At 33.3% G+C, this 144,179-nt stretch overlaps 3 long non-coding RNA genes across 3 annotated transcripts; all 3 read left to right on the plus strand.

The window, feature by feature from the left end:
* The first annotated feature begins 38,651 nt into the window (after window positions 1-38,651).
* LOC148760936 (uncharacterized) lies at window positions 38,652-40,503 on the plus strand. The gene is made up of 3 exons (XR_016028249.1): window positions 38,652-38,756; window positions 39,413-39,492; window positions 40,363-40,503. It is a non-coding gene; the product is annotated as an uncharacterized LOC148760936 (long non-coding RNA).
* Window positions 40,504-72,167: 31,664 nt separating this feature from the next.
* Window positions 72,168-74,059, plus strand: LOC148760937 (uncharacterized). Its single transcript, XR_016028152.1, has 3 exons — window positions 72,168-72,270; window positions 72,920-73,003; window positions 73,860-74,059. It is a non-coding gene; the product is annotated as an uncharacterized LOC148760937 (long non-coding RNA).
* Window positions 74,060-79,236: 5,177 nt separating this feature from the next.
* LOC148760938 (uncharacterized) lies at window positions 79,237-81,128 on the plus strand. The gene is made up of 3 exons (XR_016028151.1): window positions 79,237-79,339; window positions 79,989-80,072; window positions 80,929-81,128. It is a non-coding gene; the product is annotated as an uncharacterized LOC148760938 (long non-coding RNA).
* Window positions 81,129-144,179: the final 63,051 nt, after the last annotated feature.

Consider the following 144,179-nt stretch of genomic DNA (forward strand, 5'->3'; position numbering starts at 1 on the left):
GTGCTGTAGAAAAGGTTAAGAGGAAAAGAAAAGGGCTCCCGGATAGATGATGATTGTCTTGAGGAAGGTTCTGGGGTGGACTTGTTTGAGATAAGGATTGGAGAAGAGGCTGAAACTGGTATGGATTTCTCTTCCAACCTGGAAGACTTTCTTCTTTCGAGAAAAGCTGTCTTGGTGGTCATAGTCTTCCTACCTTTGGTTGGTAGTTTTGCCTCAGTTGGTGGTGCTGCAGTGGCTTTGGCTTTCCTTGCTTTTGTTTTTACTCTGGCAGCTGATGTAGATTGCTTTCCTTTTCCTACACCTTCACTAGCCTTTTGAGTTTCTGTCTTGGCAGTGCCCTTTTCAACTTCCCCCTCCTTAACCATTTGGTGGAAGATATCCTTGATGGAGACTTCCTCTAAGTTTGGAAGAGAGGCCTGGTGTTTCTCTGTCTTTGAATCATTTTTGCTTTGAGGTTCAGGTGAGGTTGTCTTAGTTGGTTTATCAACCTTTTAAGGAGAGTATTCAGTCTACAGAGCAGGATTGGCAGATTTATAGGTGAAACCTTCAGCCTGAATGCTAGAACTTTCAACATGAGGAGCTGATTTTTTTGCTAACTTAGCTAAACTTTCAGCACCTTGTTGTACAGGTGTAGTGCTGGATGTGGCAAAACTATTTGTAGCCACAGGTTCAGATGGCATGTTTTCCTTTTCTTTCAGCTTGTTTTCCAATTCAGTGATTTTATCTTCCATTTTCTGTAGCTTTATTCTTTGGTCAGTCAGCTTACCATCAATCCTCATGAGCAAATTAAAAATCACTTCATTTGAAAATCTGGAGGGAGCTTCTTTAGGTTGAGCAGGTAAGTTGTGTTCTTTTCTTGGAATAGTCTTGGAGGTTTTAATGAACCTTTCTCCATCAAGTACATAACCCCATTTTAACCAAGTTGCCATACTGAATAGCTTGATCTCTGGTTTTTGCCAGGTCCATATCATACTTCTTTGCCCATATTTACTTCTTCTGCACAAGGGATGTAATCACATTCCCACATGATAGATTTACCTTATCAAGTCTGCAAGCACTTTTTATTTTCTCAATCATAAATTTTTTCAAATTCAGAGACACTCCATTAAAAGCATGCTCCATCAGCCAAAGGTCCTAGAGGCTAATGTAGATAAGGTTTCCACTTCTGCCTTGTATATTTGCTGCTATGAAATAGTGTAGAATTCTGATATGAGGGCTGGTTATCAAACCAAAATTACTTTTCAAAGAATATTTTTCTTTCTTTTCAGTGATGATCTCCCACAATGAGGACGAATCATATTTTTCAAGCAGTTCAAATTCACCTTATTCATACTCTATTTTCAGCAGGTTCCCTAAATCCTCAGCAGTCATAACAAACTCTTTTCCATTTAGATAAATATTCAAACCATCTTCTACATAATCATCAGAATCTATTAATTTCTTTTCTTTCAAAGCAATTCCAGAATAAAACTCTTTGACCAGACTTGGACTGTAAGATATATTCTTAAAAGTGTTGTGGCCTTTTAGTTTTAGTTCATCAAAGTACTCAGATAGATTGGTCTGAATTTCTACATTTTCGTTAAAACTCTTCCAGTCAATGAATTTTTCACAAGAGATTGGTGCATTCTCGATATTTTTGAATCTATACTCATGCAACTCATTCTTAAATTTTGAAGAAGAAGAATTGGTACCTTTGTGAAGTGAGGGCTCTATTTCTTTCTTCTTGCTAGTTTTTTGCTTCTTTTCTCTAAGTTTCTCGGATATATCTTTCACTTTGATGGGTCCTTGAGTGTTAGTTGCAACAAAGGATCCCTTAGGAACCCAGATTTTCTTAAGTTTCTGCACTTTTCTTTTCTTAAAACACTCATATGATAAATGACCATGTTTACCACAATTATAACATCTAGGTAATGCTTTAGCTGAATTTTTATTGTGGTATACATATCTTTTTAAGGATTCATTTTTCAAACATTTAAGAGCTGTATTTTCATCAAGAGTTATTTGCAAAGCTTCAGATTTGTTTTCCAACTCTTGTTTTAAAACCTCAAAATTTGTTTTTGAGCGTTCTAACTCAATTTGCAAAATATTTCTTTGCTCAAAAACAGAAGTAAACTTTTGTTTGATTTGTTGCAAATCATTTTCAAGAAATGCAGCCTTTTTCTTTAATAATTTGTATTTTGAAAAAAGTTTTTCAAATTTATCATAAAGGCACTCATACTCATCTTGTAAATCATCATAAGAATTAATGCAGGGGGATAAGGGTACCTCTGTTTCATTTTCTTTTGCCATTAAACAGATGTTTGCTCTTTCCTCAGATTTTTCATCATCGATTTCAAAGCTTGATGTCTCACTGTGCGACCATGCAACAACCACCATTGCTTTCTTGGATTTATTATTTTTCTTGGGGGTTTCATCTTTCAACAATGGACATTCGGACTTGAAGTGACCAGGTTTCTTGCATTCGTAACAGATCATCTCTTCCTTTTTGTTGGAGTCATTTTTGTTCCTTATTTTTCATGAAGCACCTTGGTCTTTCCTAAAACCTCTTTTAGTTAGCCTTCGATTTTTTCTGCTCATTAGCTTTATGAATTTTCTTGCAACTAGAGCTAATTCTTCATCATCATCACAGGAAATCTCTTCTAGCTCTTCTTCAAGGATGATGGCCTTAAGTGCAATGCTCTTTTTCTTTTCCTTTTCCTTTACTTCCCTTCGGTTTTCTTCTTCTTCTTCTTTAAGCTCGAGCTCATGAATGAGAAGAGAACCACAAATCTCATCGAGAGTGATGATGTTCAGATCTTTAGCCTCTCAAATGGCAGTCACTTTTGGTTTTCAGGATTTTGGTATGCATCTAAGCAGTCTCTTAACTAATTCATGTTCAGGGATAGGTTTGCCTGGCTGACTTAATTTATTTGTGATGTTTGTAAACCTATCAAACATGCTGGTGATGTCTTCACCAAGCTCCATTTTGAACATTTCATAACTATGTGTTAAGAGAGCAATTTTGGACTCTTTTACTTGATAAGTCCCTTCATGGATTATTTTAAGTTTTTTCCACACTTGTTTACCTGTTGTACAGCTTGAGACTTTATTAAATTCAGTGGGGGTCAAGGCACAATGTAATGTGTTGATGACCTTAAAGTTTATTTGAACTTTCTTCATTTCAGTCTTAGTCCATCCAGACCTTGGCTTAGGCATTAACTCATTTGTCACTACATTCACGGTTGAGGGCATAAAGGATCCATCAGTTATGACGTCCCACATTTCATAATCTATAGCCCTAATATAAATTGACATTTTAGTGCTCCAATAAGGGTAATTAGAGCCATCAAACAGAGGTGATCTGTTTGTTGATTGTCCCTCAACCACTATTAATTTTTGTTGAGCCATTTGGATCCTCCCAAAGGATGTTAAGCCTTAATAACATGGAACTAGCTTTGATACCAATTGTTGGTCCCAATAATATGTGCTAGAAGGGGAGTGAATAGCACAATTTGGCTCTTGACAAGATTGGAAACTAATTTCCAAAACTTAAGAAAATAAAAACAGAGTATAAAAAGCATAACAATTTAGAGTGGTTCGGTCCAAGACCTACATCCACTACCTTGATTATCCAACCAAGGATTTTTCCACAAATCCACTATGAACTGGTGAAATTCACAAGCTTTCACCAAGCTTTACAATGGCTTTTACCAGGCTCAACCAAAAACCTTTTACACTAGTTTTTCACGGGCTTAACTAAAACCCAATGTGGTTTTCCAAAGCTCAACCACAACCTTTAACAATCAAGCTATCCCAAGCTTGAACAACCCTTTAGAGTGACTCCTTCACTCTAAGAATACAAGAGGAGTAATAAAGAAGTACCTATGATCACTTACTTGATCTAGATGACACAAGATGAAGTGCTGAACTTTATTACAAAGATTAACGTTTAAGTGCAATAAGGTGTAGTGAAGTTTTTCTAGTTTTTTCTACTTTCTATGGCTCAAATCTCTTTCAAGGCTTCAAAAAACTTGTTCCTCATTGTTGGAAGACCCTTTTATACTTGGAGATGCAACTCTGATGGCAGTTTGATAGTTTATGGCCGTTGGAAACAGTTGTGGATGAGTTCTAGCCGTTAATCTGTTTTGTAGTGCTCTGGTTCAAATTGCAGACAGAGAGCTCTTAGTCGACTGACTTGGTTGACTAAATTGGTTCTGTTTCTACTTTGTAGACTCTAGTAGAGAGCACTTAGTTGACTGACTTGGTTGACTAAATTGGTTCTGTTTCTCAAACTCTTCAGCCCTCTATTTCTCCAATTTGAAATTTGGTCAACCAATGTTCTTCATTGTTTCACCAATAAGCTTCCTCCTTGTTATTTAGTTACATCTTGTTGATTTTATCCCTCTTTTTCTTTCAAAAATACTCTTTGAAGAGTCAATTAATTAATTTCATACACTAATTTCCTGCGCACTCAAGTAAAGGTATTAGACACAAATAAATAGGAATGTTTTATTATCATCAAAAACTAATGGAGCCAACATCATTCCATAAGATAACTTTATTATAAATTGTTTCCTAGTAAAGACAAAGGGCCATTTGTGATTTTTTGCTGTTAGAAGTATCCTTTGTATGAAATGTTTTGTGTTTGTTCCACTTAAGGAAATCACTTGTCCTTCAATAATATTAAGGGCTAGTTGCGTGATTAGAAGCCTTTTTCTGTTACATAGGTTGAAATTCTGGTTGATATTCTCGAGTAACATAACAACAACACCAATTTTTAAATGCAGAGTATGATCTAGTATAGCACGAAATTTAAAGAGTTTAAATACTCTATTGGGTATAGTAATTGATAGTTTGATACTTGATTAGTTGATTGGGTTATTGAGTCACTGCTAAAGTATGTTTTTGTAGTTCATGGAATAAAATCTAATGCACATGTGCTTATTGCATTAATTGTTTCGTTATATGGTGTTACTATAGCTCTTGATCTAAAGTAGTCAAAATTTGCATAATTTTTTTTCAAAATCATTGTAAATAGCTGAAATTATGTTTTTAATAGGGTCATTCATGATAAGTACTAATAAATCATTTGGTAATGATATGTAATCACATTCCTCATCATGATGTTCTATTAAGTATGATTGAAACTTTCCATTACTTATATCTAATAACCATGGTGCGAAAGTTTGAAGTTCTTTTTTTGCTTCTTAAGTTAAGTTAGGTCTTAATAATTTCATATTAGTTTTCAATCTAAACACTTTATATTTTGAGCACAATGTTGACTGATTTATAGCTGCATTGATAATATTTGTTTTATGATCAGATTTTACAATAGGTAAAATTTGCCTAAAGTCTCCACCTAACAAAATAGTTTTTCCTCCAAAAGGTTTGTTAACAAATTCATCATTATCTTGGTTGAGAATGTCTCTTAAAGTCTTGTCTAAAGCTTCAAAACAATATCTATGGACCATAGGTGCTTCATCCTATACTATTAAACTATAAGCTTTAATTAATCTAGTTAGCTGTGTTCCTTGTTTAATTTGACAGTATGAGCATTCATTAATGTTAAAAGGGATTTTGAATCTAGAGTGGGTAGTTCGCCTTCAAGTAGCAAAAGCGAAGCTATTCCTGAAGAGGTTACAGCTAGTACTATTTTCCTTACTGATCTTATCGCTGATATGATTGTGTTCCATAGGTAAGTTTTACCTGTACCTCTATGTCCATATACAAATATCATATGTCCTTCATTATTGTCAATTGATTATTTAACAGACTGATATATTTGTTCTTGTTCAACATTTAAGTTTTATAGTAATTCTAAATGTAATTATTGCAAATGAAATAAGTTGTAATTCATTTTTTCTTGTATCAACCTATCTCGATCATAAATGACAGTTTCTTAGCTTGGCATAAGTAATCGATATTTAGACAAAGAGCTACAATTTTGATTAAAGAGATCTTCTAAAGTTATCAAGGCATAATTTTTAAGATTATTTTCAAGAATCCTATACTATAAGTTTCCAAAGGCATGTTTCATCAAATACTCAATATGTTCATAAAATAATTTCTAGTTAGTTTCCCAAATGGTAACAAGATTAGCTATATGGCAAAACATAATAATGTTTACAAACAAATGTCTTAATTGTTTGCTGGAGGCCCATTGAGATGTTTGAATGCATCATTTCATTCTTGATCATTTCTTTATAATCCTAAAACTTGTCAAGCTTCTTGATAAGTTTAATAAGTAATACCATCTACAGTCATAATATGTTCAAAGCTAGTTACGCCTTTAACTACATTTAATAACATACGCAAGTAATATAATTCCCTTACTGTAAGGTGTACATAATTGATTCTACCTATAGACCTACCTTATTTTCTTGTTTTTCACTTAGACTCTAGTTGATGCCAAACATACTTTGTGGGAAAATCTGCATATAATAAATGTCTACCATTTTCATCATGTTTTTTTGCAAGTCATTCATTCAGTGAATATAGTTTTATCAATATTTGGTTTATGTATAACTCTTGATATACTATTGTTGCCATAAAAAAAATGTTTTGTTGTTCAGGTAAATGAACTATTAACCTTTGTATAGTAGGCTCTTTATGATGTATTGGAAAAGAAAAAAGTCTCCAACATGCTTTGTGTGCTGATAAGTATCTACAATCCAAATACATTTTGATTTCATCTATATCAATAAATGTATGTTGTCTATTTTCAAAGTTGTTTGAATCAATGGTTTGAAGTTTTGTTGAGTATTTGTGTTTGTATTTTTTAATATAACTCGGGCTCTATCAGGGCCTTTGTTGATGTACTTGAATAGGTGCTTTATAGCTCTAGATTGGTCAAAAACTTCAACATTAATATGTGCTTGATATTTAATAACCAAATCTATGTTAAAAAGAATCACATACCTATTATCTAATTCTATATTATTCTTTGTTGTAATATTGTGTGGCATGTTTCTCCTTCTGTAAATTAGGAATCCATCTTGATTAACTATAGTTCTTGTTTGGAAGTCTCTCTGATAGAATTTGGAACAATAAACTGTGATCATATAGGGTGAGTTTGGGTGTGCAGAACCACATGGGCCATGAACCATAAATTCTGTAACAGCTTGGTATGTGATAGGATCTAAAGATTTATTTGGTAGTTCGGCCAAAATGATTTTGTCTATATCTTTAGGTGATAAGCATTTGTGATTAGGATGGAGCTAAATTAGGATATGTACATCTGGTAGTCCTATTTTTTGAAATTCAATGGTGTAAGTGACTAGAAAATCGAAAGTTATGAGCAGTTATTAGTATTAAACTCTCTAACTTGTAAAGAAATATTCATATCAATTTTTTTATAATATGAAAACAAATGATAAATAATTTTGCCTTACCAGCTATAGCAAGATCAAAGTGTTGATTCTTCATCAAATCTTTCATCAAATAACGAAGCTTGAGTATAAAAACTCTTGTTGTTATATCAGGCCTATCTTTTGGTTTTTGGTTTGGTAATAAACTTAATTCATCTTGTATTGCTTTCCATTTAGCATTACATGTAAATGTGATAAAAAGATCTGGACGACCATAGTATCTACAAATGGCCATGGAATCTTGATAATTTTACAACAAATACCTAGGACTAGTAGTGAAACTTGAAGGCAAAATTATACGTTTTCCTATATTGTTTGCACTATTGTTATCCCCTGCAAAAGCATCTTTTAATCCTTTACACAACTTTGATCTTAATTTTTTTTATTATTTCTTATAAAAAATAATCTTTCTTTTTCAATCATTGCATATATATCAATTAAAAATTGTTTAAACAACCTATCGCCTCTTAAGAATGTAATTTAAGGTTATTCGTTTTTTAGTTATATATGCATAGTATTCTTGCATTGTAACATATTTTTGTTTTGGTTTTTTTTCTTATTGTAGAATCAACATAGTTTATCTTAGTTTTATACTCATCTTTTCCATAAAGAAAAAGAAGTGGGTATTGCATGACCATAAAAGAAGGGTGTAGTTCACTAATTCGTTTAAGACTTTCACTAACATGATCAACTATAATATCTTGATTTCCATCATTTGTTCTTAAGTCACCTACTATCAGAGCAGCTATCTCTGAAGTACTTGGTAATCTATAGTTTACTTGTGAGTCATCTCTAGATCCTATAAGTTTCAATCAAAAGGGAGCAAAATTTGTCTCTGTTAACTTATCCCTAATCATTCTAAAGATTTTGACTATTTGATTATTCTCATCAAGTATTTTCATTAAACCTTGAACAATGAATTCCTCACCTGAAGTTATGTTATTATCATTTCGGAAAATTCCTAACCTATTAGAGATTTCATTTTTTGTATAATAGAAATACAATTGAGCAAAATTTGGTTTTTTACTAGCTTTTGGTAATAAAGACCCTATATTATGATGCATTTGACCATTGATTTTGAAGATATAAGGTCTTACCTTATTGTTGATTGATTTATCAATTTGACATCCTAAGGAAGTAAATTGGAACATATTGTTATCCATTCTTATGTTTTCTTTGAACTAGATGTTTCTATGGTTTGTATAATCACTGAGTAAATCATTTAGAAAAGATGGGGTTTGCCTAAAGTTATCTATACAAACTATACCTTCTTGACAGCAAAGGCTAAAAGTTAGATTCCTAGTTTCTCTTGATATGTCAAACCTTTCTTCATACCATATGTAAGCCAAGCGAAAAGGACATATATAGTTAGGGTCTCCAAAGCAAAAAGCGGTGGGCTGATTTCCTATGATATGCATTATCAACAAAATCAAATATTTGTTAATGATGATATTAACCAAACACAGTAGAAAGATTGAATATTAATTTTTTCAATATAATCTAACTTATGTGATTGGATTCTTAAGGTTTCCTTAAGTGACAATTGAGTTTCAATTATGTAGTTAGGACATTGATAAGGAAGATTTCTAATGTGTCCTTTAAGATTTTTTCGTCGAGAACTTCTCAGTTTAGTAGTGATTAATAATTTTGAATGTAAAAAATGTATATGACTAAATCAAATACTAAATAAAATCACCAACTTATAAAGTACAAAAAGAAAAAATCTTTACCGGTAATATTGGTATTCAAAGGATTAGTTGGCACTGTTTGAGCAAATTGGTGATCACTAAATTGATAATCCAAATGGATATTTTCAATAACAAACCCAACATTGCCTATAAAATAATTACTGGTAGTGGTTATAGGGAAAGTTTCAAAATTATATTGTGTTTGATAAATAAGACTAAACGAATCAACACTGCATAAAGCAGTGGTAGGTTCGACCAATGTAATGACCAACTCACCTTGAGAAATTACTGTGGAATGAATTGTTATATGCCCTCCAACAGGCACATCAATAACATTGAATGTTTGATTGGATTGTGAGACATGAGTAGGTATTTGTGAGTATATATTTGATAAAATATTCACACGATTGAGTTGAGGTGAAATTTTATCACCTCGCTTGGGATATCGAGTGTTATTATCAAATGATCGCAGATAGGTATTAAAAGTTTGACTAAGTTTAGAAATTCATTTAGCTCTTAATATTTTTAACCTATGATCTCTATTTTGTTTCAATTAAGTGGGCCTATCCATTATAACAAATTATACTTAATTTGGCTAGGCAGCACTACAGATATAAATAACACACAAAGCAACTATCAAAGCTTATAAAACAGATCAAGCAAACAACAAATCTCAGAGACAGAAGTATGCAAGAATTAAAGAACAAATTAACCAAAACATAAAGGTTAAATAGTATAGGCCGTTAATCTTCATTGTTCCTGATCTTGCAATCAAGGAAAAGATTGCAATTAAACAAACATGAATCAAACAATAGGACACAAATATGAACCTTAATGTTCAAAACAAATAGCATATTCACAGCATTTAAAAAACGACAAAAGAAAATGTATTGTAACTGAAAACAAGGAGGCATATAAATAAAAGAATGACAGCTAGATTGAATAGAAATATAGCATGATAGAAACTACCAAGAAGAAAATCTAAAGCAAAGATAACGGATTGAACAGAAAGTAAATGACAGATGATAGCAAGAACATCACAAAAACTTTTTAATGTTTTTAACAACAATGCTCAAATGATTAACAATAAAATTAGGAAGTAATAGGAAAAATCAAAATAACAACAGAAATATAACATAGTTTTTTTCATGAAAGGTTGAACGTGAAAAAGATATAAAATATATATTTTTAAAGATAAAAAAAAAAAAAGAAAATAGTCAACTGTCATAGTTAACAATCACAAGGCATCGAAAACCAAAACCAAAAATCTTAAACTAAATAATAAAAACAGCATGTCAACAATGATGGAAAACCAAATCAGGAAAAAAGATACTGAATTAAGCAGAACTCAGAAGGTAAATAACAACGGAAAAATCGCACTATTTTTTCATATATAATTTTTTTTAAAAATGAAATGACTAACAGTAAAATAACAAAATACCAACTAAAATAACAAAACCGGGACAATGAAATTCAATAATTTCACAGAATCAACAAACACAAAACCTGTGGATTTAAGTTTCTTGCAAAACAAAAATAAAGATAAAGTCAATAATAGTAATCCATAAAAACAATTAGGGGATTTGCACTCAGAATAAGCAACCAAACAAAACAAACTAAATAATAAAAATAGAATGGTCACTACGATCAAGAACTATATCAGCAAAAGCAACATAAAAGGAAAAATGGAAGAATAAGTAAGCAAAAAAGGAATGAATAGGCAAAAAAAGAAAAAACAGTCAGATTTTCACAATATATTTTTAAAAAAAATACATGTGAATAGAAAAAAAAAAACCAAGCAAAAATTTTCATCATGAATAACATAAAATGACGTTGACCAAACAAAAAAAGTAATGTCCATATATGTATATTGCCGAAAACAATATTCATAAACTAAGACTAAGGACAAACCCACTTTAAAACATGTAACTATAAACTCTATCAATTCCTACATAATTAGATTTTGATACAAATGCATAAAAAATACAAACTAAAAAAAATCATCAGTAAAAACAATAATAAAATTAACCATCTAAAGAACATCAGATAGAGAATATATATGAACACAAAAGAGAGCTAAAAGAAACAAGTTCAAGCATAGGACAAACAAAACGCAAATCTAGGTTACACAAATATTAACTCAAGGGCATAAAAAAGAAGAAAATAAAAACCATTTTAAACCAAAAAAATAATCAAAGAGGGCGAGATCTATCAACCTGAAACAGGGCAAACGAACGAAATAAATAGAGCGAAGGAAAGCAAAACAAAGAAAATAAAGAACCCAAATCCAGGAAAAAGGAATGAAGACTTCTGGAAAGAAAAAAAATCCCATATCACCCAATAAAATATCACTGATGGACATAGCAATGATATCGTCAGCCAGTCAGAACATGAAACCAATCCACAGCGACTACACATTGACCATTGGTACAACATCAATCAATTGGCTACAAATCTCAATACCAGCCAAGGAACCCAAAGAGGCACATGCGATTAGACGAAAAGACCCAAAAATATCCAATGAATTCATCAAGAACAGATCTAGGCAAGCCAAGTTGATAAGAAATAAGTCAAAATTTTCCTAATGGACAGACAAATAAACCCTTGTCAGATTCTCAAACATGATCGATTGTAGGAGCGAGTGAAAAATTTGTCGATAAGAGTCAATGGCTTTGGCAATCAAAAGCCAATCCAAAAAAATCTGGTAGATGAATAAATGTCAGTTAAAATCTTACTACGCAAGTATACGTATCGAATAGATAGTGTATTAGCAAGCAAGGTATCGATCTCATAGGGAATTAATTTAAAATTTTACTAAGTACTAAAATTAGAACAATTTAATCTTATTCAAATAATCAAAATTAATTAATTAACTAAAACTAATTAACTAAAATTAAAACCAACAAGAAAAATCAAAATATTAACTTGAGAAAATATCAAATCAACAAACCTAGGATTACAATATCCCTTACACTTCATCTAGATCCTATCTCTCTTCCTTAACTTATTTCAATGGATTAAATTGCTAACCTAGAGTCTTAAATTATTTATAAGGATCTCCCGACTCATCTTATAAAAATATCTATTTTAACCAAAACACTATATCCCTATGTGAATTGAAATTAAAACAGACTCATTAAGTTCAGGCTCTAATCTGGCTACATATGGCCTATAAGTATATCCCTATCCTATACGCAAATCAATTAATATGATCATATGCTATCCCAATTTTAGTCTACACTAAACTCCCTTTCCCAAGTTTATTTAGGTTCCTAGATCAATTTAATTGATGGCTAGACAATTAAAAGCATTAAGAACAAATTGGAATAAACAATTAAAATCCCATTAAAAATAAGCAAGAAAGAGATTAAAAATTTAGACTACATGTGAGTTCAATTGCAATCATAGAAAAAGAAATTTAGCTACTCATAATTGCAAAATAAAATAACATTATATAAAATTCAACCATTGAAAGTAACAAGAAAATTAAAAGCTAAGGAAGAACACAAAACAATAATTGTCGTCTTGATCTCCAAGTTTCAACCTCAACTTCTAGCCTCTTGAATCTCTCAAAAGTTCTCTTTTTATGTTGCTAAATTCATGACCCGATACTCCCCTCGAGCTCGTGACAACCGTCGCGATGTCCCGATCGACACTTATTACCCGAAATGTCAATCGGAACCTCACAAGGCTTTAATATTAGTTTTCACACCTCCCCTATGAGCAACAGCTGTCAAATATAATGTTTTGATATATTATAAACTATTTTCAAATCAAAACAATAGAAGAATAATTTTTCGCTCACAGGGGCATTTTGGTCATTTTCTTCAAAAATCTCAACTGTAACTAATAATGTAGTATACAAGTGCAAAACACATATTTCAAAAATCAAAAATAAATTTAGATGTCTAAACATTCGTTTAAAGTGAAATTATGATTGTTAGAATAAAATAAAAATATTAAACAAAATATTCTATTTTCTGATAAAACAATATTTTTAGAACACTGTGAAAATAATTTTTATAGCGTAAAAGCAAAATAAATTCCTACATACAGTAGTACAGATAACTTGAGTATGAAATTTAATTTACAGTGACATGTGGACCCCCAAATGACAAAAATGAACGAAGGCTGCAAACCTACAGTTTTTGAGGAAGTAAAGCCAACTATAGCCTTCAACGATGTCAGCTATTTACAACCTATACTGAGCCTGAAATAGGTGGAAAGGAGGGTGGTGAGATTTTATAATCCCAGTGAGTAAACAAACACCACTTAAAATATCTAAAGTTGAGTAAAAGTAGACGATTAAAATATTCTATCTCAATATGTATTTCATAACATAAATATTCATTTTATTTAAATAATCAACATGGCTTATGAGTATCTTAAAAGCTTGGCTCCTGCCAAAATCATTCTCGGGAATACCTTGGCCGAGGCATTTAACCGAGTCCGCCAAGATTGTTAAAAAGTTTTGTATACACATAAATCTTGTTTTTATTTTGAAAACACAGCCGTTCCTTGGCGTTAGCAAAGCTCATCATCACGAGGTGGTTCTGTGTGACGTGAACTCTAACCATACCTCAGGAGATACCCTACACGCCTCTCCAACCGAGGTATATATATAACCGGATTTCGTGCCCCTCTAATAGGCTGGTCCACAAAATTCGCCCATTGCAGCAAGCTAAACCCACCATACAATAAAATTTTGACAGTATGACATGACCAATATTATACTACCCAACTTGTAGATGTAAAACAGAACAATTCATACAGTTCACAAACCACAATCCCAGCCAGTCATGCCAACACATAGTCATAAGCCATCAATTAAAATCATAAATTACAACACATCAAGTGGTCTCCAGTTACTCTATTTTCAAAACCATCATTCAATTTCAAAACAATTTTATGAAATCATTTCATTAAATCACATTTTATTTATAAAATCGAAAAATTAATCATTTAATTCATTTTTAATAAAATTCACAAAATCGAATAAAAAGACCACTTTAGATAATTAAAATGATGATAAGGTTACTCACTATGTCTAGAGTGCGAATTTTCGAAGTACTCTGACTACTGGTCCTCAGATGCAATTTTCTTGCCTTTATCGGAAGACTCACCACCTTGATATAATAAAAAATCGAGAAACTTACTACATTGGTACTAAATCGAAATTAAACTAATTTACACTACTAATGCATGACAGGAATGCAAAATGCACGGGTAACCATCTATACCTGGTGTTGACCTAATTCGTCTTATCACCCGATTAATTGGCCAACGTGTCCAATTTAACTCCAAATTACTCCATTTCTTTTCTAATACCTCAATTCACCAAACATTATTCAAATAACACCAATTTCAGCATCAAAACCCTCCCATTTCTTCATGGAAAAATTCGGCCATTACAGTGCACTAACACTGTGATTTTTCCTACCTAATTTTCTCACCATTATTCATCATTTTCTAAGCCATTGCTCTTGAAATAATAACAATCCATCACCCACACACATCAAGGAAGATTCGGCCAATGAAGCTTCATGGGAAAAATGGATTCTTTTCTTGTTGTTTTGCTTCTAAATATGCTAAACTAACCTTAATCACTAACATAACTTAAAATCAAACAATTCCAACATCATTTCTCTCACCATACCCATTCGGCCTACCACTTATTCACTATGAAATCGTGCTTCTCAACCATAGAAATAAGAAAATAAAGCATGGGTATGCTAGATCTCAAGCAAAAATTGAAAAATCATACATTATCTTCCTTGATTCCTTGAAATTTCCACATTTTTTCTTGAAATTCTCTTATCTAGGGTTTGTTCTAGTTTTTCCTTTCTTTCCTTTGTCTTGACTGATTATGGAGAAGAAGAATGGGATAAATATGGGCTGATTTTTATAGAAAATAATAAAATATTATTGCTTGACACGTGTCACATGCTTATTAGTCCATTTTTCTTTTTATACTTTAATAATTATGCTTCCATTCTCCACCACATGATTAGTCAAAGGTCAAAATGAGGATAAGGGAAGACCATGTGCTGGACAAGTGTCCTGGTGGTAGAAAATTACTGTTTTGCCCATGGGGTGACAAAATTACTATTTTGCCCCTAGGGTGGCAAAATTACCATTTTGTCCTTATGCTCCAAAAATACCGAAATTACAACTTTTTCACTTATCAACCTCAAATTATACTCCAATGAGTCAAATGTGATCAATCTTGATCAAAAACTTCTTCCAATATTCCAATTTTATCCTCAAGTGGCAAATTACCATTTTGCCCATGGATAGTGAAAATTTTGATTTAACTCCAAATTAATCCTCGAACTCCGAATCATCATTTTAAGTCATTCACTGACTGTAAAATTTTGAATTTTACCATAAAATCTCTATTCGATCTAGTTCGAGGCTTAAATCAACTTTGTTGTACCTCTAGGTACAATACCGACTTTTGTAAATTTTTTAGGACTCTCCTAGCATGCAAACATACTATCCATCACATGTATGTTATGACAAGTATTTTATAAGGTCGGGCTTTACACTAAACATATCCTATTTATACTAATAAACTTAACCTAAAGCTCCTTAAGCTAACCTAGGGTTTAATTGGGCTTAAAAGTGTAATAAAAGGCCCAAAAATCAATTATCGGTCTTTACAAATTTTCATTCCCGACACAGTACATCTAGCTATTTTCCGACACAATTTTCTCTATCTTAAATGCAGAACTGGGCAAAGTAATCTGCATAAAAGTTGTAGCTCTGTCTCTTAGCTTTCCAATGGTCTAAGAATCGCATCATTTGGAGTTCTGTGGCTCTAGATATGGCCAAAATACTGAAGCATATACAAGCAAATTCTAGATCTGTCTACACCTTACTTTTCAAAATTAAACCCAATCAGTTTTAATCCTACAAAAGAAATATAAAAACTAATAAGTAATAATCAAATTAACATGAATAACATAAAATTAAAATAACTAACTTAAAAGTAACATAATTATAAAAACAACTAAAAATAAGTAGATTATAATTGAAAATTGAGGACTTAGCTAATATTTAATAACAAAATTAGAATAAAATAATTCTATAAAATAGAATTATCAATAAATGATTAATATAGAAACAAAGCGAGGGAAGTCGAAAAAGCCATCCTCGTGGAAAGTAAGACAAAAAGTAAGAAAAAGAAACACACGGCTACTGAAAGAAACCATTCCCTCTACTTTGCCTTAAAAAATGGCCCACTCTTTATCCAAATACCCAAAACCCAAACAAAAGCCCACCCAACCAAATTCCCTTAGCATTCCATATCTGACCTAAGTGGCACCCAAAACTAGAACAAAAGTATACCCATCCCAGCAAGGTAGCAATCAAAGCAAACCCCACATGGCACAACCATAATAATCCATATGAGGTTCTTTTTGTATATAGGTATAGATATCAATTATATAATTGCAAAGTTCTGGATCAAATATTACATTTATAAATGCATTCATTTTGCATTGCATACTACTTAATTATTTTGCAAATGGGTATAAAAATCTCGATGTTGGGATTTTCTCGAGAAACTTGTAGAAGGTAGTTTTTCTCAAAAATTTCCTAAAGTGAGGAAAAACTTTTAGATTTCACCAAAGCATTGGAATGGTATACAAATGATTTTGTCGATACAGGGCTTTTTTCCCATTATTAAAAATTGAAAAATCATATCATTATTTCATGGTTGCATCATTCACATTAATAAGATATTTGGTTCGTGAGTGATAATCTTCGACGATGGGATCTTCTTGGGGGAGAAGGCTTGTAGAGACTAGTTTTCTTGAGAAATTTTCTAAGTAAGAAGAAATTCTAAGACTTTTCCAAAAAGTTAAGATGATCTTGAAAAATTTCTCTGAGTTGAAAATTTCATTCATGCACCGATAAAAATAATAATTATAATATATAAAATATATAATTAATAAAAATAAATTAGAGAAGAATGATGGTTAAGAAAAAATAAGATATATAAAATTAAAAATAAAATAATAAATAATCATTAAAGAAATATAAGAATAAAATTAAAAGTTAAGGTTAAAATAGAATAACATATGATTAAATGGTATTGTTCATGGAATGGGTGTCACAAGGTGCTAATCCTTTCATGTATGTAACCATACTCCAGAACCCAACTTTAAAAAACTGCAGACTAGGTTGTTGTTCTTTAGGGGGACTTAACATTAACGTAAGACTTTGTCAAATAGAATGAATCTAGTAAATGACCAATTGCACCATATAAAAAAGATTGGTGGTGACTCCCAAAACTTCTTTCAAAGCAGACAGTTCCCGAACCCGCACAAACTGACAAAATGCAAAAGCAACCCTTGGGTCATGTTTGGTATAAGGGAAGTAGGAGCACATTTTTTGTAATGTGCTTAATTAAATTACATTTCAGTGTTTGTTTTGCAACAAACCATTAAAATGTAATATTGCAATGCAATCACATTACAGCCAATGGAGTTAATGTGATTTCAGTTCCAAACCAATGCATTCAGATTGCATTACATCTATAATGCTATTAAAGCCATTTTTACCTTTTAGCTTTGGTACTTTGTTAAAAACATTTTACAATGTTATAATTTGTTTTTTTATATAGCTTTCGAGGATGTCTCTTTATTATTCTCAGTAGTCATGGTGACAATAAAATTTAAATTATCTTTTAAAGGAAAAAAATTAAAATAAAATATATAATATAGGAAATCATATTAAGAAATGAAAATAAAATATATAAGATTATAATGAAAAATGAAATAAAATGACATTAAAAATGTATTTAAGAGATCATATTATATAAAAATTAAAAACAAAAAATACAAGTATATTAAACTTGCATTTTAATAAATAGAGGTAATTTTGAACATTGACATTATATTTTCAGCAAAGTACTTTTAAACCAAATGTTGCAATGTTATCTTTCCTGCATTTTGATCATTACTTTACTTATATACCAAACACGACAGTGTATTGTAAAGTAATCACATTACTTTACTTATATTTTCATGCAATCACATTACTTGCAATCACATTACCTATAATCACATTGTATTGTAAAGTACTAAATGCCACCTTAGAATCTAAACACCTAAACAAGAAATAAAAATCAACAAAATCCAAATAATCGGCAATTCTGCGCCTTAACATGTAGAAATTGTGGCATTATGTGACTAAATAACAATTTACAAGAAGATGATCTTTGAAAATGAACTAATTAAATGAAGGCCAAATGACCAAACCCCAAATGCATTACATATATGACAAAAACAAAGGCAACAAATTTAATCGAACAAGAGAAAAAAATAAGACTAGGGAAAGTGTAATCAAGAAATATTAACCCTTCTACGTGCAGTTGTCACGTGGTAGTTATTGAGACCACAAACTATGTGGTCTTAAATTCACCCTTCCTTATTCTTAAGCCTAAGTTAGCCTAAATATGCATATCAACAACAGTCAAAGCCACAAAGGTCCTTGAAGTAATATTATATGCAGTATGAATGCAAGCACACAACACACAAGTCACAAGCCTTTAAGCACACAAGGCAAAAGTGTGTAAGAAGAGATTGAGAGTAAAGCTTTTCTATATCAATAAGTCATCAATGGTAAAACTGTATACAAAGCGAGGTTTTTATAGGCAAAGTGCCCCTAAGTAATTTCACCCTTCCCTAGTCTTAAGCCTAAGTTAACCTAACTAAGCCTATCAATAATAGTCAAGGCCATAATGGTCCTTGAAGCAACACAATACGCAATTTGAATGTAAGCACACGGTATACAAGGCACAAGCCCTTAAACACACAAGCACAAAACTACGAGAGTGTGTAAGAAGAGATTAAGGGTGAAGTTTTGTATATTAATAAGTGATTAGTTGTACAAGTGTTTACAGAAAGGGGTTTTTATAGGTAAAGTGCCTCTAAGTAGCTACCCCTCATTTATAAACTAAATTGGAGCTTAAGGATGGCTCCTTCTTTCTAACAAATAAAAATCAATGTCTAACGGTTGTCGTAACATAGGGTTCGAGAACTTGTTCACTTCGACATGGAATTTGTGGGAATCACGACCAATCTTTTTTGTTATGTGTGATTAGTCACCTGGTTAAATCTATTCTTTTCAACGATGTCTTAAATTGATTTTAGGTTTGTCTAAGGAACAAAGTCTAGTTTACATATTTTAATATTGTGTTTGGGAGTACAATTACTCACAGATAAGGATTAGCACCTCTATGATGCCCATTTAATGAACAATACTAAATAATCATATATTATCCTATCTTAGCATTAGTTCTCGATTTTATTCTTATAAATTTCCTTAATCATTATTCATTTTGTTAATTATTTTGTTATCTTTAGTTTTATTTTGAACAAAAACCTTTTATTGAAAATATATCCTAGATCGTCCCATCCTATTGGTGGAACCTAAGAAAGTTTTCTCACTTAGGGAATTCCTCCAAAAAAATTATCTTCACAAGCTTTCCTAGAAAATACCATCATCGGGATAATCCTTCATATCTTGTGTGTGTGTATTATTATTATTATTATTATTATTATTATTTATGCACATGATGCGAACATGGAATTGATGGTGCAAATCCTGATTTTAATAAATGACAAATGAACATTTTTTACTTAAAATGCTTTTTAGAAACCTTCCATCATATTAGTGGGAGTTGAGGGTATTTTTTCATGTAGGGAATTCCTTGAGAAAAATCATCTTCACAAGCTTCTCAAATAAATCTCATCATCCAGGTAATCATTCGTTTACAAAATATATCATGGCATGACGCAAAGTTCGATTTTATTATAATGAATGAAGACCTTTTATTGAAAATATTTTCACAAATCCTTCGATCATATTGGTGGGACTTGAGGATATTTTCTCACATAGGGAATTTCTTGAGAGAACTTGTCTACACAAGCTTCTCAAGAAAGTCCCATCATCAAGGTCTCCATTCGCATAAAAAAATATATAACCAAAATAAAAGCTATGACAAATAAATGATGCGATGATGATGCATGATAAGCTCGGTATTAATCATCTTTTATATCATGTTATTTTTATATATTTTAAATGTCATTCCATATTTACGTCAATAAAATTAAAATTTCATTTTTCTATTTGCTATTACCATTTCATGATTTATCACATTATCTCAAAAAAAATTTAGTAATGTAATATTATAATGATGGTGTTGCCACGACCCGGAACTCCCATCGAGCCCGTGACAACTGCCGCGAAGCCTCGACAGACATTCTTCCCCCGAATGCCTTTTGAGACCTCGCAAGTTTTTTGTACCAATTTTTCCATTTTTCTCTCTTTCTTCTTTTTTTTGAATAATAAAATAAAATAAAAATATTAATTTAAATAATCTATTTTAATGTAAAACAATATATATATATTTTTGAAACATCAAAAATTAATTTTCTGCACATAAAAACAAAATAAATTTATACATACTGTAATATAGAAAACTGGAGTATGCAATTTAAATTACAATTACACGTGAGCCCCCTAATAACTGAGAAGCTTTAAGTCTATAACCTTGCTTTCTAGGATGCAACTCCGAAATTTACTTCTCAATGCAATTGACAGTCTACTACCTATTTTGAGCTAAAAAAATGTATAGGAAGAAGGGGTGAGATTATAAAATCCAAGTGAGTAGACAGACATTATCAAAATAATCTAAAGCCGAGTAATAGGAGACAATTAAAATAATTCATCCCAACCCATATAAATAATTGGATTTCATCCAATTACTCAACATGGCTTATGTACTTTTCAAAAACTTGGCCCTTGTCAAAAATCTATTCTCGGGGATACCCCGCGAAGGCATCTTACCGAGACCGCCAAGGTTGTTTATTGTCACACACACAAACACATTTCACCTCTCACAACACAGCCGTTCCTCGGCGTTGGCTGAGTCCCAGTTTCACGTGGTGGCCAGTGTGAAGTGTACTCAAATCCTACCTCTGGAGTTATCCTACGCGCCTCTTCAATCGAGGTAAGCTCAATAATTGGGAACCGTGCCCCTCTAATTAGGCTGGCCCACGAAACTCCCGTCACTGCAGTGCCCACTTTATAATCCACCAACCAATAAAATCACAATAGTATGACATGGCTCACTTAACACATTCAAGGCAAATCAAAGCAGTTCACATATTTTTTAAATCATAAAAATAACCAATCATACCTACATTTATCATAAGCCATTTAATGTAAAATCAAGGATAAACAACACAATCATAGTATGGGTCTCCAATTACTCTATTTTTGAAATCATTATTAAATTTTCAAAAATTTTATAAAATTATTTATAAAATCTCATTTTCTCATAAAACACAATAATTTTCCAATTAAACCATTTTTCCATAAAATCACACCATTAAATAAATCTACTCTAGATAATTAAGACGATAGTAAGTTTACTCACTGTACTAAGAGTAGATATACTCCTACTCTCGGTCATCGGGTGTAGTCTATTACCCGTATCAGGTAGCTCACCACCTATCCACAATACATGACACAAAAAATTCAATAATTTGTGTCAAATCAATATATATTATTTCAGGCTCTTATCCATGTGTATGCACTAGATAGGATGTGAAATGTTTGGACAATCGTTTAATCACACTGTTCGACCTAACTAGCCTATACACGGTGTAAATTTCTAAAATCTCCAATTCAACTCCAATTCCATCCATTTCAATTTCAATTATCCAATTATATCCACAATACCTCAATGACTGTGAATGTGGTCCAATTTATCAGTTCGGACCACAAATTACGCTTTTACCCCTAGTGAGTAAAAATTTAAATTTTTTGCACCAAAAATTCCCATTTAATTTCCAACCTCATAATTCATCATTTTTCTATCTAATTCTCTTAAAATAAAGTCAACCTCATCCTCACACACCATTGGCTAGATTCGGCCTAGAGAAATTCATGGAGAAAATGAATATTTTTCTTGTTGTTTTACTCATAAACATGCTAAACTAACACTAAACACTAACATAGTTCAAAATCAAATTAATCTAACAATTTTCTCTCTCTAAACCCATATGATCAGATTTGAATCCATCATCAAAACACATAATTTAACCATGTAAAATAAGGAGAAATGCATGGAAATGATAAATCTTAAGCTAAGCTTGAAAAATCATACCTTTAAACACTTGATTCCTTGAAAAATCACACTTTTTCTTTGAATTTTCTCAGTCTAGGGTTTGTTCTTATTTCTCTCTCACTCTCTCTTGCTGGTTTTGGCTGACCCTCCCAATGAAAAATTCTGGAATTTTCAAGCCTTTTAATAGGCTTAATAAAATATTATTATTTTATTTACCTTTTGAATATTTTATTATTTTATTTTTTCTAGCCATCTTTTTGACTTTCTTTTTCTACCACTCAATCCTCTTCACTTATCCATGTCTTACATGAAATTTCTAGACTTTTCCAAAGTTTTGGTGGAGCAAATTTTTAAAAATTACACTTTTGCCCCCGTAAAGTGAAAAATTATATTTTTGCTCCAAAAACTGAAAATTTGCCCATAGACATATTTTTCATCCCTTATACTCATACCATTCTCCAATTTGTCAAATGTGATCTAAATTCTCTCAAAATCTCAAATTTTATCCGCGGGTGAAAAAATTACGATTTTGCCCCTATATAGTGAAAATTCTGGTTTGACTCCGAATTGATCCTCGAACTCCGAATTACCATTTTGAGTCATCCTTGAACTGTAAAACTCTTAATTTCACCTTAAAATTCCTATTTGAACTAGTTGAGGCTTAATCGACTCAATGGTACCATTAGGGGCAATATCGTCTTTTAACAATTTCTCGAACTTCCTAAATATACAAACATTCTATTGAGCATGTGAATGACATTATAATTATTTTACAAAGCAGGGTTTGACAACACTACCCTCCTTAAAATAAAATTTTGTCCTCAAAATTTCACTTATCAACTTAAAGAAAAGACGGGGTATTATCTTTTATTCGATGCTCAACTTCTCCTATTATCTCCTTTATAGTGAATCTTGAGTTTCTCCTTGTATTTATTTCCAACTCAACTTGAACGCTTCACTTATATCTATTATTACCCTTTAGAATTTGATCAGCAATAATCCTCTCGATCATGAGTCTTTATGTCATTTAGGATTATACTAAGTGGTTTCCCAAGATAAAGAGTCTACGCAGCCTCCTGTATATAATCGGTGCTGCAATCACTGACTATAAATAAGACTCTACGTCAACTTCACTATTCTGTTGTTTACCACAAGAGTTGCTTCATTTAATCACTTTTCATTCAACTGAGTTAATACAAGAATTATAAATCCTCATAGTAATCCTTTATAGTACTCATTTTCTATGCCACCGTCGTAATCTTTTTTTCACAAATTCATTACTTAACATTAATGTCCCTTCTCATTAATCTCTCATCCTCTTTATTTCTTAAGATTTGACTTTGATCAATACATTATTGATCTTAATACTCCACAAGGTAATTTATTTCAATGTAGTCGTTGGAATCTACTTAATCAAAACAAATCTTTTACTTTTGGAGTTACTACCTTAGTCATTCTCAACGGCTTGGCTCCTTTTTGAGTCTATACCACAATTATCAAAGTAAATTTTCTATCACAGATGCATGATCGGGATACTGACCACAACATATCTATATTATCTATGTGATATGCCACTGTCATCCCTTAGGGCATATTTCATTACCAATATTCACATATCTTTACCATGATAATTTCTCAAATAAATTAAAACTTGTGGGGGAAAACATACTTTACAATTTATATCTCCCTCTATAAGCATCTCCAAAAATCCTCATGTCCTATGTCCCACCTTAGGATAGTCTTCCCATATGGTTCAATAGATCACAACTTCATCACATGCCTAATGATTCATTATTGATAGTATCCCACTATTCTCATAGTCGTAACCGATTATATTTCTCATCTTAAAATTTTACAGTATCATCTTCTAATTCCCTCCATACTCAAATTTATAATCCTTGACTTAACCCCGTTAACTGGTGATCAATTCATAGTACTGTAATGTTTAATCGTTATTAAATCTAATAATTGTTGAAACCATTAATGGCTTCCTATTTCAACATTCAATACTTATTTATAATAATCGATCTTGCCACTAAGATAATTATTCATCCTCAATACTTATATTACTAATCTACCTTTGTCATACTAAAAGATTTTTATACTCTTTCTGTCATTTAAACAACTACTCCATCATCCGTTTATATTATACAAGACAAAAGTCAACTCTTAAGTCTTTTATACAGAGGGTTATTATCCTTCTTATACTACATCTGTCTAGGATTACAGTATCACAAGCTTCAACAAGGCACTAAACATCTTTAGGATCATTATCATCTTGATCCTCTTTCGAGTCTGTTTTAAGTTTTCCCTTTTCTTCTCTTGCCATTTACTTACATCGCTCCCACAGCCTGGGGGAGAATGTCTAAGGACCGATGCCAATGTTTTCCCACTATAATATTCTTCTTCTGCTATCCTCATTTTCCTCCTCCCTTTGGCACATTCCTCAATTCCTTTTAAGAGAGTTTCTCATGCCTTCATTTACATCATTACTATCAACGCTCTCATCAATCTCACTGTCACTAAGACTTTCCCTTATTTTAACTTTCGTCCCAAATCTGATGGAGCCCAATTAGTAGGTACTCTAAATGGATCTCCTACTGGATTATTAAGTTCAGAACACCATCGGCTTTCAACAGTAAAATCTGTTGGTCCCTCACTAACACTTTGTGAAATATCAAATCACTATCCCTCCTAGACATGTTAAGTGTAATCCAACACACTTCAAAACCTATATGAAATCAAACGAAAATCACTTAATCTCTTATACACCCTGCAAACAAACAGGTCTTTATATGCAGACTCATGCATTCTATTTGACTTAACTTAACTCGGGGACACGCAGTGTTAGTGTGGATTTCTTAAAACAACTTTAAAACTAAAAACTTTAAAATCCAAAGCTTTAAAACCAAAATCTTTTATCTTTAAACCATGCTCTAATACCACACAAATAGTCACGACTCAGAACTCCCATCGAGCCCGTGACAACTACCGCGAAGCCTTAACAGACATTCTTCCCCTGAATGCCTTTCGAGACCTCGCAAGGCTTTTGTACAAGTTTTTCCATTCTTCTCTCTTTCTTCTTTTTTTTTGAATAATACAATAAAATAAAAATATTAATTAAAATAATCTATTTTAATGTAAAACAATATATATATATATATATATTTTTTTTTGAAACATCAAAAATTAATTTTCTGGACATAAAAACAAAATAAATTTATGCATACTGTAATATAGAAAACTGGAGTATGCAATTTAAATTACAATGACACGTGGGCCCCCAAATAACTGAGAAGCTTTAAGTCTATAACCTTGCTTTCTAGGATACAACTTCGAAATTTATTTTTCGATGCAATTGACAGTCTACTGCCTATTCTGAGCCTGAAAAATGTATAGGAAGAAGGGGTGAGATTATAAAATCCAAGTGAGTAGACAGACATCATCAAAATAATCTAAAGCCGAGTAATAGGAGATAATTAAAATAATTCATCCCAACCCATATAAATAATTGGATTTCATCCAATTACTCAACATGGCTTATGTACTTTTCAAAAACTTGGCCCTTGCCAAAAATCTATTCTCGAGGATACCCCGCGAAGGCATCTTACCAAGACCGCCTAGGCTGTTTATTGTCGCACACACAAACACATTTCACCTCTGACAACACAACCGTTCCTCGGCGTTGGCTGAGTTCCAGTTTCACGTGGTGGTCAGTGTGAAGTGTACTCAAATCCTACCTCGAGAGTTATCCTACGCCTCTCTCCAATCGAGGTAAGCTCAATAATTGGGAACCGTGCCTCTCTAATTAGGCTGGCCCACGAAACCCCCATCACTGCAGTGCCCACTTTATAATCCACCAACCAATAAAATTACAATAGTATGACATGGCTCACTTAACACATTCAAGGCAAATCAAAGCAGTTCACATATTCTTTAAATCATAAAAATAACCAGTCATACCTATATTTATCATAAGCCATTGAATGTAAAATCAAGGATAAACAACACAATCATAGTATGGGTCTCCAATTACTCTATTTTTGAAATCATTATTAAATTTTCAAAAATTTTATAAAATTATTTTATAAAATCCTATTTTCCCATAAAACACAATAATTTTCCAATTAAACCATTTTTCTACAAAATCACACCATTAAATAAATCTACTCTAGATAATTAAGACGATAGTAAGTTTACTCACTGTACTAGGAGTAGATATACTCTTATTCTCGGTCATCGGGTGTAGTCTATTACTCGTATCAGGTAACTCACCACCTATCCACAATACATGACACAAAAAATTCAATAATTAGTGTCAAATCAATATATATTATTTCAGACTCTTATCCATGCGTATGCACTAGATAGGGCGTGAAATGTTTGGACAATCGTTTAATCACAATGTCCAACCTAACTCGCCTATACACGGTGTAAATTTCTAAAATCTCCAATTCAACTCCAATTCCATCCATTTCAATTTTAATTATCCAATTATATCCACAATACCTCAATGACTGTGAATGTGGTCCAATTTATCAGTTCGGACCACAAATTACGCTTTTACCCCTAGTGAGTTAAAATTTAAATTTTTTGCACCAAAAATTCTCATTTAATTTCCAACCTCATAATTCATCATTTTTCCATCTAATTCCTTAAAATAAAGTCAACCTCATCCTCACACACCATTGGCTAGATTCGGCCTAGAGAAATTCATGGAGAAAATGAATATTTTTCTTGTTGTTTTACTCATAAACATACTAAACTAACACTAAACACTAACATAGTTCAAAATCAAATTAATCTAACAACTTTCTCTCTCTAAACCCATATGATCAGATTTGAATCTATCATCAAAACACATAATTTAACCATGTAAAATAAGGAGAAATGCATGGAAATGATAAATCTTAAGTTAAGCTTGAAAAATTATACCTTTAAACACTTGATTCCTTGAAAAATCATACTTTTTCTTTGAATTTTCTCAATCTAGGGTTTGTTCTTATTTCTCTCTCTCTCTCTCTCTTGCTGGTTTTGGCTGACCCTCCCAATGAAGAATTCTGAAATTTTCAAGCCTTTTAATAGGTTAATAAAATATTATTATTTTATTTATCTTTTGAATATTTTATTATTTTATTTTTTCTAACCATCTTTTTGACTTTCTTTTTCTACCACTCAATCCTCTTCACTTATCCATGTCTTCCATGAAATTTCTAGACTTTTCCAAAGTTTTAGTGGAGTAAATTTTTAAAAATTACATTTTTATCCTCGTAAAGTGAAAAATTATATTTTTACCCCAAAAACTGAAAAATTACCCATAGACATATTTTTCATCCCTTATACTCATACCATTTTTCAATTTGTCAAAGGTGATCTAAATTCTCTCAAAATCTCAAATTTTATCCGAGGGTGGAAAAATTACGATTTTGCCCCTAGATAGTGAAAATTTCGGTTTGACTCTGAATTGATCCTCGAACTCCGAATTACCATTTTGAGTCATCCTTGAACTGTGAAACTCTTAATTTCACCTTAAAATTCCTATTTGAACTAGTTCGAGGCTTAATTGACTCAATGGTACCATTAGGGGCAATATTGTCTTTTAACGATTTCTCGAACTTCCTAAATATACAAACATTCTATCGAGCATGTGAATGACATTTAATTATTTTACAAAGCAGGGTTTGACAGGTGTTGTAAATGCTGATATTTATTTCATCTTAGTACCCTTGTAATCTTTCAATTTGAGATTAAATAATTAAAATCTATCTTTATTTTTATTATATATGTACAACTATGAATCTTTATATATATTTTTAAAAAAAAGTTATTTGGATTAAGAAATATTGAGACTTAAAATTAAAACCCTCTTATCAGTATTCAAATCCCTTACCTAAGAAAATTAACTTAAGATTGTGACTTCTCACATCCCGAGCAAATATTTCATCTTCGATTTAATCCAAATAATATTCTTTCCTATGTTACTATTTTTTAGAGCATAAATGTTCTATTTTTCTAAGCATACATATATATCAAATCACACATTATTTATTTTCTTTTTTCTCTTTTTTTATCCAAAAATAATTTTTCAACCTAGGTATGTAATAAATATTTTACTAAATTACATACTTTATCTTTAATTTGCATTTGTTTGAATCTATATTTCTTAAGACTCACATATTGTTTCATGTAGCAAACTACTTTATCTTATTTATTTATTTTATTTATTATTTTTATAAAACAAATATATTATTGTATTTGCATATTAATTAGAATCATCAAAAAAAAATATAAATCATACAAATTATCAACCATATGAAAACCCAATCAAAAACAAATATCAGGGCCCAAGGAGTCCATTACTTGACTTAGACTATAATTGGCCCAAAGAGATTGAGCTAGAGGTGGGCTAAGCTCCAACCCGTTTCAGTTTTCTTCCCCAACCCAAAACGTCGTGTTTTGGTTCTTATGGCTGCGTCCCCTCCTTGAATGAAACACACCGCAGAAGCACTGGTGCGCCCTTTTGCTTTTTTCCTTCTTTCCTTTTGCTTCTACACTCCCCAAAACGCCACTGTTTTGGCTCCCAAACCTTAACTATAAATCTTTAATTTTCTCTCATTTACCCCATTTTCTTTCTTTCTTTCTTTTTCTTACTCCAAAGAAAAATTTTACCTGAACCTTAACCCTAAATTTTACCTGAACCTTAGCTACCCCAAACCTCAAACGCTCTACCAATTTCCTCCATGCCTCGAAGCCAAAGCAACCTTTTTGCCTTTCAAACAATCGCAACAAAACCCGAACCCTAAGTCATCCCAACCCAATAAACCCCTAAAACTCAAAAACTGAAACCCCTCTGATTAAAACCTCCAAAGCCTCTTTTTCTGCTATATTTTTGGTATATTGATTGTGTTGTCTTGGTTTTTTGGTTTTCTTGTGTCGGAATCTGCCGGTAGATCTAGGGCCTAAATTTTTAGGTTTTGTTAGAGGTGGCTAGGGTTTTTTGAAAGGATACTAAGTATTACGACTGGTATGTTTTTTCTTAGGGTTGCTTTTGGGGTACTCTTGATTTTAGCTGTTGTTACAATTGATATATGAGTAGAGGGTGGCCTTCTTAAACACGCTCTGCTTGCAATTTCACTCTTGCATTGCTGGCCTCAACGAAATTAATTAATTACATGGAAGTTGTTCAATCAATAGGTCTAAGTATTGGACCTGAAGTCCAAGCCCATGGGATTATTGAAACAAAAACCCAAACGAGCCCCAAAAACCATTAAAGCCCAATTTTGAATTTGAGCTTAATATCAACCCATAAACCAAAAAAAAAAAAATAGAATCATATAAAATCGAAAGTAAATAAAAAAATATAATAATAATAATAATAATTAGATTAATTAAACAAATAATAATAAAAATAAAGAGCAAAAGAGTGAAATGAAAAAAAATAAAACTATGGAATGAAAAATAAAGATGACTATCAAAAGGATAAAGCATGGTGATAAAATAGGTGTTTACAATTGCCCATCGTATTATTGAAAATTAGGATTGTGTAAAGATGTAGACACCTTGAATTTAAAACTCTTTTATTGAGATCTCACAATTTTAAAAGAATTGAAAGTGAATAACTCCTGATTAATCAATTAAAAGCATTAAGAATAAATTGAAATAAACAATTCCATTTCATTGAAAATAAGCTAGAAAAAGATTAAAAATTTAGACTAAATGTGAGTTCAATTGCAATCCTAGAAGACAAAGTTTAGCTACTCATAGGTTTCTTGGTCACGGTGATGTTGGGTAGTGTTTTCAACTTCAAGTGGGTTCATCTCTTTAGTTATATGATCAAAAAATTCTTGCTCATTGAGAAAATATTGAACCTTCTTATGTCAGATATCATAGTTTTTGCTATCAAGTTTGGGACATTCGGTCAAATCAACAATTATTTGTTTTGAAGCCATATCATTACATCATCACATAGGATTTAATTAGGCACATATCTAATTTTCTAATCAATTAAAATTAAACATATTTAATTTTTACTTATATTACTAGTTTGAAAATTTCACATGCACGCTTGTAATCATCGCCAATAATATAAGAATGAAATTAAAATGCCTAATCTAACTTGTAACGACATTTTTCCCGATCGTTACCGACGTTTGAGATTTGCGAAAGAACTTGTCAAATCCCGAACAAGCCTTAGTTGAGAATCTTGTTAACTAAATCGAACATTTTAATGCGTAAATTAATCAACTTAGATTTCCTTATAACGGTCTGATTTGTGTCGACTATTAAAAATTTTGCCGACTTGCATATATATGATTGTTTACTTAAACCGAATAAGAAACTTAAATTAAAATCGGCAATTAAATATCTGTCACGACTTGGAACTCCCCTCGAGCCAATGACAACCGCCGCGATGTCCCAATCGACACTCATTACTCGAAATGTCAATCGGAACCCCGCAAGGCTTTAGTATCAGCTTCTCATTTCCCCTGTGAGTAACCATTTTCAAATATCACGTTCTAAAAGAGTTTAAGCTATTTTCGACTTAAAACAAATAAAATAATAATTTTCGTCTCACAGGGGTATTTTGGTCATTTTTTTAAAAAATTTCAAAATCGGCAAAAATATAATTTACGAGTACAAAACACATAATTCATAATAAAAAAATGAGTTTTAAAGTCTAAAATCTTCCTTTAAAATGAAATTTCGATTATTTAGGTATAATAAGAAAATAAAAGAAATACTAAGTAAAATATTCTATTTTCCTATAAAGCAATATTTTTAAAGTTATACGTAAATAATTTTCGTAGCGTAAAAGTTGAATAAATTCATACATATTGTAATACAAGTAACCAAAGTATAAAATTAAATTTGTAGTGATACATGGGCCCACGAACGACCAAAAGTATCTAGAGAGATAAACCTACATATTTTGAGGATGCCAGCCCAATTGTAATCCTCGATGAAATGAGCTATCTACCAACTATCTTGAGCCTGAAATGGGTGGAAAAGAGGGTGGTGAGATTATATAATCCCAATGAGTAAACAAATATCATTTAAAATATCTAAATGTGAGTAAAAGGAGACTATTAAAACATTTCATCCAAATATGTTTTTCAGAACATAAATATTCATTTCATTTAAAAACATTAAAATGGCTTATGAGTATCTTAAAAGCGTGGCTCGTGCCAAAAACCGTTATCATACTCAGTTATTAGGGATACCTTGGCTGAGGGCTATCCCAAACCGAGTCAACCAAGGCTGTTAAAAATTCACATTTCGCATAAATCATATTTTTATTTTAAAAACATAGCCGTTCCTTGGCGTTGGCTGAGTTCACCCTCACGTGGTGGTTTAGCGTGAAGTGAACTCTAACAGTGTTAGCCTCAGGAGTTATCCACCCGCGCCTCTCATACTGAGGTAAGATATAACAGGGTTTACCGTGCCCCTCTAATAGGCTGGTCCACGAAAACTCGCCCACTGTAGCAAGCTAAACCCACCGTACAATAAAATTTTGATAGCATGATAAGGCTAATATATTACTACCCAACCTACAAGGGTAAAATAAAACATTCATACAATTCATAAAACACAGCCAAGCCAGTCATGCCAACACAATAACATAAGCCATCAATTCAGTCTTAAATTTACAACATCTCAGTGGTCTCCAATTACTGTATTTTCAAAATCATCATTCAGTTTCCGAAACAATTTATAAAATCTTTTTATTTAAACTCATTTTTGTTTATAAAACCTAAAATTAGCCATTTAACTCATTTTCATAAAATTTCACCAAACCAAATAAAAACATACTTTAGATAATTAAAATGATGATAAGGTTACTCACAGTACTAGGAGTTTGATATACTCCTATTCTCGGTCTTCGGGCACAATCTCTTTACCCTTGCTAGGAGGCTCACCACCTATACATCAAACGTGACACAAATTTCAATAAATTGTGTCAATTTATCATAAACTATTTCAGGCTTTCTAAATCTAAATGAATGCATGCGATGGGATGCAAAATGTATGATTAATCACTTAAATGTGATATTCGACCTAAGTCACACTATACTCGGTCTAATTGACTAAAATCTCTAATTTAACTCCAAATCCATTCTTCTCACTTTCTACACTCCAATTATACCTAAATTACCTCAGTGACTGTGAATGAGATTTAATTTATCAGTCTTGGGTCAATAATTACATATGTCTATACGTTAAGCAAAAATTCAGATTTTCACATCAAAATTTCCCATTTAATTTTTAGCCTCACCAAACATCAAATATCACCAAAATATCATAAAATATCATCAATTTCAGCCACAATATCCTCCCTAGAAAATTCGGCCAATGATGGGTAATGGGAGAAAATGAATTTTTCTTGTTGGCTTTTCATGCCACACATCACTAATTAACTAAAAACACTAGAACATCTTAGAATCTACCCAAAACATCATCAAATTCTCTCTCCTAAGTGTTCAGCCAGCAAGGGTATTCTCATGAAATCTTGAGTTCTAAGCATGGAAAATGAAAAAGAAAGCATGGGTAGTGTAAATCACAAGATAAAATCAAGAAATTTTACCTTTATTAGCTTCATCCCTTGAAATTCCACACTTTTTCTTCAATTTTCCCACCTTGGGTTCTTGTTCTTCTTTTCCTCTCTTTGTTCTTGCTATGGCCGGCCATATGAAGAGAAAATGGGCTGATTTGTATTAATTTATAAGCCAAATATTTAATGGTTATAAATTTACCATGTTTCACCATTTCATTAGTCCATTTTTATTTCTTAACTATTAAGCTTTCTCTCTCCACCATATAAATTCCTTCAATTATCCATGATAAAATTTAGGTAAAATCCATGTGTTGGACAAATGTCCTAGTGGTGGAAAATTTTTGTTTTGCCCCTAGTGTCAAACCTTGTTTTATAAAATAATTATGACGTCATTTACATACTCAATAGAATGGTTACATATTTAGGAAGTTTGAGAAAATCATTGAAAGACGATATTGCCCCTAATGGTATCATTAAGTCGATTAAGCCTCGAACTAGTTCAGATAGAAATTTTAAGATGAAATTAAGAATTTTAAAGTCCCAAAATGGTTTAATATGGTGATTCGGAGTTCGAGGATCAATTTGGAGTCAAACCGAAATTTTCGCTATCTAGGGGCAAAATGATCATTTGCCACTTGGAGATAAAATGAAAATTTTAGAAAAGATTATTTTGGCCCCATTTGACTTATTGGAGTATAATTTGACTTATTGGAGTAAGATTTGAGGTTTAGAAGTGAAAAATTTTAATTTCGGTATAATTTGGAGTAAAAGGGTAAAATGGTAATTTTGCCATCCTAGGGGCAAAATTGTAATTTTCCACCACCAGGACATTTTTTCAGCACATGGTCTTCCTTTATCCTCATTTTGACCATTGACTAATTGTGTGGTGGAGATAAAAAGGATTAAAATTTTAAAATTTTAAAAATAGACCAATAAGAAAATGCCATGTGTCGTACCTTTATTATTTTATTGTTTCTTTATAAAAAGGCATAAAATCAGCCCATTTTCTTCATATGGCCGGCCAAGCAAAGAAGAGAGAGAAAGAGAGGAAGAACAAAGGAAAAAACAAGAAAACCTAGGTGAAAATTCAAAGAAAAAGTGAAGAAATCAAGGAAACAAGCTAGGTAAGTTAGAATTTCTTTAGTTCTCCTTGATACCTAGCTTACCCATGCTTTTGTTCTTGATTTTCATGGTTGAATATTGAGTTATTATGATGAATTCAATTCTGAAAAATGGGTTAGGAGAGAGAAACTTGTTAGATTAATTTAATTTTAAGTTATGTTAGTGTTTTAAGTTAGTTTAGTATATTTAGGAACAAAACAACAAGAAAAGAATTTATTTTCCTCCATTACCCTTATTGGCCGAATTTTCTAGGGGAATATTGGCTGATTATCTTGATGTTTATTTGAGGAATTATGATGAATAATGATGAATTATGAGTCTAGAAAATATGAATAATGGGAATTTTCGGAGCAAAAATATGAATTTTTACCCAGTAGGGGTATTTTCGTAATTTGTTACTAAGACTGATAATTTGCACCACACTTTGGGACATTAAGTCAATTTGGGTGCAATTGAGGTATAGAAACTGAAAAAAAATTAATTTGAAGTTTAAACGGACGCGTATATCGATTTAATCGGGTAATAGGCCGAATTAGGTCAGCACCGCATTCAAGCGGTAGTCGGATAAGTTGTATATCATATCATGCATATATACCGAGCCTGAATTGATTTTATAATGGTCAAGTATTGATGTGGTGAATTATGTATTGTACATTGTGGATAGGTGGTGAGCAAATTACACTGGTAAAAGTACAGAGATTGTGCTTGAAGACTGGGATTTGGAGTACATCGACTCCTAAAACTGTGAGTGGACAACTTATCGTCTTAAATATCTAGAGTAATTATACTTGTTTAATGCTTTTATTGAATGGTGAATTTAAATTATAAAATATTATGTTTTTCAATTAAAATGTTTCTTAATAAAAATGAGATTTATACTGGTTTTGAAATCAAATATTGTTTTGGGAAAATTGAGTATATGGAGACTATGTTGAAATTTATGATTTTATATGTTATTGAAATTGTGGCTTATGACACTATGGTAGCATGATGGCTAAATTTTTGGGATTGGCATGAAATATATGAACAGTTTTGGATTGGTCTCGGTAGACTGAATTACATTTTATTCGCCATATTATGCTACTGAAATTTTTATGGGTCTGGTGGTATATTAAACGGTCACTGCAGTGGTGGGGGTTTCCGTGGACTGCCTATGAGAGGAGCACGGTAACTCAATTATATATATACCTCTGGGGGGAGATGTTGGGTTAAGTATCTCCTGAGGTAGGATTTGAGTGCACCTCACGTTCGGACCACCACGTGAGAGTGAGACTCAGCCAGCGCCAAGGAACAGTTGTGTGTTAGACGTGAAAACATGTTTATGGGTATGGGTCATTGAACAGCCTTGGCGGTCTCAATGGGATACCTTGATGAAGGTACCCGCGAGAATGATTCTAGCAGGGGCCAAGTTTAAGAAATTCATAAGCCGGGAAATTTTGATGAAAAGAAATTGTTTGGTATAGATTGAAATGAATTTTGTGTTATGAACATTATTGAGATATAACGTTTTTATATTGTCTCCATCTACTCGGCTTTAGATGCTTTTGATGGTAATTGTTTACTCACTAGGATTATGTAATCATAATCTCACCCCTCTTCCTATCCATTTTTCAAGCTCAGGACAATTTGTTGATAGTTGATTAAGACGAGAATTAATCTCAGAGTTGCATCCTAGAAAGTAAGGGTTTGTAGCCCTACATCTTCTTAGTCAGTTGGGCGCTCACGTGTCATTGTAAAAGTAATTTTATTCTTCAGTTATTTGATTAAAGTATGTATGAATATATTTAGCTTTTACACCATGTTTTTGGCGAGTTTTGGTATTTTTGAAGAAAAATGACGAAAATACCCCTGTGAGCCAGAAAGTAATATTTTATTGTTTTGATTTGAAAATGACTTATGATTTTTTTGAAATGTGAGATTTAATAACTGTCGCTTACTAGGGAGATGCGGAAGCTGATTCTAAGCCTTGCGGGGTTTCGATCGGCATTCGGGGTAATGAGTACCTATCGGGACGTCACGGCGGTTATCACAGGCTCGATGGGAGTTTCGGGTCATGACAATTTTATTGGTATCAGAGCATGGTTTAAAGATCAAAGATTTTGATTTTAAAGCTTTGGTTTTTAAAGCTTTTGGTTTTAATATCGTTTTAAGAATTCACACTGACATTGCGTGGCCCCAAGTCAAGTTAAGTTAGGTTAGATCGAGTTAGTTGCATATAGAATTTAAAGTCATCTAAGTCTATTCCATTTCTTATTGTAGAGTACCATGCATCCTCGACGTGGGCGTCCACCTTTCTATAGGTCAGTAGGGAGGGGAAGAGGCCATGCTAGACTTAGTCAGTCAGATCCCGTGGAAGGGGAGTCTGCTGCACCTACTTTTCGAGCAGCACCTGCTGCTGAGCCTACTGAGATTCCTCCACCTCCTCCACCACCTACTGCTATTCCTGGTGTTCCTGCCATGTCTCCTGAGGCAGTCCAGGCATTAGCAGCTTTTCTTAATGTCATTATGGGCCAAGCTCAAGTTGGTCGAGTCCCTTATACTGTTCCCCCAGCAGTATCTCCAGTGCCACCACCACCACCTCCTATTCCACCACCAGTGCCAGATGTCTCCATTTCCAAAAAGCTTAAGGAAGCTAGGCAGTTGGGTTGCACCTCTTTTGTTGGTGATTTGGATGCAACCGCAGCTAAAGATTAGATTACTCAGGTAACAGAGACATTTGTGGATATGAAATTGGATGATGATATGAAATTAATGGTGGCCACAAGATTACTAGAAAAGAGGGCTCGTACATGGTGGAGCTCGGTAAAATCACGTTCCATTACTCCGTTGACTTGGATAGACTTCCTACAAGAATTCGATGGTCAATAATACACCTACTTTCATCAAAAAGAGAAGAAGAGAGAATTCCTAAGTTTACAACAAGGGAATTTGACCATAGAAGAGTACGAGGCTCGTTTTAACGAGCTGATGTCATATGTGCTAGACCTGGTGAAGTCTGAGCAAGATCAAGCTAGTTATTTTGAAGAAGGGCTTCATAATGAGATCAGAGATAAGATGACTGTGACAGGCCGAGAGCCTCATAAAGAAGTTGTACAGATGGCTTTAAGGGCCGAAAAACTCACGAATGAAAATCGGAGAATGCGAGCTGAGTTTACAAAGAGGAGAAACCCGAATGTATCCTCTAGTCAACTGCCCAAAAGAGGTAAGGACACATCTGCTTCTGAGAGTACTGTTTCTGTTCTGGTGATATCTCCTCGACCCCCACTTTCACAGTTACAGCAGAGACCTCCGAGATTTAGTAGGTTTGGGATGAGTAGTACTTCCAAGAAGAGTTTTGGAGGTTCAAATAAATGCGAAAAAATGTGGGAGATATCATGTTGGGGAGTGTTGGGGCATAAGATGCTTTCATTGTGACCAGCCGGGCCACATTAGGAGTGATTGCCCACAGTTAGGACGGGCTACGGTAGCTGCTCCATCCCCATTAGGTCATACGGATATGCAGAGGAGAGATTCCTCTGGAGTACACTTGAGGCAGGGGGTAGCTGTACGATCTGAAATGGGTAGCAACACCCCAGCACAACCACCTTTGAGGCCATTGACTCGTTCTTCAACAAGAGTTTTTGCTATAACGGAAGATGAAGCACGAGTCCGATCTGGAGAAAGTGAGTGAAAAGTTAGACGAAGGTGTAAAATAGTGATAGGGGATGTAAATACCAAGTGATGGATGTGTAAATAAAGGTTTCAAGAATAATATAGTAAATGAGTTCATATGGAATATGGTTGTAAGAATTTCTTACTATATTATGGAAATTAGAACTCAAAAATACTTGAGGTATACAAAGTTCAAATGAACTTAAATCTTAAGCAATAAATTGATGTCGAAATACAAGAAGGATACAAAGCAATATAGAGGCATGAAAGATGATTAAGGACAAAGGGATGACTCGGAGGAATTGTGATACTGCATCGTATACACATATGTGGGGTTGATATTGTGATCACCTAAAATGAAGAATGATTTTTAGTGAATTAAGATTCCCTATAAAGGAGATAGCAGGAGAAGTCAAGCATCGAATAAAAAGATAATACCCCACATTTTCTTTGAGCTTGATAAGTGAAATTTTGAGGACAAAATTTTATTTTAAGGGGGTAGTGTTGTCAAACCCTGTTTTATAAAATAATTACGACGTCATTTACATGCTCAATAGAATGGTTACATATTTAGGAAGTTTGAGAAAATCATTGAAAGACGATATTGCCCCTAATGGTATCATTAAGTCGATTAAGCCTCGAACTAGTTCAGATAGAAATTTTAAGATAAAATTAAGAATTTTAAAGTCCCAGAATGGTTTAATATGGTGATTCGGAGTTCGAGGATCAATTTGGAGTCAAACCGAAATTTTCGCTATCTAGGAGCAAAATGATCATTTGCCACTTGGGGATAAAATGGGAATTTTAGAAAAGATTATTTTGGCCCCATTTGACTTATTGGAGTAAGATTTGAGGTTTAGAAGTGAAAAATTTTAATTTCGGTATGATTTGGAGTAAAAGGGTAAAATGGTAATTTTGCCATCCTAGGGGTAAAATTGTAATTTTCCACCACCAGGACATTTTTTCAGCACATGGTCTTCCTTTATCCTCATTTTGACCATTGACTAATTGTGTGGTGGAGATAAAAAGGATTAAAATTTTAAAATTTTAAAAATAGACCAATAAGAAAATGCCATGTGTCATACCTTTATTATTTTATTGTTTCTTTATAAAAAGGCATAAAATCAGCCCATTTTCTTCATATGGCCGGCCAAGCAAGGAAGAGAGAGAAAGAGAGGAAGAACAAAGGAAAAAACAAGAAAACCTAGGTGAAAATTCAAAGAAAAAGTGAAGAAATCAAGGAAACAAGCTAGGTAAGTTAGAATTTCTTTAGTTCTCCTTGATACCTAGCTTACCCATGCTTTTGTTCTTGATTTTCATGGTTGAATATTGAGTTATTATGATGAATTCAATTCTGAAAAATGGGTTAGGAGAGAGAAACTTGTTAGATTAATTTGATTTTAAGTTATGTTAGTGTTTTAAGTTAGTTTAGTATATTTAGGAACAAAATAACAAGAAAAGAATTTATTTTCCTCCATTACCATTATTGGCTGAATTTTCTAGGGGAATATTGGCTAATGATCTTGATGTTTATTTGAGGAATTATGATGAATAATGATGAATTATGAGTCTAGAAAAATAATGGGAATTTTCGGAGCAAAAATACGAATTTTTACCAAGTAGGGGTATTTTCGTAATTTACTACCAAGACTGATAATTTGCACCACACTGAGGGACATTAAGTCAATTTGGGTGCCATTGAGGTATAGAAACTGAAAAAAATTAATTTGGAGTTTAAATGGACGCGTATATCGATTTAATCGGGTAATAGACCGAATTAGGTCAGCACCGCATTTAAGCGGTAGTCGGATAAGTTGTATATCATATCATGCATATATACCGAGCCTGAATTGATTTTATAATGGTCAAGCATTGATGTGGTGAATTATGTATTGTACATTGTGGATAGGTGGTGAGCAAATTACACTGGTAAAAGTACAGAGATTGTGCTTGAAGACTGGGATTAGGAGTACATCGACTCCTAGAACTGTGAGTGGACAACTTATCGTCTTAAATATCTAGAGTAATTATACTTGTTTAATGCTTTTATTGAATGGTGAATTTAAATTATAAAATATTATGTTTTTCAATTAAAATGTTTCTTAATAAAAATGAGATTTATACTGGTTTTGAAATCAAATATTGTTTTGGAAAAATTGAGTATATGGAGACTGTGTTGAAATTTATGATTTTATATGTTATTGAAATTGTGGCTTATGACACTATGGTAGCATGATGGCTAAATTTTGGGGATTGGCATGAAATATATGAACAGTTTTGGATTGGTCTCGGTAGACTGAATTACATTTTATTCACCATATTATGCTATTGGAATTTTTATGGGTCTGGTGGTATATTAAACGGTCACTGCAGTGGTGGGGGTTTCTGTGGACTACCTATGAGAGGAGCACAGTAACTCAATTATATATTTACCTCCGGGGGGAGATGTTAGGTTAAGTATCTCTTGAGGTATGATTTGAGTGCACCTCACGTTCGGGCCACCACGTGAGAGTGAGACTCAGCCAACGCCAAGGAACGGCTGTGTGTTAGATGTGAAAACATGTTTATGGGTATGGGTCATTGAACAGCCTTGGCGGTTTCAGTGGGATACCTTGACAAAGGTACCCGCGAGAATGATTCTGGCAGGGGCCAAGTTTAAGAAATTCATAAGCCGGGAAATTTTGATGAAAAGAAATTGTTTGGTATAGATTGAAACGAATTTTGTGTTATGAACATTATTGAGATATAACGTTTTTATATTGTCTCCATCTACTCGGCTTTAGATGCTTTTGATGGTAATTGTTTACTCACTAGGATTATGTAATCATAATCTCACCCCTCTTCCTATCCATTTTTCAGGCTCAGGACAATTTGTTGATAGTTGATTAAGACGAGAATTAATCTCAAAGTTGCATCCTAAAAAGTAAGGGTTCGTAGCCCTACATCTTCTTAGTCAGTTGGGGGCTCACGTGTCACTGTAAAAATAATTTTATTCTTCAGTTATTTGATTTAAAGTATGTATGAATATATTTAGCTTTTACACCATGTTTTTGACGAGTTTCGGTATTTTTGAAGAAAAATGAAGAAAATGCCCCTGTGAGCCAAAAAGTAATATTTTATTATTTTAATTTGGAAATAACTTATGATTTTTTTGAAATGTGAGATTTAATAACTGTTGCTTACTAGGGAGATGCGGAAGCTGATGCTAAGCCTTTTGGGGTTTCGATCGGCATTCGAGGTAATGAGTGCCTATCGAGACGTCGCGACAGTTGTCACGGGCTCGATGGGAGTTTCGGGTCGTGACACATAGAGTGGCAAAATTACTATTTTGCCCCTATGCTCCAAAAATACCAAAATTATAACTTTTCACTTCTCAACCTCAAATCATACTCCAATAAGTCAAAAGTGATCAAAATCTTTGAAAAAATTCCCATTTTGTCCTTGAGTGGCAAAATTACCATTTTGCCCCTAGATAGTGAAATTTTTGATTTGACTCCAAATTAATCCTCGAACTCCGAATCACCATTCTAAGTCATTCTGAGACTTTAAAATTTTCAATTTCACCCTAAAATCTCTATTTGATCTAGTTCGAGGTTTAAATCAACTTTGTTGTACCTCTAGGTACAATACCGACTTTTATAGATTTTTCGGGGCTCTCCTAGTATGTAAACATTTAGTCAATCACATGCATGTCATGACAAGTATTTTATAGAGTCAGGCTTGACATCTTCTCCCCCACTTGGATCAACCATATGATCCTTCTTCATGACTGATTTAGACATTCGGCTAAATATTAATATTTTAATATTATTTCATTAATAAAATATTATTTTATTCTAAAAATGTTATCTTGTCTCTTTGGTTTCCAAAATACCTTATTATACCTCAATTCACATCCGATAAGCTTTATTTGTCACCATATCAAAGTATGGGGCATTTCAATATCAATCTCCAAATCTAACAAATTTCAAAATACATTCAAACATCACTCTTAGCATCCGATACACAACATCAAGGTTGTTCGGTGATACAATTCTGATAAACTAATTTTTATACGACCGACCATCTTACACAAACATAACCTCTATGCAGTGGAGCGACTCGAAGTGGAAGTCTAAGAGATGCCATTACTTATGTCGCAACGAGTCAAAATGTGCTGAGGCAATACATGCGAGCTGATCAATTATCTGTAAACAAGGGAAGATATAGAGGGTGAGTCTCACAAACTCAGTGATCATCGGCTCCGTAAGCAAGGCATAGATGGGAAACAAGCCAAGGATAGAAAATTTGAATATTAAAAGCATATGAATATATAAACCATTTAAAATGAAATGGAACATTTGTGCCTTACATATACACCAAAGAATTGTGATGCAAAGTAACCATTTCAAGTAATATATTAAAACCTGTGCTATTAAAAGATTTTTGCATTCGAAATCATTCGATGTCCTTTATTGAAAATAGGACTAACATAAGCGTGCACGCTCTGATAAATCAAGCAATATAAGTGCTTATACACAAGCATATAAACGAACTCATGGTATTAAACACAAAACCATCGTATAAATAAAGGAGTTGCGAAAAAATCAATATTTCTCACTATGCGAAATAATATGTATTTGAAACTCGAAGAGATATCAATCTTGAGTAGGTAATCATATATAATCAACTTGTGGACCTTCTTCCATGTAATAACATCCGAGAGGCCTCCCTCCACCGGATTCCCACAGCCATGGTAGTTTCGAACCGACATCGAAGAAATCATGTAGTCGCAACCACGTATATCAACTCGTGGCCTAACTACGTATATCAACCTGTGGCCTTGCCACATATATCAACCTGTGGCCTTGCCACGTATATATCATAGACCATTGCCACGTATATATCGTAGACCATGGCCTAGCCATGTCTAACAGCCCGTCGGTGACCCAAAAGTTCTCTATTTAGAGCTCACTGGTGCACAAGGGTCACACTATTCTGATGTGACATTCGACATACTTTCGAATCTCTTAGTTTGACAAAACCATTTATAACCAAATTGGGTTTTCAAAAGCTTATTATAAATCCATTTCAAAAACAATTCACGGCAACGTTATAAATCTGTTTGTAAGAATTCATAATGTAAAACCTTTGCATGAGGTTTAAATATTAAATCAAAACATGGTGAATATAAAAATTATTCATGAATGCACATCACAAAGACATGTAAGGCATGTTTCAACATAAACCATGGTAAAGAGCTTGTTCCCTGATTTCTAAAACCCTTTACATATATAGCTTATATTATATATAAAGCTAATTCAAAAATCATGGCATTCACAATCACCTATCAATTCTACCAGCTCATGCTTTCCACAATAACAGTGTATAAATCTTTTCACATATAGGTATTTAAACCATCTATTGTTTTCTAGCAACTCATGCTTTCCACAATGACATTGAATAAATCATTGACAAGTTACTATACATATAACATTATATAGTATGGAATCTTTTGAAATAGACACCCCTTACTCACCTTTATTGGCGGGATATCACTTCGCCAATCTAAACTCTTGTGTTTTTAGTCAATTGATATTGCTTGCCATTTAACCGTTATCCTCCTTAATTTACACCCACGGTAACTATTCTTTAATTGTCAATTCCCTGACAACAATTAAACTCAAGATGCTTAACAACTTTACAATGTGTTCTATCTCACACTTGCTACCCTTACTAGCTTAATGCTTTTGTAGTTATTCTTTGTTCTCTAGTCTCATTCAAGAACTAATCATTATTCAAGTAGTTCAATTCATGCTATAGTCATCCTTATTTCAAAATTAATCTCATGCTCACACATAATTAGATATGGGCAACAATTTTACCCAAGAAGTCTTTACATGCATAATCCTTTATCCTTTACTTTTTTCTACACATTATAACTAGTATAAACATTCTTCCTAGTCGAATCTAAGATAGCACAATACATTCTTATTGCTTGCTTACCTTTATGATAGCTTGGACTTTACATGCACCTCTAATATGCCTCCAAGTTTTGATCATTAAGACTTAAATCCACCACTCAACCAAAGGTTGATGACAAACAATCATCTATTTCTTTCAAATCTTGGATACCTTTGCTGCCACAAACACTTTCCTATGTTACCATCTAGTTTTCGAAACATATTCAAACAAAAATCACAATTCTTACCTTTCCTCACTTGGATCTTAAAACCAAGCCACACATCTCCTTCAATCTCCAAAGTTCTCTTTGAATGATGAGATGTTAAAACTCAACTAAGTAAAGGAAAGGAAACCTTACAGTTTCTTTAGATTTTTTTTTCTCCAACCAAAAAAATCGAGCCTTTCCTTGAATGTCTCTTTTCTTCTTTTTTGTCTTTTCATCTTGGGTGGAGCTTCACAAGGATAATTCTCTCATTCTTTTCTCTCAAAGGTGTGGTTTTGCCAATGTTCTCCAAGCTTTCCTTGTCTTTTCCTTTTTCTTTTAGTTATTTCCAACCTTTTACTCCTTCATGCCTCTTATTGGACTACTTTACTATCCAATAGTTTTTCATGTACCAATCTTCCCTTTAGTTTAATTGGTTTAATATCCTTTCCTCATTATCCTTATCCAATCGTCTCTCTTAATGACCAATATCCTCCCATTCCTCCATTCTTCCATTATTTTATGTTTAAAGTAACCTTAATTGCAACCATTAGTCTTTCATGCATTTTTGACCCTTTTTACTTCATTTGGCCAACTCATGCACCAATCTTATTACATGCAATAGGATTTATTCTTATTTTTCTTTTTACTTCACATGGTAGGGGTCTCAGATGTTCCCCACTAACTTTCTCCTTTTTGCATGCAATAATTTGCATGTAATAATAAATCCACATGCACATTTCATTATCCAACATATCCTTATTATCTCAATTAATTCTCCATGTCTCCATTCTTCCATACTCACATATACTTTTACTAATACTTATATCACTAAAATTTCACTCATTAAAATAATATTCTAGACTCAATAAAATAATATTTTATTCATCAAAATTATATTATGACTCCCCCACTTAAGTTCAATGCTCAAATTGTGTGAGTTGTCCATCACTCACAATAGAAATATCTCAATATTATTTTAATAATATCTTACTAATAAAATAAAATATTATTAAATTCTAAAATTTTCCATTTAGTTTTCGGGGTTCTAACGCATTTTAATTTATCTCGATTTAGCTCTATCGCACCTTTTAACTCCACAACTTTGATCTTAATAAAATATTATTATTTATTATTATTTTAATATTATTTTCTCACATACAAAATATTTTATTCTAAATTATTCTTTTCACCCGACATCGCTCTTTGGCACTTAAATTAGTATCAATTGACCTTCGTCCTATTGATAAGGTCGTATTGGCTTCGATACGAGGGTACGGGATGTTACATAACTTGGATTATAGGAACAACTCCACTATCATTAAGCAATGGAGCAACTCCCACTTACCATATACAACATAACATAATAAATTGAGTTTTACTAAAGAACTCTATTGACATTTATAGGTGCCTATATCTAAAATAATATTATGTGTAAAATAAGCATGAAATTGCATTCGTCTACATGGCCTCTACAAATAATTAATATAACCCAAAAATAAGTTACATCATAAGAAACCTATTACATCAATCTACAAAAATAACGATGCCCTACTTGCTTATACATATTTATTATTTTGGAACATTAATAATTAACAAATAATTAAACATAAATAATAATTAACAAATAATTAAAATAATCACAAAAAAAAGGCACTTATAAAATAACAATTTTAGCATACAATTTTACTTAACAAATAAGTAAAATAATCTTATCTTGCATTTTATAAATTATACCTATCAAATAAGTAAAATATTGCAACCATACCAAATATTCTCAAATGGCACATAAGAGACATAGCATTTTACAACATATGTAAATTATTCTAACATGCATTTGCTAAATTCACTCAAATCATATATGTTTTAGATAAACTAATTTCTAATACACAACATATAAGCAAAAAATGGTTAATTAACAAATTAATTAACTATATTTATAATCCATGTGAATTTAATTAACTAACATGCCAAGTATATAAATAATATTCTAGAAAAATAAATTTTTTAGGTCAAATTGTAATTACCAAAACTTTTAGGATCATTTTGTAAAAATAAAAACTTGTGGGGTAAAAACATAAATTTGGAAAATATATCCATTAGCGCCATGTGGTTGCCACATCAGGTCCTTCATGGTTGTGTTTGTACCTTTTTGGTCAGTACAATCTATTGCACTTTTATTTTAAGAATGCTACGTTAGTGTAGTGGTTGTTGTGGTTAAAGGGCTCATTTAAGAGTCTTAATGACTTTGCTAGTGTAGGTTCAAACCCTACAACTTGCATTTCCTTTACCTATTATTTTTGTCTTTCTTTGCTGCCATTCATAAGGCGCTATATGGCTCTCGACCAATGCACCTGTTTGCACTGGATTAAAGCTTACTCCTTTCCCATATTAGTTTTAGCAAAACAAATTCGTAATATTTTTTTATGATATATATATAAATATAATATACAGTTAAAAAGCTAATAAAAAATAGAACATATCTGTCACGACTCAAATTTCGGACCATGACCGATGCATGGGCTCAATGGACGTAGTCCACTAAGCCCAAGCAAGTCTATTAATATAACCTTTTCACCATTCTATTAAAAGTTGCAAAGTCACATTTTATAACTTTGAATCAAAATAATACTAAACATTGCCATCTCATAGTGGCATACCAATCAAGTGTATATCTATTGTCTAAACGTATAATTTAATAATTTACATCACTTGTACATGTTTACAACAAAATGACTCTGGGTTTCCAGCGGAGTGACCACAAAAAAGGTGTAGCTATGGAATGCCATTGATGCATGCGAATCAAGTCAAATAAATGACTATGCTGCAGCGAGAATGCCTTTCCGCTGTTGTCACGACCCGGTACTACCCTCGAGCCCATGACAACCGTCGCGGTGTCCCGATAGGCACTCATTACCCGGAATGCCAACCGAAACCCCGCAAGGCTTCAATATCAATTTCTCATTTTCCCTATGAGTAACCGTTGCCAAATATCATGTTCTAAGAGGTTTTAAGCTGTTTCCAACTTAAAACAATAAAAAAAAAATTTTCGTCTCACAGGGGTATTTCGATCATTTTCCCCCAAAAATTTCGATACCGACTAATAATGTAGTATATAAGTGCAGAACACATACTTCAAAATCAAAAATAAATTTAGGTGTTTAAAACATTTGTTTAAAGTGAAATCATGACTGTTAGAATAAAATAAAAATATTAAACAAAATATTCTATTTCTTATAAAACAATATTTTTAGAACACTGCGTAAATAATTTTTACAGCGTAAAAGCAAAATAAATTCCTACATACAGCAGTACAGATAACTAGAGTATGATATTTAATTTACAATAACAAGTGGGCCCGTCCTGAATAAACAAAAGTAAAGAGGACTATAAACCTACAGTTTGAAGGATGCAAACCCAATGGTAGTCCTCGATGAGATCAGCTATCTACAGTCTAATCTGAGCCTGAAATGGATGGAAAGGGGATGGTGAGATTATAAAATCCCAGTGAGTAAACAAATATCATCATAAACATTTAGAGTTGAGTACATGGAGACGATAAAGTAAATCATCGTAAACTGGGTCACAGCATTAGAACACATTTCATTCAAAATACGTAAAGAGGCTTCTGAATCTCATAAAAACTAGGCTTGTGCCATAAATCGATCCTTAGGGACACCTTGGCCGAGGCATTCTACCGAGACCACCAAGGCTGTTAAAAATAAATTTCGTACACACATAAACATATTTTTAGTTTGAGAAAAACACAGTCGTTCCTTGGTGTTGGCTGAGTTCACAATCACGTGGTGGTTCGGCGTGAAGTGAACTCAAATATCACCTCAGGAGCTATCCTACGTGCCTCTACAATCGAGGTGAGCACATATAAACGGGGTTACCGTGGCCCTCTCATAGGCTGGTCCACGAAACCTGCCTACTACAGTAAGTTAATAATTATCCCACCAATCAATAAAATTCAATAACATGATATGGCAATTATTGTAATTCACAGCCTTTCAAGGCAAACAAAATAATCTGTATTTCAATACAATTGCCAACCAGCCAATCATGCCCGGTTTATCATAAGGCAATCAATTTAAACAATCAAATTGCAACAAATAGCAGTCTCCGTGTACTTTATTTTTCAAAATCATTATTAATTTCAAAATAATTTATAAATTAATTTCATTGAAACACATTTATTCATAAAATATGAAAATTTACCTTTTTAAATCCATTTTTCCATAGAATTCATGAAATCATCTAAAAGCCACCCTAGATAATTAAAATGACAGTAAGTTTACTCACAATGTCTAGAGTGCGAATTTTCGAAGTACTTTGACTATTGGTCCTCAGATGCAATTCCTTTGCCTTTATCGGAGGACTCACCACCTTGACACAGTACAAAATCGAGAAACTCACTACATTGGTACTAAATCGAAATTAAACTAATATAGACTACTAATGCATGATATGGAATGCAAAATGCACGAATAACCATTTAAATTTCGGTATCGGCCAAATTCGTCTTATCACCCGATTAATTACTAACGCATCCAATTTAATCCCTAATTACTCCATTTATTTTCTAATACCTCAATTCACCAAACATTATTCAAATAACACCAATTTCATCATCAAAACCCTCCCATTTCTTCATGGAAAAATTTAGCCATTACAGTGCACTAACACTGTGATTTTTCCTACTTAATTTTTCTCACAATTATTCATCATTTTCTAAGCCATTTCTCTTGAAATAATAACAATCCAACACCCACACACATCAAGGAAGATTCGGCCAATGAAGATTCATGGGGAAAATGGATTATTTTCTTGTTGTTTTGCTTCTAAATATGCTAAACTAACTAAAAACACTAACATATCTTAAAATCAATTCAATCCAACATCTTTCTCTCTCCATACCCATTTTGATCAGCCATGAATTCATTATGAAAACATGTAACTTAACCATGGAAAATAAGGAGAAATGCTTAAGGAAAATAGATTTCAAGTTTAAATTGAAAAATTCTACCTTTTTCACTTGTTTTCCTTGATTTTCCACACTTTTTCTCTTGAAATTCTCCACCTAGGTTTCGTTCTTCCTTTGTTTCCTTCTTTTCCTTGCTTGGCCGAATATTTGGAGAGATAATAGGCTGATTTTTAAGCTAAATATTAATATATTCTAAGTTTGACACGTGTCACATGCTTATTAGTCTATTTTTCTTTTTATACTTTAATAATTATGCTTCCATTCTCCACCACATGATTAGTCAAAGGTCAAAATGAGGATAAGGGAAGACCATGTGGTGGACAAGTGTCTTGGTGGTAGAAAATTACTGTTTTGCCCCTAGGGTGGCAAAATTACCATTTTACCCCTGGGGTGGCAAAATTACCATTTTACCCTTATGCTAAAAAAAAATCAAAATTACAACTTTTTCACTTATCAACCTCAAATTATACTCCAATGAGTCAAATGTGATCAATCTTGGTAAAAAACTTCTTTCAATATTCTAATTTTGTCCTCAAGTGGCAAAATTATCATTTTGCCCCTAGATAGTGAAAATTCTGATTTGATTCCAAATTAATCCTCGAACTCCAAATCACCATTTTAAGTCATTCCTTGACTGTAAAATTTTGAATTTCACCCTAAAATCTCTATTCGATCTAGTTCAAGGCTTAAATAAACTTTGTTGTATCTCTAGGTACAATACCGACTTTTGTAAATTTTTCGAGACTCTCTTAGCATGCAAACATATTATCCATCACATGTATGTCATGATAAATATTTTATAAGGTCGGGCTTTACAGCTGTAGTGACACTAGACTTAAATTATCATCTAGCCGAGGGTTTCTCACCAAACCTCATCATTTTAAATTTAATTCATTTATTCCTTAATGCTGGAAGTCCATGCTCAATTATGGTACCAAAGAAATGAAAAATAGGGTAGCAATCAAACCAAATGAGGAGAAAAATAGAAAGTTTTTCGTTGCAGCGAGATTCACTCTCACTGCAGCGAAATTTTTGATCACAAAACAGAAAGTTTCTTGCTACAGCGAGAATAAATCTCACTGCAGCGAGAAGCTACAGTAACATTCTCACTGCAGCGAGTTTTCAGCCAGTCAACCCCTTCAAAACCCGAGAGTTTCTCGCTACAGCGAAAATGAATCTCGCTACAGTGAGAAATAGAGCACCAAGAAAAAGGTTTCCCTTCACTCAATAAAATGCCATCTTGCTAAACCAACAAAATCAACATAAAACACATGAAAATTCCTAAAGTGCAACATATCAGATTTCACATGCATTTCAATCATATATCATATTCATGAGCTTTCATTTCATAAGCATAGATATGCATAAATACATAGATAAACATCAATATTATCATAATCACACCCAGCTCATGTACATCCCCCCACATCGTGCACATAGCAGGGGCCATCGTGTGCATCCCCCCACATCGTGCATAATCAGTGCTATCGTGTACATCCCCGCACATCATGTGCACGGGCACTATCATCATCCATCTCCCACTCCACCATCATCACCGGCATGTGCATCCCCCCATATCGTGCACACACACGACTATAATCATCATACACAATATCAACTATCATGCACAACATATATATATATATATATATATATATATATATATATATCATCATAATGCAATGGTGAATGATTCCATAACAACCACATATCACAACATAAAACCATTTAGCAAAAACTTGTTCTCAAGGCACTTGTTTTAAGAAAAAGTTGTATAAAATCCGTCAATTTCTTTGTACAAACAGTCACATTCTCAAAACGATTTTGAAATGCAGTTCACTCACCGGTATTCATTGAGCCTTTAGCCGACTCTTACTTCCCTAATGGTCCAATTGGAAGGATGGAACTTCGTTGGAAGCTACCATTACATTAACATTACCATTATGTTAATTCACACTATAAACTCTAAAAGCTATCTCTTCGCTAGCTTTCAATTGCCATTTTTAAATGGCTATCTATTCCCACTATTCTAGTCACATTAGAGTCAATACACAATCTCAATAATAAAACTCACAAACCAATCACTAGACATTATCAACACTTAAAACCCAATGCTAATTTACTATTCACCTTGATAGATTTGTAACTTTGAACTTCTTTCCAACAATTCCTAAGCTATTATAAGGGCTTTTTTCTTTTTTTCTTTCTCTAAACACCTAGTTAGTGAGAGAAAGTATGGAAGTGGGAATTTTCAAGGGTTTTAAAGTGAGAGAGTAAAAGAATACAAGGGTTATAGTCAAAAGGGCACAAAGGTATGAAAATTAGAGCTAGAGAGAGAAAGTTATGAAAGTTTCACATCAAGCTTCCATGGAGAATGGAAGCAACGTGAGATGGGAAGAAAACAAGAAAAAAAAGCTACTAAAAATTCAAGAAGCTGCTGGAAGGAGAAGATATTTATAGCCCAAGCTTATCCACTCCCTTAAAAATTACAAAAATGCCCTTAGTATGTTAACTTATCCTTCTTCACCCCTTTATGAAATCTTTTTACTCTTTTAACATTGAGGCCAAGTCCATAATGGTCTAAATATACTCGGGTTCACAAAAACTTAAAATTTACAACCCGAGGTGAAAAATGACCATTTTGCCCCTACCGTGAAAATCATCAAAAGTTTTGTTTCCTTGTCATTTTACCCATATTTTCATCATTCATTTATGCTTTAGGCCTACTTAGGCCATAATATTATTTAAAATCTTACTTTTATGGGCTTACTAAAGAAATAACGAAATTACCCCTGATTAGGGATATCGCGTATATTACTAACTATGAGTCTATAAAGGTCAAGGTCTCACAATATCTATTGAAGATTTATACATAATAAATGTTATAATGGTAATTTGAATTAAACATAATCACGTTGGGTCATGAACCAAAACATGCTTTCAAAATATGCAATGTTGACTCCATATGGTTTTGATGGTAACAAAACATCCCCATTCATTGATGTTTAATTACTTTATTTAAGTGTGCAGGAAAAAGTTTAAAATGTTTAATAAATTTGTTGTCTGGAAGCAAGTCATGAAGCTTGCTTAATTACAAGATTGATTAATTAGTTAAAGAAGAAAAAAAGAAAAGACTTAGTGAAAACATCATGTTGTTAATTGATTAACATAGAGCCTTAATCAGTTAAGGCAAAACTGGACACTATATAAAAGCAAGACAAAAAAAGCCTTAATCAGTTAGCATAAGGCTTAACTAATTAAGCAGATGCTGAAAGCTAAAGACAAAGATGTGCTAATCGGTTAAGGTATGTGATTAATTGGTTAGTGCACAAGGCCTTAGTACCTTGAAACTCCAAAATCAAATTTGAAAAAAGGTTGACGTTGAAGGGAGCCAAAATGGAGAAGTTCAAAATTTGAAGATTTTCTAATTTATTAATGCTGATTTCAATCGGTTAAGGTTAAAGCATTAGAATATCAATTACATTAAAGCTATAAACTATGAGATGTGGGATGTTATCATAAATGGTCTTCACATTCCCACTAGCTCAAATTTAGTCACGGGTGAGAAAATGCCCAAATCTAGGGAAAATTGGACTGAGGCTTTCCAAATAAATTTCAAAGCCATTAACACTCTTCATTTTGCCTTAACCTTTATTGAATTCAACAAAATTTCCAACTGTACCTCAACTAAGGAAATTTGGGAAAGGCTTAGAATCATTCATGAGGAGACTTTTCAAGTTAAGGAGTCCAAAATCACCATTCTCACCCATAATTATGAAATGTTCAAAATGAAACCTGGTGAGGCCATTTCTTTAATGTAAGACCGATTCACTAACATAGTCAATAAACTCCATCAGTTAGTAAAAGTCATACCTGAACATGAGCTAGTAAAAAGACTCCTTAGAAACCTACCAAAGAGCTGAAAACAAAAAGTGATTGCCATACGAGAAGCAAAGGACCTTAATTCAATCACACTTGATTAAATATGTGGTTCACTTATGACACATAAGCTGGAAATGAAGGAAAAAGAAGAAAAGAAAATAAAGAGGCTAAGGAGAAAAAGAAAAGTCTTACATTGAAAGTGAGTTTACTTGAAGAAGAGTTGAAAATATTACAAGTGATAATGATGAAGAGCTAGCCATGATTGCTAGAAGATTAAAAAAGCTCATGGGATAAATAGACAAAAGATTTAAAGAAAGAAATTAGAGAAAAGATCAGGACTTTTCATGAAAAAATCAATACAACAAGAAGGATGAAATGGTATGCATTGAGTGCAAAAAATTTGGGCACTTTAGATCCGGATGTCCACTACTCAAGGAAAAATCCTCAAAGAAGACCAAAAAGCCAAAAAGAGCAATGGTGGCTGCAACTTGGTCAAATAGTGACTCTTTTAGCTCGAAGGATGAAAAAGAAAAGATGGAAGAGAGAGCAAATTTTTACTTAATGGCCAAAGATGATGAATCTGAGGTCACATCTCATTTATTTGACATTTCATATGATGAATTTCAATATGATTATAATTGCCTATATGTTGAATTTAAAAAATTGGTTTTAAAGTATAAATTTTTAAAAAGAAAGCCATGTCGTTAGAAGATGAATTAGAAAAGATTAAGCATGATTTAAATCCTATTTTTGATCAAAGGAACATTTTTCATATTGAACTTGAGCATTCCAAAATAGATTTTGAATTTTTGAAGTTGGAACTAGAGAGTAAAAATGATGCATTATAGCTTTTAAAAAAAAAATGAGGCATTGTAAAAGGCATTGGATGAGAATGTTGCTTTTAAGCTTTAATGGAAGAGAGCTCAAAATTGAAGTTGAACAAAGAAGAAAAACCAAAAAGAAATTCTATGTTTAGAAGAAAAATGATGTACCTTCATTCCATTATTATGTTTATGGCAAGAGAGATCATCTTTTTTATGATTGTTATCATAAGGGTAATAACCTCCTCAAAACGGGTATGGTTTGGGTGCCTAAAGGTTCTTATGTGTTTACTAACTCCTAAGGACCCATCAAAGTATGGGTACCTTTGAAAAGGAAATAAAATATTATTTTGTAGGTTGAGTAAGAGCAAAATTAACAATGTTTGAAAGCTCAACCAAAGGAAAGGCAACTGTAACACCCTGTACCCTTGTATAGAAGCTAATAAGATCCTATCGACAAGACAAAGGGTCAATTGACATAAATTTAAGTGTCAAAGAGTGATAATGGGTGAACAAAATATTTAAAAAAAATTAATATTTTATTAATAAAATAATATTAAAAAAATTAACATTTTATCTATTATTGACATTAGTCATGAATGAGGATTATACAACTAATCTAAATGGGGGAGAAGAAATAAGAAAGAATTTTGAAGAAAACGATGTTAGTGGGGCCCACGTGCCTATATTAAGTAGAGTTAGAGTGGGTAAGTATATATTTAAATATTATGGTGACATCCTGGCGAAGTACAAATTTTATACCCTATTTGTACACGTGTAAAGCAAGGAAAATAAAAGAAAATTGGAATTGAATAAATGTTGGAAGGACCAAATTGTGAAGGATGAAAGTTTGGAGGGTTTCATGGTAAATAAGGAAAAGTTTGAGGACTCATTTGCAATTTCAATATTTGAAGTTAAAAAGGGGAATTTACTAACCAAGGAAGGTTACATTATGTGGAATATGAGATATACATGTGAAATTCACTATTACATGCAAAAAAGAGAAGTTAGTGGGGGACATGTGGGAGCCCCACCATGTGAAGTAAAAGAAAGATGAAGAAAAAAATTTATTTTCATGTAATGTGATTAGTGTATTAGTGGTCAAATGAAGAAAGAAGAAAGTGGGTTGCATGTGACTTGAATGGGACAATGAGTGACTAAATAAAACATGAAATAAAAGTGGTGCATGGAATAAAAAAATGAACAGAAAGAATGGAAAGTCAAGGTGACAGGTGGAAAGGTTGCAAAGCCTTTTGCCTTGTAATTTTATCACATAAAATAAAAGGAAAAATACCAAAAAGTCATCAAGCTTTGAGCAATCTGCCCATGCAAGAAAAGTAAAGAGAAAAGAAAAGAAAATAATGGAAAAGAATGTGGCCATGCAAGAAAATTGCCCAAAGCTTGAAAAATGTATGGGCAAAAATGAAAAAGTGAAGCCATTTTTCAAGCTTTGGCCTTGAGAAGTCCGCCCACAACCAAGAAGAAAAGAGAAAGGAGAAGAAAGGAAAAAGAAAAGAGGAAGGAGAAAAAAGAAAAAAAAAGAGAGAAAGGAAGGAAGATTCGGCTTGGAGAAGCTAGAGAAAAATCGAGAGGTATTTTCTCTCACCCACATGCCATTGTTGAAATTTAAGGAGTTTGATGGTTTTGCTTAAAGATTTCAAGGTAAAGAAGGTAAAAATTGTTAGTTTGATTGAATGCATGCTTTTTGAACTGATTATAATGTGTGCAAATGTTTGTGGCAGCAAAAGAATACCGTATGGGTGCAAAAAAACCATGCTTGTTGGTGAATCACAAGGAATGTGAGATTTTGTTACCAAGGAGCTTGAGGTTTCTTGGTTTTAGTTCAAGTTGAATCATTGAGGAAAGGTAAGACAAATTGTGGCCTAATCCGTGATTGTTTATGCTATATGATTGCGAGTTAGAAAGAATGTCTATATTGGTTGTGAGAATGTAATGTTTGAAGAAAATAAAGGATAAGAACTATACATGCAAAGATTTAAGACTTCTTTAGTAAAGTTGCTGCCATATATAATTGTGAGTAAGCATGAAATTAACTATGAAATTAAGTCAAGGATTTGTGGATTTAAGTGTTGCCCGTACATGTGTGGAATTAAACATATTGAGTTGAATGGTTACTAGGAAGCGTAAAAGTAGAGGAAATGTGCTATGGTGGCTTGCCGGACTAGGTAATGGGTGACCGACAAGTAGAACTAGCTAGATACGCGTTTGAGTCAATAGCGATGTAGTATCCCACTATTGTACGGTGAGTAGAGGATGTCGATTTCAAAAATTCCATGCTATATATATATATCACCATATGATTACTTGATGTGTCAATTTACTTTAATTGTGATTTGTGGACAGCATGAGCTGGTAGATATTCTAGGCAATTATGAATGCTAAACTGTTCGAAATTGTTTTGACTATATGTGTATGAGTTATACATGTAAAAGATTTCAAAAATCGGGAAACAAGCTTTTTAATACCATTTACGTCAAAACGTGCCTTATTGATTGTGTGATGTGCATTCATGAATGAACTTCATGCTCACCATGCTGATTTGACATCTAAGCTTCATGCAAAGATTTTATATTGCAAGGTTGTACAAAAAGGGTTTTAGTATACTACCATGATCAGTATTTTGAAAATGGTTTGTGATGAGCTTTTGAGAACCCTATTTGTTTTAAATGGTTTTACCAAATTGAAATTCGAGAGTAGGCTGAATGTCACATCGGGATAATGTGACCCTTGTGCATAAGTAAGCTCTAGCTAAAGAATCTTTGGGTCATCGACGGGCTGTTAGACATGGTTGGGGCCATGGTTTGTGATTATATGTGGCTAGGCCACAAGTAATATACATGGTTGCGATCATATGATTTCTCCGATGTCGGCTAACATCTTAGAGACTGCCATGGTTGTGGAAATTCGGTGGAGCAGTGCTCCCGGATTGTTATTACATGGAAATGGGTCCACGGGTGATTACTATGCTTACCTACTAGAGAGCCTTGTGAGTTTTTCGATGTGTATTCTTTTGCATGGTGGAGAGTTAAGGCTTCTCTGCAGCTCCCCTTATTTGAATAAAAGCTTTTAGTGCTTACTTGACAAATCTGAGTTGGTTTATGTGGCTGTACACATTGATTTCTTTTCACGCCACACATTTTGGGAGTGTGCATATTTTTATACTATTTTTCGTATTTTAATAGCAAGTGATGTTTTCGATGATTGAACTTTGTTTTACTGCACTTGTTTTCGACATTGTTTTGCCAAGTGAAATATTGCATTGTGATTTTACAGCATCATTTTTTTTGACAAGGCACAAACACTCAACTTGTGATTTGATTTTTCTAAGATTATTATTCTTATTCCGGTTTTATCATTCAAACCTATCCGCTTTATGCTTGTTTCCCATCTATGCCCTACTTACGGTGTTGATGATCACTGAGTCTGTGAGACTCACCCCCTTATCTTCCTTTTGCAGATAAGTAATCAGCTCAAGTGCATTGCTCAGCACATTGAGACTTGCTACAACGTAGGTAAAGGCATCTTGTAGCATTTTATTTTGAGTCACTCCGCTGCTAGAGGTCAAGTTATTTGTAGCCTAATTCAATTGTAGATAGTGTTAATGTAAATGTATGGTTGGATATTAAAGACCTTGACGTACTTTTACAATTATGTTGAATAAAAGTTGAGTTGATTTATTATGGCTATTGTTCAATATATATGTTACATAAGAGATATTTGGTTCAAGTAATTAAATAGATCGATGGAATGGGTTCACTGTTACAATAAAGGTTTTGAATAAGGCTTGTTCAAGACTTGGCGGGTTTTCCCGCAAGACTCAGACGCTAGTAGCAATCGAGGAGTGATCATTACAGCAACCTTGATACTTGGATAGATGCTGCTAAAGTATATAACCAGAATGAAAATTTGTTTGTCAAGCTTGATAGAAAGAAAAATGATAACATCTTTTTTGGTTATAACTCCAAAAGTATCATCCAAAGAATTGAAACCATTGATAACACTTCTCAAACTCAAATCAAGCTTGTTTTATTTGTTGAAACTCTAAAGCATAACTTGTTAAGCATTAGTCAACTTTGTGATAGAGGATTTAGAATTTGTTTTGATTCTCATATATGTCATGTGATTGACATTGACACTAACAAAGTTGTATTCATTGGTATAAGATTTGAAAATGTTTAAGTGATTTATCTTGATAAAGTTGAATTTCATAATGAATCTTTTCTTATGGGCAATAATGTTTGTGATAGTTGATTGTGGCGTATAAGGTTAAGACATGCTAGCATGCACACTATTTCAAAATTTTTAAGAAAGGACTTAGTTATTGGACTTTTTAAGATCTCTTGTAAAAATGACAAAGTTTGTGATGCATGTCATTTTGGAAAACAAGGAAAAAGTTCTTTTAAATCAAAGAATGTAACTTCAACTTTAAGACCACTTGAACTATTACATATGCACTTGTTTGGACTTATTGATGTCACTAGTTTGGGAGGCAAGTCATATGGCTTTGTTATTGATAGATGATTATTCTAGATATACTTGGGTATACCTTCTTGTTCACAAAGTTTATGCATTACCTACTCTTGTTAAACATTATAAAAAAGTGCATTTCTAAATGGTTTTATACAAGAAAAAGTATATGTCGAGAAACCCCCTAGTTTTGAAGGTTTTGAAAAGATTGATTATGTTGATAAATTGCATAAAGAATTATATACATTGAAGCAAGTTCTACAGATTTGTAAGAAAGGGTTTCAAAATTTTTGATTGAACAAAATTTTCAAAGGGAAGTGTAGATATTACACTCTTTATTTTTTTTTTTGAAAATTGGATACACCTTTTATTAAGAAAAGCAACAATGATTTACTTTTTGTTTAAATATATGTGGATGATATAGTCTTCGATGCTACTAATGAAAAATTTTGTTAGAATTTTGCTAAGAAAATGCAAGGTAAGTTTGAAATGATTATGATGGGAGAATTAAATTTCTTCCTTAATCTACAAATCAAGCAATGTGAGGATGGGATTTTCATCAGTCAAGCAAAATACACTAAGAAAATGCTGACGAAGTTTTGTGCGATGAATGTAAAGTCAATTGAAACACCAATGCATCCTTCTACAAAGCTTAAAAGAGATGAAAAAGGAAACAAATGTGGGCCAAAATCTTTATAGAGGTATGATTGGTTCATTTCTTTATTTAACAGCAAGAAGACCTTATCTATTGTTTAATGTGTGCCTATGTGCAAGATTTTGATCATGTTGCTAAAGCTAAATGCATTTTAGTAGGTAGTTGTACAAAAAATCTTATGGATTAGGCAACAATTGAATGACTTTGGCATGTTCATGCATAATGTTCCTATTTTCTGTGCCAATACAAGTGCTATTAACATCTCAAAGAATCATATTCAACATTCTAGAACTAAGCACAATGAGATTAGACATCATTTTATTAGAGATCATGTGCTTAAGGGAGATGTTAGAATTGAATTTATGGATACCTTGCATCAATTAGCTAATATCTTCACAAAACCATTAAGTGAAGGCCAACTTTGTATAATTAGAAGAAAACTAGGAATGTTTGATGTGCATGAGCTTGAATTGAGCTGAATTGAATATGTTTGTGATGATGTATTATGTGATATTTGGCTTTAATTCTTACTTTAATTAGTTAAAAGACATGCTCTAATTAGTTAAAAAAAATCCTTAAAGTAAGATAGGATGTGCACTAATTAGTTAAGAGTTTCTTTAACCAATTAGAATAACTCTGTGTGCCTATTGTAAACCAAAACCAGTAGTGTTTTAATCAGTTAATATTTTCTTAACTGGTTCAAACAGTTCTGTCCAGCTAGAGTGTAACAAGTCAGTAAAACTTTAATTTGTTAAAGCCTACTTTAATTGACTAAAATAGTTCTGTTCTCCTAAACTAAAGCCTACTTTAATTGATTAATTAGTTGAAGCTTGCTTTAACCAATTAAACTTTGCTTTAATCAATTAAAGCATGAAAGTTAGGAGAAAAGTTAGTACTCATATTGATTTCATGAATTCTTTTGTGCTTAACTGAACAAAATTGAATTACTTTGAGCTCATGGTTTAACAATGCATGTCTAACTCAAATATTGCATGTTTCAAGTGCAAAACTTTTGAAAAGAAAGATAAAATCTTAATCAAATTATTTTCTTGCAAAACTTCATGTTTCTTTTGATTGAAATTAATCTATTGACTATGCTCAAATTCCATTATGCTTGATATTTCTCTCATGACTTGTGAATTTGAGTGAAAGTATTTTCTTCAGTATAATCTTAAATATGATAATATGATGGCATTTTGAATACTTGTCATTCTTGAGGGTGTAATGATTTGAATAAGTATGACTTATGTTGAAAAATGTTAAGAATATTTGGTTAATTGCTTGTCATGCTCAACATTGCCCAACATGCTTGTTGAACATTTCATATATCCTACTTATGCTTTATAATGAAAATCGAGCATAACGAAACATATTAAAAACATGATTCTTCAAATGAGCCTTCAAACTATTAGCAGTCGTGAACAATGTGTGACAAAAGTCAAATTTTGAGTTAACATGTTTTCGTTGAATAATCTTAAGCTGTACGTGCTCAAAATGATGTTCTAAACATGGTCATTTTAGAAAATTCAATTCATGTCTACATAAATCCATGATTTGGAACCATTGCACCATAGCAAATTGCATTTTCTACACTTTTTTTTTTTGCTTTTTTGGTGCAAAAATCAAACATAGTTGACCCTTAAAGTTTTATAATCGACTTCTAAGTTCTCTGAAGCTAAAATGGACAGCTTTTGAACTTTAAATGTCTTCTTACTTCACTTCTTGTCTATTGTATTAAATCCTTTCATGAATATCTTTCAATGATGATTTTTTGTTCTTGAAAACATGCATTGTGAACACTCTCTTGATCATTTGATGCAAGTACATACCTTCCTTGTGTTTACAATGTTAAAAATAAAAAATGGAAAATTATTCGTGAATGTTTGAACTTGTACACTTACACAAACAATATTATCACTTGAGAATGAAACGTTCATGTGCTCATATTGAAAAATCATATCTTGAGAATTTAAATGTTCAAATGCTTAATTCTATGAATAATTCTTGAAATATGTTTGATGTTTGTACTTAAATGATTTTTTCAAAATTGAATCAGTGCTTAAGCTCATAAAATTGATTAGGATGAAAACATTGAACTAAAAGAAATTATTTTTTGTTCACCTATTGTTTTGGTGAAGGCAAATGCTTACACGACTTTTAATCTTGCTTGATCTTAATAATTGATGTCTATAACTTGACTTAAGTGAGAGAATTTCTTATAGTGCTTAATTTCATAACGCAAGTCAGGTTTGATCATGACATATATTGTAAGCTGACATAGTTGAAATTTATTTTGAATATTCATTTAAATGTTAACTATGTCTTCGTTAAGCCTTAATGTTTACATGATCTAAAGATTTAGTGTGCATCAAACTTTAGCTTATAGGTGACCATGAATAACTTGACATGTCAAATGAAATTTGGCCTTTAGCTTTAGTTAGCAATGAATGCCTAGTATGCTTTAATTAAATATCTCTTTCTTGAATCTTGACAATTGATATTAATTGATGATTAAATGTGCACTTTTGACATGTTCATCAGTTGAGTGCTTTATTTTCAATATTCCAGACTCATGAATTATGAGAATTATTGAGAAATAACATGTACCACGTTGAAGGTCAATGCTTGCATATTTTTGAATGGGTATATGTTTGTTCTTATGAAACTGAAATCATGCTTGTATTTCGTTAAATAAATTAGATTCATGATTAATGAAGATAGCCATTTTATTTCTTGCAATCACACTTGTGCTTTCTTGATCATATTATTCTTTTACATGATTACAATAAGTGCAAAATGCTTTGGCACTGCCTCATTAATAATGGTATTTTTTTGATGTGAAAATTATCCTTAAATTGATAGTTTCATTCATGATTTAGAGAATATTTCTTGAAATGCTTGCTAAAGAAATATTTGATGGTAATTAAGAATACTTATTGATGATATTTTTTGTTCTTGAGTTACGATTTTCATGTATGAATTAGAAAATTAACCTTAATAACTTATGATTACTAAGAATGATGCTTGAGGACTAATGATACCTTAGACATGCCTAATAAGTACTTTATAAATATTTCTTGAAAATATGAGTATTTGATGCATATTGAACATCTATTTAAATGCTCATACTCATATAGTTCTATGAATACTTGAGTATTAGATGAACTTGTTGAATATCTACTTAAATACTCATTTATTTTAGGCTCATGAATATCTACTTAAAGAATTATTGTGTTTGATGCACAGAACTGCTGTACTTGAATGCTTAATTTTCTTGAAATGCAGCTTATAATTGTCTTCAAATGCTTGTGGTACTTGTGCTCATAAAATTTACTTGCATCACACTCTCTAAGGGGGAGTTTGGAATATATATTTTAATGATGACAAAAATGGGGAGAAGATAGGAGAAGAAATAGGATGTGATGTAATGTGTTTATTTGTTGTCATTTTTGTTGTTATGTGTTTGTTTCTGACCAAATTGCTGGATTGGTCATGTTATATCTATTGTTTATGATTGTTCATAAATCTTTACTCATATGTGATTAATGTTATATTTTGGTTGAGAAATCTTGAAATTTTTTTTTTATGTATGCACATATTAAGGGGGACCATAGATTAAGGGGGAGTAATCCCTCAATTGCACATACATATAGAGAATACATAGACATTACACTCTTAATCTAAGTGTTTTGTCATCATAAAAAAAAAAGAGAATGTAGACTCCATATGTTTTTTATGATAACAAAATATTCCCATTCATTGATGTCTAATTACTTTATTTAAGTGTGCAGGACAAAGTTTAAAACCCTTAATATATTTGTTGTTTGGAAGCAAGTTAAGAAGCTTGCTTAATTACAAGATTGATTAATCAGTTAAAGAAGCAAATAAGAAAAGACTTAGTGAAGGTAGCATGTTGTTAACTGATTAACATAGAGCCTTAATCAGTTAAGGCAAAATTGGATGTTGTACAAAAGCAAGACAGAAAGGCCTTAATCGGATAGCATAAGGTTTAACTGATTAAGTGCTAGAAGCTAAAGACAAAGGTGTGCTATTGGTTAAGGCATGGGATTAATTGGTTAGAGCACAAGGCTCTAGAACCTTCAAGTGCCAAAATAAAATTTGAAAGAAGGTTGACCGTTGAAGGGAGCCAAAATGTAGAAGTTCAAAATCTGAAGATTTTCTAATTTATTAATGCTGATTTTAATCAGTTAAGTTTGAAGGAAGTGATGCCTCAACCAACTAAGGGAAGAGCTAACCAATTAAAAAAAGACTACTGTGTAGGGGAAATTAAAGATAGAAAGTTTTTAATTGGTTAAAGTTTCCTCTAATTGATTAGCACAGTATACATAGTTACAAGATAGTGCAAGGAAGATAAACTTTAAGCAATTAGAGCCTACATATAACCGGTTAATGGAACATTGTCTGTCTATTTAAAAAGAGTCGTTAGAAGACAAACTAATGGCTAGTAATGGCTAGAAACTGTCTCTAACGACTAGAATTAGTCTTCTAAGTACTTAAAGGCTCTTTAACAGTCAAAAATGATATAGGGAAGCTACTTAGAGTGATCTTGAGCTTAGAATACGAAAAACCTTCTCTTTACACCAGTATTCCACTCCTATCTTTGTGAAAGTGTTTGTGCTGAAGCTTTCACAACTTAGATAAGTTAAGTGATCATTTATAGTGTAACACCCCTACCCCCGTATAGTAGTCAACGTAACTATCCCGATAAGATGAAAGACTAATTGGTATGAATTTATGTGCTAAAGAGTGATAAAAGGTGAAATGAATGGTCAAGAGCAAAATATTTCGCACACGTAAAAATAATAATTAAATAATAATATTTTTTTCAGGGATGAATTAGCAAGCTAAAAGATGATTTGGAAGTAAATCGAGACATAATAAGACATTTTGGGACCAAAGGAGACAAGTGAAAAATTTTGGAATAAAATAATATTTTATTTAATAAAATATTATTAAAATATTAATATTTAATCGAATGTTGGAATTAGTCGTGAAGAGAGATTATATGGTCAATCCAAGTGGGGGAGAAGAAGTACGAATGAATTTTGGAGATAAATGACGTAAGTGAGACCCGCGTGTTTGTATTTAAATTGAGCTAGCGTGGGTGAGTAAATATTTAAATATTATGGTGATACCGCATTGAAGTGCAACTTCGCTATTTTGATTGTATACGTGTAAAGGAAGAAAGATAGAAGAAAATTAGAATTTTAAAATGTGTTAAAATGATCAAATTGTAAAAGATGAAAGTTTGGAGGGTTATACGGTAAATAAAGGAAAGTTGAGGGTTATGTGTAATTTTAATATTTGGAGGCTAATGAGATATTATTGAATGATATGGTGGCATTAAAAAGGAAAATGCATGTGAAATGATATGTAAATTAAATGGATGGAATAAATAAAGAAAGAAAACTAAGTAGATAAAAAAAAAAGAAAAAGAAGAATGGAGGTGGCGGATGGGAATGATAATTTAAAGGTAGGGCATGGGCTTTAAAACATGAATTAGATGAGGAAAAGTAAAAGGAAGGCATGGGTTCATAGGCTAGCTACCCATGTGACCAAATGGAGAGAAGGATAAGATAAAATAATAAAGAATAAAGAAAGTAAAGAAATGAAATGAAGGTGGGGGTCAACCAAATCAATAAAGGAAGAAGAAGAAAGGATGGTAGGGGTCGACCAAAACAATAAAGGAAGAAGAAAAAAATTATTTGTATTTCATTCCTTGCATTAGCTATGTATGAGACAAAGAAAAGGGAGAGAGAGAGAGCTGGTGAAAAAGAGAAAAAAAATTATTCTCTCTTGTCTTCTGTCGACAGCCATTTATGGAGCAAAATAAAAGGGAGAAACAAGCTAATTTTTGAGAGAGGAAAGAAAGAGCTGTGTTGCTGGTCTGTGTAGAAAAAAAAAGGGGCTGTTGGCTGTCGTTTTGTGCAGGAAAAAGTGGACGTAGCTGCTGTTGATCTAGAGGAATAAAAAGGGGGTGTTGGTTGTCGGTTTGTGAAGGAGAAAACAAGGGTGTTGGCTGCCGGTTTATGAAGAAGGAAGCAAGGGTGTTGGCTACCGGTTGGTGAAAGAAAGTCTTGGTTTGGGTAGCCAGCATAAGGGGGAAGAAAGGAGAAAGATGGAGACAAAAAATCGCAGTTGGAGAGTTATAAAGAAAGGGGTGAGCGGCGACAGGAAGAAGAAATAAAGGAGAAGATAGAGAAAAAAAGAGAGCAAGGAAAAGAAAGAATAAAAAAAAAGAGAGAGTACATGTGATGTGATTGTGATTGGGTTACATGAGTGGCAATGCAATAAAGAAATTAAAAAGTAAAATAAACATGAGAAATAGGCATTAGTAAGGGTCAAGGGCCGACCATTTGAGGAAGGAAAAAGAAGAAAGAGGTCTTGGAAAGTTAGAAACCCGAGGAGAAGAAGGAAAAAGGAAAGAAAGGAAACCTTGAAACATTTTACCCGAGAGCAAGAAAAGAGAGAAAAACAAGGAAGAAAAGAAAATGCAAAGGTAAAGGAAGTGAGTTGTGCGGGAGTGCCAAACGAAATAACGAGCCATTGACAAGTAGAAATAACGACGTAGTATCTCGCTATTTCAAGGTGAGTAGAAGGTGTCAATTTTAAAACTTTCGTATTTATATATATATATATATATATATATATATACACATGATTTATTTTACATGCAAAATTGTGGAAAGCATGAGTTGGTAGATTTCTAGGAAATTTGTGATTGCTATGATTTTTAAACGTGCTTTGAATATATATGTATAAATTATACGTAAAGCATTTTAAACCGGGAAACAAGCTTTTCGAGACGGTTTATATAAATAATGTGCCTTATATTTGTGTAATGTGCATTCATGATTATAATGTTTATTCACCATGCGAATTGTTGTTTCGAAATTCATGCATAATTTTTTTTTGTGAAAATGATATCATACCCTATGTTGAATGCTTTGGAAATAATTTTGAGATGAGTTTCCAAGGACATAACGTAATTTCTAAAATGGTTTTATAAACCGAGAGATTCGAGAGTAGGTCGACTGTCACTTCAGTTAAGTGTGACCCTCGTGCACGAGTGAGCTCTAGCTAGAGAACCTTCAGGTCATCGACGGGCAGTTAGGCATGGTAGGGGCCACGGCCTGTGATATGTATACATGGCTTGGCCACCAGTGATTTACGCGGTTGCGACCGCTTGATTCTCTGATGTCAACCAACATCGTTGAGATTGCCATGGCATGTGGGGATCTGGTGGAAACGATACTTTCAGATGTTATTACGTGGTAGCGGGACCACGAGATTTTATTACTATTACGTACTCTATAGTGACATCTCTTTGGGTTTTCAAACTTATAAATTTCTTGCATGGTGAAATGAAATTATATGATTTTCTGCAACTCACTTGGTTTTACTGTTATATGAATTTTACCCCTCGCGTACGAGGCAGCTTGTGAATTGTGTATAAACTTGATTAATATTTGATTTCGTGGGAGCTTGCTCGACTCCATGAAATTTTAATTGAGTATGAAGTCAAATGGTTTCAACGACAGAAATCTTTTATATACACTATTTTTTTTTAAATGTGATACTTGAAATGATTTGATTTGAATAAGGCTATTCACTTGCTTAAATGGGGAAAATTCTACCTATCTGGTTTCGAAATACTTTTAAAATGATTCCAATGCATAAGAAATTCCCTATTTGTATATAAAGCACAAAGTTCCATTTGAATTACATTGTTTTTGATAATCATGCATTTTATTATTCAAACTTATCAACTGTTGGCTTGTTTCCCATCTACACCCTACTCATAGAGTCTATGTGTCACGACCCGAAACCATCTTTGAGTTTGTGACAACCGTCGTGATGTCCCGATAGGCACTCATCCCTCGAATACCATATCGAGACCTCGCAAGGCTTTTGTATTAGTTTCTTATCTCCCCTGTGGTTAATCGTTGCCAAATGTCGTATTGTAGAGGCTTTTAAGCCTTTTTTTCGATTTAAAACAGTGGAAAAATAAATTTCACTTCACAGGGGCATTTTGGTCATTTTTCGTCAAAAATTTCAAATTCGACCGAAATGTAGTACTTAAGCAAGAAATGCATATTTCGAAATCGAAATTAAATTTGAATGTCTAAAACGTGATTTACAATGGAATTATAACCATTTAAATAAAATAAAAATATTCAACAAAATATTCTATTTTCTTACAAATTAATATTTACAGAGTATTCTGAAAATGGTTTTTAGTAGCGTAAAAGTTAAATATATTTATACAAACTATAATACGAAAAACCAAAATATGAAATTTAATTTACAGTGCTACGTGGGCCCACAAATGAACAAAAGTAGTAAAGACAGTAAACCTACAGTTTTTGAAGTAGTATGGCCAACTATAGTTCTCGACGATGTTTTCTATCTACAGGCTAACCCGACCTGAAAAGATGGGATAAAAAAAAAGGGTGAGATTATAAAATCTCAATGAGTAAACAAACACCATCTAAATAATCTAAAGGCGAGTAAAGGGAGACAATTAAAAATAATTCATTTCAGTAAATTTTTCACAATACGAATATTCATTTTAATCAAATAATCAATATGGCTCGTGAATTTCTCAAAACTTGGCTCATGCCAAATCCTGTACTCGGGGACACCTGGACCAGGGGTATCCAACCGAGTCCGCCAAGGCTGTGAAAAATTTTATATAATCATAAAACTTGTTTTTATTTTTAAAAAAAAAGCAGTCGTTCCTTGGCGTTGACTGAGTCTCACTTCACGTGGTGGTTAACATGAAGTGCACTCAAAAAACCCACCTTAGGAGATACCCTACGCGCCTCTACAGCCGAGGTGAGAATATAAAAGAGTTTACCGTGCCCCTCTAATAGGTTAGTCCACGGAACCCCGCCACTGCAGTAGCTAATCTTTAATCCACCAATTGATCAAATCTCAATGGCATAGCATGGCAATTACATTACTAACCAATTTATCAAGGCAAAACAGACAGTTCATATTTTTCAACACAAGTATAAATTCAGCCAATCATGCCAATTTATTACAAGCCATTTAATTCAAATCATAATTTACAATAAATCACATGGTCTCCAATTACTTAAATTTTCAAATCCAACATTCTATTTTCAAATCAATTATAAAAAATTTAATTTATTTTATAATTCCATTTATTTTATAAATTCATATTTTTCTCATAAAACAAGAAATTCATCATTTAAAATAATTTTCACAAATCACAAAATTGAATCAAAATTACTCTAGATAATTCAGACAATAATAGGTTTACTCACAGGTTTCAAAAGTTTAGATTTTGGGTGTACTCAACTTAGTGATCCCTAGGCGTAATTTCCTTGCTTTTGTTGAATGGCACACCACCTTGACATAGTCTAAAATCAAGGAATTTACTACGTTGCCCTTAAATTGAAATAACTAATTTAGATCACTAATGCATGGTATGAAATGCAAAAGGTTTAAATTTTGCCTAAACACTGTATTGACCTATTTCGGTCTTTTACCCGATAAATTGAAATACGCATCCAATTTAGCTCCAATTGATCCCATTTCTTTTTCTAATGCTTCAAATCACCAATGTCCAGCCAAATAGCCCAAAAATCAGCAAAGCCACATTCATATTCCTTCTTGGAAAAAAATTCGGCCAAAATGGTGCATCATTGTCACAATTTTTCCTACTTGATTTTCTTTCCATAATTCATTAATTTCCATAACAAAAACCATGATTTCATAATCAAATAACCTAAAATAACATCACATTCTTCCTCACCATTGACTTGAAAATTCAGCTAAGGCTAGGTAATGGGAAAAATGAATGTTTTTCTACATTTTTGTTTACTAATATGCTAAACTAACACTAAACACTAACATATATCAAAATCAAATAAATCCAACAATTTTCTCTCTCTAGACCCATATGACCAACCATGAAATCACCATGAAAACATGCAATTTAATCATGGAAAATAAGGAGAAATGCTTGGGAATAAGAAAACTCAAGCTTAATAGAAAAAATCTTACCTTTTTCACTTAATTTCCTTAAAACTTCACACTTTTTCTTTGATTTTCTCTCTCTAGGGTTCGGTTTTTGTTTTCTCTCTCTTCTTGCTGGTTTGGTCGACCATGGGGTGGAAGATGGGCTGGTTTTTGTGCCTTTTAAAAAGAAAAAATAATAAATTAATAAAGGCATGACACGTGGCATCATATCATTGGCTCGTTTTTTTTAAATTTTGACTTTTCATTTTAATTTTCCACCACACCTTTATTCCATCTTTATCCATTCCCACCATAGTTAAATTCCACAAATTTGACAAGTGTTGGTGGTGCAAAATTACCATTTTACCCCCGATATGGCAAAATTACTGTTTTGCCCCTATACTTCAGAAATACCGAGAATTGAAAATTTCTCACTCTTCAAACTCCAATTATGTTCTAAATAATCTAAATAATTAATTTTGATTAATTTTTACCAAAATTTTTTAAAAAAATTTCCGTTTTATCCTTAAATGATAAAATGACCGTTTTGTCCCTAATCGGTCAATTCTCCTGAATAAATCCAAACTGAACCTCGAACTCTGAATCACTGTTTTGAGAAATCCTTGGACTGTGAAATTTGAAATTTCATCTTAAAATTTCTATTTTAATTAGTTCGAGGTATAAATCAACTTAGTTGTACTTTTAAGTACAATATCGGCTTTTACCTATTTTACCGAGATATTCTAGTACACAAGCATGATGTCAACTGTATGTATGACTTGACAGATAATTTAGGACTGGGCTTGACACTATGATCACTGAGTTTGTGAGACTCACCCCTCTTATTTCCTTTTGCAGATAAGTAAACCTTAAGTGCACTGTTCAACACTCCGACACTTACTGCAGTATAGGTAACTGCACCTCTTAGCCTTCCACTTCGAGTCGCTCCGCTATTAGAGGTCAAGTCGTACCGCTTTATTTATTAAGTTGCAAACGGATTTTGGTTTTGATATAAGTACTAAATTAGAGATTGTGGATTTCAATGTATATACTTGTGAATAAAAGGTTAAAAGGTTGAATTGATTATTATGTTTATGGTTCAAATCATTATACTAAAGTATATTGTTTTAAGTACCAATATGGAATGGTGATTGTATGTAGTGAACTAACGGTCATTTTTAGTAAGGCTTGTTCTGGACTTGGCGGGTCTTTTTCGGTGGTCTCAGACGCCGGTAGAGACCGAGGAGCGGTCGTTACATGTACCTCATTTTAACTTCTATTTCTTATTTACTTAGAGTGTGCAAGACACTCTAAGGGGTAGTCTAAGCTAGGGTAAGCTTAGGACTTGTTGTAAAAGGTTTTTGAGCTTGGGTTAGAAGCTCACCTTGTAAAAGCTTAGTGGAACCTATTAATTCCATTGGTTTTAGTGAATTTGGATTGAAAATCCTTGATTGGGAAGATCAAGGTAGTGGATGTAAGTCAAGTGGACCGAATCACTATAAATATTGTGTTTTGTCCACTTCTCTTAACCTTTCTTTACTTGGTATTCACTAAACTTCACAAGTTCTCAATCATCTATCTTAAATCTTCCAAACAGATTTTAAATTTCAAGAGCTACCTTCAAAAATATTTTTAAGTGCTATTCATCCCCCTCTAGCACTCCTTTTGGGACCAACATGCAACATATATATTTATATATATTTAATGCACGAACTAAAAAGATGAAAGCAAGCCATAACTTGCTTTCATACCATTGTTGGGAGGAGACCTACCTTTTGGGATGAATTTTCCACTCCCTTCTTGATTGAAAAAGCTTGCTTTACAAATCTTCCTTCATGTATACAATGATTTCTTCATTCTCATTGTTATGGAGAGGCTACTAGAATAGCTCATCAGGAATTACACGTTCCAAAACCCTCTGACCTTGATGGTGCCTCAAGAATGAAGATAATGAGAGAAAGTGTAAAGAATGAAAGAAAGTGTTTTAGTTTTTCTGACTTACAGAACAACTCACATTTGTCTTGGTTGTGTGAAAAAATTAGTACCTCTATTCACTATTTATAGAGGGGCTAAGGATATAGAGATAAAATATCTCTTTTAAATTTAAACAAATTAAATTTAAATGTAATTGATTATTATATAGATAATCTTTATTTAAATTTAAATAAATTAAATTTAAATTTATATCCTATCTCATACGTTTTTTAATTATTCTGTCACGACCCAGAACTCCCTTCAAGCCCGTTACAACCGCCGCGGTGCCCCGATGGGCACTCATCTCCCGAAATGCCAACCGAAACCCCGTAAGGCTTAATATCAGTTTCTCGTTTTCCCCGGTGAGTAACTATTGCCAAATATTATGTTCTAAAGGATTTTGAGCTATTTTCAATTTAAAACTAATAAAATAAAAATTTTGTCTTACAGGGGCATTTTGGTCATTTTTCATTGAAAATTTCGAAACCAGTTAAAAATGTAGTAAACAAGTACCAATCGCATAATTCATATTCAAAAATAAGTTTAAGCATCTAAAACCTTTATTTAAAATAAAATTATAAGTATTTGAATATAATAAGAAGATAAAACAAAATATTCAATAAAATATTTTATTTCTATAAACAGTAATTTTAGAGTTATACGTAAATACTTTTTGTAACGTAAAAATAAAATAAATTCATTCTTATTGTAACACAATAAACTAGAGTATTTAAATTAATTTAAATTTACAACATCAAGTGTGCCCATAAATAACTAGAATTAAGAAAACTGTGAACCTACTGTGTGGAGGACGTTAATCCAATAGAAGTCCTTGATGGAATCAGCTATCTACAGCTTACTTTGAGCCTGAAATGGGTGGAAAGGAGGGTAGTTGTCAAGCCCGACCTTATAAAATACTTTCCATGTCATTCATATGATTGACAATATGCTTGCATACTTGGAAAGCCTTGAAAGAAAAATCGTTAAAAGACGACAATGTACCAAATGGTACAATTAAGTTAATTTAAGTCTCGAACTAGATCAAATAGAGAATTTAAAATGAAATTAAGAATATTAAAGTCCCAGAATGGTTTAATATGGTGATTTGGAGTTCGAGGATCAATTTGGAGTCAAACCGAAATTTTTACTATCTAGGGGCAAAATGGTCATTTGCCACCCAAGGACACAATGAGAATTTTTAGAAAAGAAATTTTTTAGCCCCATTTGACTTATTGGAGTATGATTTGAGTATTGGAGTATAATTTGAGGGTTTGGCAGTGAAAAAGTTTAATTCCAGTGATTTCTAGAGTGTAGGGGCAAAATCGTAATTTTGCCACCCGCGAACAAAATTTGAGATTTTGAGAGAATTTAGATCAAATTTGACAAATTGGAGAATGGTATGAGTATAAGGGATGAAAAATATGTCTATGGGTAATTTTTCAATTTTTGGGGCAAAAATGTAATTTTTGACTTTTACGGGGGTAAAAGTGTAAATTTCAAAAATTACTCCACCAAGACTTTGGATAAGTCTGAGAATTTTACCTAAGCTATGGATATGTGGGACAAGTGTATGGTGAAAATTTGGAAACAAATGGATGGCTAGAATTTAAGGAATTAATAAAACATTAAAAAAATGAATAAAATAATATTATATTATTTTAGCCTTTAAAAAGGTAAAAATTCCGGAATTCTCATCTTCTTCAGCTGTCCAAACCAGGGGAGAAAAGGGAAAAAAAAAAACAAGAATCCTACCTGAAAAATTTGGAGAAAATCAAGAGAAATCAAGAAATCAAGCATTAAAAAGGTAAATTTCATTGATTTTCCTTGTGATTTTCACTACCCATGCATTTTTTTCTCATTTCCATGCAAAATTAGAAAGTGGGTATGGACACCCATGCTGGCCAAACCTCCATGGATGAGTTTTGAGCTTGATTTTTGGTTGATTTTAATTGAATTAAGTGATTTTAGTTAAGTTATATTGAAATATAGCAAAAATAAGCTAGAAATATAAATTTTTCCCATTGAAACCCATTATGCTGAATTTTCTAGGGGAATATTGGCTGCTGATCTTGATGGTTATTTGAGGAATTATGATGAATAATGATGAATTATGAGCCTAGAAAAATAATGGAAATTTTCGGAGCAAAAATACAAATTTTTACCCACTAGGGGTATTTTCGTAATTTATTATCGGGACTGATAATTTGCACCACACTGAGGGACATTAAGTCAATTTGGGTGCAATTGAGGTATAGAAACTGAAAAAAATTAATTTGGAGTTTAAACGGACGCGTATATCAATTTATCGGGTAAAAGACCGAAATAGGCTAACACCGCATTTAGGCAAAAATTTAGACATTTTTGCATTCCATATCAAGCATTAGTAGTCTAAATTAGTTTAATTTCAATTTAGTACCAATGTGGTGAATTTCTCGATTTTGTACTGTGTCAAGGTGGTGAGTCCTCTGATAAAGGCAAGAGAATTGCACCCGAGGACCAATAGTCTGAGTATTTCGAAAATCCTCACTCTAGACACGGTGAGTAACCTTACCATCATTTTAATTATCTAAAGTATGTTTTTATTCGGTTTTGGCGAATTTTATGAAAATGAGTTCAAATGGTAAATTTTTATGTTTTGTAAACAAAATGAGTTTAAATGAAAATATTTTATAAATTGTCTTGAAACGAAATAACGATTTTGAAAATAGAGTAATTGGAGACCACTGATATGTTGTAAATTTAAAATTGAATTAATGGCTTATGTTATTGTATTGGCATGACTGGCTGGGCTGTGTTTTTATGAATTATATGAATTGCTTTATTTTACCCTGCAGGTTGGGTAGTAATATATTAGCCCTGTCATGCTGTCAAAATTTTATTGTATGGTGGGTTTGACCTGCTGCAGTGGGCTGGATTCTGTGGACTAGCCTATTAGAGGGGCACGGAATCCTGTTATATTTTTACCTCGGTTGGAGAGGCGAGTAGGGTAACTCCTGAGGTATAACTTTTAGAGTTCACTTCACGCCAAACCACCTCGTGAAGGGGAACTCGGCCAACGTCAAGGAATGGCTATGTTTTCAAAATAAAAACATGACTTTCTAATAGCCTTGGCGGACTCAGTTGGGATAGCCCTCGGCCAAGGTATCCCAAATAACTGAGTATGATAATAATTTTTGGCATGAGCCAAGCTTTTTAAGAAATTCATAAGCCATATTGATTACTTGCTTTAAATAAATTGATTTCATTTGGTTGAAATAAGTTGAAAGATGATAAATTACAGTTTGATGAAATGTTTTAATAGTCTCCTTTTACTCGACTTTAGATATTTTGAGTGATGTTTGTTTACTCACTGGGATTTTATAATCTCACCACCCTCATTTCCACCCATTTCAGGTTCAGAATAGATTGTAGATAACTGATATCGGCAAGGATTACAGTTGAACTTGCCACATCCAAAGACTGTAGGTTCATTTCTTTTTATACTTTTGGTCATTCGTGGGCCCACGTGTCACTGTAAATTAAATTCTATACTTTGGTTATCTGTATTACGGTATGTAAGAATTTATTTTGCTTTTACGCTATAAAAATTATTTATGCAGTGTTCTTAAAATATCGTTTTATGTGAAAATTGAATATTTTATTGAATATTTTTATTTTATTATAACAGTCATAATTCCATTTTAAACGAATGTTTTAGACATCCAAAATTATTTTTGATTAAGAAATATGTGTTTTCCACTTACATACTATATTTTTAGATGATTTTTGAGATTTTTGGGATAAATGACAAAAAATACCCCTGTGAGACGGAAATTATTATTTCATTTGTTTAAGTTGTAAACAGTTTAAAATCTTTTAAAATGTGGTATTTGGAAACAGTTACCCACAGGGGAAATGAGAAGCTGATATTAAAGCCTTGCGGGGTCTCGGTTGACATTCCGGGTAATGAATGTAAATTGAGACGTCGCGGCGGTTGTCACGGGCTCGATGGGAGTTCCGGGTCGTGACAATTAAGTTGGTATCAGAGCTGTTGGTTTGAAAGATTAGAGTTTTGGGTTTAAAGTTATTTTAAAGCTGTTTTAAAAAATTTACAATGTCAGTGTGGCCCCGAGTTAAGTTAGGTTAGGTTGAATAAAATACATGCATAAGCATATAGAGCCTGAGGTTGCCTAAACTCACTTTGTTCCCTCTTATAGATTATTATGTCTCCTCGACGCAAACAACCACCTTTCACTAGATTAGCTGGGAGGGGAAGAGGTTGTTTTCAACGTCGTCAGTTAGGTGCAATAGAGGAGGAATCGACTGCATCCACCATTCGGGCAGCACCTGCTGCTGAACAAATCGAGACTCCTCCACATCCTCCACCTCCTCTGCTACTTACTAGTATTCTTGCTATGCCTCTTGAGGCAGTTCAAGCATTAGCAGCCTTCTTTACTGCTATTGCTGGCCAGGCTCAGGCTGGTCAAGTTCTTCCTACAGTTCCTCTGGCTGCTCCTTCAGTACCACTATCCCCACCTCCTGTCCCACCACCAGTGCTGGATGTTTCTGATTCTAAGAAGCTTAAAGAGGCTAGGCAACATAGTTGTGTTTCTTTTATGGGTGAGTCGGACGCAACCGTGGCTAAAGAGGTGGTGCGAATGGCTTTAAGAGCCGAGAAGCTTGCGAATGAAAATAAGAGTCTGCGAGCTGAGTTAGCAAAAAGGAGAAGTCTAAGTGTATCTTCTAGTCAGCCACCAAACAGGGGCAAAAACTCCTCTGTTTCAGGAAGTTCACGTAGATGCAGAAATTGTGGGAATTATCATGTTGGGCCGTGCAGAGGGCCTACACGATGTTTTCATTGTGATCAACTGGGTCACATTAGGAGAGATTGTCCACAGTTAGGACGGGCTACGGTAGCTGCTCCATCTCCACCAGCTCATACGGATATATAGAGGAGAGATTCCTCTGGATTGCAACCGAGACAGGGATGATTTTGACATACCACCAAGGGTAGATTAAATAAGTTGAAATTAGTGCTCTAATAAAGTACGTATGATAGAAAGCTAGTTTGTAAGTTGTAGTTTTCATGATCATGAAATATATGAAGATTATCAATATATGGACATACATTTGGAGTTGTAATTTACAAGTTTGAAGTATTTAAGATATGATTAAATGGAATTAGCATTAGTTAGGGTACGTAAATCTTTTAATTAATTTCTATGGAGTATCCATGATAGTAGAATGGAGGAACATCGTGCAGTGATGCTATATGGTGAAATCACTATACAATATGGAAAGGGTATTTTCGAGTGGGATTTATTGACTGATGATAAGTGATGAGCAATTTGAGATACATGTAGCTATGAATAAATTTGGAGATCTTTGCTTAAGCAAACTCGTATTAAATGTTATGGTAAAGATATATGAATGCTAGTGGCAAAAAAAAAATACGTTAAATCAATGTTTTGATTTCACACTTGTGATAGAAAGTTAGTCTTGCTAATTGTGGTATAGACTCGAAGGGAAGCCACACGATTGTGAATAATTGAGGTAGTAGCTTTAAAGGTGGAAGAGTTGCTAAGATAAAGTGAATTCAAACCGTTGCAACGCCACAGTACTGACTATCAAACGCTGTCACGTTAAGAACCCCTAATGGCTAGAAAGCAGAGCAAATTGAGAGTGGCATGAAGATGAAACACACGAGTTGAAGAATGGTCATTGGTTTTCATGCTAAGCTTTGTTGTTTGGAGTCTTAAGTGCATTGGGAAGTATTAAGATAAAGATGATGAGTGAAATTGCAAAGTTTTTTTTTTATTATTGCCTTATATATATTGGCATGTAAGAGAAAGAAAAGTTAGAGAATTTTTGAGATGGCTACATAAAAATAAATTAACATGTGGAGTGTTAAGATGAATAATATGATGACTGAAGTCAAATCTTAAGAAATAAAGAAGACAAGAGATTAAGTCTTGTTAAAGACTAAAGAGGAAGCGAGCGAAAGGTTAGATGAATGTATGAGATACTGATAAGAGATGTCAATAGCAAGTGAGGAAAATGTAAATAAAGATTTCAATAATGATATAGCAAATGAGTTTATATAGAATATTGTTATGAGAATATACTGATCTTGTCTTGACCTTGTTGAAAGGAAAGGATTAGTAACAACACAAGTAAACTAGGTGACATGCTAGAAACCCATGGAGATAAATTGAAGCATGAGTAGTTGGGCATGCCTTTATGGAAATGATATACTTGGTGTATAAAAGAGTAAATAAGTGATTAAGTGTTTCAAGAATGTTTACACGCCCTTGAGAAAGAATTATAAGTTATACATGATGGGCATAAGATGCGTGACTTTGAAACTTGCTAAGGAGCCAAATGGCTAAGTTACGGGTTAAATGATTATATGTTGTGAGACATAAATTTAAAATAAATATCCCTAAGGAAATACTCAAGAGAAGTTCTGCCATGGATCTTGTGAAAGCAAGCACTAAGTTATGTAGTTATAAAAAGGAAGCTATAAGCTGAGAGTGGTATAAGTATTAACATTAAAAAGTAATTGAGGAGAATTTAGTTTCAAGTCTTGTAATTTCAAGTACAATTTGTAAATTAGTTAAGGAAGAATGATGTTATATTCATATGAAAGAGTGGAATAAAGGATGATAGAAGTTAACCTTGATAATGAAGTCAGATAATGAAACTTTCTTAATATATTATGGGAATTGGAATTCGAAAATGCGTGAGGCATACATGATTCAAATGAATCTGAGTTTTAAGTGACAAATCAATATCGAAATGCAATAAGGATACAATATATAGGAGACATGAAGGATAATCGAGGAATAAGGATGACTTTTAGGAATTGTAGTATTGCATAAGATGCAATGATCAAGTCAAGATAAATTTTTGAGATACCAATGGGATTATAAAACATACACGCATAATAGATTATAATTCAATGGAGATGACATTGTGATGCAATGATATACAGTACAAGGAAACTTAAGCATATAATTGGAAACGATAAGAAGAGAATATAAGTATATAAATGATGAGGAACTATACACAGGCATGATGAGAATTTGTATGAATTATGAAGCTTATTCTATTGAATCTTGATTGTGGATGGGAATGAATTAAGAGAAATTAGTCTGAAGGCATTTGAAAACAGAGACTCGTATACATAATGAGGAATATAGACATTTGAATGTATATGTATATGTATGTGTGGAGTAGTGATGTACCCAACTAAATGAATAATGGTTTTAGTGGTTCAAGATTTGAACTCAATATATTTGATGAGTTATATAGATAATGTAACGATTAAGAATCTTATCAGAAGACGATTTATGGTGACCTAAGGAATTTTGGAGAAATAGTTAAGGGAATATAATCTATAATACGATTAAGCCATATGAGGTGGATTAATAGGATTAAGAAGATTGAAATTTCCTAAATGCAAAGTAAACATGAAATAAGTAGAAATAATTAAAGCCATTAATTTTCCTGAACGCTGAGTATATGTACAGGAATGAGTATGGCGTGTTAATGATGTTGTAAACTACACAATAGTGTATGAGGATAGGATGAATGAATGAAAGTCGAGAAGTTTGATATGGAATGAAGTAATAAGATAGTGATTGGTATACCTAAATAAGAGTAAAATGCGATCGAAATTGGTATGATTGAGATGGAGTTATGGTTCAAGCTTAATGATAGTAATAGAAGCATGCTTAATGTCTCAATATAAGAGATCATAATTGTGAAGGTTATTATGATATGATTTTAAAGGATAATAATAGACATAAGCGACGTACTTGAGTTGAATTGGAGGTAAATGAGGTGAACAAATCGAAATTCCCTCTAAAGGGGAGGACATAAGAAGTCGAGCATTAGATGAGAAAACAATACCCCCACATTTTCTCTGAGTTCAGTACATGAAATTTTGAGGTCAAAATTTTATTTTAAGGGGGGTAGTGTTGTCAAGCCCGACCTTATAAAATACTTTCCATGTCATTCATATGATTGACAATATGCTTGCATACTTGGAAAGCCTTGAAAGAAAAATCGTTAAAAGACGACAATGTACCAAATGGTACAATTAAGTTAATTTAAGTCTCGAACTAGATCAAATAGAGAATTTAAAATGAAATTAAGAATATTAAAGTCCCAGAATGGTTTAATATGGTGATTTGGAGTTCGAGGATCAATTTGGAGTCAAACCGAAATTTTTACTATCTAGGGGCAAAATGGTCATTTGCCACCCAAGGACACAATGAGAATTTTTAGAAAAGAAATTTTTTAGCCCCATTTGACTTATTGGAGTATGATTTGAGTATTGGAGTATAATTTGAGGGTTTGGCAGTGAAAAAGTTTAATTCCAGTGATTTCTAGAGTGTAGGGGCAAAATCGTAATTTTGCCACCCGCGAACAAAATTTGAGATTTTGAGAGAATTTAGATCAAATTTGACAAATTGGAGAATGGTATGAGTATAAGGGATGAAAAATATGTCTATGGGTAATTTTTCAATTTTTGGGGCAAAAATGTAATTTTTGACTTTTACGGGGGTAAAAGTGTAAATTTCAAAAATTACTCCACCAAGACTTTGGATAAGTCTGAGAATTTTACCTAAGCTATGGATATGTGGGACAAGTGTATGGTGAAAATTTGGAAACAAATGGATGGCTAGAATTTAAGGAATTAATAAAACATTAAAAAAATGAATAAAATAATATTATATTATTTTAGCCTTTAAAAAGGTAAAAATTCCGGAATTCTCATCTTCTTCAGCTGTCCAAACCAGGGGAGAAAAGGGAAAAAAAAAAACAAGAATCCTACCTGAAAAATTTGGAGAAAATCAAGAGAAATCAAGAAATCAAGCATTAAAAAGGTAAATTTCATTGATTTTCCTTGTGATTTTCACTACCCATGCATTTTTTTCTCATTTCCATGCAAAATTAGAAAGTGGGTATGGACACCCATGCTGGCCAAACCTCCATGGATGAGTTTTGAGCTTGATTTTTGGTTGATTTTAATTGAATTAAGTGATTTTAGTTAAGTTATATTGAAATATAGCAAAAATAAGCTAGAAATATAAATTTTTCCCATTGAAACCCATTATGCTGAATTTTCTAGGGGAATATTGGCTGCTGATCTTGATGGTTATTTGAGGAATTATGATGAATAATGATGAATTATGAGCCTAGAAAAATAATGGAAATTTTCGGAGCAAAAATACAAATTTTTACCCACTAGGGGTATTTTCGTAATTTATTATCGGGACTGATAATTTGCACCACACTGAGGGACATTAAGTCAATTTGGGTGCAATTGAGGTATAGAAACTGAAAAAAATTAATTTGGAGTTTAAACGGACGCGTATATCAATTTATCGGGTAAAAGACCGAAATAGGCTAACACCGCATTTAGGCAAAAATTTAGACATTTTTGCATTCCATATCAAGCATTAGTAGTCTAAATTAGTTTAATTTCAATTTAGTACCAATGTGGTGAATTTCTCGATTTTGTACTGTGTCAAGGTGGTGAGTCCTCTGATAAAGGCAAGAGAATTGCACCCGAGGACCAATAGTCTGAGTATTTCGAAAATCCTCACTCTAGACACGGTGAGTAACCTTACCATCATTTTAATTATCTAAAGTATGTTTTTATTCGGTTTTGGCGAATTTTATGAAAATGAGTTCAAATGGTAAATTTTTATGTTTTGTAAACAAAATGAGTTTAAATGAAAATATTTTATAAATTGTCTTGAAACGAAATAACGATTTTGAAAATAGAGTAATTGGAGACCACTGATATGTTGTAAATTTAAAATTGAATTAATGGCTTATGTTATTGTATTGGCATGACTGGCTGGGCTGTGTTTTTATGAATTATATGAATTGCTTTATTTTACCCTGCAGGTTGGGTAGTAATATATTAGCCCTGTCATGCTGTCAAAATTTTATTGTATGGTGGGTTTGACCTGCTGCAGTGGGCTGGATTCTGTGGACTAGCCTATTAGAGGGGCACGGAATCCTGTTATATTTTTACCTCGGTTGGAGAGGCGAGTAGGGTAACTCCTGAGGTATAACTTTTAGAGTTCACTTCACGCCAAACCACCTCGTGAAGGGGAACTCGGCCAACGTCAAGGAATGGCTATGTTTTCAAAATAAAAACATGACTTTCTAATAGCCTTGGCGGACTCAGTTGGGATAGCCCTCGGCCAAGGTATCCCAAATAACTGAGTATGATAATAATTTTTGGCATGAGCCAAGCTTTTTAAGAAATTCATAAGCCATATTGATTACTTGCTTTAAATAAATTGATTTCATTTGGTTGAAATAAGTTGAAAGATGATAAATTACAGTTTGATGAAATGTTTTAATAGTCTCCTTTTACTCGACTTTAGATATTTTGAGTGATGTTTGTTTACTCACTGGGATTTTATAATCTCACCACCCTCATTTCCACCCATTTCAGGTTCAGAATAGATTGTAGATAACTGATATCGGCAAGGATTACAGTTGAACTTGCCACATCCAAAGACTGTAGGTTCATTTCTTTTTATACTTTTGGTCATTCGTGGGCCCACGTGTCACTGTAAATTAAATTCTATACTTTGGTTATCTGTATTACGGTATGTAAGAATTTATTTTGCTTTTACGCTATAAAAATTATTTATGCAGTGTTCTTAAAATATCGTTTTATGTGAAAATTGAATATTTTATTGAATATTTTTATTTTATTATAACAGTCATAATTCCATTTTAAACGAATGTTTTAGACATCCAAAATTATTTTTGATTAAGAAATATGTGTTTTCCACTTACATACTATATTTTTAGATGATTTTTGAGATTTTTGGGATAAATGACAAAAAATACCCCTGTGAGACGGAAATTATTATTTCATTTGTTTAAGTTGTAAACAGTTTAAAATCTTTTAAAATGTGGTATTTGGAAACAGTTACCCACAGGGGAAATGAGAAGCTGATATTAAAGCCTTGCGGGGTCTCGGTTGACATTCCGGGTAATGAATGTAAATTGAGACGTCGCGGCGGTTGTCACGGGCTCGATGGGAGTTCCGGGTCGTGACAGTAGTAGATTATAAAATTTCAGTGAGTAAACAAACATCATTTAAATCAGCTAAAGCCGAGTAAAAGGAGACAATTCAAATATCCCATCATTTTTAAGTATTTCACAATTTGAAAATTCATCCCAACCCATGCAAACAGTTGTATTTCATTTAATTTCTCATTAAGGCTTATGATTTCCATAAACATTTGGCTCATGCCATCAAATAGTACTCGGTGACACCTTGATCAAAGGTGTACACTCGAGCCCGCCATGGTTGTTAAAATTTCGTATACACTTAAAACATATCTTTAGTTTGAAAAACACAGCCATTCCTTGACGTTGGCTGAGTTCCCCTTCACGTGGTGGTTTTGCATGAAGTGAACCCTGAGCTTTACCCCAAGAGATACCTTACGCGCCTCTCCGTTCGAGGTAAGAATATAATGGAGTTTATCGTGCCCTTCTAAAAGGCTGGTACACAGAAACCCCTTACTGCAGTGATTAATTAATATATAATCCACCAATCAATAAAATTCATTCTAGCTACTGCCCATGTTGGTCTTCTAATATTTTTTTTTTTGTTTTTTACTCTATGATCATTTTATTTTTCTCACTAATTTCACTATATATCCTTTAATCTTTATATTCCAATTTCGATCCTTTTAATACCTCTAAAAATTCCAATTTTCAGCAAACTTCCTTTCTCAATGAGTGTACCACCAAAATATAAAAATTGCACTTCAATGCGGTATTACCACAATATTTAAATATTTACTTATCCGCGTTGGTTCGACTTAACAAAACACGCGTATTTCACTTTTGTCGCTCATTTCTCCAAAAATTCACTTGTATTTCTTCTCCCCCACTTGGATCAATAATATGATCCTTCTTCATGACTAATTTCGACACTCGATTAAATATTAATATTTTAATATTATTTTATTAATAAAATATTATTTTATTCTAAAAATTTTATCTTGTCTCCTTGGTACCCAAAATACCTTATCATGCCTCACTTGACTTCCGAATCACCTTTTATGAAATACCCCATACTTTGATATAGTGATAAATAAAGTTGATCGAATGCAAATTGAGGTCAATTAAAATGTTTAAAAGTGATAAAAGACGAAAGGAGTAGTTTATGATAAAATATTCCGTAAGTGAGAAAATAATAATAAAATAATAATAATTTTATCAGAGGAGAATTTGTGAGATAAAAAGGCAATTCAGAAGTCAATTGAGGCATAATAAGGTATTTCAAGTACCAAGGAGACAAGATAAAATTTTTAAAATATTAATATTTAGCCGGATGTCGAAATCAGTCAAGAAGAAAGATCATATGGTTGATTTAAGTGGGGGAGAAGATGACAAGCCCGACTCTATAAAAATATTTATCATGACATGCACGTGATGGATAGCATGTTTGCATGCTAGGAGAGTCCCGAAAAATATTTACACAAGTCGGTATTGTACCTAGAGGTACAACAAAGTTGATTTAAACCTCGAACTAGATCAAATAGAGAATTTATGATGAAATTAAGAATTTTAAACTCACAGAATGGTTTAATATGGTAATTCGGAGTTTGAAGATCAATTTGGAGTCAAACCAGAATTTTCGCTATCTAGGGGCAAAATGGTCATTTGCCACCTAGGGACAAAATGAAAATTTTAGAAAAGATTTTTTTTACCCCATTTGACTTATTGGAGTATAATTTGACTTATTGGAGTAAGATTTGAGGTTTAGAAGTGAAAAATTTTAATTTCGGTATAATTTGGAGGAAAAGGGTAAAATGGTAATTTTACCATCCGAAATCAAAAATTTAATTTTTGAAAGGATTTTGATCAAATTTAATTATTTGGAGTGTGAAATGAGTATGAGGAGTGAAAATTATGCGTTCTGGCAAATTTTCAATTTTTGGGGTAAAAATGTAATTTTTGAAAAGTTCGGGGGCAAAAGTGTAATTTTGAAAAATTTACTCCACCAAAACTTTGAAAAAATCTGAAAATTTCACTTAAGACTTGGATAAGTCAAAGGGAATGCATGGTGGAAAAAATAGGACAAGTGGATGGCTAGAAAAAAAAATGAATTCATAAAATATTCAAAATATGAATAAAATAATATTATTTCATTAAACTAATAAAAAAGGCATAAAAAAATCAGCCCATAACCCATTCTTCTTCTTCAACATTCGGCCAAGCAAGAAACAAGAGAGAGAAAGGAGAAAATAAAATCCTAGCCAAGAAATTTAAAGGGAAAATAGGTGGAAATTCAAAAATCAAGTGAAAAAAAGGTAACATTTCTTAAATTTGTCTTGTGTTTTACCTTTCCCATGCATTTCCCATCATTTTTCATGGTTGAATCATGTGATTTGAGGATGATTTCAATTCTGGTCATATGGGTTTAGAGAGAGAAAGTTGTTAGATAAATTTGATTTTGAGCTATGTTAGTGTTTAGTGTTAGTTTAGCATTTTTATGAGCAAAACAACAAGAAAAATATTTATCTTCTCCATGAATTTCTCTAGGCCGAATCTAGCCAATGGTATGTGAGGATGAGGTTGACTTTATTTTAAGAGAATTGGGTGGAAAAATGATGAATTATGAGGTTGGAAATTAAATGGGAAGTTTCGGTGCAATAAATTGAAATTTTTACCCACTAGGGGTAAAAGCGTAATTTATAGTCCAGACTGATAAATTGGACCAAATTCACAGTCATTGAGGCATTGTGGATATAATTGGATAATTGAAATTGAAATGGATGGAATTGGAGTCGAATTGGGGATTTTAGGAATTTACACCCTGTATAGGCGAGTTAGGTCGGACACCGCAATTAAGTGATTGTCTAGACATTTCAAATCCTATCTAGTGCATACGCATGGATAAGAGCCTGAAATAATTTATGATAAATTAACACAATTTATTGAATTTTGTGTCATAGATTATGGATAGGTGGTGAGTCAATTGTTTCGGGTAAGAGACTGCACCCGAGGGCGGAAGATAGGAGTATTTCTACTCTTGATACTGTGAGTGAACTTATTATCGTCTTAATTATCTAGAGTAGTTTTATACAATTGTGTGATTTTATGAAAAATGGGTTTAAATGGTAAATTGTTATGTTTTAAGAGAAATTGTAATTTTATGAAATGATTTTATAAATTTTCTGGAAAATCGAATATTGGTTTTGAAAATAGAGTAATTGGAGACTGCTAGTTTGTGTTGCAAATTTATGGTTTTGAATTGAATGACTTATGACAATAAATAAGCATGAATGGCTAAACTGATTTTTGTGTTATAATTATTTATACTATGTATTCAACCTTGAGAGGCTAGGTTGCGATAAATTGCCATGTCATGCTAGAATGAATTTTATTGATTGGTGGATTATATATTAATTATTTACTGCAGAGGGGGTTCCGTGGACCAGCCTATTAGAGGGGCACGGTAAACTCCATTATATTATTACCTCGAACGGAGAGGCGCGTAGGGTATCTCCTGGGGTAAAGCTTAGGGTTCACTTCACGCCAAACCACCACGTGAAGGGGAACTCAGCCAACGCCAAGGAACGACTGTATTTTTCTCAAACTAAAAATATATTTTAAGTGTATACAAAATTTTAACAGCCTTGGCGGACTCGGTTGGATGCCCTGCGTAAGGTATCACCGAGTATGAGTTTTGGCACGAGCCAAAGTTTTAAGAAATTCATAAGCCAAGTTGATTACTCGATTTATACGGATTGATTTTATTTGGTTGAAATGAACTGAAAGGTAATGAAATTACAGTATGATGACTTGTTTTAATTGTCTCCATTTACTCGGCTTTAGATACTTTAAATGGTATCTGTTTACTCACTGGGATTATAAAATCTCACCCCTTCTTCCTATACATTTTTCAGGCTCAGGACAGTTTGTAGATAGTCGAGTAGGACGAGAACTAAGCTCGGAACTGCATAATAGAAAGTAAGAGTTCACAGTCTTACATCCTCTTGGTCAATTGGAGCCCACGTGTCATTGCAGATCAAAACTTATATTTTGGTTATCTGTATTTCTATTCATACAATTTTTACTTTACTTTCATGTGCGAAAAATTATTTATGAATATTTCTATAAAAATAGAATATTTATTTATTATTTTTGAATAGTACTAGTTGTCAACAGTTTGCTTTCAAATGAACGTTTTAGATACTTAATTTTTTTAAATCATTAAAGATATATTTTCGGCTTACCTACTACATTTTTAGCAAGTTCGAGGTTTTCGACAAAGATGACAAAAATGCCCCTGTGAGCAAAAAAAAAATGTTATGTTATGATTTGGAAATAATTTGTAATCCTTCGTATTTTGATTATTTGATAACTATTGCTCACCGGGGAAGTGCGAAAGCTGATACGAGAGCCTTGCGAGGTTTCGATTCACATTCGGTGTGAAGAATGTTTGTCGAGGCTTTGCGGCGGTTGTCACGGGCTCGACGGGGAGTTCCGGGTCGTGACATTTTATCTCACAAATTCTCCTCCGATAAAATTATTATTATTTTATTGTTATTTTCTCGCGTACGAAATATTTTATCCTAAACTACTCTTTTCGTCTTTTATCACTTTTAAACATTTTAATTCACCTCAATTTGCATCCGATTAACATTATTTATCACCATATCAAAGTATGGGGTATTTCATATTCAATTAAGAAATATAAAAAAATGTTCAACATTAATTAATTAAATATTTATTAATTTTTCACAAAATTATTAATATAGTTGTATGCCATGTGTACGCACCACATTTAAATGCAACATTTGTAAAAGTTATTGCTTTTATTTTTTAATTATCTATCATTGAGAAGTAAAGCAAAAAACAATATAAGATGCAAAATCTTGAGATATCTAAATTCTCTATTTATATTGCAATCTCATAAATAATAGTAAAGAAATTTGACTTTATTGTAGGGTTAACCCTTAGATTTACAAAATTTAATTTAAGCCATTGATGAGAAACAAAAATTAAAACTTATAAACTAAGTAAACTAATTTCAAACTAAAAAAAAAGGGAAATTGGGGAATTAAAACTAAATTTTGATACATTATAATCAATTTTGAAGATGGGTTGCATTTCTATTGGCATTGCTCATTGATGGTGGAGCAACACAATAGCCTCTGAATCATTGATGCTTGAAATTCTAAGCATCATGAAGCCTGTCTAGACCACTCAATGGTGGATTAAAAATGAATTGCAATAACTCAAGAGAATTAGAGATTAGAGAATTGAGCCATAAGTTATATAAGAGTTATCAACATACGATTAATAAAATGCAAAATATGCTTAATATAACAATCAATATATTTGTTAATTTGAATTTATATTATTGATGTAAATAGATAAAATTTAAAGTAAAAAGATGTATTATAATAATTTAATGGAAAAAATCAAATTTTTTATACTTTTAATATATGCTCAAATAATTTGTATCCTCTAACAAAATAAATTATAAATTTTTATATTAAAATTTTAAAATTGATAAAATATTAATGTAAATATATGAAAATAAGGACACAAATGCATTTCCTTGAAATTATCTTGTTTAAATTCTTAACGCAAATATATTATAAATGTAAAAATTTATATCACGCAAATAAAACCATAATTTTGTTATTTTCAAAAAATAACGTTAAATATTTTGTATGTCACGACTCGGAACTCCCCATCGGGTTCGTGACGACCGTCGAGAAGTCTCGACAGACATTCTTCACTCCGAATGTCGATCAAAACCTCGCAAGGCTCTCGTATCAGCTTTCGCACTTCCTCGGTGAGCAATAGTTATCAAATATCATAATTCGAAGGATTACGAGTCATTTCCAAATCAAAACATAACATATTGTTTTTTGGCTTACAAGGGCATTTTCGTCATTTTTCGTCAAAAATCTCAAAATTTGCTAAAAATGTAGTAGGTAAGCAAAAAATATATATTTAGTGATTTAAAAATAAACTAAGTATCTAAAACGTTCATTTGTAGTGAAAATCTGACCATTTGAATATAATAAAAATATTCAATAAAATAAGCTATTTTTTTATAAAATAATTTTTTTAAAGCTATCGGTAAATAATTCTTATAGCGTAAAAGTTAATTATATTCATATATACTATAAAACAAATAACCAAAGCATAAAATTACTTTTACAGCGACACATGGGCCCACATCTAACCAAAATGCATCAGAAGCTGAAAACCTACAGCTTTTGCCTATTCAAGTCCAAATGAAGGTCCTTGTCAAAGTCAGCTAACGATGGAATTCCCCAAGCCTAAAATGTGAGGAAAAGAGGGTTGTGAGATTATAAAATCCCAATGAGTAAACAATTACCATCAAAAGCATCTAAAGCCGAGTAGATGAAGACAATATAAAATCATTATATCTCAATAATGTTTATAACGCAAAATTCGTTTCAATCTATACCAAACAATTTATTTTCATCAAAATTTCTCGGCTTATGAGTTCTTAAAACTTGGCCCCTACCAGAATCATTCTCGCGGGTACCTTCGTCAAGGTATCCCACTGAGACCACCAAGGCTGTTAAATGTCCCATACCCATAAATATGTTTTCGCATTTGACATACAGCCGTTCCTTGGCATTGGCTGAGTCTCACACTCACGTGGTGGCCCGAATGTGAGGTGCACTCAAATCTTACCTCAGGAGATACTTCATCCAACATCTCCCCCCCGAAGGTAAATATATAATTGGGTTACCATGCCCCTCTCATAGGCAGTCCACGGAAACTTCCACCATTGCAGTGACCATTTCATATGCCACCAGAACCATAAAATTTTCAGTAGCATAATATGGCGAATAAAATTTAACCCAGTCTACCAAGACCAATCCAAAACTGTTCATATATTTCATGCCAACCTTAAAAATTTAGCCATCATGCTACCATAGTGTCATAAGCCACAATTTCAATAACATATAAAATCATAAATTTCAACACAGTCTCCATATACTCAATTTTCCCAAAACAATATTTGATTTCAAAACTAGTATAAATCTCATTTTTATTAAAAAACATTTTAATTGGAAAACATAATATTTTATAATTTAAACTCACCATTCAATAAAAGCATCAAACAAGTATAATTACTCTAGATATTTAAGACGATAAATTGTCCACTTACAATTCTAGGAGTCGATGTACTCCTAATGTCAAACCCTGCTTTGTAAAATAATTATAATATCATTCACATGCTCGATAGAATGTTTGTATATTTAGGAAGTTCGAGAAATCGTTAAAAGATGATATTGCCCCTAATGGTACCATTAAGTCGATTAAGCCTCGAACTAGTTCAAGTAGGAATTTTAAGGTGAAATTAAGAGTTTCACAGTTCAGAGATGACTCAAAATGGTAATTAGGAGTTCGAGGATCAATTTGGAGTCAAATCGAAATTTTCATTATCTAAGAGCAAAATTATAATTTTTCCACCCGCGGACAAAATTTGAGATTTTGAGAGAATTTAAATCACATTTGAAAAATTGGAGAATGGTATGAGTATAAGGGATAAAAAATATGTCTATGGGCAATTTTTCAGTTTTTGGGGTAAAAATGTAATTTTTGACTTTTATGGGGGTAAAAGTGTAATTTTTAAAAATTTACTCCACCAAAACTTTGGAAAAGTCTAGAAATTTCATGGAAGACATGGATAAGTGAAGAGGATTGAGTGGTAGAAAAAGAAAGTCAAAAAGATGGCTAGAAAAAAATAAAATAATAAAATATTCAAAAGGTAAATAAAATAATAATATTTTATTAAGCCTATTAAAAAGCTTGAAAATTCCAGAATTCTTCATTGGGATGGTCAGCCAAAACCAGCAGGAGAGAGAGAGAAATAAGAACAAACCCTAGAGTGAGAAAATTCAAAGAAAAAGTGTGATTTTTCAAGGAATCAAGTGTTTAAAGGTATGATTTTTCAAGCTTAGCTTAAGATTTATCATTTCCATGCATTTCTCTTTATTTTGCATGGTTAAATTATGTGTTTTGATGATGGATTCAAATCTGATCATATGGGTTTAGAGAGAGAAAGTTGTTAGATTAATTTGATTTTGAACTATGTTAGTGTTTTAAGTTAGTTTAACATATTTAGAAACAAAACAACAAGAAAAGAATTCATTTTCCTCCATTACCATTATTGGCTGAATTTTCTAGGGGAATATTGGCTGATGATCTTGATGTTTATTTGAGGAATTATGATGAATAATGATGAATTATGAGTCTAGAAAAATAATGGGAATTTTCGGAGCAAAAATATGAATTTTTACCCATTAGGGGTATTTTCGTAATTTGTTACCGAGACTGATAATTTGCACCACACTGAGGGACATTAAGTCAATTTGAGTGCAATTGAGGTATAGAAACTGAAAAAAATTAATTTGGAGTTTAAACAGACACGTATATCGATTTAATCGGGTAATAGGCCGAATTAGGTCAGCACCGCATTTAAGCGGTAGTTGGATAAGTTGTGTCACGACCCGGAACCTCCCTCAGGCCCATGACAATCGCCGCGACGTCCCGATTGACACTCATTATCCGGAATGCCAACCGGAACCCCGCAAGGCTTACATATCAGTTTCTTTCCTTTCTCGTGAGCAATCATTGTTAGATATCGAGTTTTTAGAGAATATATACTATTTTAGATCAAAAACAATCAAAATAAAATTTTCGCCACATAGGGGTATTTTGGTCATTTTTTTCTGAAAAATTTCAAAACTGGCTAAAACGTAATATACAAGTACAAAATACATAATTCATATTCAAAATGAGTTTAAAAGTCTAAAATCTTCATTTAAAACGAAATTACGGTTATTTGAATAAAATAAGAAAATAAAAGAAATATTAAGGGAAATATTCTATTTTCTTATAAAACAATATTTATAAAGTTATACGTGAATAATTTTTATAGCGTAAAAGCTAAATAAATTTATACATACTGAAATACAGTAAGCCAAAATATTTAATTTAATTTACAATAACCAGAGGGCCCCCGAATAAACAAAAGTAAAGAGGACTGTGAACCTACGGTTTGGAAAATGCAGATCCAATAGTAGTCCTCGATGAGATCAGCTATCTACAGTCTATACTGAACCTGAAATGGGTGGAAAGGAGTTGGGTGAGATTTTGCAATCCCAATGAGTAAACAGACATTATCATAAATATCTAAAGGCGAGTAAAATGGAGGCAAGTTTAAACATCAAATTTCAACTCATTTCATAATGTTTTCAATTTATTTCTTAAACCACAAAATATTTGTAATTTACCAAAACAATTGTTAAGGCTTATGTCTTTTATTAAAACAAGGCTCAAGCCAAAACTAATCCTCGGGGATACCTTGGCCGAGGCATCTAACCGAGTCCGCCAAGGGTGTTAAAATATTCACACGTGAAACACATTTTTATTTTTAAAACCAGCCGTTCCTTGGCGTTGGCCGAGTTACACATTCACGTGGGGGTTCGACGTGAAGTGAACTCTAATACTACCCCAGGAGTTACCCTCCTCGCCTCTACAACCGGAGTAACTATATAACTGGGTTTACCGTGCCCCTCTAATAGGTAGTCCACGGAAACCCGTCACTGCAGTGACTAACCCACCAATTTTAATAAAATTTCGACAGTATAACGTGGCTTTTATTTATTTATCCAGCCTGCATAGTAAAACAACTTACATAAATTTCCCAATGCATTCACAAAATATAGCCACATATACTCATTTCGCATAAGCCATTCCTAGGAAAATATATATTTTTCAAGTCAATTTGTAGCCTCCAATTACTCAATTTCATAATCAATACAATATATTTTTATTTGTCACATTTATTCCTAAAACATCAAAAATCTCGTTTTAATCTCGTTCTCATTTCATAAAATACATAAAGGGCATTTAAAATAAACTCTAGATAATTTACAATAATAATAAGTTTACTCACCGTTTGTACAAAATAAAAGCTTTCTAAGCGCCCCGATCACTACTCGTCGGGTACGACTTCTTTGCCTTTTCCGGAAGGCTATCCTCCTAGACACATTACAAAAATTTACACAATTCATCACATTGATGCTAAATCACTATATAATTAACTTAAATCCTATACTAATGCATGGTATGAAATGCAATAGCCTAAAACGACTTAAATGCGGTATTAACCTATTTTTGGCACTTTGCCCGATAAATTGCTAACGCGCTCCATTTTAGCTCTAAATCATCCCATTCTCTCTCCAACATTTCTAACCATTAAATATCAGCCAATAACCTTCTAAAAACAACAAAATCAGCTCACTCCCTTCCTTGGAAAATTCGGCCAAAAATGGGACATTAACTCGGTAAATTTTCTACTTTGTTTTTCTATCACGTTTAATCGTTTTTCATCATTTCTCTTCATTTTCCTTAGAATAAAATCAATTCATCATCATTGTACAGCATTGAGCATCCAGCCAAGAGTGGGTATTGTGAAAATTTACTGATTTCTTGCCCAATTTAATTTCTAAACACATTTAACTAACTAAAACTATCAATTTAACTAAAAATCAAAACCTAAAAATTTCAATTTCTCTCTCCTAGAATTTCGTCCAGCCCTTGATATCACTTTTTGATCTCTCTCCTCAAGCATGCTAAATGGAAATAAAGGCATAGGAAAGGTAGAAATCAAGCTAAAATCGAAAAATCTTACCGTTAGACGCGTAAACGGTCGAAAACCGCGAATTTCTCTTTGAATTTTCTTGTTTCTCTTTGGTTTTTCTTTTCTTCTTCCTTTCCTCTCTATTTCCTCTCTTTTTCTTCCTTATGGCCGGCCAGCACTCAAAATTTGGATTTAAATGGGTGACTTTTCATTAAAATAATATTATTTCATTAAAAAATACCATGTGTCACTTTCTCATTGGCCCATCTTTAAAATTTCATCCATTTGTTTCCAAATTTTCACCATGCACTTGTCTCATATATTCATAGCTTAGATAAAATTCTCAGACTCATCCAAAGTCTCGGTGGAGTAATTTTTGCAATTTACACTTTTGCCCCCGTAAAAGTCAAAAATTACATTTTTGCCCCAAAAATTGAAAAATTGCCCATAGACATATTTTTCATCCCTTATACTCATACCATTCTCCAATTTGTCAAATTTGATCAAAATTCTCTCAAAATCTCAAATTTTGTCCATGGGTGGCAAAATTACGATTTTGCCCCTACACTCCGAAAATCACCAGAATTAAACTTTTTCACTTCCTATCATTAAATTATACTCCAAATAGTTAATCTTGGTCAAAAATTTCACTCCATGATCAAATTATTATCTTAGGTGGCAAAATGACGATTTTGCCCTTGAACATCAAAATTTCCAATTTTACCCCAAATGAACCCTCGAACTCCGAACAATCATTTTTTTTCATTCCTGGACTATAAAATATTAAATTTCATCCTACAATTCCTATTTGAACTAGTTCGAGGTTAAATCAACTCAAGTGTACCGTTAGGTACGATATCGGGTTTCGTCTTTTCTTATGTGCTTTCCTAGCATAATAACATGCTACTCAGTGCATGTATGTCATGACATGTATTTATAGGGTTGGGTTTTACAATTCTACCCCCCTTAAAATAAAATTTTGACCTCAAAATTTCACTTACCAGATTCGACAAATAGATGCCGGTATTGGTTCCTCATCTGATGCTCTACTTCCCATGTCATTTCCTCCATTCGAGCATTTTTCCACAATACTTTGACCATTGAAATACTCTTGTTTCTCAGTACTCGATCCTTTCGATCCAAGATACTCACAGGTTGTACCTCGAACTTCAAATCATCATGCAACTCGATCGGAGGTGCTTCGAGGACGTGAGAGGGATCTGGTACATATTTCTTAAGCATGGAGACATGAAAAACGTTGTGGATCCGATCTAACTCCGGAGGTAATTCTAACCGATAAGCCACTGGTCCAATCTTTTCAATGATTCGGAATGGTCCAATATATCTCGGGTTGAGCTTTCCTCTCTTCGTAAATCGAATCACACCTTTCCAAGGAGAAACCTTAAGAAAAACTTTATCATCGATCTCAAACTCCAAGTCTTTTCTCCGTTTATCTGCATAGCTCTTCTGCCTATCCTGGGCTACCTTTAGCCTCTCTCGTATAACCTTGATCTTGTCATTAGTTAGCTCGATCAATTCCACCCTCACTAACTTTCTTTCACCCACTTCATCCCAACAAAGTGGAGTACGACATTTCCTTCCATATAAAGCTTCGTATGGTGCCATACCAATGCTAGACTGAAAGCTATTGTTGTAAGCAAATTCCACCAATGGCAAATGTCTGTCCCAACTCCCAATAAAGTCAATGACACAAGCCCGTAACATATCCTCCAAGGTCTGGATAGTCCTCTCTGACTGACCATCCGTCTGTGGGTGAAAAGCAGTGCTAAATTTCAATTTGGTTCCGAGAGCTTCTTGAAATTTCGGCCAGAATCGAGAAGTGAATCGAGGATCTCGGTCTGACACTATGAAACGGGAACTCCATATAGCCTCACAATCTCATCTATATAGAGCTGAGCCAGCTTCTCAATAGAGTATGTACTATGGACAGCTAAAAAATGAGCGGACTTAGTCAACCGATCTACGATCACCCAGATCGCATCCTTTCCCCTCTGTGTCCGCGATAATCCCAAAACAAAATCCATAGTTACATGCTCCCATTTCCACTCGGGAACAGGTAAAGACTGAAGTGTACCTGCTGGCCTCTGATGCTCCGCCTTAACTTGCTGACATACGAGACACTTTGCTACGAATTCTGCTACGTCTCGCTTCATACCCGGCCACCAATAATTCTCCCTGATAGTCCTATACATCTTGGTGCTTCCGGGATGCAATGCATAGGCAGATGAATGGGCTTCTTCCATGATCGCTTGTCTCAACTGGTTTCCCTCAGGAACACAAACTCGATCTTTAAACATCAAGATGTTATCCTCTCCAAATCTGAACTCACTAACTCCCCCATCGGTCAGTTTTTGAATTTCTTTTCTTAACTCATCATCAGACCTCTGAATGTCCTTGATCTGATTAAGTAACGAAGGTCGCACAATGAAGTTTGCCAATAAGGATCCATCCTCACCATTTTTCAACTGAACCCCAAGAGATTTCATCTCTATTAATGCTGAAAAATAACAACTCTGAAGTGCTGCTAAAGACGATGAAGACTTACGACTTAAGGCATCAGCTACAACGTTCGCCTTCCCCGGATGATAGTCTATCACCAAGTCATAATCTTTTATCAACTCCAACCATCGCCTTTGCCTCAAATTAAGCTCCTTTTGGGTGAGCAAATATTTTAAACTCTTATGATCCGTAAATATCCGACAATGCTCACCATACAAGTAATGCCTCCAGATTTTTAAAGCAAACACCACTGCTGCTAACTCTAAATCATGGGTAGGGTAATTTGCTTCATGCCTCTTTAGCTGTCTAGAAGCATAAGCCACAACTTTTTCATCCTGCATCAATACGCACCCCAACCCCAACTTTGAAGCATCACTATATACTACAAATCCCTTACCATTAACAGGAAGTGTTAAAACGGGAGCGGAGGTTAACCGGTTCTTTAGCTCCTGAAATCGATTCTCACAAACATCATCCCACACAAACTTAACTCCCTTACGAGTTAGACGGGTCAAAGGAGCTGCTATTAAGGAAAACCCCTGAACAAACCTCCGATAATAACTGGCTAATCCGAGGAAACTACGAATCTCCGTCACTGTCTTAGGTTGCTCCCATTGTAAAATTGCCTCTACTTTCTTAGGATCAACATATATTCCAGTTCTCGATACTACGTGTCCCAAGAATACCACTTCCTGTAACCAAAACTCACACTTTGAAAACTTTGCATACAACTGTCTTTCCCTCAAAGTTTGTAATACTACACGCAAGTGGGCAGCGTGCTCATCATTATCTCTCGAGTAAACCAGTATGTCATCAATGAACACAATAACAAACTTGTCCAAGTAAGGGTGGAACACCCTATTCATGAGATCCATAAAAGCTGCCGGTGCGTTAGTTAACCCGAAAGGCATGACCAAGAACTCATAATGACCGTACCGAGTCCTGAATGCTGTCTTGGGTACATCCTGTTCTTTAATCCTCAACTGATGATACCCAGACCTTAGATCAACCTTGGAAAACACTGTAGCTCCTTGTAATTGATCGAAAAGATCATCAATCCTCGGTAACGGATACTTGTTCTTAATGGTCATTCTGTTAAGCTGTCGGTAATCGATACATAACCGAAGTGTACCGTCTTTCTTTTTCACAAATAAAATCGGTGCTCCCCATGGAGATATACTAGGGCGTATAAAACCCTTGTCCACCAACTCTTGCAATTGTACTTTCAACTCCTTCAACTCTGCTGGAGCCATTCTATATGGAGGGATAGAAATAGGTGCGGTACCTGGAAGTAAATCAATAGGGAACTCAAGCTCTCGATCAGGAGGTAGTCCCGGTAAATCATCAGGAAATACATCAGGAAACTCACTTACTATCGGGACATCCTCTAACTTAGGTTCCCCCTTTGAAGTATCAATTACGTATGCCAAATAAGTCGGATACCCTTTCTGCACTAATTTTGAAGCTTTGATGGCCGAGATTACACAGGACGGTAATACTCGGCGTTTCCCTACAAACACAATCTCTGCTCCCTCCGAATTTCAGAGAATAACTTCCTTTCGAAAACAATCCACGTTCGCCCGATGTGCAGTTAACCAGTCCATACCCAATATTAGATCAAAATCCAAGATCTCTAGAGGAATTAAGTCACCCCTAAATTCTTCCTCGCCTACCCTTACCCCAGAGTCTCTATAACAACTGTTTCTAACTAGCTTTTCTCCTAAAGGGGTATGAATTACAATTTCTTCCTCTAATGGTGACAAGTTTCTATCAGCAATTGATGCAAATGTGGTGCTTATATAAGACCTATCTGAGCCAGAATCTATCAAAACATAAGCATCTTTATCAAATAAAGACATAGTACCTGTCACTGCTCCAGGTCGGACTTGTGCCTCATCTTCCGTCACAGCGAAAACTCTTGTCGAGGTACGAGTCTGTGGTCTCGAAGGTGGATGTGCCGGGGTATTACTCTCCACACCGGACCGTATGGTTACTCCCTGTCTCGGTGGTAACCTAGAAGAATCTCTCCTCTGCATATCAGTGCGAGTTGGTGGAGATGATGCAGCTACAGTGGCTCGTCCTAACCGTGGGCAATTACTCCTAATATGACCCGTCTGTCCACATTGGAAACATCTTGTTGGCTCTCTACATAGCCCACTATGATAATTCTCACAATTTCTGCATTTGTCAGAACCTCCGAAACTCTTCCCAGAACCAGTCATAGCAGATCTGCTAAACCTCGAAGGTCTCTATTGTGATGGTGGAAATGGAAGTCGAGGAGATGTCACGGAAACAGAAGTAGTACTCCCTGAAATCGCTGAGTCCTTGCCTCTTTTTACTGGCTGACTAGAAGACATACCAGGATTCCTCCTTTTTGCAAACTCAGTCCGAATCCTCCTATTCTCAATCGCGAGCTTCTCAGCCCGTAAAGCCATCTGTACCACCTCCTTATGTGGCTCCCTACCAGTCACTGTCATTCGCTCTCTAATCTCATTACGGAGCCCTTCCTCGAAATAGCTGGCCTGATCCTGCTCAGATTTCCCCAGATCCGGCACATATAACATCAACTCGTTAAAACGAGTCTCGTACTCCTCTACAGTTAGATTTCCCTGTTTCAAACTCAGAAATTCTCTCTTCTTTTCTTTCTTATGGAAATAAGTGAAATACTGACCATCGAATTCCCTGAGAAAATCGGACCATGTTTGAGGAGTAGCGGAACGGGACTTCACCGAATTCCACCAAGTACGAGCCCTCTTCTCTAATAATCTCGTAGCCACCATCAGCTTCATGTCGTCGTCTAATCTAATATCAGAGAGTGTCTCTGAAACCTGATTAATCCAGTCCTTTGCCACCGTGGCATCCAACTCACCCGTGAAAGATACACAACCCAATTGCCTAGCCTCCTTCAGCTTCTTGGAAATGGATACATCCTGTACTGGTGGTGGAACTAAAGGAGTAGTTGGAGGCACTACAGGTGGAACTTGACCAGTCTGAGCTTGACCAGCCATTGCTGCAAAGAAAGCTGCCAATGCTTGTGCTGCCTCAGTAGGCATGGTGAGAATACCCGTAGGTGGCTGAGGAGATGGAGGATGTGGACGACTATCGGCCTGCTCAGCAGCAGGTGCTGCCCGAATGGTAGATGCAGCTGATTCCTCCTCTACTGTATTTGGCTGATGACGTTGGGAACGACCTTTTCCCCTCCCAACCGATCTAGTGAGAGGTGGACGTCCGCGTCGAGGAGGCATTGTAATCTATAAAAAATACGAGCAAGTTTAGGTAACCTTAGGCTCTATATGCAGATGCATGCATTCTATTCAACCTAACCTAACTTAACTTAATCCGGGGCCACACTGATATTGTAAATTTTTAAAACAACTTTAAAACTAAAAACCTTGATCTTTAAAACTAAAAGCTCTGATACCAATCGAATTGTCACGACCCGGAACCTCCCTCAGGCCCATGACAATCGCCGCGACGTCCCGATTGACACTCATTATCCGGAATGCCAACCGGAACCCCGCAAGGCTTACATATCAGTTTCTTTCCTTTCTTGTGAGCAATCATTGTTAGATATCGAGTTTTTAGAGAATATATACTATTTTATATCAAAAACAATCAAAATAAAATTTTCGCCACATAGGGGTATTTTGGTCATTTTTTTCTGAAAAATTTCAAAACTGGCTAAAACGTAATATACAAGTACAAAATACATAATTCATATTCAAAATGAGTTTAAAAGTCTAAAATCTTCATTTAAAACGAAATTACGGTTATTTGAATAAAATAAGAAAATAAAAGAAATATTAAGGGAAATATTCTATTTTCTTATAAAACAATATTTATAAAGTTATACGTGAATAATTTTTATATTGTAAAAGCTAAATAAATTTATACATACTGAAATACAGTAAGCCAAAATATTTAATTTAATTTACAATAACCAGAGGGCCCCCGAATAAACAAAAGTAAAGAGGACTGTGAACCTACGGTTTGGAAAATGCAGATCCAATAGTAGTCCTCGATGAGATCAGCTATCTACAGTCTATACTGAACCTGAAATGGGTGGAAAGGAGTTGGGTGAGATTTTGCAATCCCAATGAGTAAACAGACATTATCATAAATATCTAAAGGCGAGTAAAATGGAGGCAAGTTTAAACATCAAATTTCAACTCATTTCATAATGTTTTCAATTTATTTCTTAAACCACAAAATATTTGTAATTTACCAAAACAATTGTTAAGGCTTATGTCTTTTATTAAAACAAGGCTCAAGCCAAAACTAATCCTCGGGGATACCTTGGCCGAGGCATCTAACCGAGTCCGCCAAGGGTGTTAAAATATTCACACGTGAAACACATTTTTATTTTTAAAACCAGCCGTTCCTTGGCGTTGGCCGAGTTACACATTCACGTGGGGGTTCGACGTGAAGTGAACTCTAATACTACCCCAGGAGTTACCCTCCTCGCCTCTACAACCGGAGTAACTATATAACTGGGTTTACCGTGCCCCTCTAATAGGTAGTCCACGGAAACCCGTCACTGCAGTGACTAACCCACCAATTTTAATAAAATTTCGACAGTATAACGTGGCTTTTATTTATTTATCCAGCCTGCATAGTAAAACAACTTACATAAATTTCCCAATGCATTCACAAAATATAGCCACATATACTCATTTCGCATAAGCCATTCCTAGGAAAATATATATTTTTCAAGTCAATTTGTAGCCTCCAATTACTCAATTTCATAATCAATACAATATATTTTTATTTGTCACATTTATTCCTAAAACATCAAAAATCTCGTTTTAATCTCGTTCTCATTTCATAAAATACATAAAGGGCATTTAAAATAAACTCTAGATAATTTACAATAATAATAAGTTTACTCACCGTTTGTACAAAATAAAAGCTTTCTAAGCGCCCCGATCACTACTCGTCGGGTACGACTTCTTTGCCTTTTCCGGAAGGCTATCCTCCTAGACACATTACAAAAATTTACACAATTCATCACATTGATGCTAAATTACTATATAATTAACTTAAATCCTATACTAATGCATGGTATGAAATGCAATAGCCTAAAACGACTTAAATGCGGTATTAACCTATTTTTGGCACTTTGCCCGATAAATTGCTAACACGCTCCATTTTAGCTCTAAATCATCCCATTCTCTCTCCAACATTTCTAACCATTAAATATCAGCCAATAACCTTCTAAAAACAACAAAATCAGCTCACTCCCTTCCTTGGAAAATTCGGCCAAAAATGGGACATTAACTCGGTAAATTTTCTACTTTGTTTTTCTATCACGTTTAATCGTTTTTCATCATTTCTCTTCATTTTCCTTAGAATAAAATCAATTCATCATCATTGTACAGCATTGAGCATCCAGCCAAGAGTGGGTATTGTGAAAATTTACTGATTTCTTGCCCAATTTAATTTCTAAACACATTTAACTAACTAAAAATCAAAACCTAAAAATTTCAATTTCTCTCTCCTAGAATTTCGTCCAGCCCTTGATATCACTTTTTGATCTCTCTCCTCAAGCATGCTAAATGGAAATAAAGGCATAGGAAAGGTAGAAATCAAGCTAAAATCGAAAAATCTTACCGTTAGACGCGTAAACGGTCGAAAACCGCGAATTTCTCTTTGAATTTTCTTGTTTCTCTTTGGTTTTTCTTTTCTTCTTCCTTTCCTCTCTATTTCCTCTCTTTTTCTTCCTTATGGCCGGCCAGCACTCAAAATTTGGGTTTAAATGGCTGACTTTTCATTAAAATAATATTATTTCATTAAAAAATGCCATGTGTCACTTTCCCATTGGCCCATCTTTAAAATTTCATCCATTTGTTTCCAAATTTTCACCATGCACTTGTCTCATATATTCATAGCTTAGATAAAATTCTCAGACTCATCCAAAGTCTCGGTGGAGTAATTTTTGCAATTTACACTTTTGCCCCCGTAAAAGTCAAAAATTACATTTTTGCCCCAAAAATTGAAAAATTGCCCATAGACATATTTTTCATCCCTTATACTCATACCATTCTCCAATTTGTCAAATTTGATCAAAATTCTCTTAAAATCTCAAATTTTGTCCATGGGTGGCAAAATTACGATTTTGCCCCTACACTCCAAAAATCACCAGAATTAAACTTTTTCACTTCCTATCATTAAATTATACTCCAAATAGTTAATCTTGGTCAAAAATTTCACTCCATGATCAAATTATTATCTTAGGTGGCAAAATGACGATTTTGCCCTTGAACATCAAAATTTCCAATTTTACCCCAAATGAACCCTCGAACTCCGAACAATCATTTTTTTTCATTCCTGGACTATAAAATATTAAATTTCATCCTACAATTCCTATTTGAACTAGTTCGAGGTTAAATCAACTCAAGTGTACCGTTAGGTACGATATCGGGTTTCGTCTTTTCTTATGTGCTTTCCTAGCATAATAACATGCTACTCAGTGCATGTATGTCATGACATGTATTTATAGGGTTGGGTTTTACAAGTTGTATATCATATCATGGATATATACCGAGCCTGAATTGATTTTATAATGGTCAAGCATTGATGTGGTGAATTATGTATTGTACATTGTGGATAGATGGTGAGCAAATTACACTGGTAAAAGTACAGAGATTATGCTTGAAGATTGGGGTTAGGAGTATATCGACTCCTAGAATTGTGAGTGGACAACTTATCATCTTAAATATCTAGAGTTATTATACTTGTTTGATGTTTTTATTGAATGGTGAGTTTAAATTATAAAATATTATGTTTTCCAATTAAAATGTTTTTTAATAAAAATGAAATTTATACTGGTTTTGAAATCAAATATTGTTTCGGGAAAATTGAGTATATGGAGACTGTGTTGAAATTTATGATTTTATATGTTATTGAAATTGGGGCTTATGACACTATGGTAGCATGATGGCTAAATTTTTTGGGGTTGGCATGAAATATATGAACAGTTTTGGATTGGTCTCGGTAGACTGGATTAAATTTTATTTGCCATATTATGCTACTAAAAATTTTATGGGTCTAGTGGTATATTAAACGGTTATTGCAGTGGTGGGGGTTTTCGTGGATTGCCTATGAGAGGAGCACGGAAACTCAATTATATATTTACCTCCGGGGGGAGATGTTGGGTGAAGTATCTCCTGAGGTATGATTTGAGTGCACCTCACGTTCAGGCCACCACGTGAGAGTGAGACTCAGCCAACGCCAAGGAACGGTTGTGTGTTAGATGTGAAAACATGTTTATGGGTATGGATTATTGAACAGCCTTGGTGGTCTTAGTGGGATACCTTGACGAAGGTACCCGCGAGAATGATTCTGGCAGGGGCCAAGTTTAAGAAATTCATAAGCTTGGAAATTTTGATGAAAAGAAATTATTTGGTATAGATTGAAACGAATTTTGTGTTATGAACATTATTGAGATATAACGTTTTTATATTGTCTCCATCTACTCGGCTTTAAATGCTTTTGATGGTAATTGTTTACTCACTGGGATTATTTAATCTCACCCCTCTTCCTATCCATTTTTCAGGCTCAGGACAGTTTGTTGATAGTTGATTAAGACGAGAATTAATCTCGGAGTTGCATCATAGGAAGTAAGGGTTCGTAGCTCTACACCTTCTTGGTTAGTTGGGGGCCCACGTGTCACTGTAAACGAAATTTCATACTTTAATTATCTTTATTACTATATGAATAAATTTATTTTACTCTTACGCTACAAAAGTTATTTTAGGAAGACTTTGAAAATATGGTGTTTTAAGAAAATAGAATATTTTATTTAATGTTTTTATTATATTCAAATAGCTATAATTTTACTTTAAACGAATGTTTTAGACTTCAAAATTTAATTTAAATCATGAAATATGTGTTTCCACTTACATATTACATTTTTACGGATTTCGAAATTTTAAAAAAAAAATGACGAAAATGCCTCTGTGAGCTAGAAAATAATATTTTATTGTTTTGAGTTGGAAACAATTTATGATTTCTTGAAATGTGAGATTTAATAACTGTCGCTCACCGGGGAGATGCGAAAGTTGATGCTAAGCCTTGCGGGGTTTCGATCGGCATTCGGGGTAATGAGTGCTTATCGTGACGTCGCGACGGTTGTCAAGGGCCCGATAAGAGTTTCGGGTCTTGACACCTAATCCCAGTCTTCAAGCACAATCTCTGTACTTTTACCACTGTAATTTGCTCACCACCAATCCACAATGTACAATACATAATTCACCACATTAATGCTTGACAATTATAAAATCAATTTAGGCTCGGTGTATATGCATGATATGATATGCAACTTATCCGACTACCGCTTAAATATGGTGCTGACCTAATTTGGCTTATTACCCGATTAAATGACAATTGTGTCTGATTTGGCTCCAAATTGCTCCATTTCATTTCTAATATTTCAATTCACTAAATACAATTCCAATAATCTAAAATTCAGCCTAACAACCCTCACAATTCTTCTTGAAAATTTTGGCCATTGTGGTGCACTATCATTAAAAATTTTCCCATTCCATTTTCTCACCATAAATCATCATTTCATTAATTTTTCAACCAATTCACTTGATCACAAAATCAATTCATTACTTCTACACTTCACATAGGGTTCGGCCATTGAAGGTTCATGGAGAAAATGGATTCTTTTCTTGTTGTTTTGTTTCTAACAATGCTTAACTAACTAAAAACACTAACATAACTTAGAATCAAATCAATCTAACATCATTCTCTCTCTATACCCATTCCAACCAGCCATGAATTCATCATGAAAACATGTAATTTAACCATGAAAAATGAGGAGAAATGCATGGGAAAGGTAGATCACAAGTCTAAATCAAGAAATTTTACCTTTTGTCACTTGTTTCCTTGAATTTTCACCAATTTTCCCTTGAATTTCTCCACCTAGGGCTTTTGTTTTTCTTTTTTCCCTTTGTTCTTCTTTGCTTTTGGTTTGGCTGGCCATATGAAAGAAATGGGCTGATTTTTATGCCTTCTTTACAAAGAAACAATAAAATAATAAAAGCATGACACATGGCATTTCCTTATTGGTTTAAATTTTAAATATTTGACTTTTAATGTTTTAATTCTCCACCACACATTTCTCATGTTTATCCATTTCTATGATGAATAACATTCCTTGGTCTTGATAAATGTCGAGGGTGAAAATTTACTGATTTGCCCCTTCAGGCGGTAAAATTACTGTTTTGCCCTTATACTCCAAATTATACAGAAATTAAAATTTTTAATTTCTAAACCTCAAATGATACTCTAATAAGTCAAATGGGGCCAAAAAAATCTTTTCTAAAATTTTCATTTTGTCCCCAAGTGGCAAATGACCATTTTGCCCCTCAATAATGAAAATTCCGGTTTGACTCCAAATTGATCCTCGAACTCCGAATTACCATTTTGAGTCATCCTTGGACCGTGAAAATCTTAATTTCACCTTAAAATTTCCATTTGAACTAATTCGAGGCTTAATCGACTTAATGGTACCATTAGGGGCAATATCGTCTTTTAACAATTTCTCGAACTTTCTAGATATGCAAACATTCTATTGAGCATGTAAATGACGTCGTAATTATTTTATAGAATAGGGTTTGACATTGTATCTTCTCAAACTATCTTTTATCAATTCTTACATTTAAATTTAAAATGTTAATATTAAGAAAGTAACATACTTTAGAGTAAAATGTATATGTATGATAATAAAGATTAAATTACATGAACTTTCTATAATCATTTTTAAAATGTTGATGTAAATGTATAATAATAAAGGTAAATATTCATATATTACAAACAAAAATTGGAAAGAATCAAACTAGCATGTAATAATTATTACTCAAATTTTAATGTTAAAATTTTATCATAAATGTGTAAGAATAAGGATACAACTATGAATACTTGAATTTAGTATTCCTAAAAGTATCATTTTAAAATTTTTATCATAAATGCATGAGAATAAAGATAAAAATATTATTAGTTGCAATTAATTATTTCAATCTTTTGACATAAATGTATAAGAAAAAAGATAAAAACTCATATAAAACACAGTAAATTAAAAGACAAAATTAATATTAAGTGTTTTTTAATATGATTTGTAAAAAAAGTGTATACATCTAAACAATTAATTTTTTTTAATTAATTTAACATTGTTTAATTTACTAGGTGATGTGTAGGAATAAGGAAACAAATACAAATATTGTAAATTAGCATTTTTAAATTCTTGACGTAAATATATCATAAGAAAGGTAAAAATTGATATTACACAAATTAAAAATAAAAACAAACTCAATATTTGATTTTTTTAAAACATATTTCAAACAATTTTGTCTTCTCAAACTAGTTAAGAAGAAATTTGACATAAAACTTTTAAAATGTTAATGTTTAAAAAAAAATATTTATCAATTTTAACATAAATGTATGAGAATAAGAATAAAATACTAAAGTTGATATTAGCTTTTTAAAAATATTGACTTAAATGCATAAGAGCTATGGTAACAAGTCATCCTATACAAACTAAAACAAAAATTCAATATTAAGTTTTTGGAAAAATATTTAAATTTAATGTGCATCCTCTAAAACTAAGTAGCAATAATTATTATATAACAAATTAAAATTTTAAATATAAAACAATTTAAAAGTTTTGAATTTTAAAATAAATATATGAGCACAACAATAAAATATGTAAACTTAGAATAAGACTTCATTAATCATGTCGTAAATGTATAAGACTAATGGTAAAAAGTATTGTTAGACAAACTAAAATAAAAATTCAAAATTTATGTAAAATACCGTCCCTTGGGATGTTAGTTAAATTATGATATTACTGAAATTTAAAATTAATTATAACTATTATCGATGAGAAAAGTTATGTGGAAGTGGAGAAGTCGACGTAGGATTAAAATAATATTTTTATAATAAATAATATTAGTTTATTGATGATGGGTGAATAAGACTGTGTATTAGCGAAAGTTAATTTCAAGGAGTTGAATTTGGTTGGGTGGAGGATAATACGACAAAATTTGAGGAAATAAAGCATCAGTGGGGCCCATGTTCCTTCATTAAATAAAATTAAAAAATGTGTGTATATATTTAAATATTATTGTGATACTTTGGAGGAATGCAAATTTGATATATTACTTGTGCATGAGTAAAAGAAGAGTGATAGAGGAGTTTAAAGTTCAAGTGGTGAATATGTCACGACCCGGTACTCCCCTCAAGCCCGTAACAACTGCTGCGGTACTCCGATAGACACTCATTTCTCGGAATGCCAACCAGGACCCCGCAAGGCTTAATATCAATATCTCATTTCTCCCGTGAGTAACCGTTGTTGAAAATCATGTTCTAAAGGATTTTAAACTGTTTCCAACTCAAAACAAATAAAATAATAATTTTCGTTTCACAGAGGTATTTTAGTCATTTTTTCTCAAAAATTTCGAAACTAGCTAAAATGTAATATACGAGTACAAAACATATAATTCATAATCCAAAGTGAGTTTTAAAGTCTAAAATCTTCATTTAAAACGAAATTTCGATTATTTGGGTATAATAATAAAATAAAGAAATATTAAGTAAAATATTCTATTTTATCATAAAACAATATTTTTAGAGTTATACATAAATAATTTTTGTAGCATAAAAGTTAAATAAATTCATACATACTGTAATACAATAAGGCAAAGTATTTAATTTAATTTACAATAATAAGTGGGCCCTCGAATAAACAAAAGTAAAGAGGACTATAACCTACAGTTTGAAGAATGCAAACCCAACGGTAGTCCTCGATGAGATCAGCTATCTACAGTCTAATCTGAGCTTGAAATGGAGGGAAAGGAGAGTGGTGAGATTTTATAATCCCAGTGAGTAAACAAACATCATTCAAAAGATCTAAAGTCCGAGTAAAAGGAGACAATTAAAATATTTAATCTCAATATGTATTTCATAACATAAATATTCATTTCATTTAAATATTCAACATGGCTTATGAGTATTTTAAAAACTTGGCTCTTGCCAAAATCATTCTCGGGGATACCTTGGCCGAGGCATCTAACCGAGTCCGCCAAGGCTGTTAAAAAGTTCATATACACGTAAATATATTTTTAGTTTAAAAAGAACACAGTCGTTCCTTGGCGTTAGCGGAGTTCATAGTCACGAGGTGGTTCGGCGTGACGTGAACTCTAACCATACCTCAGGAGATACGCTACGCGCCTCTCCAACCGAGGTACATATATATATTCGGATTTTGTGCTCCTCTAATAGGCTGGTCCACAAAACCCGCCTACTGCAGCAAGCTAGACCCACCATACAATAAAATTTTAATAGCATGACAGGGCTAATATAATACTACCCAGCCTGCAAGGGTAAAATAAAATAATTCATACAATTCATAAAACACAGCCCAACCAGTCATGCCAACACAATAACAATATAACATAAGCCATCAATTTCCAATCATAAATTTGTAACATGCCAGTGGTCTCCAATTACTCTATTTTCCAAATCGTTATTTCGTTTCAAGACAATTTATAAAGTCTTTTCATTTAAACACATTTTGTTTACAAAACATAAAAATTTACCATTTTAACTCATTTTCATAAAATTCACCAAAATTGAATGAAAACATACTTTAGATAATTAAAATGATGGTAAGGTTACTCACAATGTCTAGAGTGGGGATTTTCGAAATACTCAGACTATTGGTCTTCGGATGCAATTCCCTTGCCTTTATCGGAGGACTCACCAACTTGACACAGTACAAAATCGAAAAATTCACCACATTGGTACTAAATTGAAATTAAACTAATTTAGACTACTATTGCATGATATGGAATGCAAAAAATCTAAATTTTGCCTAAACACCGTATTAACCTATTTCGGTCTTTTACCCGATAAATTGAAATACGCATCCAATTTAGCTCCAATTGATCCCATTTCTTTATCTAATGCTTCAAATCACCAATGTCCAGCCAAATAACCCAAAAATCAGCAAAGCCACATTCATATTCCTTCTTGGAAAAATTCGGCCAAAATGGTGCATCATTGTCATAATTTTTCTTACTTGATTTTTTTTTCCATAATTCATTAATTCCCATATCAAAAACCATGATTTCATAATCAAATAACCTAAAATAACATCACATTCTTCCTCACCATTGACTTGAAAATTCAGCTAAGACTAGGTAATGGGAAAAATGAATGTTTTTCTACATATTTTGTTTACTAACATGCTAAACTAACACTAAACACTAACATATATCAAAATCAAATCAATCCAACAATTTTCTCTCTCTAGACCCATATGACCAGCCATGAAAACATGCAATTTAATCATGGAAAATAAGGAGAAATGCTTGGGAATAAGAAAACTCAACCTTAATAGAAAAAATCTTAACTTTTTCACTTAATTTCCTTGAAAATTCACACTTTTTCTTTGATTTTCTCTCTCTAGGGTTTGGTTTTTATTTTCTCTCTCTTCTTGCTGGTTTGGCTGACCATGGGGTGGAAGATGAGCTGGTTTTTGTGCCTTTTAAAAAGAAAAAATAATAAATTAATAAAAGCATGACACGTGGCATCATGTCATTGGCCCGTATTTAATTTCTTAACTATTAAGCTTTCTCTCTCCTCCATGTAAATTTCCTTCAAATATCCATGATAATATTGGATAAAATCCATTTGCTGGACAAGTGTCGGGTGTGTAAAATTACAATTTTGCCATTAGGGTGACAAAATTACCATTTTACCCCTATGCTCTGAAAAGTACCGGGATTATAATTTTTTTCACTTATCAACCTCAAATTATACTCCAATGAGTCAAATGTGATCAATCTTGATCAAAAACGTCTTCCAATATTCCAATTTTATCCTCAGGTGGCAAAATTACCATGTTGCCCCTATATAGTGAAAATTCCAATTTGACTCCAAATTAATCCTCGAACTCTGAATCACCATTTTAAGTCATTCATTGACTATAAAATTTTTAATTTCACCCTAAAATCTCTATTTGATCTAGTTCGAGGCTTCAATCAACTTTTGTTGTTCCTCTAGTTACAATACCAACTTTTGTAAATTTTTTCGGAACTCTCCTAGCATGCAAACATGCTATCCATCACATGTATGTCATGACAAGTATTTTATAAGGTCAAGCTTTACAGAATAGGTGACACATAGGAAAATTTACATGTGCATGGAAGATAGAATATAATACATATGAAGGAAATTTAATTTATATATATATATATATATATATATATAGATTATACATGTATTAAATAATGATTAGTTGTAAGTAAATAAAATACAAGAACTAAGGCTATTTTAAGGTGAAATGGCTAGCTACTCAAGGTGAAATATCTTGTATGTGTGCAACTATTTCATGCAATGTGAATCTATAACTTTATATAAAAAGAATCCCCAATGGGGCTCCTATAAGGTTACATCTGGCTATTTGTTCATTTGACATGTGGCGTGTTGAGGAGGGGGTTTGTGCTAGGTTTGGGAATGCGTTTTGGTGTAATGTTTACTTAGGCGGGTCCCATGCTCGATGCTTTTAGACCTCTCCTCGGGTTGGCTTGGTCAAGGGGCATGGTTGATCATTTTTTTATGTCTTTTTTTTCCCACGTCCCTTTGTTTTTAGCCTTACATGAGAATTTTTTGGTTTCTCGAGATTTGGACCCAAACTCACCATTTTGTATGGCCGGTGAATGTGTGTAGCTTGAAATGGTTGGTGTGTTTAGGTTACTCGGCATTGTCTTTTCCATGTCCATCATAGACCTGTTATCATCCTTACTGCTTGTTTTTTAGGTTTCTAGAAGTTTTTATTTGTGTTTTCAGTCTTGCTTTTTTTTTTATCAGCTTTGGTTGCATTCTTTTTCCCCCAACTCTCTGTGTTGCTCTGTATCTAGATTTGTCTACCTTTTCTCTATTCAGTTTAATAGCTAGGGGTTTCTCAACTGTGAAGAACTTCCAACTTTCGGTTTGTTCAGTTCACTTTTACACAATTTCTTCTTTCTTATGCATTCCCTTTTATTGCTAAGGTTGAAATTATTCACTATTGATTGCTTGAACCTACCATAGTTTGACGATTATAATTGCCTATTGAAATAAATTTAGAAGTTTTGAATTTCAAATGAAAAATCTTTGTTTGAGGTTAATTATAGAGAGTGGGGATGGACTTTCATACTTTTTGCTTCAATTTGTGTGTTAATACTTATAAGAATTGAAACCAATTTACTTTGTGCTTTTTTTTCCTTATATATTGCAATGGAAACTTAACTTGATAATGATGTTCAACTTGAACAAACTGATATCTTTACTATTATTGATAGTTTTTTTTTTTAATTTTTCTCTCTTTATTTTTGTATGGGGAAAATGAATTAGGCAAAAGTTCAAAGCCTTGACATTAAAATGTATTAGATTAGGTTTAGGCTACTCGTTAGTTTGGTTTTTTCATTGTGGTTATTACAATATTCAATAAGAGCATGGGGTGATGTTCTTTTGCACCTCTATTATTAGTATTTTAGTCTTTGATCTGGATTTTGTTCATTTTTTCATGAGTTTCTTTATTGATTTCTTTGTCATTTTTATTTTGTAAAGGACTTGGATCGAGTGATTGAGTATTCAGCTTAGATTAATTTTTACATCAAATTATGTTTAGAGTTTATCATTGCTCCTTATAAAGTAACCATATGGAGATTTTAAATTGAAATCTTGCCATTTTTTAGGTATTTGTGTTTTATTGTCAAATTATATTTGCTTTATTTCTAAAACATTAGTATGCATTTGTTCTGCCAAATCAGTCCTCAAGGTTTTAAGTCAGATGCTTCTATCTTGATGTTAGTGCAATTTGGTCTTTGTTTATTGTTTTACAGTGTGTCCAACATTTAGACAGGCTATCAGCACATATTGTAAAATGTTCTTGATTACTTTCCTTTTGAATTGCAATATCTTATTTTGTTGTCTTTTTTTGGTTTATTGATTTGCTATTTTAAAGTCAGCCTTATAGATATTACTTATGCAAGTAATTATAATTTTGATGGCAAATTTCTCTTTAGTGAACATATATGTTTGCTTATGCTTATGTTTCATGCATTTCATGCTTGATTAATATGCTTTTCATGTCCAAATTTTTGGGTTAAATTCACTACTTTCTGGTGTATAAAATATGTCGTCGTCCATAAATGTTACTTATGTGATATTTATGATTAAATTTTTACTTAATTATTCATGAATATCAATTTTTACTTTTGGCTTTTAAATAGAGGAGTTATGAATGCTTCTGATCACAAGGAACAAACCTTGATTGCAACAATGCAAGACGAGGGTTGGTTTGATAGAAGAACTACATGATCAGTTATTAAAAGCCATGTGTTGGCTTGCATTGACTTTAACTTGGTTGAATAGCATGGGCAAGTTACAAAGTAGACATATTGGTTGTGTTATGTTTGTTATTTTTGTTAACTACTTATTATGTATGATTTTATTTTTTTCCATGATTTTTTTCCATTAATTGTCCCGTAAAAAGGATCTATTTAGGATAGTAAAAAAATGTTTCTATAATGTAAATATGTAGAGAAAGTGAACTTAATTACATAAAAAATCATGGAAGTTGTAAAAATTAAAGAAATTAGTTTTTGGGCATTTTTTGGTAGCAACAAAGTTTTTTGGGTTTGAGCTTTGGACCAATGAAATGGATGGTAGAAAATGGAAGGAAAATAAGGACAAGTTATCATTCAGTTTTTTGGGATAGTATTTTAAAGCATTTTTATGATAATTATTATGGGATTGGATTATGTTGAACTTAGATTGTCTCCCTCTAAAAGTTTTCTTTAAGGTTCAAACTTTAACTTTAGCAATTATGTTATTACACTAGTACATATGAAAATGAAACTTCATTGCTACAATTCATCTTCATGTGAGCTTTCTGCATTAATTACTGATAAGTAGATGCCTTTTTTATATACTTTTATATCCATATGGGCGTGAATATTTTCTTTTGTGCAAGAAAAAAGAGAAGAAAATTTAAAATATTCTTAACATGATGTAATTGTAATTTTATGTTTAAGTAGTTCCAAAATTGATATTTTGGAAAGTTTTCTTCTTTCATACTGAAGTTCAATAAGTCTATGATGGTTGAATTAAACCAATTAGCATTGATTGTGAGGATTACAGGTTAAGAAAATATGTATTCTATCTTTATATTTGACTGATGTTTATTTTGTTTTGACAACAGTGTTGCTCTTTCCCTTGAACATTGTCTACGCATGTTTTGTTTAAGGTAGCATGATGAAGTGAACATTGTGATGTTAATTTTTGTATATACACAAAGATATGCAAAAACACAACAACAGATCATGATTTTAATTTTGTTCATTGGCGTTAACTTTTTATTAAATGGGTGGGAATGAATGCATAGGATTATAAACAAGTATGATATGCTCTTCTACTTTGTACTAAAAACTGCAACAACTTTTGGGTTTATATATTTTTGTATAAACACTTCCTTCAAGGTTTTTTATTTGACTTGAGCGCAACGCACGGGGCCTATTCTAGTACATGTTAAAAGTGAGCTGCCAAATGCCAAAGAATGGACAAGAGAAATTTAAAATGCTAGCAATATCCCTTGGACAGTCCCCCATGTATGGCAGTAAGAAAGAAAATAAAATAAAAAACTGCAAATCAAGGTCGAGCATGGGAGAATCCACCACCTTGAGAGGCCTTCCATCTTCATGTACTTTCAAAATTTAGCTTGCCAAAATAATAAAAGAAGGTGTTAAACTTGAGGGAATAAGTTGTGTTCCTTTAATCTAAGAGCTCCATCTTTATGTCTACAAAAGTCTAGCCATTATTTCTACACCAAAACGAACTCGAGAAGCTCAAAGATGAAAATAAGTAATTAGTTTCAAGAGTTTAAGCTAAGAAGACCTCAGTTACAAAAGCATATTGAAGGCTGAAAATCAAATGTTAAGGTAAGAAATTCTTCATTTAAGTCTAAACAATTTAAGTTCAAAGAATTAATACCATGTGAGTATATTGCGACAGCAAGTTAAAGCTTTGAAGTGAAATGATTGTTTGGAGGAGTAAAGAAGGGTTTAGGTGCTGTAAATATGACAGAATCCTAAAACTAAACATTTTGCTGCTTGAGTGTTTCCTTTTTAAATCAAGGCTAAGAGAGCATTCTTGAGTTGTATATTACCTCCTAAGGTAAGGATATCAATTATTTTGGTAGTTAAGCTCCAAGAATGAGTAGTTAAGAACCTTATTTTGGTTTGTGGTAGATGTGTGAAGGCTTGGTTGAGAAAGTTTATTGATGACCATTTTTGGTTGCCTTAGAATTTTAAGTTATCGAAAGGTAAGGAAACTTGAGTTATAAATGCTGAAATTAAAAATAAGGTAACTGTGTTAAAAAGATTCTAATAATTTTGATACGTATTTATATTTGTTGTTAGGAGAATTATGTGTGGTGAAAAAAGTGCCAAAAAGGTGGAAATGAGTTTGCATATTCAGCAAATCTTAAAGTATTAGTTGCCCATAATTTGAGTTGATTCAAAAGCTTGTTGGAAACTTATAAAAGAGTCGAATTGGTTTAAAGGAATTGAGTTGAGTAAGGTTGATTTTAAATGAATTTTAAACATTAGCATTCTGTTGGCCAAATGTGTAAAGCCCAACCTTATAAAATACTATTCATGACATACATGTGATGATAGCATGATTGCATGCTAAGAGAGTCCCGAAAAATTTACAAAAGTCGGTATTGTACCTAGAGGTACAACAAAGTTTATTTAATCATCGAACTAGATCAAATAAGAATTTTAAGGTGAGATTAAGAGTTTCACAGTTCATGGATGACTTAAAATGGTAATTTGGAGTTTGAGGATCAATTTGGAGTCAAATCGAAATTTTCACTAACTAAGGGCAAAATGGTCATTTGCCACCTAGGGACAAAATGGGAATTTTAGAAAAGAAGTTTTTGGCCCCATTTGACTTATTGGAGTATAATTTGACTTATTGGAGTATGATTTGAGGTTTAGAAGTGAAAAATTTTAATTTCGGTATAATTTAGAGTATAGGGGTAAAATGGTAATTTTACTACCTCAGGGGCAAAATTGTAATTTTCCACCACCAGGATATTTTTTCCAGCACATGGTCTTCCTTTATCATCACCTTTGACCCTTGACTAAACATGTGGTGGAGATAAAATGTTTAAATTTTTAAAATTTTAAAAATGGACCAATTAGAAAATGCCATGTGTCAAGCTTAGGATATTTTATTATTTAACTTAAAAATCAGCACAAATCAGCCCATTATTCCCCAAATATTCGGCCAAGCAAGGAAGAGAGGGAAAGAAAGGAAAAACAAAACCTAGGTGAGGAATTTCAAGAGAAAAAGTGTGGAAAATCAAGGAAAACAAGTGAAAAATGTAGGATTTTTCAACTTAAGCTTGAAATCTATTTTCCTTAAGCATTTCTCTTCATTTTCCATGCTCAAATTGCATGTTTTTATGATGAATTGTTGGCTGATCAAAATGGGTTAGGAGAGAGAAAGTTGTTGGATTTATTTGATTTTAATTTATGTTAGTGTTTTTAGTTAGTTTAGCATATTTAGAACAAAACAACAAGAAAAGAATTTATTTTCTCCCACAACCATTAATGGCTGAATTTACCATGTATTGACTGAGGATGAGTTTGATTTTTATTCTAGTAGAATTGGTGAAGAAATGATGAATTATGAGCCTAGAAAAATAATGGAAATTTTCGGAGCAAAAATATGAATTTTTACCCACTAGGGGTATTTTCGTAATTTACCATCGAGACTGATAATTTGCACCACATTGAGGGATATTAAGTTAATTTGGGTGCAATTGAGGTATAGAAACTGAAAAGAATTAAATTGGAGTTTAAACGGACGCGTTAGGAATTTAATCAGGTGATAAGACAAATTAGGCCAATATTGAGTTTAGATAGTTACCAGTGCATTTTTGCATTCCATATCATGCATTGGTAGTCGAAATTAGTTTAATTTTGATTTAATACCAACTTGGTGAAATTCTCGATTTTGTACTATGTCAAGGTGGTGAGTCCTCTGATAAAGGCAAAGAAATTGCATCCGAGGACCAGTAGACAGAGTGCTTCGAAAGTCTGCATTCTAGACATTGTGAGTAAACTTACTGTCATTTTAATTATCTAGGGTGGTTTTTAGATGCTTTCATGAATTCTAGGGAAAAAGGAATTTAAAATGGTAAATTTTCATGTTTTATGAATAAATGAGTTTCAATGAAATGAATTTATAAATTGTTTTGGAATTAATAATGATTTTGAAAAATAGAGTACACGAAGACTGTAAATTGTGGCAATTTGATTGTTTAAATTGACTGGCTTATGATAAATCGAGCATGATTGGCTAGTTGGCAATTGTATTGAAATGCGAATTGTTTGATTGCCTTGAAAAACTGCGAATTACAAAATTGCCATATCATGTTATTGAGTTTTATTATATGGTGGATTATATATTAATTAATCACTGCAGTAGGGGGTTTCTATGGGCCAGCCTTTTAGAGGGGCACGGTAAACCCCATTATATTCTTACCTCAAACGGAGAGGCGCGTAGGGTATCTCCTGGGGTAAAGTTTAGGGTTCACTTCGCGCTAAACCACCACGTGAGGGGGAACTTAGCCAACGCCAAGGAACGGCTATGTTTTCAAAACAAAAACAAGATTTATGTGAAATGTGAATTTTAATAGCCTTGGCGGTCTTGGTAGGATGCCTCGGCCAAGGTGTCCCCGAGAATGGATTTATGGCACAAGCCTAGATTTTTATGAGATTCATAAGCCTCTTTACGTGTTTTGAACAAAATGTGTTCTAATGCTATAACCCAGTTTATGATGATTTACTTTATTGTCTCCATGTACTCAATTCTAGATGTTTATGATGATGTCTGTTTACTCATTGGGATTTTATAATCTCACCACCCTCCTTTCCACCCATTTCAGGTTTAGTATAGACTGTAGATAGTTGATCTCATCGAGGACTACCGTGGGATCTGTATTTTTTCAAATCGTAGGTTCACAGTCCTTTTTACTTTTGTTTATTCGAGGGCCCTCTTGTTATTGTAAATTAAATTAAATATTTTGGCTTATGTATTTAAGTATGTATAAATTTATTTAACTTTTACGCTATAAAAATTATTCACGTATAACTCTATAAATATTGTTTTATAAGAAAATAGAATATTTTACTTAATATTTCTTTTATTTTCTTATTATATTCAAATAACCATAATTTCGTTTTAAATGAAGATTTAGACTTTTAAACTCATTTTGAATATGAATTATGTGTTTTGTACTTGTATATTACATTTTAGCCAGCTTCGAAATTTTTGAGAAAAATGACCAAAATATCCCTGTGAGACAAAAAATTAATATTTTATTTGTTTAAAGTTGGAAACAGCTTAAAATCTTTTAGAACACGATATTTGACACTGGTTGCTCACAAGGGAACAGAGAAACTGATAGTAAAGCCTTGCGAGATTTCGACTTGACATTTCGGGCAATGAGTGTCTATCGGGACACCGCTGCGGTTGTCACGGGCTCGAGGGGAGTACCGAGTCGTGACAATTCGATTGGTATCAGAGCTTTTGGTTTTAAAGATCAAAGTTTTTAGTTTTAAAGTTGTTTTAAAAATTTACAATATCAGTGTGGCCTCAGATTAAGTTAAGTTAGGTTAGGTTGAATAGAATGCATGCATCTGCATATAGAGCCTAAGGTTACCTAAACTTGCTCGTATTTTTGTTATAGATTACAATGCCTCCTCGACGCGGACGCCCACCTCTCACTAGATCGGTTGGGAGGGGAAGAGGTCATTCTCAACGTCATCAGCCAGATACAGTAGAGGAGGAATCAGCTGCATCTGGAATTCGGGCAGCACCTGCTGCGAGCAGGCCGATAGTCCTCTACATCCTCCATCTCCTCAGCCACTTATGGGTATTCCCGCCATGCCTACTGAGGCAGCACAAGCATTGGCAGCTTTCTTTGCTGCAATGGCTGGTCAAGCTCAGACTGGTCAAGTTCCACTTGTAGTGCCTCCAACTACTCCTTTAGTTCCACCACTAGTACAAGATGTATCCATTTCCAAGAAGCTGAAGGAGGCTAGGCAATTAGGTTGTGTATCTTTCACGGGTGAGTTGGATGCCACTGTGGCAAAGGACTGGATTAATCAAGTTTTAGAGACTCTCTCTGATATGGGATTAGACGACGACATGAAGCTGATGGTGGCTACGAGATTATTAGAGAAGAGGGCTCGTACTTGGTGGAATTCGGTGAAGTCCCGTTCCGCTACTCATCAGACATGGTCCGATTTTCTCAGGGAATTCGATGGTCAGTATTTCACTTATTTCCATCAGAAAGAAAAGAAGAGAGAATTTCTAAGTTTGAAATAGGAAAATCTAACTGTAAAGGAGTACGAGACTCGTTTTAACGAGTTGATGTTATATGTGCCGGATCTGGTGAAATCTGAGCAAGATCAGGCCAACTATTTGGAGGAAGGGCTCCGTAATGAGATTAGAGAGCGAATGACAGTGACTAATAGAGAGCCACATAAGGAGGTGGTACAGATGGCTTTACGGGCTGAGAAGCTCGCGATTGAGAATAGGAGGATTCAGACTGAGTTTGCAAAAAAGAGGAATCCTGGTATGTCTTCTAGTCAGCCAGTAAAAAGAGGCAAAGACTTAGTGACTTTAGGGAGCACTACTTCTGTTTTCGTGACATCTCCTCGACCTCCATTTCCACCATCACAGCAGAGACCTTCGAGGTTTAGCAGATATGCTATGACTTGTTCTGGGAAGAGTTTCGGAGGTTCTGACAGATGCAGAAATTGTGGGAATTATCATAGTGGGCTATGTAGAGGGCCAACAAGATGTTTCCAATGTGGATAGACGGGTCATATTAGGAGTAATTGCCCACGGTTAGGACGAGCCACTATTGTTGCTTCATCTCCACCAGCTCGCAGTGATATGCAGAAGAGATATTCTTTTGGGCTACCACCGAGATAGAGAGTAGCCATACTGTTCGGTGTGGAGAGTAATACCCCGACACATCCACCTTCGAGACCACAGACTCGTACCGCGACAAGAGTTTTTGCTGTGACAGAAGATGAGGCACGGGTCCGACCTGGAGTAGTGACAGGTACTATGTCTTTATTTGATAAAGATGCTTATGTTTTAATAGATTCTGGCTCAGATAGATCTTATGTGAGTACGACATTTGCATCAATTGCTGATAGAAACCTGTCACCATTAGAGGGAGAAATTGTAGTGCATACCCCTCTAGGAGAACAGTTGATTAGAAATACTTGTTATAGAGACTATGGGGTAAGGGTAGGTGAGGAAGAATTTAGGGGTGACTTAATTCGTCTAGGGATCTTGGATTTTGATTTAATATTGGGTATGGATTGGTTAACTGCACATCGGGCGAACGTGGATTGTTTCCGAAAAGAAGTTGTTTTACGAAATTCAGAAGGAGCAGAGATTGTGTTTGTAGGGGAACGTCGAGTATTACCATCTTGTGTAATCTCGGCCATCAAAGCTTCGAAATTAGTGCAAAAAGGGTATCCAGCTTATTTGGCATATGTGATCGATACTTCAATGGGGGAACCTAAGTTAGAGGATGTCCCAATAGTAAGTGAGTTTCCTGATGTATTTCCTGATGATTTACCGAGACTACCACCTGATCGAGAGCTTGAGTTCCCTATTGATTTACTTCCGGGTACTGCACCTATTTCTATTCCTCCATATAGAATGGCGCCAGCAGAGTTGAAGGAATTGAAAGTCCAATTGCAAGATTTGGTGGATAAAGGTTTCATTCGCCCTAGCATTTCTCTTTGGGGAGCACCAGTCCTATTTGTAAAGAAGAAGGATGGCACTTTTTGATTGTGTATCGATTACCGTTAGCTGAACCAAGTTACCATCAAGAATAAATACCTTTTACCTCAGATAGATGTTCTTTTTGATCAATTACGAGGTGCTATGGTATTCTCTAAGATTGATTTGAGATCTGGGTACTATCAGTTGAGGATTAAGGAGCAGGATGTACCCAAGACTGCCTTCAGGACGCGTTATGGGCATTATGAGTTTCTGGTGATGCCGTTTGGTTTGACTAATGCCCCGACAGTTTTTATGAATCTTATGAACAGGGTGTTCCATCCATACTTGGATAAGTTTGTGATAGTATTCATCGATGACATCCTGGTTTATTCGAAGAATGATGATGAACATGCTGCCCATTTGCGCATTGTGTTGCAAACTTTGCGCGAGAGACAACTTTATGCCAAGTTCTCTAAATGTGAATTCTGGTTGAAGGAAGTGGTTTTCTTGGGACATGTGGTGTCTGGAGCTGAAATTTTTGTCGATCCCAAGAAGATAGAGGCAATCTTACAATGGGAGCAACCAAGAACGGTTACAGAGATTCGTAGTTTCCTTGGCTTAACCGGTTATTATCGGAGATTTGTTCAGGGATTTTCTTTGATAGCAGCTCCTCTGACTCGTTTGACTCGTAAAGGAGTTAAGTTTGAGTGGGATGATGTTTGTGAGAATCAATTTCAGGAGCTAAAGAACCGGTTAACCTCCGCTCTAGTTTTAACGTTTTCTGTTAGTGGAAAAGAATTTGTGGTATATAGCGATGCATCTAAGTTGGGATTAGGGTGTGTGTTGATGTAGGACGAGAAGGTAATAACTTATGCTTCCTGGCAGTTGAAGAAGCACGAGACGAATTACCCTATTCACGACTTGGAGTTAACAGCAGTAGTCTTTGCATTGAAGATTTGGAGACATTATTTATATGGTGAGCGTTGCCGAATTTTTACTGATCATAAGAGTTTGAAGTATTTGCTCACCTAGAAAGAGCTTAACTTGAGACTGAGACGATGATTGGAGTTGATTAAGGATTATGACTTAGTGATTGATTATCATTCGGGAAAAGCAAATGTTGTAGCGGATGCCTTAAGTCGTAAATTCTCATCGTCGTTAGCAACACTTCGGAGTTCTTATTTTTCGATGTTACTTGAGATGAAATCTCTAGGGATCCAGTTGAATAATGGTGAGGATGGAACCCTACTTGCTAGTTTCATCATGAGACCTTCATTGTTGAATCAGATCAAAGAATTGCAGAAATATGATGATTGATTGAAACAGGAAGTTCAAAAGCTGCAAGATGGAGAAGCTAGTGAGTTTAGACTCAGCGATGATGGTACTTTGATGCTTAGAGACCGAATTTGTGTCCCTAAGGATGATCAGTTGAGACGAGCTATTTTGGAGGAAGCTCATTCTTCCGCCTACGCTTTACATCCCGGAAGCACCAAGATGTATCGGACTATTAAAGAAAGTTATTGGTGGCTGGGTATGAAATGAAACATAGCAGAGTTTGTAGCGAAATGTCTCACATGTCAACAGATCAAGGCGGAGCATCAAAAATTGTCAGGTACTCTTCAACCTTTACCGATTCCTAAATGGAAGTGGGAACACGTGACTATGGACTTTGTATTGGGTTTGCCGCGGACACAAAGTGGGAAGAATGCCATTTGGGTGATTGTGGATAGACTGACTAAGTCCGCTCATTTTTTGGCTATCCATAGCACGTATTCTATTGAGAAGCTGGCGAAACTTTATATAGATGAGATTGTGAGATTACACGGAGTCCCAGTTTCTATTGTGTCAGATCGAGACCCTCGATTTACTTCTCGATTTTGGCTGAAATTTCAGGAAGTTCTTGGAACTAAATTGAGATTTAGTACTGCCTTTCATCCACAGACAGATGGTCAATCTGAGAGAACTATTCAGACATTAGAGGATATGTTACGGGCTTGTGTCATTGACTTTATCGGGAGTTGGGACAGACACTTGCCACTGGTGGAGTTTACTTATAATAACAGTTTTCAGTCTAGTATTGGGATGGCACCATACGAGGCTTTGTATGGAAGGAAATGCTGAACTCCGCTCTGTTGGGATGAAGTAGGTGAGAGGAAATTGGTGAATGTGGAATTGATTGATTTGACAAACGATAAGGTCAAAGTTATCCGAGAGCGATTAAAGACAGCTCAAGACAGGCAGAAGAATTATTCGGATAAACGAAGGAAAGATTTGGAGTTTGAAGTTGACGATAAAGTTTTTCTTAATGTTTCTCCTTGGAAAGGTAATAATTTGAAAATTTCGAATATTAAATCTTATTTGATTATACTATTGTGATAATTTGTGGTATTTATTGGATGATGAAAGGTGTGATTCGATTCGCGAAGAGGGGAAAGCTCAATCTAAGATACATTAGACCCTTTCGTATCATTGAAAGGATTAGGCCAGTGGCTTACAGACTTGAATTACCCCCAGAGTTAGATCGAATTCATAATGTCTTCCACGTCTCGATGTTGAAAAAGTATGTTCCCGATCCCTCTCACATTTTAGAGACACCTCCCATTGAGTTGCATGAGGATTTGAAGTTCGAGGTGCAGCCTGTACGTATTCTAGATCGAAAGGATTGAGTGCTAAGGAACAAGAGCATTCCAATGGTGAAAGTATTGTGGAAGAATGCTCGAATGGAGGAGATGACGTGAGAAGTCGAGAGCCAGATGAGAAACCAATATCCACATCTTTTCTTCGAATCCGGTAAGTGAAATTTTGAGGTCAAAATTTTATTTTAAGGGGGATAGTGCTGTAAAGCCCGACCTTATAAAATACTATTCATGACATACATGTGATGATAGCATGATTGCATGCTAGGAGAGTCCCGAAAAATTTACAAAAGTCGGTATTGTACCTAGAGGTACAACAAAGTTTATTTAATCCTCGAACTAGATCAAATAGGAATTTTAAGGTGAGATTAAGAGTTTCACAGTTCATGGATGACTTAAAATGGTAATTTGGAGTTTGAGAATCAATTTGGAGTCAAATCGGAATTTTCACTAACCAGGGGTAAAATGGTCATTTGCCACCTGAGGACAAAATGAGAATTTTAGAAAAGAATTTTTTGACCCCATTTGACTTATTGGAGTATAATGTGACTTATTGGAGTATGAATTGAGGTTTAAAAGTGAAAAATTTTAATTTCGGTATAATTTGGAGTATAGGGGTAAAATGGTAATTTTGCCACCTCAGGGGCAAAATTGTAATTTTCCACCACCAGGATATTTTTTTCTAGCACATGGTCTTCCTTTATCTTCATCTTGACCCTTGACTAATCATGTGGTGGAGATAAAATGTTTAAATTTTTAAAATTTTAAAAATGGACCAATTAGAAAATGCCATGTGTCAAGCTTAGGATATTTTATTATTTAACTTAAAAATCAGCACAAATCAGCCCATTATTCCCCAAATATTTGGCCAAGCAAGGAAGAGAGGGAAAGAAAGGAAAAACAAAACCTAGGTGAGGAATTTCAAGAGAAAAAATGTGGAAAATCAAGGAAAACAAGTAAAAAAGGTAGGATTTTTCAACTTAAGCTTGAAATCTATTTTCCTTAAGCATTTCTCTTCATTTTCCATGCTCAAATTGCATGTTTTTATGATGAATTGTTGGCTGATCAAAATGGTTTAGGAGAGAGAAAGTTGTTGGATTTATTTGATTTTAATTTGTGTTAGTGTTTTTAGTTAGTTTAGCATATTTAGTAACAAAACAACAAGAAAAGAATTTATTTTCTCCCACAACCATTAATGGCTGAATTTACCATGTATTGAGTGAGGATGAGTTTGATTTTTATTCTAGTAGAATTGGTTAAGAAATGATAAATTATGAGCCTACAAAAATAATGGAAATTTTCGGAGCAAAAATATGAATATTTACCCACTAGGGGTATTTTCGTAATTTACTATCGAGATTGATAATTTGCACCACACTGAGGGACATTAAGTTAATTTGGGTGCAATTGAGGTATAGAAACTGAAAAGAATTAAATTAGAGTTTAAACGGACGTGTTAGGAATTTAATCGGGTGATAAGACGAATTAAGCCAATATTGAGTTTAGATAGTTACCAGTGCATTTTTGCATTCCATATCATGTATTGGTAGTCGAAATTAGTTTAATTTTGATTTAGTACCAACTTGGTGAAATTCTCGATTTTGTACTGTGTCAACGTGGTGAGTCCTTCGATAAAGGCAAGGAAATTGCATCCGAGGACCAATAGACAGAGTGCTTCGAAAGTCTGCATTCTAGACATTGTGAGTAAACTTACTGTCATTTTAATTATCTAGGGTGGTTTTTAGATGCTTTCATGAATTTTATGGAAAAAGGAATTTAAAAAGGTAAATTTTCATGTTTTATGAATAAATGAGTTTCAATGAAATTAATTTATATATTGTTTTGGAATTAATAATGATTTTGAAAAATAGAGTACACGGAGACTGTTAATTGTGACAATTTGATTGTTTAAATTGACTAGCTTATGATAAATCGAGCATGATTGGCTAGTTGGCAATTATATTGAAATGCGAATTGTTTGGTTGCCTTGAAAAACTGCGAATTACAAAATTGCCATATCATGTTATTGAGTTTTATTATATGGTGGATTATATATTAATTAATCACTGTAGTAGGGGGTTTCTGTGGACCAGCCTTTTAGAGGGGTACGATAAATCCCATTATATTCTTACCTTGAATGGAGAGGCGCGTAGGGTATCTCCTGGGGTAAAGTTTAGGGTTCACTTCACGCTAAACCACCACGTGAGGGGAAACTCAGCCAACGCCAAGGAACGGCTATGTTTTCAAAACAAAAACATGATTTATGTGAAATGTGAATTTTAATAGCCTTGGCAGTCTCAATAGGATGCCTCGGCCAAAGTGTCCCCGAGAATGGATTTATGGCACAAGCCTAGAGTTTTATGAGATTCATAAGCCTCTTTACGTGTTTTGAACAAAATGTGTTCTAATGCTATAACCCAGTTTATGATTATTTACTTTATTGTCTCTATGTACTCAACTCTAGATGTTTATGGTGATGTTTGTTTACTCATTGGGATTTTATAATCTCACCACCCTCATTTCCACCAATTTCAGGTTCAGTATAGACTGTAGATAGCTGATCTCATTGAGGACTACCGTTGGATCTATATTTTTTCAAATTGTAGGTTCACAGTCCTCTTTACTTTTGTTTATTCTGGGGCCCTCTTGTTATTGTAAATTAAATTAAATATTTTGGCTTACTGTATTTAAGTATGTATAAATTTATTTAGCTTTTACGCTATAAAAATTATTCACGTATAACTCTATAAATATTGTTTTATAAGAAAATAAAATATTTTACTTAATATTTCTTTTATTTTCTTATTATATTCAAAAAACCATAATTTCGTTTGAAATGAAGATTTAGACTTTTAAACTCATTTTGAATATGAATTATGTGTTTTGTACTTGTATATTACGTTTTAGCCAGTTTCAAAATTTTTGAAAAAAATGACCAAAATACCCCTGTGAGACGAAAAATTAATATTTTATTTGTTTAAAGTTGGAAACAGCTCAAAATCTTTTAGAACACGATATTTGACAATGGTTGCTCACAAGGGAACGGAGAAACTGATAGTAAAGCCTTGCGGGGTTTTGGGTTGACATTCTGAGCAATGAGTGTCTACTAAGACACCGCGACGATTGTCACGGGCTCGAGGGGAGTACCAGGTCGTGACAAAATGTATGCCAATTGTAATAATGGAAATATGAGTTAGGAATTATATAACGTGAATTGTTAAGAGCTACTTGAGTTAATGCATTCAAGGCCAAACCAAGAGACTTGAGTCCTTTAATGCTTGGGTGATGCTTATTGAGTTGTTGAAAATCACTTGGTTGAACTAAGTAAAAACTACAAAGGTGATAGTAATATTGATGAGAAATCCCATCAATTGAGGTGAGTAGGCATTCCTTCTTCCAAATATATATGGATCTCGAAATTGTATTTTTATACATATACTTTTGCTCACTGTTTTGAATGAAAATCGAATGCTTTGTGTATACTCCACATATTTGAATTGTTATTGAGAAGTATGAGCTATGAGTTACTTAGGGATGGTTTTTAACTTGGTTATGAATCTATTTGGTAAGCGTACTATATTATTGAGCTGTTTTACAAAATGGAAAACAAGAACTTGAAAATGTTAGAATTCTATTATGCTTTGAAAGCATTCAAAATTGTTTGAGTGTTACACTCACATAAGCCCTAGGGTGGCCATTTATGGATCTTTTAAAACTTACCTTATAGGCAAAATAAATGAGCTTTGAGTACTATACTATAAAACCATGCCATGCTCATTAAGTTTATGACTGACACTTACTATTTATATGATTATAGTTTGGATTTGTTGATTTGGATGACTTGGGATGCATGAGCTGTTAGAAGATTAGGAATGCTTTTGAATATTGTATTACTAGGAGCATGGTTGAAATGGTTATTGAAGCATCATTATAAATGTTGTTTGAAATGTTGGATTGGAAATTTAAATTGCCATTGAGCATGGCTGAAAATGATGGTTAAAAAAAAAAGATTTTGGGAGAGTAAATACATAGGTATAATACCCCTACTATATAAGTAGTTTTAAACCAAGAAACGAGCCCTTTGAGTCAATTTAAATCCTCAGACTCATTTCAAAGAACAATGTTGTTTTATAAGCCACGCAGTGGCTGTTTTATTATTTCATACTCTATTTGAGTAAATTAAATGATTCATGATTGTGCTTGCCGTTCACTATTCTTGGCATGGGTTTGTTGAGCTTAACATGTTGCATAGCGACTTGATGTTTGGTGGCATGGAGAGTTCCCACGAGTAGGTATAAGGGAAATGTGAAGCCCCGACTTGATATTTGGCAACATGGGGAGTTTCCATGAGTAATTATAAGGGGAACGTAAAGCCTCGACTTGATATGTGGTAGCGTGGGGAGTCCCACGAGTAGGCATTTATAGTAGATGTGACATTTCTACCAAATGTGTTGATTGAAGGGGTTATGTGGGTGGTGCCCCGAGGTTACTATTATGATATTGCAAATCGTTTATACAATGCATGATTTTTTAGACCTACTAAAAGTTACGCCAACTAATATGTTTTTATTGAGCATGGCATTACTATTATATTTGTTTGAGAAAACCATGGCTCTGATTTATCAATTTACATGACAGAGGAGAAATTTATTATATTTGAGATTTGCCATGGTTGACTTATTATATTTATGAGCATGAGATTTATAATTCAAGTATCTTATATTGATTTGTAAATGATTTATTAAAACTGTGCACAATTATCTTGTCATACGTATATATGTTATTATTATGCTTTTGTCAAAAACTCCATGTTATTGCTTGTTTCCCTTTCTGTCCACTCATTGAGTATAAAAAGGCTCATCCCAATTTAATCGTTGCCTATGGAAATAAATCAAAGTTTTAAGAGCAACCGCAGGAAGAAGACATCAGCCTGCTTTGTAGGTAAATGGCATCTCATAGCTTATCCTTGTGTTACTATGATGTTTAGTCGTCCAGTCATATATGATTTTTAATAAGTGATGTATTATTAAACTATTGTGGGCTGAGGCCCTTGGATTTAGTAAATTTAAAATTTGGAGTCGTGTTATTTAAGACGCGTTGTACAGATACTTGATGTTTTTATTATAAAATTTGACATGTGAAGAAATTTGGTTATTATTATTTTGGTGTATATTATTGGTAATATAATTATTTTGATGTTAATGAGATTAATTGGAGTAGTAAAGATGATATAAGGGAAGGAAAATATTGATAAGATAAAAATATTTAGAAGGCTTGCCGAGTCGTGTGAGCTAGTCTACTTGACTTGTGCGTCGGTAACGGGCATAAGTGAGGGTCGTTACAGTTTACTAATTTTAAAAATATATTTTTAAATTAATTTCTATGCTTTAAAACTTGATAGCATTAATTGTTAAATAAAAATTTATTAAATTGTTAAAAGCATCACAATTTTTCAATTTTAACATAAATACATGAGATTAAGGATACAAGAATATAAAGTTAAAATGTAAAACCCAACCCTATAAATACATGTCATGACATACATGCACTGAGTAGCATGTTATTATGCTAGGAAAGCACATAAGAAAAGACGAAACCCGATATCGTACCTAACGGTACACTTGAGTTGATTTAACCTCGAACTAGTTCAAATAGGAATTGTAGGATGAAATTTAATATTTTATAGTTCAGGAATGACTAAAAATGATTGTTCGGAGTTCGAGGGTTCATTTGGGGTAAAATTAGAAATTTTGATATTCAAGGGCAAAATCGTCATTTTGCCACCTAAGATAATAATTTGATCATGGAGTGAAATTTTTGACCAAGATTAACTATTTGGAGTATAATTTAATGATAGGAAGTGAAAAAGTTTAATTCTGGTGATTTTTGGAGTGTAGGGGCAAAATCGTAATTTTGCCACCCATGGACAAAATTTGAGATTTTGAGAGAATTTTGATCAAATTTGACAAATTGGAGAATGGTATGAGTATAAGGGATGAAAAATATGTCTATGGGCAATTTTTCAATTTTTGGGGCAAAAATGTAATTTTTGACTTTTACGGGGGCAAAAGTGTAAATTACAAAAATTACTCCACCGAGACTTTGGATGAGTCTGAGAATTTTATCTAAGCTATGAATATATGAGACAAGTGTATGGTGAAAATTTGGAAACAAATGGATGAAATTTTAAAAATGGGCCAATGGGAAAGTGACACATGGCATTTTTTAATAAAATAATATTATTTTAATGAAAAGTCAGCCATTTAAACCCAAATTTTGAGTGCTGGCCGGCCATAAGGAAGAAAAACAGAGGAAATAGAGAGGAAAGGAAGAAGAAAAGAAAAACCAAAGAGAAACAAGAAAATTCAAAGAGAAATTCGCGGTTTTCGACCGTTTACGCGTTTAACGGTAAGATTTTTCGATTTTAGCTTGATTTCTACCTTTCCTATGCCTTTATTTCCATTTAGCATGCTTGAGGAGAGAGATCAAAAAGTGATATCAAGGGCTGGACGAAATTCTAGGAGAGAGAAATTGAAATTTTTAGGTTTTGATTTTTAGTTAAATTGATAGTTTTAGTTAGTTAAATGTGTTTAGAAATTAAATTGGGCAAGAAATCAGTAAATTTTCACAATACCCACTCTTGGCTGGATGCTCAATGCTGTACAATGATGATGAATTGATTTTATTCTAAGGAAAATGAAGAGAAATGATGAAAAACGATTAAACGTGATAGAAAAACAAAGTAGAAAATTTACCGAGTTAATGTCCCATTTTTGGCCGAATTTTCCAAGGAAGGGAGTGAGCTGATTTTGTTGTTTTTAGAAGGTTATTGGCTGATATTTAATGGTTAGAAATGTTGGAGAGAGAATGGGATGATTTAGAGCTAAAATGGAGCGCGTTAGCAATTTATCGGGCAAAGTGCCAAAAATAGGTTAATACCGCATTTAAGTCGTTTTAGGCTATTGCATTTCATACCATGCATTAGTATAGGATTTAAGTTAATTATATAATGATTTAGCATCAATGTGATGAATTGTGTAAATTTTTGTAATGTGTCTAGGAGGAGAGCCTTCCGGAAAAGGCAAAGAAGTCGTACCCGACGAGTAGTGATCGGGGCGCTTAGAAAGCTTTTATTTTGTACAAACGGTGAGTAAACTTATTATTATTGTAAATTATCTAGAGTTTATTTTTAAATGCGTTTTATGTATTTTATGAAATAAAAACGAGATTTTTGATGTTTTAGGAATAAATGTGATAAATAAAAATATATTGTATTGATTATGAAATTGAGTAATTGGAGGCTACAAATTGACTTGAAAAATATATATTTTCCTAGGAATGGCTTATGAGAAATGAGTATATGTGGCTATATTTTGTGAATGCATTGGGAAATTTATGTAAGTTGATTTTACTATGCAGGCTGGATAAATAAATAAAAGCCACGCTATACTGTCGAAATTTTATTAAAATTGGTGGGTTAGTCACTGCAGTGACGGGTTTCCGTGGACTGCCTATTAGAGGGGCACGGTAAACCCAGTTATATAGTTACTCCGGTTGTAGAGGCGAGGAGGGTAACTCCCGGGGTAGTATTAGAGCTCACTTCACGTCGAACCCCCACGTGAATGTGTAACTCGGCCAACGCCAAGGGACGGCTGGTTTTAAAAATAAAAATGTGTTTCACGTGTGAATATTTTAACACCCTTGGCGGACTCAGTTAGATGCCTCGGCCAAGGGATCCCCGAGGATTAGTTTTGGCTTGAGCCTTGTTTTTATAAAAGACATAAGCCTTAACAATTGTTTTGGTAAATTACAAATATTTTATGGTTTAAGAAATAAATTGAAAACATTATGAAATGGGTTGAAATTTATTGTTTAAACTTGCCTCCATTTTACTCGCCTTTAGATATTTATGATAATGTCTGTTTACTCATTGGGATTGCAAAATCTCACCCAACTCCTTTCCACCCATTTCAGGTTCAGTATAGACTGTAGATAGCTGATCTCATCGAGGACTACTATTGGATCTGCATTTTCCAAACCGTAGGTTCACAGTCCTCTTTACTTTTGTTTATTCGAGGGCCCTCTGGTTATTGTAAATTAAATTAAATATTTTGGCTTACTGTATTTCAGTATGTATAAATTTATTTAGCTTTTACGCTATAAAAATTATTCACGTATAACTTTATAAATATTGTTTTATAAGAAAATAGAATATTTCCCTTAATATTTCTTTTATTTTCTTATTTTATTCAAATAACCGTAATTTCGTTTTAAATGAAGATTTTAGACTTTTAAACTCATTTTGAATATGAATTATGTATTTTGTACTTGTATATTACGTTTTAGCCAGTTTTGAAATTTTTGAGAAAAAAATGACCAAAATACCCCTGTGTGGCGAAAATTTTATTTTGATTGTTTTTGATCTAAAATAGTAAATATTCTCTAAAAACTCGATATTTAACAATGATTGCTCACAGGAAAGGAAAGAAACTGATATGTAAGCCTTGCGGGGTTCCGGTTGGCATTCCGGATAATGAGTGTCAATCGGGACGTCGCGGCGATTGTCATGGGCCTGAGGGAGGTTCCGGGTCGTGACATAAAATATGTTTTCTTAAAACATTGTTATCTTTAAATTGATTGTTATTTTCACTTGACATTATTAAAACGATCAAATTTGATTCAATGAGTTTTTATTTTGGATTCAAGCTTAATAAACAATTTAGAAATCATATAATGCATATTGGAACAAATTATGTACTTTAAATAATACTTATTAAGTCATACGACTTCAATTAAAAAGATTTTTAACTCAACAGTCAAAGGGACCAATCCCTTGAGTTAGGGGATCGATCCCATTGTGAGAAAACCAACAACTAAAAGAAAAAATATTTTAATTAATTGTAAAAGATTGAAAAATGAAGTTGAATAGCTTGAAGTGAAGAAAGTTGATTTAATTTTTTAAGTAAATATTAGTACTTAGATATACTTATGTAACTAAAGTAAATTTTCAATTTAAATTGTGGAAATGGGAATTTTGGTATGGCACTCAAGTAGGCGGAGAAACAAAATTATTTGACTTCGTTTGTAGAAACAATCGATCAAGGGATAGTGATCCTAGGAAGTGTTCAAAGGCACTCATCATCATTTAAGGAATGTTTGTCCTTTATGCATCCCTTACAAGTACAATTGAGATCTAAATAACAATGTCTTGTAGAGGACTTCTATGCATGCGGGATAGAGCAATTGTTGCTCTATCTATAACAAGACCCAGAAGCCAAAAGTATTAAACTATTATTGATTTCTTCTATAATAATGTTAACATTATACTTATATACTGTAAATATATATATATTTTCATATATATTAACGTTAACCGTAACTAACATTAATGTTAACATTAATATATAAATCACTATACATAACACATAAAATTTATATGCATGTTATATTGATATTAATAGATAACATTAACATTATGTAAATTTATATTAATGCAATGCATATTATCTTTAAACATTAATGTTATTTTTAATTATATAATTATAATTAACATTACATGTTATTATATTTTTTATTTTAAATTATATTATAACTTTTAAATATTTGAAAGTAATGAATTTAATCAAATTAAAATAATTAAATATAATGTTAATGTTAAAAAATAATTACATCTTGTGTGGATCATCATTAGAGGATGCACACTTGTCACAGCCCAAAACCCAAGCCATGACCGACGTACGGGCCAAATAGGTATAGCCCACCAAGCCCAAGCAAGCCTCTTTATGTAAACCCATCAGTAGTCCATCTATCACTTCTTTTTCTTTAGGATCTAAGACTCGTGATTTCTAATAACGATCTCTTCAAATTTAAATTGTGAAAATCAAGTACATACAAAGTTCACAACAAATCTCCAATTTATATTAAACCATCACATATAAACATACAACCGACCCTTGATAACCAGCGGAGTGACTCTGGGCATGGGTGTTATCATTGAGAGTCGTAGTGAACTTACCGAAAGATGAATAGGAGGGAGCACCTCGACCTAGGATCCAACTACTTTTGATCCTGAAAACTAAAACATGAAGTTGAAAAGAATGAGTATAAACCTAGTGAGTGAACATAGGAAGGGAACAAGCAAACAATATATAAGATCTTTAGAAAACACGATGCACTTGTATTGAAACCATGCAATTTGTATATCATAAACAAACTCGATGCCATGTTGACTTTTAAATTATTTAAAAACATTTAGAAAATTCAACTTTCAACATTTAATGCAATCACATTTCAAACATGCATGAAATACATCAAGGTCAATCCCAACCAGACAACATCGCTCAACGCATACAACTGCCATCCTCAACTCAGCATGTCTCAACGCATACAACTGCCATCCTCAACTCAGCTCATGTGCACTCCCACACTGCACATAGCTAATATTCTCATGTGCACTCCCACACTACACATGGAAAATATCATCATCATGTGCTCTCTCATACTACACATGGCATTTATCATCACGTGTGCTCTCCCACACCACACATTACTGACACCATCATGTGCATTTCCACACCACACACGCATGGTTATAATTATCATTCAACATTACATTTCCATGCATGGCACACATAACAACATGTAACAAGAATCTTTGCATAACAATACATCACATGCCACAATTCAATTGGCAATTCAACATAATATTTCAAATACGTAATTGATCACATTTTACGTTTAAAAATGTAGAAGTATCACTTGTGAAAAACTTGTTCCCGTGCATAAATTTTAAAAGAGTCAACCAATGATATTCTAGCATTTCATTCAACACATATGCATTTGTTCAAAACCTTTTAAATGTAAGTTCACTCACCTTACAAAACTAGCACCAACAAGGTCTTAATCCAAGTAAGCCCTGAAGTACCATTAGCACCTATATTTGTCAATAAACCATAACAACCTCAATTACATCATAAATTGAATATAATAATTCTAAAAAATTTACACTAGACATTCTACACTCTAACCTAACATTTAACCTAAAATTCTAGTCTAATTCACAAACCCATTATACCAACTATTCCAATTTAAAGTTTCTTTACCTAGATGAGCTTGGAGGTATACAGATCAATAGAAACCTAATATTTCCAAGAAAAGAAATTTGAAGAAATTAGGAAATAAAATTTGAAAATATAAACCCATAAATTCTAAAAATCAAGAGTTGAAAATATATACCTTTTGGCTTTAAAACTAAAGATCTGAAGCTGAAAGTTCAAGTGTTGATGAAGGTGGAGTAGAAATGGAAAATAAAGAAAAGAAAGAGAGATTTTTTCTTTCCCCCTCCTAGGGTTTGGTTGTGCTGAAAAATGGGGTAGAAAGTTGTGGGTTTGGTGCACAAGGAGGTAGGAGAAGGAAGAAGTAAGAAAAGAAAGGAAAGGGAAATAAAAAAAGAAAAAAAAACTTGATTTTTCAAGGTGAAGAGGAAAATCACATTGGGAGAAAGAAGAAGAAGAAGAAAATGCCTTTTGGAGAGATAAAGATCAGCCATGGAAAAAGAAGAAAAGAGTCAAAGCTTCCTTTGGAAGCTTTGACCAAGCTAATGGTAAAATTACTATTTAGCCCTCCAATGTTTTCACCCTTTTTAATTAAGTCCTCCCACAATCTTTTAATTCGAATTTCTTTTTATTTTTCTTCCTTAACACTTGTACCAATAAAATATCAAGTTTCTACTTGACCAACGCATCTCCATAATATTTAAATATATATTTACTCGCTCGTGCTCTATTAAATAAAGGCACGCAGGCCCCGCTAACACCGTTTTCCATCAAAATTCATTCTTACTTCTTCTCCCCCACTTGGATTAGTCGTGTACTCCTCCTACGTGACTACTTTCAACAATTAATAAAATATTAATGTTTTAATATTATTTTGTTAATAAAATACTATTTTATTCTTAAAATTTTTCCCTAGCCTTTTAGGGCTCCAAAACATCTTACTTTGCCCTGATTCACTTCTGAATTACCTTTTATCTCGCTAATTCATCCTCGATAAAAATATTATTATTTAATTACTATTGTCTCGCGTGTAGAATATTTTATTCCAAACTATGCCTTTCACCCTTCATCACTTTTAAACACTCTAATTAACCTCAATTGGCATTCGATAAGTTTTATTAGCCAACATATCAAAGTACGGGGTGTTACAGTCTCCCTCACTTAAAATGAATTCATCTTCGAATTCGAATTGATGTAGGGTGAATAATCAAAGTCTTAAAATTCTGCCACATCACTTTCGTCGAGCATTTTTAACATAGTATCTTGGTCTTATAAGTTATATCGTCTTCCAATCTTTATAGAAAACTCGACAATGTCATAATATATAATTATGTGTACTACATTTCTTGTATTAAAACAATATCATTCTTCATCTTATAAAGAAAATTCAAATGTGTCATTAATTCTAGTTGCACCGCAATCAAATGAACCTTAAATTATCAATCACGCATGTTTACATAGCCATTTACAATTCCTCTACCTTGATCTTTTATCAAACCTTCCAACATTCAAGCATTTATTCCACCATTGACTATGGGTCTAAATTATCAACCAATCTCTATTTTATTTTACATACTTCCATACAAATCCCATTCAAGCATTTCATAAATACGTAAGGATCATAATAGGCTTTAGTTATTCATATATGTTCTACATCACGGATGATTCAAATTTGATAACCATTAGTAACCATATTCCAAAAAATAGAACTCTAGTACTTTCATGATCGAGTACTTACTAAGTAGATCTCAACTCTTACCACAATTCATTTCAATAAATAATGACATTTTGCACACATCTTTATAGTTTTAGCCAATCTTTTTAATCATTAGCTCAACCACTTAAGGTTAAAATTGCTCAAAATTTTTTTCTTGAAAGTTCTTTTCCAAGTCTCATCTTGATTACTAGCCATCCCTATAATTCCAAAATCATAGTTAATTTATTAGTCATAAGCCACAAACAAATATATCTAACTTGAGATTCCTCAAAGTCATTTCAGATGCCGAATCTCATGGCCTCATTAGTTCATCATCTTGAAGCTGAAACTAGACACTTATCTTTCCTTAAGTGCACTTTAAAATTAAATAATCATCTACTAAGACCTTTCCGAAATTAACTTCTTTTAGCCTTTTTACCTTAAAATATTAAATCCATAATTATTCATTCTGAATCATGGGCTTTATGTCAAACAAGGCAAATTTTAAACTTTTCTTACATAAATTCAAATGCACAACTTTCATGCATAAGTTATAAATTTTTCCCCAAATCTTTATATATGAAAACTATATATTTGAGCTATACCAAAATTGATACATTGTTTTCCATTGCCCCTTAGGATATTAAATTCATGACATACTTCTCTATTTGTGTACTTCATAATAGCCTAACAAAGTTTAGCTTACAATTAGGCTAGTTCATATGTCAAGCCTCTTAGGCTATATCAAAAACACCAAGTTGATCACGATATGATAGAATTTTGTGAACTCATACTAGAAGTATAAACACTTACCTTCAAGCTGAAGGCATTATAATTAACTTGTTCACTACCAAGATCACCGATAGATTATCTTAGTCATTATCTAGTGCTGTAACCACTAACAGAATATCTTCATCGAATCAAATTATAACTAACTGCATATGAGTTTTTGTACCAATTTGCAACATATATATTCATATATATATTTCCAAAAATTTCAACTTCGAGTAGTCTTAGGCATATCAAGCTCAATAAGCCACTTGTAATACTGAAATAACCAATAGATCAAGTTTAGGATCATCTCTTCTTATGTTTAATCAGATCGTGCTCACCATCACGTGGGGAATACTCAAAATCGGTTTATGTGTTCTATTCTCATACAAGAGTCAATCACTAATTGGCATAATCCCCAAGCACCACGTATCTTAAAAGCTGTTTTTTCTTAGCCAGAATTCATATTCTAATATCATGCCTCTAGGTCATAGCTCATTACCAAAGTCTTTACTCATATATGAGTATTTAAAATCTCAAATCATCATCTCTTTTCTAAGTAGATCTCGACAATTTCCATAGTGTATTTCGATTCCCTCACCAAGGCTAGTATCATCTAAGCAGACCATATCACCATCGTTCTCTAAGCATTTGAAGCATAATTCAACATTTTCCTTCCCTTAACAGGCATTTTACCTTGATAATTACTCAAAATAATTTGAAACTTGTGCGGGAAACACGTTTCACAATTTATGCCTTGCTTCTACAGTATATCAAGACCACATCTTCATCGGGTCTACATAATGGCAAGATAATCATTGCCTCAAACCAACATTTCTAAACAACCTTATATTTGCAACACATCTTTATTCTTATGTGACATATCAACCACGAGCCCCAACTTGACTAGATAGCCATTTGCTCTTTGAGCTTTAATGTTTTCTCATTGTGAAAAATCTCGAATTTATCTCACCAGGGTGTCCACAAGGTGGATACAAGTCCATAACTTACAGTTCAATGCCTAAAGCAGTGAAAACTATCTCATCGTTGAAGTTCTACGCTATATCATATTATACAAAATATAATCTCATAACTATGACAATGAAATTCTAAGGTTCCACCCTTATCTACCAATCAGACTCCCTTTATGAGCATATACTTATACACTGCTTGATTGTTCACAAGTCACTCATGGCCATCCAAATTCAACCTCTTATAGTAAGTCAAACTAGTATATTATTCTTATGCTTTTCAATACACTTCCAAAACACTTGAACACATCCTTTAATAGAATTCTGTTGAGAACTTAGACAATCAAAGGCTTATCTTTAAAGCCACTCATAACTTTAACAATTTAATGTATGTTCGATAACATTTAGCTCATTGACCCCATTAGACATTATTTTAAGATCTCCCAAGGTGTCCTTGCTCTTATTTCGGACCAAACCAAACTAACTTAATATATTTGCATTGATTATCCTTAAGCTTCTTATGCTCATCATAACAACTTTTATGTTTCACCCGTCATTCATCTTAATGACTTTCGGCCTTTCGGAACACACTTCTCATACATGTTAGGGCATTCTCAATCTCATGCCAAGCATATAGTCATGTAACCACCAATTAGGCTAAATCCTTCTATGGGATATCTCCTTCCATACGATGCATGTGAATCATAAGATGTACAACGCTAAGTGTATGCTTACATATTGATAGCCTCCATATATTTCATGGTTATGAAAACCACAATTTGCAAAACTAGCTTTCTATCACAAGTTCGTGATCAGAACATTAATCTCAACATATCTCACTTTGGACATATTTCACTACTAACATTCATATACCTTTACCATAACATTTAGTGCAAATTTGATTAAGCAATGATCTCTAAATAACTCTTAGGTACATAAATACCAAAGTGTCCATTGCTAGGAATGGCATGATTAGAGCATCAACACAGCGAAATAAAAAAGGGTTGAAATAAAAATAAAACCATGCCTCCTACCTTTAGATCATTTTGGTTGTTTAATACAAAGTTATGTACCACATAAAATCAGAAAAAGAATGTACTTTTCCAAGTGATATCGTAATCAAATGGATTCCTTTTGGTGACAAAACACGAACACCTTTGGTGTGAAAGAATCCCAGCCACTCAATCACTTGGCCTCCAATGATACACACACGATTGCAACGGATCCTTCTCAAGGAGAGAACTTTATGCCACGAGCTTGTGCTAGCAAGTGGACAACGATTTGTCCTTTTTTCTTCTTTGATTTCTAGCAAAGAATCAAAAGAGAAGTTTTCAAAAGAAAATAAACGTCTCAAGAGTGGCAGCACTCAAGAGAAAAATCCTTCTCCACAAAAAAAGAGTGGCTATAATGTGATATTTATATCTAGGTTTAACTTATTAAAAATTTCAAAATAAGTCCTTAATATTATAACAATTATAATATATAACCAATACCCAATGAAACTCTTTTAATTAGGTCCTTAATAGTTAAAACATAGAATTTGATTTAAGTCTAACTTAAATCATCACACTCTTAATTTAATCCAAATTGCAACATTTGTGTGTGACTCATTAGGTTCCTAACATGTTGGCAATGGAATTGAATTATAATATTATTAATTAATTAATTTAAATTAATCATATTCAATTTTAAATTAACTAATTCAATTCTATAGACCATGATTAGCATCTAGCAATGCATCATGGCCACCCAATTGTTAGGAGAGTCAAAGGATTCTCAGACAACCTTTCAGTGTACAGTTTTTCAGTATAATTCATTCCCTCATCATATATCCCAAAGATGATAAGAGCTTGGTGCAGTGCCTACTCTTATTGATCTCCATATTTGTTTTTGCAGTTAGATCATTAGCTTTATGGAGACTTATGAAACTCATTTCATAATCTCCTAATCACCTTGGCCAAGGATTTGAATAAGCTAATATCAACCAAGAACTAATGAGATATTTCCCCGTGAATCACTTGGGGTGATGATTCCTATCTTGACCACTCATCTGCCTTCACATGCTTCATGCTATACCCAAAAGCATCCTGTTTTGGCATCCTTGGTTAGGCACCCATAGGGATAAAATCAAAGCATAGCACTCCACACATAAGACAACCTGGTGTCTCAAGTCTAAGGAGTATTTACACAACTGACACATGAGAAATATTGCATAGACACTTGAGTGAAATACCAAATGCACTTCTCATTGCAGGTCATGTTCAGTGAACTCGCTCTCCCATGGAAAGCACACACATGCTAGTTCCAAGTATCTTTATACTTCAACCTATGAGAATGATTTCTTACTTCACAAGTAAGGAACATAACATGTGCCAATCTTTGAGCATTATTGATGCCTTGTCTCAATAATACAATGATTAGGAACTTTTAGGAACAATGCTTTAATGCATAAGGATCTCATAATTGTATCCCAATACAATTCCTTTGCAAGGCATATATAGTTCCATGGGCTTTATCTACATAAGTACAAAAAAGTAATTAAATTACAAACTTATGGATAAACAACTACCTCAATGTTATTATGAATAACAAAATGTCATACATGAATATCTCAAAATTGCAATTCCTATACAACCACAGATTGGCTTGTAGGGCTTATACTAACATACATCACCTCACGTTGCGATCTCAACTTTATTCATCAATCCTTAACCATTAACATTAGTAAGGTGGACAATTCACTTAATTGTTGCATCTCGCCTTTACGGCCATAAGATCCAAATTCGTAAACTTAGGATTCAAAAGCTCCCTCTTCAAGCTTATCCAAAAGTCAACATTTTCTAAATCTCTTACCTTTGGAGAAATCAAATTTAAGACTAATCATTTGCATCATAGGTTGCATACTGAACCATATAGACTTTAAATTGATCTTTAAAGCAACTTGTATATTAAGCTTCAATATAGAACTCCATATGACATTTATACTAAAATCAAAACTTCTAAGTCATTTAACTTCAAGCTACCAAATCCACAATTCGTCCTTTAATCCTTTGGCTTCACGCTAAGCATAGCAAAATTCAAGCTCATCTTTAGAGCAGATTTGTTTACTAGCCTTTTACTTGATGACCACACATCATTTATAACAATCACTATTTATTCCATTCAAAGTACGCCCCTTATTACCATTATCACATGTGCTACTTTATATTGACCTCAAATACAATTCATAATTATCTAATTTTCTTCCCATCAACCATCATGGGCCTAAATTATAACTCCACCAAATGAACAAGTTATTACGGACCTATTAGTCCAACTCCACTTTCCTCCATCCTTAGTCGGAGGGATATATCATTACATTAACATTTTATTAGAAGCATTTGCTTAAAATTTTTCCAACAATCGCTCATGTCTCGGGTGGCATCTCAAACCCAAACTACGGCATCACTTATAACCTTTATATGATGTTAGCAAAAAGGTAGGTGTCACGACCCAATTTTCGGACCATGACAAGTGCATGGGCCCAATAGATGTAGCCCACTAAGCCTAAACAAGCCTATCTATATGACCTATTTATCATTCCATCAAAGTTGCTAAAGTCACATTTCATAATTTTAATTCGAAATATTGATAACAATTGCCAACTTGTTGTGGCATTACCAATCAAAATATACATATAAGGTCTAAGGCATACATCTTAGTACTTTACATCACATGTACGTATTTACAACAAAAAAATGACTCTAGGCTTCCAATGGAGTGACCAAGGTGAAGGTGCGGCTACGGAATGCCAAGATACCTACCAAGGATACAAATCTACGAGGACACCTTGACCTAGTTACCGGCTGCCTCTTGATCTGAAAACATGAAGTTGAAAACGGTGAGTATAAACCCAGTGAGTGAACAAAGGAAGGGAGCAAGCAAACGATAAGGAAAATTTAAAGAAATCATGATGCATTATTTTAAAAAATAATGTAATTTAGTTTAGTTCTTATTAAATCCCCTCATTAAACCCTTAATGAGTTAATCACTTGACGAAAAGGTCCATGCACAACAAAAGATTTGAAGAGTGAAAACTTTAATAGTATTCAAGCAAGTCAAGCCAAGTAAAAGGACGGGTCCTCACTGCAGCGGATGCAGCGAGAATGTATTTTCGCTGTAACAAAATTTGGCTCAAATTATCAACTGGCTGAGGGTTTTTCACCAAACCCCCCTCATTTCAAACTTATTTAATTAATTCCTTGATGTTGGAAGTCCATGCTCAACCATGAAGTGAAAAAAATGGAAAATGTGGCAAAATGCTGGACATAAAGTTTCTCGCTGCAGTGAGATTCAGGCAGCCAAAACAGAAAGTTTCTCGTTGCAGTGAGTTACAGGCAGCAGAAACAGAATGTTTCTCGCTGCAACGAGAATCAAGCCAATGTAACCCTCCAAACCCAAGAGTTTTTCGCTGTAGCGAGCATGAATCTCGCTGTAGTGAGAAACAAGACATCAACAACAAATTCTCATTCTCTCAAGGAAAGGCCACTTAATTGCAAAGACAAAATCAACTTGAACATGCTTAGAATTTCTCAAGGTTTAACATGCAAGAATCACATGTATTACAACCATACACCATACTCATGAACTTTCTATAACACACACACACACACACACACACACACACACACACACATATATATATACACATCATCATGTATACCATCCCACCATCATCAGCTCATGTGCATTTCCCACTCGCACATAGCTGAGTCATCATCAGCTCATGTGCACTCCACACCGCACATAGCTAGGTCATCAACAGCTCATGCACACTCCCACACACACATAGCTAGGTCATCATCAGCTCATGTGCACTCCCACACGCACATAGCTGGGTCATCATTATCTTATAAAAAAAAACATCCAATGCATATTGTGCTAACACATGAACAATTATATGGCACACTTTCACAAGATAGAAACATTCACCAAAGGCTTATTCCCTAGGTAGATTTTTAAGGAAAAGTTGGATAAAATCATTCAAATGTTTTGTGCAAATACATTCATATTCCCAAAACAATTTTGAAATGCAAGTTCACTCACCGGTATTCGTTAAATCTTTACTCAACTCCAACTTCCCTTAATGGTCCAAATGGGGTGGTGGGGCTCCGTTGGATCCTATCATCACATTAGCATCATCACCATCAACCCAACTTGGCATTAATACTATTCCAAAGCTATTTTCTAAATTAAGTTCTACTAGTCATTCATACTAGCTTCCAACTACCATTAATTGGCTATTTTTGCACTACTCTAGTCACACTAAAAATGATTAAACAATCTCAGCAATAAAACACTCACAAATCAAATTACTAGACATTATCAATAACTAAAAATAAATTTTAATTCACTACTCACCTTGGTAGCTTTGTAAATTTGAAATTCTTTCTAATAATTTTCAAGCTATTATAGAAACTCCCTCTTTCTCTCTCTAAAACACCTAGCTAGTGAGAGAAAGTATGGAAGTAAGACTTTTCAAGGGTTTAAAAGTGAGAGAGTGAAAGAGCACAAAGGTTCTATGAAAAGGTACACAAAAGCATGAAAAGTGGAGCTAGCTTGAGAGAGTTATAGAAGCTTGAAGAGAACTCCCATGGAGGATAAAGAAAAGTGAGAGAGAAGAAGGAAGACAAAGAAGCTGTTGGAAGAAAAAGGATATTTATAGTTAGAACTTATCTAATTTCCACTTAAATTACGAAAATGCCCTTAACAAGTTGCTTGTTCTCCTCTAATCCTTTGTTCAATCTTTTTACTCTTTTTACACTGAAACAAAGTCCAGAATGGTCTAGAAATACTCGGGTTCACGAAAACTTAAAAATTTTGACCCAAGATGAAAAATGACCATTTTGCCTCTACCTTGGAAATCATCATTATTTTTATTTCCTTTGTCATTTACCCTTATTATCATCATTCATTTATGCCTTAGGCCTATTTAGGCCTTAATATTATTTGAAAGCATACTTCTAGGAGCTCATTAAGGAAATGACGAAATTACCCCTAGTTCGAGTTATCACGTGTATACCTAGTTATGAGGCTATAGAAGTCGAGGTCTCACAGTAGGTTACTAGGAATAGAAGTTTATATAGCCTTCTGTCTATGACTTGTGATGCAGTCACAAATCATAAACAAGACTTTACACTAACTCTGACAACTCCGCTGATTGACACGAGTTCCTATGACTCGACTAAAACTAGGCTCTAATGCCAACTTTGTCACAGCCCAAAAATCAGGCTATGACCAACACATAGGCCTAACAGGCATAGCCCACCAGGCCCAAGCAAGCCTTTCTATGTAAACCCATCAGTAGTCCATCTATCACTTCTTTTTCTTTAGGATCTAAGACTCGTGATTTCTAATAACAATCTCTTCAAATTTAAATTGTGAAAATCAAGTCCATACAAAGTTCATAACAAATCTCACAATTTATATTAAACCATCACATATAAACATACAACCGACCCTTAACAACCAGCAGAGTGACTCTGGGCGTGGGTGCTATCATTGAGAGTCATAGTGAACCTACCGAAATATGAATAAGAGGGAGCACCTAGACCTAGGATCCAACTACCTTCGATCTTGAAGACTAAAACATGAAGTTGAAAAGAATGAGTATAAACCCAATGAATGAACATAGGAGGGGAACAAGCAAATGATATGGAAGATCTTTAGAAAACACGATGCACTTGTATTGAAACCATGCAATTTGTATATCATAAACAAACTCGATGCCATGTTGACTTTTAAATCATTTTAAAACATTTAAGAAATTCAACTTTCAACATTCAATGCAATCACATTCAAACATGCATGAAACACATCATGATCAATCCCAACCAGACAACATTTTTCAACGCATACAACTGCCATCCTCTACTCAGCTCATGTGCACTCATACACCGCACATAGGTAATATCCCCATGTGCACTCCCACACCACACATGGCAAATATCATCATCATGTGCTCTCCCACACCGCACATGGCATGTATCATCGACGTGTGCTCTCCCACATCACACACTACCGACACCGTCATGTGCACTCCCACACCGCACACGCACGGTTATAATTATCATTCAACATTACATTCCCATGCATGGCACACATAACAACATGTAACAAGAATCTTTGCATAACAATACATCACATGCCACAATTCAATTGGCAATTCAACATAATATTTTAAATACGTAGTTCAACACATTTTACGTTTAAAAACGTAAAAGTATCACTTATGAAAAACTTGTTCTCGTGCATAAATTTTAAAAGAGTCAACCAAGGATATTCTAGCATTTCATTCAATACATATGCATTTGTTCAAAACCTTTTAAATGCAAGTTCACTCACCTTACAAAACTAGCACCAGCAAGGTCTTAATCCAAGTAAACCCTGAAGTACCATTAGCACCTATATTTGTCAATAAACCATAACAACCTCAATTACGTTATAAATTGAATCTAGTAATTCTAATAAATTTACCCTAGACATTATACATGCTAACCTAACATTTAACCTAAAATTCTATTCTAATTCATAAACCCATTAGACCATCTATTCCATTTTAAAGTTTCTTTACCTGGATGAGCTTGGAGGTATAAAGATCAATAGAAACTTAATATTTTCAAGAAAAGAAATTAGGAAATAAAATTTGAAAATATAAACCCATAAATTCTAAAATTCAAGAGTTGAAAATATATACCTTTTGGCTTTAAAAATAAAGATCTGAAGTTGAAAGTTCAAGTGTTGATGAAGGTGGAGTATAAATGGAAATTCAAGAAAAGAAAGTGAGATTTTTTCTTTCCCTCCTCCTAGGGTTTGGTTGTGCTAAAAAATGTGGTTGAAAGTTGTGGGTTTGGTGCACAAGGAGGTAGGAGAAGGATGAAGTAAGAAAAGAAAGGAAAGGAAAAGAAAAAAAGAAAAAAAACTTGATTTTTCATGGTGAAGAGGAAAATCACATTGGGAGGAAGAAGAAAAAGAAGAAAAAAATGCCTTTTGGAGAGATAAGGATCAGCCATGGAAAAAGAAGAAAAGAGTCAAAGCTTCCTTTGGAAGCTTTGACCAAGCTAATGGCAAAATTACTATTTAGCCTTCCAAGGTTTTCACATTTTTTAATTAAGTCCTCCCACAATCTTTTAATTCCAATTTCTTTCTAGTTTTCTTCCTTAACATGTGTACCAATAAAATATCAAGTTTCTACTTCACCAACACGTCTCCATAATATTTAAATATATACTTACCTGCTCGTGCTCTATTTAATAAAGGCACGCGAGCCCGCTAACATCGTTTTCCATCAAAATTTATTTTTACTTCTTCTCCCCCACTTGGATTAGTCGTATACTCCTCCTACGTGACTACTTTCAACAATTAATAAAATTTTAATATTTTAATATTATTTTATTAAATAAATATTATTTTATTCTAAATTTTTTCCCTAGCTTTCTAGGGCTCCAAAACATCTTATTTT

Source organism: Theobroma cacao, chromosome 9 (assembly GCF_053813885.1).
Source record: "Theobroma cacao isolate CCN51 chromosome 9, ASM5381388v1, whole genome shotgun sequence".
NCBI classification, from domain to species: domain Eukaryota; kingdom Viridiplantae; phylum Streptophyta; class Magnoliopsida; order Malvales; family Malvaceae; genus Theobroma; species Theobroma cacao.